This window comes from Hibiscus syriacus, unplaced genomic scaffold (genome assembly GCF_006381635.1).
Source record: "Hibiscus syriacus cultivar Baekdansim isolate YM2019G1 unplaced genomic scaffold, ASM638163v2 tig00110195_pilon, whole genome shotgun sequence".
Lineage (NCBI taxonomy): Eukaryota > Viridiplantae > Streptophyta > Magnoliopsida > Malvales > Malvaceae > Hibiscus > Hibiscus syriacus.
This window is the reverse complement of record NW_024062621.1, coordinates 1-135,926: the sequence shown is the minus strand read 5'-3', so window position 1 is coordinate 135,926 and position 135,926 is coordinate 1. Positions and strand designations below refer to the sequence as shown.

Below are 135,926 nucleotides of genomic sequence, written 5' to 3'. Positions count from 1 at the left end.
TACTTGAAAATACATAAAGCATATAACATTTTTAGGTTGATAATGTTCTATTCACCCTAAATAAAAAATAATATTAATATCTCACTTAAGATAAGTGGACTATATTGAAAATTAAAATATCTCACTTACGTCATTTCTCCCATATATGACTAGAAAAATACAAACGAAATTGGTGGAAAGCCATCGCCCATGTGTTGGGTGGCTTTATAGACAGCAACACCACATAGAGCTATAAATAACACAAGTGTCGCCATGCATGCTACACTACACCTCTCTAACAAGACACGTATAAATTAGTGCCTCAAACTTTTTTAAAATTATTTAATTTTGATTTTTTATTTGTGTTGATATTGATATTGATATTAATATAATCATATTAATAATAATTATTCATAATGTGTTTAAATTTTTAAATTCAGACACGAAAGTTTTTTTTTTTTTTGAAAATTCAGACACGAAAGATGGTTAAACCGAAGTTACATAAACTAAAAATAGGGCTAAAAGAAAACCCACCAAAAAAAAGAACAAACCATAATTACCAAATTGCTATCATCAACGACACTCTAATCACCATCCAAATCCTAAATCACTTGTTCAATAGTTGCATTGACGGTCCTGATCCATCCCCCACTCTCTGATCCCCAACTGTAACTCGGCCGCGGCAATCAGGAACTCTATAGCTTGTTGTGGGGTCAACAACTCCACCACTCTCTTCAGCGTTCTTAACCGTAGATCATCGGCCTTCCAAACGACTGTTACCAGCCGTCCGATCATTTGATCGACGTCGGTGGATGCTCCCATAAGATCGCTCACACCGTGCTGCCACTCGGATAATTCATCCGTAATTGCATTCTCTTCCTTCACCGTCTCGCACTGTAACTCGCTCACTCGCCTGTAAATCACAAAATATGTTTTAGAAAATATCGTCATTTGTTTGCATGCATGTAGATGGCGGGTTTTGACCTGAACTGTGTAGGTGAGAGGTCACCGAGATCACCGGTTCGAACCCCACGAAGGATATCGACGATGTGGGATTCGAACAGAATACTGGACTCGGTGTAAACCAAATGGAAAACCGTGGTCGGCCTCCACCCGGCAATCCAATGGAGGCTTTTCTCGAAAGAGGAAGCCCATGGAGCGGCGAAAATGTCGAGGACGTCGCGTTCGGCGGCAGCGGCTTTGACTCTGTAGTACTCCGAGTAGTGGGAGAGGAGCTTGCTGACAAGGTGGTTCAAGTGGTGAAGCTGGTCTTGTGTGGTGGGTGGTTTCGGGGCCGAACAGAGCTTCCGGAGAAGTTGCTGGAGTTGGTCGCTCCAGGCTGTGTAAAAGGTGGCGAAGCTGCTCATTTTGGCGGGGGTTAAGGTGTTTGGTTGTGGGGGGTACTTCGCTGTGTTTATAAACAGCGTTTGGGGGTAATTTGGATTGTGAATGAAGGGCAGGTGTCGAATACCTGGAACAGTAATTTAATGATGAGCATTAAAAGTTTTAAGGCTTTTAAAAGCATAAAATTCCAGTTCAGGATCTCGTTCCGACTATAAAATTACTTTGGTATTTTAAATTTATATAGACTTTTACTTTTTTTATAATAGGTAAATAAAATCTAATTCTACTCCGGATATTATCTTTTATTTTGGACACTAGTAGCTTCCTTCAATTGAAAGCAATTGACATGCATGTGCAATGCTTAACTGTTTATCCAAATTAGAACCGTGTTGGGCACTATTTCTACTCGTCTGCCGACTTCACTTGAATCCAAATTATACCGAAATTTGTTAACATGAGAGCTCGGGAATGTATTACGTACAACTATCTTAATATATAATTAAAGAAAAATATTATCAGAATTTTTTTTTATATTTATGATAAAACGTTATTTAAAACATTATATTTTCTACTGAAAATGTTATTATTGGGTGTTACTTAAAATGTTTAACATTTTCAGTAAAATTTTATCTAAAACATTATTTTTTACCGAAAATATTAATATTATGTTATACCGATATTTAGTTAACGAAAATAATATTTTCGGTAAAAAATAATATTTTAAATAATGTTTTACATAAAATATTAAAAAAATAATAATATTTTAAATAATATTTTTAACTGTATATTAAAATTGTGGTACAATTTTATTATCTTGTGAGCTCACTTATAAAGGTTTTCAATCCATGCTGTACTGACATGACAAAAGTTCTTCCCTTCAAGTTCAAAATATCTAATATTTCCTTGTACAATATAATATTAATCCCTTAAAAACAATTAATTTATTATCAGCTCCTGTATTCATTATCGAGGATAAACCCTACCAACCTTGGCAATAAACTTTTTATAAAGAGCTGAGATATTTAACAGCATACGAGTATATGCTAAATTATGAGTAGAATATCCTATGACAAAAAAAATGTCTCCTCGGGAAATAAATGTCGGGCATTTCCCCACTTTTTAATATTTTACATCATCCCTTAAAAATATGATTAGTTTTATATATTTTTAAAATTTCAAAATATTTTTATCAGTCTTTAAATTATTAATATTATTTTTAGATTGCTATTTAATTTATTAATTAACTAATTTAGATAGAATATTGTAGAAATGAGAGTGACATTTTTAACCTAGTTTATTATATTCACAAACGTTATGATTCAAATCTCTTACTTTACTTAAGAGATTTGATGTCTCATCTCACTAAACTAATTGATTATTAATTAAAAAATAATATTAATAATCTAAATATTAAATGTAAAATATTTTAAAATTTAGAATCAATTTAAAGCTGAAATTATAATTTAGGAATCCGATGTGCAATCGACTCCAATATCTATTTGGGATTAAACAAGTAGGATGTCTATAATATTCAATGTCCCACTCCAAATCGTCAAACAGCTAAATGGCTCATGCAACCATGCCCACATCACGTTGTTAACTTCATAATTTATTACTATTAATGGCTTAATCCAATGAATTTTCTCCACAATTGTTTAAAATAATATTTTTAAACTAAATTGAATTTAGTTTAGTTAATATTGTTATTGATAACGTATCAATTAAGCTATATGGTCTTGGAGCGTTTTATTCTCGTCAATAATTTGACAGACAGCTATGGAGAAACCGTAATAATCGTGTTTTTCAGAATATACACAGCGACTCCCTTTCGACTTTTCATACGGTTGCTTCTTGGAGCAAAGCTTATCTCGACTATCATGGTACCCAGGTTGCTCCCGTTAGCCACGTCTCCATCCCGGTGCAGTGGAATTCGCCGGCTGTCTGGTGGCTCTGCTTGAACACTGATGATGCTCTCTCACAGTTGACAAATTCTGGTTCAGTTGGGGGGCTGCTTCGAAACTCCAATGGTGATTGTTTGATGGCTTTTCGGATGTGGGTAGGGATTACACAGAAATTTTATTTCGTGGATTTCGTATCATACTTGTTTTAATTGGAGCGTAGATAAATACAAATTTAGTGAGTATTAAGTACGTGTGAATGTAAAAAGTTATAACGGTAGTGGGTAGTGGTTAGGTGATGAGTTTGAAATTTTATCCGTCCCATATCCGTGTGCCTTGTATGTACCCATCCCATATCTGTCCGCCCACTAACTACCCGCCATGTAAATTTTGTATCATTATGGATTTAAATATAATATCAAAGATTATTCAATAAATTTTAAGATTTTACGGACATGACTTATAATTTAACCAATTATTTATATTATATAATCTGTAACGTTGTTGTTAGGCATGTATGAACAGAAACAGACGAATACGAGATAGATAGTAGATATCTAGTTGGATATTGAATGTGTGGATAATTTTGAGAATGTAACTATATAGATATGTGTGACTTTAAAAATTTTACTTATAGTAGGTGATGAATATGTGGTAAATATAAAAATATTAAATGATATGAAGACGAGATTAGGATATTTACATCTACCCGTCCGTTTACCATCCTAGTGATGGGGTATTTTTTAACGCCTCCGAATAGCTGGGCAGCAAGTAGCTCATCGTGTTGCATTCAGACTGACAGCAGTGAAGCTCACAGTCTCATTTCTCCGCCAGCAATAGACAGCCCTCTTGCCTTAGTCCCTTGATTTTGTAAAGATTTATTATGAATTCCGCGACAGATTACATCGCTAAAATGGTACTCTCCATGAGGTTCCTCTCTTACTGATCTTTCGTATAAATATCTATGGTCCTTCTTACTATAGGTTGAATAAATCTTTGTAATGGCTCTCGCCTCCCTTTCTGTTAAAAAAATTGTTATTGTTGATATAATATATATAAAAGTATAAAATTAAATAAAATTAAATATTTGATATTTAAAATTTATGAATAAAAGGAACATTAATAATATAAATATTGAAAACAGTATTTTTTAAGAATATTTATTTTATTAAAGTATTTTTTAATAATCAATAATGAAATTGGGATAGTGGATGAAATAATTAATCACTTAAAGAAGGTTTGTTATTTTTTTATTAAACAAATGTATTTATAAAGTAATATTTATTCTAAATATTCTTAAACATTTGGAAATGAATCTTCTATCATTTTTGCAGTCACTGGTGCTCGAACTCAATATCTCTAAGAACAACAACAATTTTTTTAACAACTGAGGTAATTTGGTTAATGCAATAAAGTTTGTCATTAGTTTGAGGTGATTATAAAATATTACATGTTTATAATTTTCTTAATCAATTGATAAGAAACGTGCACACACCCAGTAGAAGTAATTGTTCGAGTCTAAAACTTAAGGGAGAACAATAATCGTTTTTACTACTAAAATCATTTTATAGGTTCAAATAAAGTTAAATATTCAAATCTTAACATTATCAACATAACGAATAAAATAAATTGAGTTAAAAAGTTATTCTAAAAAAAATTAATATTTTTTGTCACAAGATAAAAAAACAATTTTTTATTTGTGGAAATATATAAATTGTTACATAATAAATGTATAAATTCCAAAAAGAGAATAAGGTTTAAAATAAGCCATGGTCTCACACTTTTCACCGTTTTGCAATCATCAAAATTTTCCCATTCAAAAATTAGAATCCATAGTTTTCACCGTCGTTTTGTCGTCATTTCCGCTGTCGTTTTATTCCTTTCTACCCCACCCCAAGAAACCCTCCTGATCGTGCCAAAATAATTAATAGTAAAATATAAAACCCCCGTGCATTTAGGGCGATTTCACCTGATCCGTTTTTTTTTAAATTCTCCCGTTCTAACACTCGTTGATCAATATTTCTTGATGTAACACTATTTCGATTGAGGTGACACAAAGGCGCATCCCCGGGGACGCGTTTTACTTGGGTTTATGCTAAGTCGGATGTCACGTGTGAAAGGCGCATCCCCGGGGATGCGCTTTATATGGGTTCTACTGAATCAGATGTCACGCTGATATTTCTTTTAATAATAAAGATTTTATTTTTATTATTATTATAAATAATTAATATATTATGTAAAAGGTTTCGATTATAATTTAAGAATTATCGAATGTATTTTTTAAATGTGTGTTAAAGGTGGAGTGAATTTAGGTTTTAGTGTTATATGTTTCAGGGACTTTGGCATTCACCCATTCCACGCGACATTAATCGGATGGAATAATAGATGAAAACCAGCTTTGATCTTATTATAGTTATAGGAAAAATGTATTAAATTATAATATTACACATATTGTTATATATCTATTATTTTTTATTATCGATATATTAATTTTATCACTTAATTATTTAAATGTTATCAATCTAGTCATTTGTTATCAATATTTAAAGAAATTATTGATGCATAAGTTAATAAAATTAGTATAATTGCACATTTAATCTTCAATAGTTACATATTTTATCAATTTAGTCTTACTTTTAATTTGTTTAATTTAACATTTTTTCTCTACTTAGAAGGTGTAATATTATAATATTTTAAAATTAATAATTAATTTTTTATAATAAATAATATTAATTATTATATTAAATAAATATCATCAAATAATTTTTAAATAAAAATTAAAAAAATTATTTAGGTGTACATACATTGAGAAATTATAGAAAATGCAATTACATTTAAATATTAGAAACAAAAACATTCATTTAAATAGAATATTAATTACATAAGAGTTAACTGTTATGTGATGATAACAGAGCTGAACATTTTTTTCTATTGTGCCCGATGTTTCTACAATGCCCACATCGTTTTTGTTCTGTTGACTTCTCTCGAATATCCATATCACAATGTATTCTATTAGATTTTGGACGACCTGAGTCCCTCAAAAGTAATTGATCTGGTACAATTGTAAGCCAAGTTTGAATCTCATCTGGGTCTCTTTCGTTTCCTATGGGCGGAAACTCAAATTCATATATCTTGAATACTTGTGAAAGTTGGTATACGAAATCAACATAATTTTTGTAGTCCAAATGCGAATGTGAGCAATGCAATGACGTGAGAACATGGATATTTGAGTGCTTGAAAGAAACCACAATCGCACCACCTCTCTTGCAGATTAACTTTGAAAGAGTTAGCTTTAATCCCTTGCAGCGGACGTGGCATTTCGGTTACACGAAACAATTCACGGGTGCGAGAAAAATTTGTAACCAACATCCCATTTGATGCAACCATTTTTTTCCTGTAAATCAGCTACTAGTCTTGGGTGGTAAATATGGCCGTTTTGCATCTAAGTAAGAGCTTGTCCACCGAGCTTTGCAAAGAGTTGACCCAAACGAAAATAAGTCGTTTAACATGATAGAAAATTGGGAAAAAGAAACATACCCACCCATCGTTCTTCTTGTATTTTCAGTAATAGTTTGCAGCAATATGACAAACACAATAACAATGTTGAACATGTGGAGGTCTATACATTGTACCCAAAGACTCCATTGTTGCTTTTATCCCGGCTCCTCGGTTTGAAATAATGCATACTCGTTCCCTGGTGATAACATATAAACGTAAATTTATTAAAGAAAAAAGCCCAGGACTCAGTGTCTTCTCCTTGAACGAGGGCAAACGCAACAGGAATAATATTGCGGTTTCCATCTTGGACCACAACCAATAATAAAACTTGCATGTATTTCTCATACAAGAAATTACCATCAATTTGGACAATTGGTTTACAGTATTTGATTGCATTAATACACTGAGGGTAAGTCCAAAAGACACGGTAAAATTGGCAGCGATCGCGAACCACTCGATCATTCACGTAATGATGTTGAGTTTCAAACTCAACAATTATCCCGGGATTGAGTCTTTGCACAACATGAAACCAACTGGGTAGCTCGTTGTAAGAGGAATCCTATTCACCATAGTTTGCAAATGGCATTCTGTTTTGCCAACCGAGCTTTTTAATAGGAGACGGTGTACCTATATTGTGACTGTATAGCAGAAATCAACACTGCAACAGCTATATGATAGTTTTGCTTCACAATGGGCATGATTGCTTAGCAAATAATGTTGGAGTCCAAGTTGGGATGATCTTGGTTTATACCTCTTGCACAACACGTATGAGGACCGTTGTATCTGGTTAGTTCCCAAAAGTTGTTCTTCCTCATCCTCTTTGATACACGGGTCATCCATTGACATTCGTTGTCACGTTGGACGCAGTAGCAGACATATTTCTCCGTGGTAGATCGATCAACTCGGGACTGAACTGAGTTACGAATATTGTAACTCTTTATTGCCATCATTGCTTCCTCATTCGATGCGAACTCCATTCCAATATGTAAATCACCGTTGTTGACTGATGACTGAAGTCCATAGTTGCCAACATCAGGAAGATCCAGAAATTCAAGCTCGTACATTGCATCATAATCAACACCATACATATGTGCAGGAAGTTCGGCTGGTGTTGTATTTATCGGAACGTCATCCTCATCATCATCAGAATGTAAGTTAAACTGTGGTGAGTCAGGTTCAACAAATAATCTCGTTTCAGCACCATCTGCACCTGGCTCCCGAAGAGGTTCTTCTGGTGGAAATGAGGGTTCCTCCGATAATCCAATGTTGAGGTCAAATAAGTTCTCACTTGTGTGTCATCCTCTTGAACTTGAGGCCATTGTATCATGTGGGATGTGAATAGACTGCCGTCTTGATAGCATTTCCATATGTAAGTCGAAAACATTGGCAGATGAATGTCTGCCCCTTGAAGTATAAGAGATGTTGCCATATGGATTATTGGTGAAGCCACGTGGGTTGAGATCATAAGCAGTTGCTGATGAATGTCTTCCTATTGAACTTGATGGTATAGCATCTGGCGTTGGATCCGCCATTAATGATGTGAAATCATTACAGATCGGTTGTGTCGGACTATCAACTTGATCAACATGATATGCAATGCCAAAGTGAGAGGAATATGAGAGACCACGAGAAGCACGAACCTCAATAAAAGTGGCATACATTTCAATAAGAGAGTGTGAACTCCCCATATGAGCATCAACCATCATAGAATCATCATCATCGTTGGAAAGCTGAAATGATGTATACATGAGTGGAAAAAGTTCAGTAGGAAATCTATACTGAAGTGAATATAGTCTTCTAGCCAGTTACACGAATATTTAACGAAATTTTTGTGATTAACTCCTCAAGAGTGATGTTCTCTTCAAGGTTAAGGGGATATAATGATATGACTAAAAAACAACCCCCTCTTAAGCTTCCTTAATTTCTCCATCATATAAAACAACAGCAGAAAGACGACTCATTTTCAGAGAATAGAGGATTGATATTTTTGAGAAATTTAGAGTTTGAGAACTTGAAAGCTTGTGAACTGAAGTTTGTTTTGAAAGTTCATAATGTTGCATATAATAGTGTCTAAACTGCGGGTACTATTCAAGTGAAGGCGCGTTCTCGGGGGCGCGCTTTCCATTTTTATCAGAGAATATGTTATCATTGCCCTATTATGTCACTCATGCCCGAAAAACTATTCATGTCAGTACCTATTATTTATGAGGGGACTTGGCAAAGTGGTGAAGGCGCGTTCCGGGGGCGCGCCTTCCATTATTTTGTCAGAGAATATGTTATCATTGCCATATTATGTCACTCATGTCCCCCAAAGAACTATTCATGTCAGTACCTATTATTTCTGAGGGGACTTGGCAAAGTGGTGAAGGCGCGTTCCCGGGGGGGTGCCTTCCATTATTTTGTCAGAGAATATGTTATCATTGCCATATTATGTCACTCATGCCCCCGGAGAACTATTCATGTCAGTACCTATTATTTATGAGGGGATTTGGCAAAGTGGTGAAGGCGCGTTCCCGGGGGCGCCTTCCTTATTTCATTTCCTAATGTTTGCTGATCTATGATATACTTTAGATATGGACTTAATTAAGATCTCTGTATTCTATCTTTTTATAAGTTTATATTTATTTGTATGCAATACTGGGAGAGCTGGCATGGGTTTCTGGGTGACTAATTGGCTATATTTTATTGTTGTAACCAGAATTGACCCTTTAAATATGTACATATTAACATCCCTGGTAATGTTACAGGTTGATCGTCTTATTGGAAAAAATCATCTATTCAAACGTAGTATTATACTGATTAAGGCTTGGTGCTATTATGAGAGCCGTATTTGGGGCTCATCATGGCTTGATTTCTACATATGGTTTGGAAACATTGGTGCTCTACATTTTCCATCTATTTCACTCATCCTAGATGGCCCTTTGGCGGTGAGTAGTGCAGGATTTTGGCACCGTCAGCTAATTTGATCTCATAACTTTAACTATTTGAATTATTACAGGTTTTATACAAGTTTTGGATTACTTTAGCAAATTTGATTGGGAAAAGTATTGTGTCAGTTTGAATGGTCCGATCCATTTATCTCCCTGCCAGATATTGTGGGTAAGCACAACATTTTCTTTCATGACAAATCTTGCTTCTTCTATTCTATACATGATTAAGAGGCTTATGTTTTATCTTGTCTCATGCAGTTGAGACGCCTGAAAATGGTGGGGGAGATTTGCTGCTTAGCAATGATTTTCTCAGGGAATGTGTGGACATGTTCTCCGTTCCATCAAGGGGATTTGAGACTAATTCACGGACATCCCTCAAAAGCATCTGAACATAGTAGATCCCTTGAGAGAAAACAATAATCTTGGTCGCAGTGTGAACAAAAGGTCAAATCATTTTCCATAGGAAAATGCCATTATTTCATCTGAACTTGGATCTTTCTTTGAGAATAGAAGAAATAGTTATTTCCATATTGTAACAGGGATATTCAGGCTATCTTGTTTTAGTAATTTTTAGTGATTCTTCAACTGACCGAGAGGGATAAAAGTTCAAAATGATATACCTTTTCCTCTGTAGGGAACTTTTACCGAATAAGAAGTGCTTTCACTTATGGGGCTCAGAAGCTAGGGCAGATTCTTTCCCAGCCAGAAGAAAGCATGGTGATGAACTTCTTAAGTTTTCTCTAACCCTTGATAGGCATGGAAATGGGCAGTGGCCTGATGTTCAAGATCCTGCTCCATTGTCTATATTCAGAGGATTTGGTGCAACATCACCAGTTTCAGGTACAGAGTCATGCCAGAAGATCAAACCTTTATGAGTCGGAATCTTCAAATTCAAATACCGTGACTAGGATAATAGATCTGATAATGAGGGATCATTGCACAAAGTCAATAACAGTAACGTGTTTGGGAGGGAAACAAATTTTAGTAGACCCTTTAGTGAGCCGCAAGGTTCTGCAAATTCTGTAAGTGTTTCAGAAATTCATCTCACAGGGGATGCTAAAGACCTGGCAACCTCCAAAATTCAAGGTCTTGTAATTTCAAATGATGCACATAAATCCCCTCCAAATGCGGAGGACAGTTTTTCCTTATAGGTGTGTAAGTGCAAGGCATGCACCTCATCTCTATTTCTGTAACTCATCTTTGGATAACGGGGAGATGAGAAATGGAAATTTGGAACACAAACAGCCCGAAAACTCTGGCTCTACTGAAAAGAATGCGAGTTGTGGTATTCTTCCAGCAGGCCTTGAGGAGATGGGTGCTAATGTACATAGTTATCACAATGTGAATCAGTTGGCTGCTAGTCAAGGGGTTCAGTCCCCTGTTGGACGGAAAAACCATCCATTGATTTCAAATTTTGCCTGGTCATATGAGGATCTATATCCTGGACATTGTGGTTATCCAGCTTTGCAGTAGTGTCGGAAGTCAAGAAGTTTTGAGCTCATGTCTGATCTTTGTGGGGATTACGATGCAAACATTCGAAGTTTGAGTTATGGCCAGTGGTGCTATGATTATTCCTCAAGTGCATTGTTCCTCCAATCTTCACCTTTGGTTTCTCAGCTCCAGAGCAAGAACTCATGGGATGTAGTACGCAAGTCGGTGCAATTCAGGCGAAATGCAATTTCCCCTATGAATGCTAACGGTGCTGTCCACGACAAGCCTATCCCATGAACCCACCAGTTCTACCTGGTTCCAGCTTTGGAATGGATGAAATGCCAAAAACCTCGAGGAACAGGGACATACTACCCCAATCCCAGCATGGTATACTCATTCTATTCCTTTGGATTGAGCTTCTCAAATTTGTGCTAAGAATAGGAAATTTAGTCTGGTGCAAACTTGCTGCATCATGGTATCATTTTGCTGTTGGTTTATTATTATATTTGTCAACTTTTTTTGGTTGAACCTTGTTGTCTCAGTTTGTTTTATATGCTTGAATCATTTTTGCAGACTTATTACAAGGATAGGCCCTTGACACCAAGGGGAAGGAACCCAGCTTGCAAGATCACCTCGCAACAATGGCCATGCCATTACACCCAGAGGCAAATGCACACAGAGGAGCCGTGAGCTGGCACAAATACAGACAGTGAATCAGGGTGTTGGGAAATCTGGGGTCTTGGAACTCCGACATTCTGCTGCTGAAAAAGCATTATCCCATAATGCCAATGGCTCATTGCATCAACCAGATAGGCTTATAGAATTGGGTCAATTGGGGCTTTACCTTTGGTACCAGCCTCCACAGAAAGTAGAAAGTCGCATAACCCGGGTTCTGCTAATGCTCAAAACTCGAGTGCCAGTCAGCCACAATTAGGAAATCAAAGGCTACAATCTGCTGCGAGCATGGATCAAGAGGTTTGAGATTTTTTGTTTTTGTCAAATTTATACACAGCATGGATCAAACTCAGAGCCTTTTTTCCCGCTATAACACGCAGGATACTTGTACAATTGTATCATTTAAAGAACGAAGAAGATTTCCCACCTTTACCCATCTGAAAACAGAAAAGAGAAAAGGATCGGTCTTAATTTATACAGTTGAAAAGTTTGGAAGAATAGAGAAGACAGTAAATGCTAACAAAGTCGGCCTTGGAGCCTCAGCTTGTGTGAATATGGTTGTTTGATAGCCATTCCAAAGCTGTTTTTATATGGAATCAGATAATTTTGTGTGGTTCGAAGGCGTATATGTACATTTCGACTAATCCTCTGATGTAACTTATACTGCAGAATAGTCTCCCTTTTCTCCCTTCTTAACTCAGCAATGGTTGATCGGGTGGTATCTGTTTCGCAATTCCGTGTTTGAATTGGTTTAATCGGCATTTCATTCATTAATTTACAATGGACATTTACGAGTGTATCATAATAGTTATGGTAGTATTAAACTTTAAAACTTTCAGAGAAAAAAAATTAAATTATATAAAAATTTAAAATGTTTACGAGGATGATGGACGGTGGTGGGCCTAATTATCTTTCAAGATGTCTTTCATAGATATTATTTAATCAAGTACACTTTCCTTTTTGTCAACTCTTCACTCAAAAAGGCTGGTTCATAGATTCATGCACCCAATCCTATTATATATATAAGTTGTAGTATAAAATAGAAAAAAAAAATATTGAGGGATTTATTCAATGTTATTTTAAAATTAAGGGTAAATTGCGTTATTAGTCAGAAATTTTTATGTTGTGTGTTAATCTTGACACTGAACTTTAAAATATTTTAATTTTAGTATTAAACTTTAATTTACATTTCAACTAGAGCATTAGGTCGTTATATCCTTAATGGGGTCATGATGCAATTGTTTCTTCCCTATTTTCTATAGAAACTATACAACTCATTCGGTCATCGATGTCGATTAATTATCGTTCAACATTTTTCGCTACTTATTTGTATTTCACGTTTTTTTTTTCTTGTCATCGAATTAATTTTTAATTAAATCTACTTAAAATCGACGAACATCTATCTAAAATCGATGAAAATCTATCTAAAAATTTAACTTTTTAATACTTTGATCTCATTGGATAGTCGTTCAATGAGGTTAGTTTCTAGACATACTATTCATATTGTTGAGAAAATGTTTCTTGTCGTTCAAATTTTTAAACAAACAATTAAAAACTCCTCAAATATAAGAAAGTTCCCAAACCCCTAAAATAATATATTTTTGTATATAATTTTTATTTTTAAAGAGATTTTTAGAAAATTAAACCGATAAATGATAAAGAACAACATGATGAGTTTATCAATATCTTGGATGATCAGAAAAGACATCGGATAATGATTTGAAAAATGGATGAAAAATCTCTAATTTTGATGAAGATGATGACCTGAAATAAATAAATAAGTTTTACTCTTCAATGTTAGCACCATACTAAAAAGTAAACTAAAATTCAATGCTAAATTGATATACAATCTAAAATTTAATGACTAATGGTATAAATTATCCTAAATTAATTATATTAAATAATTAAATTAAATTTAGATTCCCAAGTTGCATGCTTGCTTTGATTTTTTGGAAAGAAAAACCGTAACTTGCTTTCCTTTGCTTTATTTCATGGATTATTGAGAAACTAAACAGACTAATGGTATAAATTATCCTATTAATTATATTAAATAATTAAATTAAATTTAGATTCCCAAGTTGCATGCTTGCTTTGATTTTTTGGAAAGAAAAAACCGTAACTTGCTTTCCTTTGCTTTATTTCATGGATTTTGAAACTAAACATTAAGTTTGAGGCTAAGATTTTTTGAACGGTCTATTTTCATTGAAGAAGGAAAGGAAAAAAAACACTAGGAAGGTTGTAAAACTGAAATTCTTTTACAACTGATGCAGAATAAAACCAAGAAATTATATCTTTATCAAATTAATTACAATTTTAATTTCATTTTAAAAGAAGCGAGTAAGAAAGATTTAGTAATTGATCAGAGTGAATCTAATTCATTTGTTGATTTTTTAATTAATTACCAATATTTAATTTATTTATCTGTTAATATAGATTGATTAATGTAAAAAGTATTATGAGATAATCTTCCAATTCAATTTACTCCATTATGTTTTAAAATTCAAATTAGAGATATTCATTAATGATACTCGATTTTTAAGACTTGTATATTGAGTACTGATTTTCTGGATAGTAAAAAATATGACATGTATCCCAACTTGTGAATATCTAATATCCATATTTGAGTTATGGTACCTGACTCGACCTGTAAACTTGTAAAAATAATAGATCAAGTATCCGATTCGAAAAAAATTAATAATTTTATATGATTCAACGGTTAAATATATCAAGTACTCTTAATTCATTTGAATGATTTTATTTTAATAATTATTTTGTTGTCAGCTTGTATGGAGCACTAATATGAATGTCAACTCCATCAAGCCTACTTTAATTTTATCACTTTCATATGTATATCCAATGGTACAAATTTTGTTAAATTCTCTTCCATAATTGAGCCATAAGAGCAACACTATTATTTATTTAAAAAGTAATTCTTATTTTATCATCATGACTACTTATTTGAAGTTTGAACATTTATTTTTCTCTCTCTTCAAAAGAATAAATTAAATTCAGATAAAATAACATACCCATTGTATTATAATGAGATGATTTTGACATAATTTCAATCTAAATTTACTCAATCCATCCGTTGTTTATTAAATATTCGTTGGACTTGTCAATTTACATCAGTTGCGAAAGCTGAATCATCTTCATCATCTTGCACAGTTTCCTCCTTAATTTACAATCGAAACTATTGGATCAATCTCGAAGAATACGAAAACTCTTTTGAATCCAACTCTATCCATTCAAATTGCTTCAATATCTACTCCACAAATGGTGCTGTCACAGCGTAGCCATAGGTTCTTCAAGTTTGGAGCTCTAGTTCCTGCCAAAACACGCAATTTCAACCCGGAAAATGATTCTCCTCCACAACAAAGTAACCCAGATTTCATATCATTCTTCTTAACGAAAAGCCTCCATTGGCTGACACCAATTACTCTTTTCCCTACCATACCCACCTCTCAACAGTGTTCTTTTCTCTTTAAGAAAAAAAAAATCTTCTTCCGCAATATATAAATATTTACTCTTTGTTTATCAATCAGCTAAATGGTTTCCAAAATTACTACGATTTCTCAAGAAAATTGTGGAAATGGCTTGGATTATGCTTAGCGTCGATTATTCCAGGCTTTTTGGTTGTTGTTGGTGTTTTTTCATATGAAACCATGAATGGAAGCCTCGATCATATAACCCCCTTCTGCGTTGTTCTTGGATTTTATATTATACTAGACGTATAGAATCGTATATTTGTTGTTTTTGAAGATATAGTATTACACAAAACCCGACAGCTTTTGAGGGTGACTGCTGTTTTTCTATGACAATGTTTAAAACACGTGTTGGAGGATGTGTTGATGGCTTGAGTCTCATCTTGGATACGTTGAAACCGATCCTTCGGGTCGATATGGACGTGTAAGTTTCCTTGGTTTGAATCTTATTTTTTTATTTTCCCGAGAAAATTTGGAGACAATGGTTTTTGATGTTAATCTCTTAGATTGTGTAGTTCGTGTAGTGTCAGGTGTGTATGTATAACTATTGATTCCATTAATTTTCCCCGGTAAATGACTGAATCGTTGCTGTAAATGAGAATTTGTGCAGTTCAGAGAGATTCTGGGTAAAGGAGCAATGAAGACAGTGTATAAAGCATTTGATGAGGTACTCGGAATGGACGTGGCATGGAATCAAGTCATGCTCGCCGATATCCGTTCGCCGGACGAATTGCAGCGGCTTTACTCGAAGTCCATCCTCAAGAACATAAACCACGGTTCCATCATGCAGTTCTACTCATCCTGGATGGATATCGACCGAAGAAACATTCAACTTGTCACCGAGATGTTCACCTCCGGCACCCTTCGAGAGTAAATCGCATGAACCATCAATCCAATACATATGCAACCTTAATTCTAATGCCGTTTTTAATATGCAACTTTGTATACAGGTACAGGCAGAGGCACCAGCGTATCGATATGCGAGCGGTTAAGAACTGGTCTCGACAAATCCTACACGGTCTAGTTTATCTCCATGGCCATGATCCCCCGGTGATACATAGAGATCTTAAATGTGATAACATCTTTGTCAATGGTCACCTTGGACAAGTTAAGATCGGTGATCTCGGACTGGCCGCCATTCTTCGCGGTCACAAAATGCTCACAGTGTTATAGGTTTGCTCTCAATCTGCAGAATCCACTTAAATTTCATAGAATCAAGCAACTCTGTATATGTATATATATTTTGTATGTCAAATGTCTGCACCTGTGTATAACATGCTAGGTACACCGGAATTCATGGCACCGGAGCTGTACGAAGAGGATTACAACGAGCTCGTAGACGTATATTCCTTTGGCATGTGTGTATTGGAGATGCTTACTTGGAGTATCCGTATAGCGAGTGCTCGAATCCGGCTCAAATCTACAAAAAAGTGAGTGAGTTACATTTGGTTCATTAATTTCGGTAACATTGACCATCGAGCTAATCTATTCCATTTTCTTAACTCTGCAGGGAAAGTTGCCAGAGGCATTATACAGGATCCAAGATGAAGAAGCTAGGAGGTTCATCGGGAAGTGTCTCGAGCATGTTTCGAAGAGATTGCCTGCTCGCGAGCTCTTGCTCGATCCGTTTTTGGCCTCTGATGAAGGGAATTTGCTGCCATACCCAAGAGTGTTAAGCTCAGAGCTAGTCCCTTCACTGAAGACTGATCCAATAAGGACTACTAATATGTCAATAACTGGCACAATGGACCCTGCAGATGACACTATATTTCTCAAAGGACAGATTACAGACAAGGAAGGTACCGTAGCAAACTCCATTCGATATGTTTATAGGACTAATCTAATCCTGTTTTACGAGTTCGAATTTGTGCTGTTATAGGTCATGCTCGGAACATCTATTTTCCCTTCGACATAGTAAACGACACCGCAATCGACGTTGCCTGGAGATGGTGAAAGAATTGGAGATCAATGACTGGGAACCATTGGAGATTGCTGATTTGATAGAGGAGGAGATATCTTCCCTTATCCTACTTGGAAGGACTGGGGATCCTCTAAACCCCACCATCAGCACACCTTCAGGTATGAAGATGAAGATGACTATGATGATTGTACGGAATTCATCATCCGTCTACGATACATCCTCTCATTCTTCCTCCCAAGTCTCCCTCCCAGCGCTCCTTCGTCGTACGAAACACGAATTTCTCATGGGAAAAACGTAACTTCCGGCTGCAGTGCATTCAACAGTGATGATGCAAGTTCAAGTTGCCACAAACTCGTTCCAATACCAGCATGAACTCCGAAGACGAGTTCGATTCAAGTCTCCGACAAGGTGGACATTCCAGCATTCCGAAGTCCCTCAAATCAACACGATTTTGTCCATCAGAGAGCACGAGTTCTTACACCTACAAACAATGCGACGCACAACTCGATTCATGGAAGGCTTCAAACTTAAATGGCCAGCGAAAGCTAACAAAGATCCGTTCACTCGTCGACATACGTAGCCGATTGCTGCATCGATACGTAATGGCTGAGGTAAACAAAAGGCGGTTGTTCAACCATCGGAGCGGTCGAGAACATCGGATTTCAGGATCCCACGGAGGGTTCAAGTAGCAGCCTGAACCGAAGGATTTCAAGATGATTAGTAGTATATTTCAATTTTAAAAGTAAATATGCAAAATGAAATAATTTAAATATTATATGTATTGTCCTGGGCAACTGAAACACATGACAACTTGCACTGGGAATCCTTCAAATTAATCAAACCAGATTTGCTTGAAAACCTGTTGTTCATCAAAAATCGAAGAAAGATAAGAGGCAAGCAAATCCTCCAACTCCTTTGATGTTATTCATCTCAACATATGAATCTTCAATAAAATATTTTAATTCAGCAATAATATGTTGCGGGTAAAAAGAAAGAGCATTAGAAAGAAAAACTATTCTCTCCCTTATTGGTTTTAGTAAATAAAATTATACAAATCTGTTCTGAAGCCAACCAAACTATGAAACTACATAATGGCAAAAGATTTAATACAAAATCCTGATTTGTTATTTTTTTTTTAATTTCCGGGACAAGCACAAGCTCCGTCACCGCAACAAATTGTTGGAAGGGATACATACAGAGATTGTTGTTTCTTCACTTTCATTGTTCGAATTCACAATATATACCAAATCGGAAAGTCTGGGTTTCAATTTATCACTCCAAAGTCCATCACTTCTCCTGGCGTTGAGCTCCCGGCGGTTAACCACCACCACTACGAGCTTTTCCGTCAACTGATGAACATCAATGGCGATGACCAAATTGCTACACTGGTGTTCCAAACGGATCCCACTCTCTGTCATGCTTATAACTTCTACGCTCACAATTTTGTCAACCTCATCCCTGATTCTCTCATAACTATTATCTTCCACGGTTTCTCCGCCGATATGAACCGCCATGTTGGACGGGAAAATCGACGTCGTTGAACAGACCGAGAGGTCGAAACCCGACGAGAAAGAGATTAAGTCGAAAGCGTCAAGCTTACGTTGCTTTGTGTTTCTTCTTTCATTTCGAAATCGAAGAACGGGGTGGACTTTAATTTCTTTAAAGCCGTCTTTAAACCATGGATCATTCATGATTTCATCAATGGTGATCCTCGTTTCAGGTTTGGTGTCGAGGACGATATCAGTCGTTGGAGCTCCGGCGACGTCCATTTCGGGAACTTGAATTCACCTCGATAAATCTTACGGTACATTATCGTCATATTGGAATCGTCGAACGGCAGACCCAGCGTGGAGGAAAAACAAAATGATGCCGCATGCCCAAATGTCGAATTTGGCTCCATCGTATCCTTTCTTGGCGAGAATCTCCGGGCCACGTATGCTGGAGTTCCGCATAGAGTGTGGAGGAGACCGTCCTGTATGACCTGTTCCGATACGGCGCTAAGTCCGAAGTCTGTTACTTTTAAATTCCAGGGCTTCAAGTCGCGGTGGTAAATGCCTCTTGACTGGCAGAAACCGTCGGCGGAAATCAACTGCTGGAAATAACGACGGCTGAGATCGTCGCTGAAACGTCCCTTCTTTATCCTCGAGGAACTCCCCACCTTTGGCGAATTCCATGACGAAATAAACCTTTGTCTTCGTCGCCAACACCTCGATGAGTTTGACAATGTTGGGGTGGTTCAACCGGTGCATGATAGCGATCTCCATCTTAACATGCGCCATCAGCTTTCCTCGGAGAACTTTCCGTTTGCTCACAGCTTTAATCGCCACGGTCTCCCCAGTCTTCACATTGTGCGCTTGGTAAACTTTTGCAAACGCCCCACGCCCCAATAATTTTCCGACCTCGTACTTTCCGAACAGTGCCATCTCCGATGAAATATCCGACAACCAATTGTTCATGCCGGACGGTCTCCGAACCCCGCATTGTCGAATCCGTGGTTGAAACAAACCCCACAAGAAACCGATGATTTACTGAGTTCCAAACCGAGTTCAAACTCATTACTTCAGATTCCTTAACAAATGTGGGTTTGTTCGACACCGGAATCGTGGGTTCTTCGAGCAGACGGGAAGCATTTAAAGGACTGAATGCGTGTCTTAATATTTCGATTGGACACGTGGAATTTCTTAATATTTGCATAATTTTTTTGTATCGGATGGACTGTTTGTCTGGCTACGATTGAGTTGGGGACAGATGGTTTCCGCCCGCGTGTCTCGTGACACTTGTTTGTTATGTTTAACGGTTAACTTATTATGAAAAATAGTCTTAAATTACTTTTTTTCCCTTAATTTTGCAAATTAATTTTTGAAAGTTTTTGACTATTCCAAACTAAGGAGTATTATTTATTTATTTTAAGAAACATTTCAAATAGCTATCCAACGTATATTATTTATGATATTAGCCATAAATTATAGATTTAAGCTTATATTATAATTTGATTATTTTTAGTTTATGTATTTTTTAAATTTTAAATTCATCTGATCTGAAAAATTAATTGAAATCGATTAGAATCTAAACTGTTTGTTACCCAATTTGGTGATGACTCAAAATTGATTCAAAACCGATCTGGACTTAAGGATGAAATCTTACTATTCGAAAATCATTTGTGAGTTGGATAGTTTAATATAGACTTATTGTAATCGAAAGCTGAAGTACAAATTACCAGAACCCACACGAACATGCTTAAGACAGTCTTAACTTTATTACACTAAAGGAAGATAGTTTGAAAATACGAGGTGATTTAAAACGCTGATCAACTCTGGGTCGAAACTACATGAAATTGTTGTTGCGACTCTTGATGCTCCATAGGCGGTGGCGCTTGCAGCGGCGGCTCGCCTTGCCAAGCCCAAACAATGTCGCTCAGTGCCGGTCTTATCTCTTGTTTCATTACTTTTGATACTCCAACGTGTCTCCATTGCTCTTTTTAACCTCCACCAGATGGACGGTGTAATTTCGAAGATTTCGGCATCAATCTCCAATGTACCTTTCCTGCCTTCTTTTGAGCTTTCTATCTTCAACAACCCTTCATCTTTCTTCTTTATTTCATCTTTAGACGCTTAGCAATGTCTTCGAGTTTCGAATTATGGTGGGAGCCGTCTTGTTCGATGTAAATCTAACTTGTTTTTTGTTCTTTTTCCTCGAATAAACCAGATAAATCAAAGCCTGCAGACAAGGAGATGATATCAAAGGCATTCAAGTTAGTACAGGGAGTTGGGGTTTGCGGCACGATAGCTGGTTCTTTGACTTGAGGTTTACGGTCCATTCCTTTGTGAACCAGGGATGCTCCGTTTTGTCGATGGAGATCCTTGTTCTTGGATTCGGATCCAAGATTTTCAACAGCAACCTACGTACTTCGGGGGAAAACCAGTTGGGAAACTTGAACTCCCCTTTGCCATTTTCCGGTACATCTCCATCAGATTCGAGTCCTGGAATGGCAGATAGCCAGCCAGGAGAACATATAAGATTACCCCACATGACCAGACATCAGATTTGCATCCATCGTAGCTCGTCTGCTGATAACTTCGGGTGCAACATAAGCAGGCGTCCCGCATGTTGTGTGGAGCAATCCATCTTGTTGTTTCGTTTCAGAGCACTCAACCCGAAATCCGTAACCTTAAGGTTACCCTGCTCATCCAACAACAAGTTTTCCGGTTTAAGATCCCGATGACAACTCCTCGACTATGACAGAAATCGACAGCACTGATTAGCTGCTGAAAGTACCTTCTCGCAGCATCCTCTTTCAACTTCCCTTTCACAACCTTCTTGAACAATCACCCCCTTTAGCATATTCCATAACAAAGTAAATCTTCGTCTTGCTGGCCATTACTTCATAAAGCTCGACAATGTTGGGATGTCTAACCAATCTCATGACTGAAATTTCGCGCTTAATCTGATCCATCATCCCGACCTTAATACCCTCTCCTTGTCAACTATCTTAATGGCCACACTCATATCGGTTCGATATTCCTCGCACGATGAACCTTGGCGAAGGTTCCCTGTCCTAATAACCTCCCCCATTCATACTTTCCCACACAGTCCTTTACACTCCATTTCCAGTATATCAATAGCAGCAGAATCTACCTTAACAAGTACTACTATATCTGATCTAGGTTTCTGATATATGTATATGCAACCGACCTGAAACTCTGCTAAAGCTCAACCATCTTCACAGTCACGCATTGGCATAACATGTTCCCTTAAATTACTAGTCAAAATAGCCATCATAACATGGAAACACAGCCTATTATAAAAACTTAAATGCCGATTATCATTAGGTATATAGTAAGGGCGGCTCAAACAGAGCATCAACTTCATTAACCTCAAACGAATGGTGCTCAACTTCCAACCTCATCTTTCTGCATTCCCTGGTTTCCTTGTGAACCAAGAAAGAAAACACTAAAAAGATATTAGGAAACCAGTCGAGAATGACGAACCGAATTAGACCAGACCGTAACAGAGTTTCGAATTTGACTAGAAATGTATGTAGTGTTCACCTGATGAAGAATTTCAAAACAAAATCAGGGGCATTAACAGCACACATATATAATAAAAGATCAAATGTCATATGATGACCCGAATTCTAATTTGATTCGTCCAAAAACCATTGTAAATTGAAGTAAATCTCAGCCTCTAGTTTTTAAATCCAAACAAAAATCTGAGGTTGAACCTAGCTAGCACCATGAAACCAAAACATCTAGTTTCTAATACTAAAGTAAATTCAAAATTACCAGCAAAACATTAATAAAAAGAACAAATCTAAAGATTTCAAGCGAAACTAGGACACCCCAGAGTAATGAAATCATAAAATGGAGCAAAAAGAAAGTGAACCTGGAAAATTTAAGGTTGAAAGTTTGTACCTTGAAAACCGTAAGAATGCTTTCTCCCCTTTATTTCTGAGGAAACAACAGATGCATAAGATAACAGTGAGAAGTAGAGAGCAGCTATGAGCAAGAGAATTTTTTTGAAAGGTGGAGGAGGCAATGTGATAACATTTATATAACAAAACGAGGTTGTAACCTACCCAAAAATGATATTTATTATGGAAAAATGATTGATTTTGTTGTATGCGTCAACTTGAATTTACCTATTGATTATGATAAATACCCGCGTTAATATTGATTAAAATGATAACCTATCAATCATAGAGACGTGTTATGGTCAATTTTAGAAGGAAAATATCATAACTTAAAAGCCTTTTTAACCATATTGATTGATGATTTATGATATAATATGCACACATTGAAATATAATGTATTTTTAGAATAACTATATTGATTAAATCGATTAAAATTATTGAAATAAGAATATCTTTTAATATATTTTTTATTGACAACATCTGTTAAAATATATAATTTAAAAATCTTAAAATCTCGTATCATTAAACTACCTTATAGTTAATATATATTATTTTTAAAATTTTAATTAAGTATTATAAAAATGGAATGAAGAGATTTGAAACGTAACTTTTAGTGTTTAAAATTTAAATTCAAACGTTAATATTTAAATCTATAAAGGGAAAAGCTTGTTGTCGAAAGAAACTTATAAATCTAACAATCAATGACAGCGCAATAGCCATGTGAAAATTCGTGTAACATCAACGGCCAACCATTGTCCGCCACGTTGCAAGTGAAATACCTCGCTGGGCCTAGGTGCCACCTTCCTCAGATAACCGTTGCAAGTTGCAAACGGACGAGCTGTCATTTATGATTGTTCGGGGAAGCGTCAAATGTCACTGGTTTTATTACACGTGTCAGTTTATATAAGGCCACGTAATTCGGGGTTTTTTGTCTTTTTCTTGGGTGGCGGGACATGTGGGTCCCACTGGCTTATAGACACAGTTCAAAACATTCTGTCGTTTATAAGGAATGTTTGGGGCAGTTATATATATATATATATTTACGTAAATAACATGCATAAAAGGTTATTTAAATAAACGATATATTTTGGGTCATGGAGGATAAAAATGCATTTAATTTAAAACGTTTCTGATAATGTATTTTTAATCCAATGTGTTTAATAATAGATTATATAATATTTGAGAATAAAAAAAACAAGAATGAAAGAATCATAAAATGTTATACAAATTTTATCTAAAAAATGTTAGATGTGCCTTTACCAATTATACATTGGCTAATGCTATACCTATATATATGTTGATCAAGGCGATTTTTAAAAAATTATAAGGAGCAATTGAACTAACCTTTTAAAAGTTTGCTACATAAAATACCTTTTTTGCGAAAGAAAGGCTATATATGAAAAGAAAAATAATATAATTTTGTGTTTGTTTTAAATTTGATAAAATAACATGTTAAATATAAATAAAAAAAATATAAACATAATATTTTCCTGTATAAATTAGGATGTTTATTTTATCCAAACTTGATCGTTTCTAATCTGATCTTATAGGATCATATTGTGTTTTGTAAAGGATGATGTCTTAACCCGACTCCAGATAATAAATAATTTTTATATGTTCAAGGATATTGTTATAATACATCCACTATATAGATTTTTCAATTAGATCTTTATTCTATCGAATAAAAAATATTTTTAAATTTATGTCGAGTAAGGTCGGATACAAGTTTTCACTTCAAAAATCGAATCGAATGAAACTCCCTAATTCTAAATCAAACAAAATTTTAAGTGGTATAATTCTTAAATCGAATCAAATTGACCAAAAGTCCAACCCAATTCAACCGGTGGACATCCCTACACAAAACAACCAATTAAGCTAACACTAACTTTAAAAAATAAAGTAAAAACACTTGAAGAAAACAATCTTTTTTAATGAATATTAAGCAAATGCTTTTATGTTTAATTAATGATGATTAGATCACACGTAACCAGCTCTAGGAGCTATCATTGTAAGTTTGATAAATGAAGTAATTAGGGGTGGAAAGCAATGTTTGGATCTTTGGTCAATAATTGGATACAGATAAATCATGTCCCAAAACATATATCCATTCGATTCAAAATCATTTTAATTCCTAGCTATGACTGTTTCTTGCAAGCCGAAGCCAAGAATGATCCACTGATTCATGGCACTGTAAGAAATCAAATTCCACCAAATCCACAGCTTAACAATTCTTACACACACAATTGCAAATCCACAAGTTTATATATAATATTACAAGAACACATCCTCGTGGTATTATAATAGATGATTCAACTACTAAGAATCTGCAACTGATGCTTGCTTTCCACCATCACAGGCATGCAGTCTGGTGCAAACATCTGTCGTTTCCAGAAAGTGTTCCGCATTTGCTAGGATCAGAGGCCCGTACTCGAAAACTATCTGCTTACACTGACAACAAAAACCACACCACGGTAGCTTAAGAGTTCAACGGGGAACAAAACCGAAAACGTAAAACTCGAATTCTAAACATGGAGATTTATTTTCATTACACTTGCCAATAAGAAAACAACGTGCCTAACTAAATCCATGGAGATTTATAGTGTAAACAAATCTACAATCCAGACAAGTGTCTCCTATAAACTGATCTTACGAATGCGTAAAAATCGAGGATAAAAAGTAGAGCAGTAATTTTTTAATTACACCCACCTTCTGCACATGGTTCTGCATTGAGTTACAGCCCTTCAAAAGGAGTTGAATTATCTCCAACTGGCACCATGGAACAAATGGAGATCAGAATAAACCAGGCTATAATTTAAATGCCAACCTTTTCTATAAAAATATGTTCACGTGTAACTGAATTAGTCCAGAGCTAGCCTCACATTACACTGCTTCAACCAAAGAGCTATGCACATGTATGTCTGTATCAACTTATTTATATAGATCAAACCTTGTAGACATGCATGTAGCTTTAAGAAATACGGGAGTAAAGCAAACCTTTGTATGGGGATCTTGCAGCTTATATAGTACTTGGAAACAGCATGGTGGCACATGCCACAGCTATCTTCGCGAATTTGTGAAGATATAAGAGCAACTTTTTGACAAAGGTTGAACTTTGTACAGAAATCTTGAGGTTGAATTGAAGACACTTCCAAGAAGAAAAGAGAAGAATAGTAGTCCACGAGCATAATGCACTGTGCAGTATAAATCGGAGTGATTTAGTAATGAATATGAATTGAAGGAAGCTTTTATGCTTTTACCTGCTTCGTAAAAGATGGTATACGGTAACAACTCTTGTGAAGCATTTCAACTATCTCAGCCTGGGTCTTATTCTGAGAAAGGTATTCAATTGCCTCGGTTGTGAATTCCTCACACAAGGGGCACACATTATCGTTCCGAGCAACCTTTTCTATAACTTCCTCATCTACCCCCGGCTTTATCTGCACAACTGAACCTGGATTTCCAAGTCATTGCACTTTGATTATTTTCTCACTTTCATTCAACAATCTTAATTCAAAAAGTTGAATAGTTTGCAAATTGATTTCGAGGGAGTCAGGCACCACATACAGCAAATGAATTGTTATTTCAAACTTTAAGGTGCCCAATTCCAATTCGCAATTTTAAATAGCCATACGATTGCACATTCCATCTCAAATCCCTTATCAATTTCGAATAATTAAGCACTCACTTGACAGTGTGCCTATGAATTTTACGTAGTTTATAGACAAAACGTTTTAGGTTTTAAATGGGAAAAATAAATAAATAAATAAATCTAATCGAATAATATGCTAACTAATAGTCTACTTCTAGCCTGTAACCATTTATTTATTCAAAGCGTGTGTCATTGTTATTCAAAAGCATCTTAAGGATCTTAGAACACATTCACCAAGAGACTCGGTTCAGCTACGGCAATTGTATTGCTATAACCACATCTGAATATGGATTATTAATCATTGCCAGAGTCATCTTTCAGTTTTTACCAATAATAATAATAAAAAAAAACTCCCCACGTCATAAAATTCCACCCTCCCTCACCACTAGGAAAAAAAGTCTTAAGTGAATTACCTGATTCATCGGAGATTAGTACCTCGACAACTTCTAGTTGTCTAGCTTTAGATGCCCAGCTAACACTCAACACAAGGAGGAACAAAAGCCCCAATCTCACATCCATAATGCCTGGAGTTATTCATCAAATACATGAGAACCCCATAATGCAAAACAAAGCATGCTAAAAAGGAAAAGTCGATATCTTTTTCGATTAACATAACCAAAGGTAAAAAAGATGATATAATAACAATAGAAAAATCCTTAAACCAGCACATATCCAAATATGCAAAGTTGTATTACCTTTAATCACCACATATAGACAAGATAAGTAGATCTGTCATGGCCTAACCTGTTGGACTGAGTTCCAACCAGTCAGGTCGTCACAATAAGCAAGGCAGCAGCCTCAATAATATTGTGAAAGTATTCAAAAGCATATTGTTCTAGCATCAAGAGTTAATTCTGCAGTCGCAGATTCATTTTATTGAATATTTTCAATACTAAACACAGGTATAAGATGAAACTATTCCAACACAAAACAAATACATAAAAGCTTATATAACAAATCAGATTCTGTGAGTCTACCAGTGAATAAATTAAAGCATAACATAATGAATAGAAAACAAAAGTAACACTAGTATTCAACAAAGAAAACGAAGAAAACGCATGAAAGATTTTTGCATAAGGGTAAGAAATCACTAGTAAAAGAAACCCAGATTAAGATAGCGTAGGATCTATGAAAACTGAATAGAAACGAAGAAAATTAATGGAAGAAGATAGTTTTTGCTACATGGGGGAGAGAAGGTCAAAGCAAAGAGAGAGAGAGCACAGATGAGTGTCGGTTTGGGAACTTGGTAGTTGGCTTTTCTTATAACTTATCCCTTCTCCAGGTTTTGTTACTCTGCGGTCGATCACAATGTTTTCTGGTTGAAATCCTTTGTCACACTTACGGTTTGTTCAGAATTTTATCATGATTAGATCTTAGATATATCATCAAACATTTAATTAATAAAAGTTGGTGGAATGGCCTTTTCCGGACCCTTATAGTTGTTGAACTTTTATTATGTCCTTTCGGGCCAATTAAACTTTCATCATCTTGGTCAGTTTTTTCACATCTACTCTGTTCAATGATTCTTCCAAGGCCTTCGTACTAGTTTTGATTTCCTCCTCTACTTTCTTCAAGATTTCCATTTTCAACAACTTAGCTTTGAGCATCGCATCAACCAGTTTCTTATTAGATAGTTGTGAGCCTTGCACGTTAACGCATTGCAGTCTTGGAATGAAATAGCCACCCCTTGTTCCTTTTGCACAGGTTGAACTCTCCTTGCGCGAAAGAGTTTTGATCTCTGCGAGAGACACAGCTTCCTTGGCTTTCTTGGCAGCGAGTAGCCTCATCTGGGTAGTTTTTAATCTGGTTTTACTCTGTTGAATTTCAGATACAGCTCTGGAAACCTCTGGTCTAGCTGCATGTCCTATTTTGTTGATCTGCTCAGCCTCATTGGAGTTCCCTGGATATATCCATTGGAATATCAGCGCCGCTTCTGATTTCAGCATCCTTTGTTTAAGTCTTAGCTCTTCTTCAAGGGATGATATCTTGGACGTACGAATTCTGACTTAACCTCTCTCTTCTTTCCGAGAACTGGAGTTTGGATGGCCAACTTGATGGTTCTGTTTCATATCATCCATGTTCTTCTCAAGGGTTACATTATGCTTCTTTCTGAACCTTTAATTTTACTTCTTCCATAGTCAGTTTCCAATTGTTTTAGCACATCCAATGTTTCTCTTTCCTTAACAATCACATCTTTTTCCAATTCTGCTGCTCGCTCCACCAATTTTGCAATGTCAAACACTTCCACATCGCGTTGGGAAACTTGTCAGAAAACAAACAGTAACGAAAAATTCATAGACAAACAACCGCAAAAATTAGACACTTCCGACATCCAAAACATAATTTAAAACCATTACATATACCTTACGCGTCATAAATAGAGAATTTCAATATAATTACAAAATGTTTTATTATTTTAAAACTATAAGTAAAATAAGCGGTGAAGTTGAATCTAAATTATATTATAAATAAATAATATCTAAATTATATGAGAATTTAAATTTTTTAAAACATATTATCTTCAACCCATACATTTATATCTAACTAAATTTGAGTGAAACGTTATCTACTCTATCATTTAAATATTAATTATATATATTATTACAATTATTTTTATATATTTATAATAAATATTTAGTGTAAATGATCGTTATAATATTTATTTTAAATATGAAGCGATAGGAAAACCATAATTTAAATAAAAAATATTGGGACCAAATGGCTAAGAATCAATCAGTTTTTCTAATATCAGCACCGGACGGGTCCACTGTGGAGCGAGTCGGTTCGGGCCTTGAATGGGGACACCCGCCACTTCACGTAAACTATATAATAATAATACCATTTACTCTCCTAAAACTACATATCCTTTTCACTTAAAATAATAAACTATATTTGATAATTGATTCAATTTTTCTCTTCAAATAATGAAAAAAATCTTATTTCTATTTATTAAATTTATTTTTACTTTTAAAAAAAAGAAATATATGTTTTTTTAAATAAAATAAAATAATTTTAAAAATCAAATCAAAACAAACCAAACCAAACCTAGTTTTATTTTTTATAAAAGAGAGAGAGAAAAAATTATAACCATATTGAATGCTTAAAACATATACAAAATACTTATAACATAAATGTACATAAAAACGGAGGTAAGTTTTTATGTTATATGTATATTTTTTAAAAAGTTTATATTAAGTTTTAGGAGTGTAAAATTAAATTATTAATAAAAATATAAATAAAATATTTAAATTATAAAAAAATTAATAAAAAAATATTGAAAATACGACTGCTTTTGCTTCTTCTATCTAACTATCTATGTTCGTACAAAACTAAAAGTAATAACATATAGAAAGGGAGGGAAAGTATGGTTCATTATAAGTGATAACTCTCCAAATGAGTTATTATTTAGAACCTTTTTATTTAGGTTAAGCTTGAACGTTAGTATGTTTAGGACCACATTTAGAATAATTTTAGTATATTTTTCATTATTTGCATATTGGGAGAGATTGTTGATACTTGGGTTGATTTTGATGATTTTGCTATGAATTTGCTACTATGATGCTGTGACTTTGTCTGACGTTGTAGGTGTTATTGTGAGTTGATATGATACAGAATTGCTGAGACGTTGTTGTAGCATTCAACAAATCACCCAACAATTAGAGAACTTTTAGGAATTGATTAGTTGCTGAAGATAATGCTGGAATTTGAATTTTATTAGCTGCTGAAGATAATACTGGAATTTGAATTTTATTAGTTGCTGAAGATAAGGTTGGAATTTGAAATTTATTAGCTGCTGAAGATAATTATAGAGTTTGAATTTTAAATAAAATGATTTTTCATAAGAAGGAAAAACTTTTCTATTGGAGGAAAGTTTGACCCTATGAGACTATAAATACAACATTTTCTTCATCTCATGGAACTCGAATTCTTTCACAGCCTCCTTTTACTTTTTCCATTTACCACCTTCTATGGAAGCCTAAGCCCACCGTCGGGAGTGCAGCAGCAACGAGCAACGACGATCAAGAGGATTCAACTTTATTTTCCATTTTTTTAGATAGGGAAGTGATGGTTATTTAGTTGAATGTTATTCCATTTTGGATTATATTTGGTTCATGAATATAAGGTGTTTGATTAAATGTTTTTGTTATGTTTTATATTTGAACTTTGTTTTTATGTGTTGCTTTACTTATGAGATAATTTTAGAGATGAAGTTATCTTTATGTATGTGATTCTATAATTTTTGGAAATGAATTTTATGGATTTTCATACTACTTTTGTGCATCTTTGGAGTTTGTTAAGAGCAATATTTGATATATAAAATATATGTTGTCCATTGTTAAGCATTGTTAACTATTTGATCAAATAGAATTAATGAAAATTGACTCTTGTTAATTAAATGATGTTAATCCTTACGAGACACATGAATGCATAGTCTTGAATATATGCTTAGTAGAAATTGCCAAATATTACCCACATCTATTTAATCCTAGATCTGTTGCTCTCCTGAATGTTGTAGCACTGTCTGACATTTATCATTTTGTTTTCATTATCTTGTTGTTTACTTTTTCTTCAATCATTACAATTAAGTTTATATTATTCTTTTACACAACTCTTCTGTAAACTTTTAGCTCTATGTGGGTTCGACATCTGAAGCTTAACAACTTCCACTTTATTATTTTGATACTATAGTGTGGCTTGCACTGTGCTGTAGCATAATTATTATTAACATCAAATTTTTGGCCATGCTGCCGGAGAGCAATAACTTTACATTAGAGTTTTTCTTTTCATTTACTTATTTGTTTCTTTTCTCTTTGTAGGTACATATCTTCTATTTTAGCTTACTATACTGTTTTATGTCCCAAATCAACAACGGTCTAAATCCGTATGATCCTGAATTGAACGAACATTTCGTCGTCGTTGAAGAGAAGCCAATCGCAATCGAGTAAACATGACTGGTTGAATGCTTGCATTGTGCTGTAGCATTATTATTATCAACATCAGTAAGGGATACTATATTGACATAAATCTTAAAGTCAATCATTAATGAATTATTTGGTATTTATATTTCAATTTAATTATATTTAAAATCAAATTGAGATATTTTTTGTTTGATAAGACTTGAGACTTGGATTATTTATATATCATAAAACCTCAATTGAAGGGTACCTAGAGCTTTCCTCATCTGGTTCTTGGATTCCCACAATTTATTGGTAACATGAGCACTGAAGCTGTGGAAATGAAGCAGGATGACAAGTTGGGTTTTATCAAGCCTTGTCTACTATGGTCGAGTCTTGGGCTCGATTCCTTTCACGTGGGAATCTCAACCCAAACATTCATTTTCCACTACATCTTCATACTACTCCAACTCCAACCCCAAACCCGTCAATAAACACTCCAGATCCGGTCTTCTTCACGCATTGTTTAGGAAAATGATGAGTTGGAGAATACTGTTGTGCCTTCGTCCTCCTCCTCGTGGTCTCTGAGTACTGTGTAGTGTGAAGTATAAGCAGAGGAGTCGGTTCTCGACCCTGAGGTCTTCGTTCCATTCGAGAGCAGACGGTGAAGGAACGACAACCGTGGGATCATTCGGTAAGTGCCGTGGGTGCTATTGCTGGGGATACTATTAACATATAGGCCTCAAAATGTCAGCTTGTGTTAATCTGTTACGTTAAATAATGCTATGCAACGTTGAATTTGCTTTGCCCTATATTTTCAATCACATGCATGTTTAGTGGAAATGTATGAGTAAATGGATCTGTTTAAATTGAAATTTAATAACTGTTTTAAATAAATTCTGTATAATTCATAAACATCGATAATTCTAAGTTGATGGAATATATATCATATCCTAAGTTGATTAACCACATTTATAGAAGAGTTGGGAGGCTTCTTCATGGTTGTGGGCAGTTAATGACCTGGGCTTCTCCACAGCAGAGTAGACCCATCCCTGTGAGCAGGCCGTCCCAATAGATTTAAAGGTCCTTTGCTGCATTTTAAAATAAAGTTATTAAAATATTTTATAATAAGATAAAATTATAGAATATCAAAATTTATCATATTATGACTGTTTCTTATAAAATAAAATAAAAATATAAACATATATAAAATTAAGAAAATGTCACAAAATAAGTATATAATCGTGACATTTTATTTAAAAAATATCATCATTCGAACGCCCTTAAAAGCAAAATCAAAATACTTTTTTAAAATGTGAGGCCTCTAAATTTTAAGATTATTACACTTTATACTTGCTGATGAACGGTATGCTTTTGAGTTGAGAGAGGATAGGCTAGTTTATGTAGGCCGTATTTTTCTTTTATTTTAAAATCATACTCGTGTATAACTTATTATGGGGTGTAACACCCCAGACCGATGCGGGTAGCCCGATCCGATTCGGGAAGTCACATTAGGGCCACCGGAGCGACCCACCGTAAAAATAGCGGAAATTTTAAAACTTTTTATCAGAACATGTAAACTTATAAAATCATTTATCACTATTTAAAAATAAAACAGATTTCCAAACTCGTATATAAATCAAAATACAATTTCATGCCCCCTAATCACAAGTACCATACTCTGCAACCACGCCGGAAGAACTCCCTTACTGAAGTCGATAGATGCACTGGTACAATTGTTTTAACCTGAAAATGTGAGTAATAGAGTGAGCTTTGTAAAGCTCAGTAATACAAAACTACCAGATGATGCTACATGACATGTAGATAAATAGAAAGCCATATAATTTCCTTATTGAATCATATGTATACCAGCTTGTAGAATAATTTGGGGTTCCCTTAGAAGTTCATCGAGTAGAAGCCATGAATCTCAGTTCATAAGAAACCTTTCATACAATCACGTTTTCATGAGGTCAAATAGGATGTCTAGTGTGTTTCATCAATACGATAAAATCATAATAGGTACACTAATCAAATGATAGTTCAATAAAATCCCATAAACCATATTGTAGTGGAGCTTTTTAAACTCGTATTTTAAAACCATCTTACAAAGAATTAACCTAAGGGAACATCTTAGGGCCTGAGAGCCTACCCAAGATAGATTTCGGGGCCATGGGGCCTACCTAAGAACACATCTTAGGGCCGCAGGGCCTACCCGAGAATGATCTCAGGGCCGCAGAGCCTACCTAAGTGTCACATTAGGTCCATAACAATTTTCCAGCTTGATCAGAGCTGTACTTTACAAATCTGTATCTCCAAGATACAGTTTATACAATGATACAAATCCATAAGCCATCACCGTTAAGTCGGTGCATCCATAAAAAAAAACCATAGATTTCAGTGTACCACGTGTTAAAACAATAAAACAATTTTTTTCAAAATATAAGGAACACACTAGAGAATCCATATATTTTTCAGACGCATTTTGTAGTTATCAATATAGATAACACGAACTTGTGCAATTTGATCAGATTCCAGGAATAAGATCTCATTGAAGAGAATCGATTTCTAACCAATATAATCAGACATTTCTGATTGATACTTTAGAATTCCACTAAGTTTCCATGTGCATCAGGAAAACGTTCAGGAACCTTTTTACATAATAATTCTAAATTCAGATTTACTGCGAGTGATTCCATTACCCCAAACAATCAGGGGTATTCAGGAATTACTTTGAATTCATAGGATTTCAGCCCAATTGTACCAAATGAGGTATTCATAATCTTTTCCTTCTGCGTTACTTGCGTTTTCAAACATGACCGAATTGATTTTAGATCAAAATATGTAATCGAAGATTCAAGTCATTTACGATCTATGACTATCGATAGTATTATCAAACAACTCAAGTTACACAACTCACAGACTGATGCATGTCAACAAATTAATTCATTATCCTTCCAATGCATTCACTCTTTAATACCAAAATGCATATCAATAGATCATCCCCATAATTATCGCTGAATAGATCTTCCAACGGTCTTTATTACATTTCCATGTTTCAACGATATCAGAAAATATGGACGTACTTGATTCATGTTCATAACCCATAAGGACAATTCATACAGTGTTTCCAAACTCATCCAATCACCTATTTAATCCTCGGTCATTGAGGTTACTTAGTTCATTTAGTAAGCAAGTTTATCCCGGTTACTTTAGAGTTTTCCAGAATAGTTCAGACATTTTTGAATCTCAAATACATGTTGCACTTCCTTTCAATTCAATTTAGTCATATAATAAAGTCATTCTGGTATTCGTGGTTGATTTATCTCACGAATACCCACTTATTAGTACTGTATGCACTCTAAAGTTGAGCTGAACCAGGTACTTCCAGAATTATCATCGATCCAAATTTGAGAAGACGACAAACATTCAAGTGGTAATTATATCATTCAGGTAATGATATAGCACTAGCTTTGGTTGATCACTTAAGTTGCGTTCCATAACTTTTACTGGTAGCACAACATCCATGTTTATTTGGATTTCTTAATTAATCCTAGACATTTACTTATTCTAGGTCATAAGGGCATTTTGGTCATTTTGGTGCTTAACATTTTTTTTTTCTATTCATTTCAAAGCTTGAGTATATCCATTCATTCCTGAGCTTGGTGACATTCTTGAGTCATTTCCATTCCAGGGGTAATTTGGTCATTTTATAATTCTAGAATATTTCAATCATTTCCTTCCATCCGGTCTTATTATTTAATTCAATCTTATCATTTACTTCAGTCCTTTCGAACAATTCTGTCAGCAGAATACCTCCGATAAATTACTCTTCAAGTATTTACTCCTTATTCGAATATTTTCGAGTCAAGTGTCTTCTCAGATTTTACAAACGGAATATTATAAATTTTTCTGTACAAAGACAGGATCTTAACAATTAAATTCGTACTTAATCGAGTTAAGTACAAATCCTCAAAGTACTTTCTCATTCAGGGTCAAATCAGACTATTTTATCTCTCAAGGCATTTTCGTAATTTCTTAACCAGATAATTTCAATATGTCTTTTCAGAGTTATTAACCAACTTCCAGGGCAATTCTTATCATTTTCCAACATAAGGGTAATTTCGTAATTTTACCATATCGGAGTATTCTCATAATTTTTCATCCAAGTATCTTTAACATTTAACCCTTGATGATATAAAATATAAGTTACAAATCCAGAGCTGATTTCTTTATCACCAATCACAAACTTGTAATTTAATTCTAACAATTATCAATCTCTTATCTTAGTCATTCGATCCGTATTCAGTTACAGAATTTCTACCACATTCATATCGAGTGAATAAATTATTCAACTCCACAAAAGTGACCAACATTATCTTATTCATGCATTTACCAATATCAACATGTTCCATAAAGCATAAAGAGGTAGTAAAGTATTACCTCGATTTTCGTGCAATACTGATCGACCATAAAAATTCCATTCGAACGCCTTTAATATTCAATTCAACTTCCAATAATTCCTCAGATACATATCAACATAAATTATATCAGAAACGGAGCTTAATTACGATAAACGGATCGAATCGGGTGATAAATCAGTGAAAGACGGCTTACCGAGTTCGAATTTGGCGAAACGGACTTCGGATTCGGATTCAGGACGTCGAAAGCATAAAATATGACTTTTCGGAAATTTGGAATTTTCGGTCAAAATCAAAGTCAACGGGTTTGACCGGTAATTTTGAGGCCTTCGGGTTCGAATTTCGAAAAACGGACAGCGGAATCAGATTTGGAACGTCGAAAAATGTCAGGATAGGTATACTCGGTCGAAGTCAAAGGTCGTTTAATGCCCGATCAAAGCCGGTCAAAGTTTTGGTCAACAGTGGTCAACTCCAGTCAACGGTCAACGGGTCAACGATCAACGGGTCGGGTCAACGGGTCGGGTAAACGGGTCGGGTCGGGTAAACGGGTCGGGTCGGGTTGTGACCGGTCAAACCGGTCAACTATTCACTAAAACCGGTCAAACCGGTCATTTAGACTATCCCCACTCGCAGTGGCGGCGCGTGGGGGCGCGTGGGCACTGTTCCGGCAGCGTAAAATTCACAGAAAAATTTCTAAAAATTATTTTGAGCTATTTCGAGATACTTACAAAGCTCGGTTCACAATTTTGAACGGCGGAGAGCTCGATTTTGAAACGTCGGAAACTTTGACCGCTTCACCTCCACACGCGCTGCCGCCGTCGGAGAAAAAGGAGAACACCGGTGGACTCGGAACGGCACAAGGAACACGATGGTGCGGGAGGTGTCGTAAACGGATCATCGGATCATCGTGAATCGATGAAAAACCAACTAAAATGAGTTATTACCGACGATACTTCCGACTGAAATTCACGACGAACGGAGATGATTCACGACGAAATGTTTGAGGGGTTTTGTTCCTCGATTGAAAACGAACACGATGGTGGTTTCGGCTCATCGATCGGAGGTCGGACGGCGAGTAGATCGGAGTTCAAAGAGGGGTTGACGGGAGAGGGAAACTGGAAAAATTTCCAGAAACTGAGCACGGGTGGGGGATTATATTTCAACATATATAAAAATGGTTAAATCATGGGTTTAGCCACTGAATTTCCTGTACTTCTTAAAACGGTCTGCCAACTTTAAAATCTTACAATTTAATCCCCGTTTCTTTCAAAATACCAATTAAATCCACCACTTTATAATTTCTTAAATTTAGCCCCTAAATTGGGGTGTTACAATTCTCTCCTCCTTAAAAAAATTTCGTCCTCGAAATTCATTCATGTCACATAATTGCATAAATGAAACTTCCATCAGTTCTTTCAAATCTATCAATAGCTTTTATAAAAGTACGATTCCTCCACTTATCCTTAACCAGCTGAGCATACATTCTTATCATAAATTTTCCTTATTTCAATAAAAGAATTTAAAATTTTCTCGAGTAATCAATCTCTTCAGAATTCTCCCTCAGTCCAAGTAAATAATCAGAACAACTTTATTCTTGTGAAATCAATTCAGCATTGGATACGTGAATAGGCTCGTAGAGCAGCAACATATCTCAATTTCATTTCCGGAGTCGAGTCAGAAATTCTCAGATGAATAACTCTCACATGGCTCATGAGATACTTTACAGCGTTTAGACAGATGTTACTGGTATTCCTTTTTGTACAAGTATAGCCTTAGCAGATAGAACTTTGGTTTACTCAATACAGATAGGGACTCAGCCCTGGAGTTCCGGCTCAGAGGTACGATTGCAGTCTAGGGGCATGTACTGATCAGACATATTTTGACATTTGACCGGCCGGTCTATCTTGAAAATTTTTGACTCAAACCATAGCTCTGATACCACTAAATGTAACACCCCAGACCGATGCGGGTAGCCCGATCCGATTCGGGAAGTCACATTAGGGCCACCGGAGCGACCCACCGTAAAAATAGCGGAAATTTTAAAACTTTTTATCAGAACATGTAAACTTATAAAATCATTTATCACTATTTAAAAATAAACAGATTTCCAAACTCGTATATAAATCAAAATACAATTTCATGCCCCCTAATCACAAGTACCATACTCTGCAACCACGCCGGAAGAACTCCCTTACTGAAGTCGATAGATGCACTGGTACAATTGTTTTAACCTGAAAAGGTGAGTAATAGAGTGAGCTTTGTAAAGCTCAGTAATACAAAACTACCAGATGATGCTACATGACATGTAGATAAATAGAAAGCCATATAATTTCCTTATTGAATCATATGTATACCAGCTTGTAGAATAATTTGGGGTTCCCTTAGAAGTTCATCGAGTAGAAGCCATGAATCTCAGTTCATAAGAAACCTTTCATACAATCACGTTTTCATGAGGTCAAATAGGATGTCTAGTGTGTTTCATCAATACGATAAAATCATAATAGGTACACTAATCAAATGATAGTTCAATAAAATCCCATAAACCATATTGTAGTGGAGCTTTTTAAACTCGTATTTTAAAACCATCTTACAAAGAATTAACCTAAGGGAACATCTTAGGGCCTGAGAGCCTACCCAAGATAGATTTCGGGGCCATGGGGCCTACCTAAGAACACATCTTAGGGCCGCAGGGCCTACCCGAGAATGATCTCAGGGCCGCAGAGCCTACCTAAGTGTCACATTAGGTCCATAACAATTTTCCAGCTTGATCAGAGCTGTACTTTACAAATCTGTATCTCCAAGATACAGTTTATACAATGATACAAATCCATAAGCCATCACCGTTAAGTCGGTGCATCCATAAAATAAAAACCATAGATTTCAGTGTACCACGTGTTAAAACAATAAAACAATTTTTTTCAAAATATAAGGAACACACTAGAGAATCCATATATTTTTCAGACGCATTTTGTAGTTATCAATATAGATAACACGAACTTGTGCAATTTGATCAGATTCCAGGAATAAGATCTCATTGAAGAGAATCGATTTCTAACCAATATAATCAGACATTTCTGATTGATACTTTAGAATTCCACTAAGTTTCCATGTGCATCAGGAAAACGTTCAGGAACCTTTTTACATAATAATTCTAAATTCAGATTTACTGCGAGTGATTCCATTACCCAAACAATCAGGGGTATTCAGGAATTACTTTGAATTCATAGGATTTCAGCCCAATTGTACCAAATGAGGTATTCATAATCTTTTCCTTCTGCGTTACTTGCGTTTTCAAACATGACCGAATTGATTTTAGATCAAAATATGTAATCGAAGATTCAAGTCATTTACGATCTATGACTATCGATAGTATTATCAAACAACTCAAGTTACACAACTCACAGACTGATGCATGTCAACAAATTAATTCATTATCCTTCCAATGCATTCACTCTTTAATACCAAAATGCATATCAATAGATCATCCCCATAATTATCGCTGAATAGATCTTCCAACGGTCTTTATTACATTTCCATGTTTCAACGATATCAGAAAATATGGACGTACTTGATTCATGTTCATAACCCATAAGGACAATTCATACAGTGTTTCCAAACTCATCCAATCACCTATTTAATCCTCGGTCATTGAGGTTACTTAGTTCATTTAGTAAGCAAGTTTATCCCGGTTACTTTAGAGTTTTCCAGAATAGTTCAGACATTTTGAATCTCAAATACATGTTGCACTTCCTTTCAATTCAATTTAGTCATATAATAAAGTCATTCTGGTATTCGTGGTTGATTTATCTCACGAATACCCACTTATTAGTACTGTATGCACTCTAAAGTTGAGCTGAACCAGGTACTTCCAGAATTATCATCGATCCAAATTTGAGAAGACGACAAACATTCAAGTGGTAATTATATCATTCAGGTAATGATATAGCACTAGCTTTGGTTGATCACTTAAGTTGCGTTCCATAACTTTTACTGGTAGCACAACATCCATGTTTATTTGGATTTCTTAATTAATCCAAGACATTTACTTATTCTAGGTCATAAGGGCATTTTGGTCATTTTGGTGCTTAACATTTTTTTTTCTATTCATTTCAAAGCTTGAGTATATCCATTCATTCCTGAGCTTGGTGACATTCTTGAGTCATTTCCATTCCAGGGGTAATTTGGTCATTTTATAATTCTAGAATATTTCAATCATTTCCTTCCATCCGGTCTTATTATTTAATTCAATCTTATCATTTACTTCAGTCCTTTCGAACAATTCTGTCAGCAGAATACCTCCGATAAATTACTCTTCAAGTATTTACTCCTTATTCGAATATTTTCGAGTCAAGTGTCTTCTCAGATTTTACAAACGGAATATTATAAATTTTTCTGTACAAAGACAGGATCTTAACAATTAAATTCGTACTTAATCGAGTTAAGTACAAATCCTCAAAGTACTTTCTCATTCAGGGTCAAATCAGACTATTTTATCTCTCAAGGCATTTTCGTAATTTCTTAACCAGATAATTTCAATATGTCTTTTCAGAGTTATTAACCAACTTCCAGGGCAATTCTTATCATTTTCCAACATAAGGGTAATTTCGTAATTTTACCATATCGGAGTATTCTCATAATTTTTCATCCAAGTATCTTTAACATTTAACCCTTGATGATATAAAATATAAGTTACAAATCCAGAGCTGATTTCTTTATCACCAATCACAAACTTGTAATTTAATTCTAACAATTATCAATCTCTTATCTTAGTCATTCGATCCGTATTCAGTTACAGAATTTCTACCACATTCATATCGAGTGAATAAATTATTCAACTCCACAAAAGTGACCAACATTATCTTATTCATGCATTTACCAATATCAACATGTTCCATAAAGCATAAAGAGGTAGTAAAGTATTACCTCGATTTTCGTGCAATACTGATCGACCATAAAAATTCCATTCGAACGCCTTTAATCTTCAATTCAACTTCCAATAATTCCTCAGATACATATCAACATAAATTATATCAGAAACGGAGCTTAATTACGATAAACGGATCGAATCGGGTGATAAATCAGTGAAAGACGGCTTACCGAGTTCGAATTTGGCGAAACGGACTTCGGATTCGGATTCAGGACGTCGAAAGCATAAAATATGACTTTTCGGAAATTTGGAATTTTCGGTCAAAATCAAAGTCAACGGGTTTGACCGGTAATTTTGAGGCCTTCGGGTTCGAATTTCGAAAAACGGACAGCGGAATCAGATTTGGAACGTCGAAAAATGTCAGGATAGGTATACTCGGTCGAAGTCAAAGGTCGTTTAATGCCCGATCAAAGCCGGTCAAAGTTTTGGTCAACAGTGGTCAACTCCAGTCAACGGTCAACGGGTCAACGATCAACGGGTCGGGTCAACGGGTCGGGTAAACGGGTCGGGTCGGGTAAACGGGTCGGGTCGGGTTGTGACCGGTCAAACCGGTCAACTATTCACTAAAACCGGTCAAACCGGTCATTTAGACTATCCCCACTCGCAGTGGCGGCGCGTGGGGGCGCGTGGGCACTGTTCCGGCAGCGTAAAATTCACAGAAAAATTTCTAAAAATTATTTTGAGCTATTTCGAGATACTTACAAAGCTCGGTTCACAATTTTGAACGGCGGAGAGCTCGATTTTGAAACGTCGGAAACTTTGACCGCTTCACCTCCACACGCGCTGCCGCCGTCGGAGAAAAAGGAGAACACCGGTGGACTCGGAACGGCACAAGGAACACGATGGTGCGGGAGGTGTCGTAAACGGATCATCGGATCATCGTGAATCGATGAAAAACCAACTAAAACGAGTTATTACCGACGATACTTCCGACTGAAATTCACGACGAACAGAGATGATTCACGACGAAATGTTTGAGGGGTTTTGTTCCTCGATTGAAAACGAACACGATGGTGGTTTCGGCTCATCGATCGGAGGTCGGACGGCGAGTAGATCGGAGTTCAAAGAGGGGTTGACGGGAGAGGGAAACTGGAAAAATTTCCAGAAACTGAGCACGGGTGGGGGATTATATTTCAACATATATAAAAAATGGTTAAATCATGGGTTTAGCCACTGAATTTCCTGTACTTCTTAAAACGGTCTGCCAACTTTAAAATCTTACAATTTAATCCCCCGTTTCTTTCAAAATACCAATTAAATCCACCACTTTATAATTTCTTAAATTTAGCCCCTAAATTGGGGTGTTACAATTCTCTCCTCCTTAAAAAAATTTCGTCCTCGAAATTCATTCATGTCACATAATTGCATAAATGAAACTTCCATCAGTTCTTTCAAATCTATCAATAGCTTTTATAAAAGTACGATTCCTCCACTTATCCTTAACCAGCTGAGCATACATTCTTATCATAAATTTTCCTTATTTCAATAAAAGAATTTAAAATTTTCTCGAGTAATCAATCTCTTCAGAATTCTCCCTCAGTCCAAGTAAATAATCAGAACAACTTTATTCTTGTGAAATCAATTCAGCATTGGATACGTGAATAGGCTCGTAGAGCAGCAACATATCTCAATTTCATTTCCGGAGTCGAGTCAGAAATTCTCAGATGAATAACTCTCACATGGCTCATGAGATACTTTACAGCGTTTAGACAGATGTTACTGGTATTCCTTTTTGTACAAGTATAGCCTTAGCAGATAGAAACTTTGGTTTACTCAATACAGATAGGGACTCAGCCCTGGAGTTCCGGCTCAGAGAGGTACGATTGCAGTCTAGGGGCATGTACTGATCAGACATATTTTGACATTTGACCGGCCGGTCTATCTTGAAAATTTTTGACTCAAACCATAGCTCTGATACCACTAAATGTAACACCCCAGACCGATGCGGGTAGCCCGATCCGATTCGGGAAGTCACATTAGGGCCACCGGAGCGACCCACCGTAAAAATAGCGGAAATTTTAAAACTTTTTATCAGAACATGTAAACTTATAAAATCATTTATCACTATTTAAAAATAAAACAGATTTCCAAACTCGTATATAAATCAAAATACAATTTCATGCCCCCTAATCACAAGTACCATACTCTGCAACCACGCCGGAAGAACTCCCTTACTGAAGTCGATAGATGCACTGGTACAATTGTTTTAACCTGAAAAGGTGAGTAATAGAGTGAGCTTTGTAAAGCTCAGTAATACAAAACTACCAGATGATGCTACATGACATGTAGATAAATAGAAAGCCATATAATTTCCTTATTGAATCATATGTATACCAGCTTGTAGAATAATTTGGGGTTCCCTTAGAAGTTCATCGAGTAGAAGCCATGAATCTCAGTTCATAAGAAACCTTTCATACAATCACGTTTTCATGAGGTCAAATAGGATGTCTAGTGTGTTTCATCAATACGATAAAATCATAATAGGTACACTAATCAAATGATAGTTCAATAAAATCCCATAAACCATATTGTAGTGGAGCTTTTTAAACTCGTATTTTAAAACCATCTTACAAAGAATTAACCTAAGGGAACATCTTAGGGCCTGAGAGCCTACCCAAGATAGATTTCGGGGCCATGGGGCCTACCTAAGAACACATCTTAGGGCCGCAGGGCCTACCCGAGAATGATCTCAGGGCCGCAGAGCCTACCTAAGTGTCACATTAGGTCCATAACAATTTTCCAGCTTGATCAGAGCTGTACTTTACAAATCTGTATCTCCAAGATACAGTTTATACAATGATACAAATCCATAAGCCATCACCGTTAAGTCGGTGCATCCATAAATAAAAACCATAGATTTCAGTGTACCACGTGTTAAAACAATAAAACAATTTTTTTCAAAATATAAGGAACACACTAGAGAATCCATATATTTTTCAGACGCATTTTGTAGTTATCAATATAGATAACACGAACTTGTGCAATTTGATCAGATTCCAGGAATAAGATCTCATTGAAGAGAATCGATTTCTAACCAATATAATCAGACATTTCTGATTGATACTTTAGAATTCCACTAAGTTTCCATGTGCATCAGGAAAACGTTCAGGAACCTTTTACATAATAATTCTAAATTCAGATTTACTGCGAGTGATTCCATTACCCAAACAATCAGGGGTATTCAGGAATTACTTTGAATTCATAGGATTTCAGCCCAATTGTACCAAATGAGGTATTCATAATCTTTTCCTTCTGCGTTACTTGCGTTTTCAAACATGACCGAATTGATTTTAGATCAAAATATGTAATCGAAGATTCAAGTCATTTACGATCTATGACTATCGATAGTATTATCAAACAACTCAAGTTACACAACTCACAGACTGATGCATGTCAACAAATTAATTCATTATCCTTCCAATGCATTCACTCTTTAATACCAAAATGCATATCAATAGATCATCCCCATAATTATCGCTGAATAGATCTTCCAACGGTCTTTATTACATTTCCATGTTTCAACGATATCAGAAAATATGGACGTACTTGATTCATGTTCATAACCCATAAGGACAATTCATACAGTGTTTCCAAACTCATCCAATCACCTATTTAATCCTCGGTCATTGAGGTTACTTAGTTCATTTAGTAAGCAAGTTTATCCCGGTTACTTTAGAGTTTTCCAGAATAGTTCAGACATTTTTGAATCTCAAATACATGTTGCACTTCCTTTCAATTCAATTTAGTCATATAATAAAGTCATTCTGGTATTCGTGGTTGATTTATCTCACGAATACCCACTTATTAGTACTGTATGCACTCTAAAGTTGAGCTGAACCAGGTACTTCCAGAATTATCATCGATCCAAATTTGAGAAGACGACAAACATTCAAGTGGTAATTATATCATTCAGGTAATGATATAGCACTAGCTTTGGTTGATCACTTAAGTTGCGTTCCATAACTTTTACTGGTAGCACAACATCCATGTTTATTTGGATTTCTTAATTAATCCTAGACATTTACTTATTCTAGGTCATAAGGGCATTTTGGTCATTTTGGTGCTTAACATTTTTTTTTTCTATTCATTTCAAAGCTTGAGTATATCCATTCATTCCTGAGCTTGGTGACATTCTTGAGTCATTTCCATTCCAGGGGTAATTTGGTCATTTTATAATTCTAGAATATTTCAATCATTCCTTCCATCCGGTCTTATTATTTAATTCAATCTTATCATTTACTTCAGTCCTTTCGAACAATTCTGTCAGCAGAATACCTCCGATAAATTACTCTTCAAGTATTTACTCCTTATTCGAATATTTTCGAGTCAAGTGTCTTCTCAGATTTTACAAACGGAATATTATAAATTTTTCTGTACAAAGACAGGATCTTAACAATTAAATTCGTACTTAATCGAGTAAGTACAAATCCTCAAAGTACTTTCTCATTCAGGGTCAAATCAGACTATTTTATCTCTCAAGGCATTTTCGTAATTTCTTAACCAGATAATTTCAATATGTCTTTTCAGAGTTATTAACCAACTTCCAGGGCAATTCTTATCATTTTCCAACATAAGGGTAATTTCGTAATTTTACCATATCGGAGTATTCTCATAATTTTTCATCCAAGTATCTTTAACATTTAACCCTTGATGATATAAAATATAAGTTACAAATCCAGAGCTGATTTCTTTATCACCAATCACAAACTTGTAATTTAATTCTAACAATTATCAATCTCTTATCTTAGTCATTCGATCCGTATTCAGTTACAGAATTTCTACCACATTCATATCGAGTGAATAAATTATTCAACTCCACAAAAGTGACCAACATTATCTTATTCATGCATTTACCAATATCAACATGTTCCATAAAGCATAAAGAGGTAGTAAAGTATTACCTCGATTTTCGTGCAATACTGATCGACCATAAAAATTCCATTCGAACGCCTTTAATCTTCAATTCAACTTCCAATAATTCCTCAGATACATATCACATAAATTATATCAGAAACGGAGCTTAATTACGATAAACGGATCGAATCGGGTGATAAATCAGTGAAAGACGGCTTACCGAGTTCGAATTTGGCGAAACGGACTTCGGATTCGGATTCAGGACGTCGAAAGCATAAAATATGACTTTTCAGAAATTTGGAATTTTCGGTCAAAATCAAAGTCAACGGGTTTGACCGGTAATTTTGAGGCCTTCGGGTTCGAATTTCGAAAAACGGACAGCGGAATCAGATTTGGAACGTCGAAAAATGTCAGGATAGGTATACTCGGTCGAAGTCAAAGGTCGTTTAATGCCCGATCAAAGCCGGTCAAAGTTTTGGTCAACAGTGGTCAACTCCAGTCAACGGTCAACGGGTCAACGATCAACGGGTCGGGTCGGGTTGTGACCGGTCAAACCGGTCAACTATTCACTAAAACCGGTCAAACCGGTCATTTAGACTATCCCCACTCGCAGTGGCGGCGCGTGGGGGCGCGTGGGCATTGTTCCGGCAGCGTAAAATTCACAGAAAAATTTCTAAAAATTATTTTGAGCTATTTCGAGATACTTACAAAGCTCGGTTCACAATTTTGAACGGCGGAGAGCTCGATTTTGAAACGTCGGAAACTTTGACCGCTTCACCTCCACACGCGCTGCCGCCGTCGGAGAAAAAGGAGAACACCGGTGGACTCGGAACGGCACAAGGAACACGATGGTGCGGGAGGTGTCGTAAACGGATCATCGGATCATCGTGAATCGATGAAAAACCAACTAAAACGAGTTATTACCGACGATACTTCCGACTGAAATTCACGACGAACGGAGATGATTCACGACGAAATGTTTGAGGGGTTTTGTTCCTCGATTGAAAACGAACACGATGGTGGTTTCGGCTCATCGATCGGAGGTCGGACGGCGAGTAGATCGGAGTTCAAAGAGGGGTTGACGGGAGAGGGAAACTGGAAAAATTTCCAGAAACTGAGCACGGGTGGGGGATTATATTTCAACATATATAAAAAATGGTTAAATCATGGATTTAGCCACTGAATTTCCTGTACTTCTTAAAACGGTCTGCCAACTTTAAAATCTTACAATTTAATCCCCCGTTTCTTTCAAAATACCAATTAAATCCACCACTTTATAATTTCTTAAATTTAGCCCCTAAATTGGGGTGTTACAATGGGTACTTCCATATCATCAATGTTAGCTGCAAGGAAATTAGTTTTAGCAGCCAGGGAAATTATGGCTGAAGGTGAACATTAATATAAATATTAATAAAGATAAAAGATGTTACACTGTGAATCTGCAATCCGTATAAAAAAACTCGGTAATCCGCAGTGTTTTGTCTGCTAAATACCGAATTTTACTCTAGCGAAAAATAGGGAAAATCCTTCTACTCCTCTCTATTTTCATCCCATTTCCTTATAATAGCCTGCATCATTGCTTGTTTCACCATTTGAGCATCAATGCCTTCTGCATTACCTTGATTCTGGAAACACATTTATCGCAGCAATAATGCATTATTGTTGCACAAAACCTCAATATCAAATATCCAAGACTTTATTTCCACAAAACGGGTTACGGGCTCGGTTAACAACAACATTTTCATCTCCAAATCCACATTCCAATATTGCAACAACTAATCAGAAAAACAATAAAGCAGGGTTCGTATATATGTATATATATATATATATATAGAGAGAGAGAGAGAGACTTACTTCTCCTCCAATGGCTTCTAGTTTGAAACTATCTTCACAAGAAACCCTAGCTTCGATCACGTCAAGGCCAAGTTCTTCGAAGGTTTCCAATACAGAAACAAGCAAACCAGGGCAATTCTTTTCTAACAACACATTAATAAGGAAACCCTTCTCTAGGGTTTCCACTGTAACCTAATGGAAAAGAAGGAAGCTGCAATTAGTAAACGCATATACAAGGGTCCCAAGCTTGTTAAATCCACTGAGAGACAGAGAAAATTTTCAGAAATCAAAAAACAAATAAAAAATATATATATTTACCATTGGCGTAGGATTCTGGGAAGTTGAAGCCTGTGAAGTGGTTCCAGTTTCTTGGCTCAGTTTATCCACCTTGTCCTTCAACTCACCGATATATCTCGAAGCATCTACGATGATTGAAGTCTTGTTTACCTGAAAAGGAATATCAATCAATCATGCAATCAACAAGGGTTTTCTATAAGCATTCTATATATGAAAATTTTGCTAGACTAGCTTTCTTTCTCGTTTCTTGGTTTCATCTCCATTGTTATAAGCTATAACGCGAAAAAAAAACAAAAAGACTTCCATGGTTACGGATTTAAAGAGTTGTTAGGGCTGGATGATATTTACAGCAGTAGAGTTGGTGAGGGAACGAAGCTGTTGAAGTTTTTGATGAACAGATGATTTCTTTCGGCCTCTAGAAGACATGATGATGAAGATGATTCAGCGTGTAAGTCGGTTTAGAATATTTCGAAAATATTTAGACTTTGTTTTTTTCATTCACTGGGATTAATCTTGAAAGGGTATATTTAAAGGAGCAGCTTTCATTCATCAATAATATACCTACAGAGCATTGTTGTTTGTTTCCTGCATGAGAGGCCCTCCTTTCCCAATTATTATTATTATTATTCATTTTCTTTGAATTTACAGAATTGACCTCGTTAGTTTACAATTTTTCTTAAATCATTAAATTACATAAACTACTCGCTTAAGGATAAAATAGGATTATTCAAAAAGATTGTTAAAAATTCAACTAAATAAGAAAAAATAAATAAAAGATACGAACAAACATTACTATTAATAAGGAAAGATTAAACACTATCAACATTAATATAAAAATATATATAATAATAATAACACGTTGATAAACTGATTTTATCAAAATTCATTATGACCTATCTTTAATAAACGTGAGTGTTTATTAATTAAAGTGAACTAACCTGAAGGTCCAAAGCAGTAATAATAGGAAGATAATAAAAAATATCAACTAGAAAGGTAATAATAAATCTAATTTTGATGATAAATCTACGTATTGTAAGAGCATACAAAGTAAAAAAACACTATTAATTAATAAATAATTAGAATGACGTATTCAAAGATGAAATTGTTTTATACGATGAATATACACACACAAGGACCATGTTTAACAAAAATAATAAAGAAATTTTCAAGTAAAACGACCTTTAAACTATAAATATTATAAGCATTACACATGCTACTATTGATGTACTATTATAATTAATCTTAGAAGATGTTATAAATCAATTTAATTTATATTAATGTTGGAGCTCTAAATATGTAATTTTGGGATTTTTCAAGTTGAAGTTTCCTAAATTTAAGGTTTTTAAATCTAAGTCACCAATTTAGAGTCCATTTAATTAATTCTAGTAGCTAGGTTGCATCATATTTTGCTTCTTAATCTTATCTATTCAATTTACCTTTATTCTTTTAGTTTTTTTTAAAAAATCATTTATCTTGTTCAATTGATATCTCTACTATCTCCTAGATTGTGTGTTCAATACCCGTAAAATTCTTATTCTTCTTCCCTCCTTCCTAAATAGGAATTGTTAAAAAAATAATAATAATCTCAATTTGCAACCTCCTTTTTATTCAACTAGACTTGTACCTTGTACATTTCTTTCTACCCATAAATTGGATTATGTAAAGTGTTAAACATATTCAATTTCACGTACTCTTGTATAATATACTAACAACATTATGATTTATTCTTTATATTCTTTTTTTTTCTAATATTAATAATATAAAGTAATTATAAGGTACTGACAATACATCATTCAACTACCGAGACCACTTGATGGTTTTGTATTAATACTCTATTAATATTTTAAATAGAAAAGGTTACAAATCAAATGGTGGACCTTTTACAGCTTTTAGATACAGCATTATAATTTACTCTTTATTTATTGCTTCTCTCTTAAAATTGGTTGAATCCATTTTACGGTCCATGAATACTAATCTTTTATGAGTTCATAATTTCTCGTTATGAGAATACAATGCGTCTTATCGCTACACTACTTGTTGACAACAAGTTTAAATGTATAAATAAATTACCAGACATGGACGCGTGCATGGATTCTTGATTATTCACATGATATCATATCTTTGATATAAAAGTCCTAAAATGAATGAATACACATATATTCCCTTTGGATGAGGAAATGCATATCCTGCTACACATATATTCACATGATATCATATCTTTGATATAAAAGTCTAAAAATGCATAAAATAATGTATAAATATGCCTTAGAGTTATTTAGTGAGTCTAGTTGGAAGGGGATAACTAAGCTGATTATAGAATCTGATTCTACAGTAGTTTTAAATTGGGTTCAATCTTATTCTGGTCGACCATGGAGGTGGGGAGCAATTTTTGAAGAAATCGATGGGAGGGTTTTGAAGATAAGGGATGTCAAGTTTAAGTTCACGCCAAGATTAAGCAACAACATGGCCGATTACCTTGCTAAGATCGGATCAAGGAGAAATGGCATGTTTAAAGCAAGTTGGTAATACAGTATTAGGAATTTTAATGTAAGATTATGCTGATTAGTGTACATAGACTAGTCGTCTTGAGTTGAATGTATAGCAGGATATGGCTATTCTCAATATAGCTACTTATATTGTGGTTAGTCGGGGAGTTCTTATGCAGCTTTTGATAGTAGTATTTGTGGAAACGTGTTGTTAAAAGAGCTCCTAGTCATTTTGTGGTTCTGCTGATTGGATGTCTTATTCCCTAACTGCGGAGTACTCTTTTCTCCATTTAGGTTTAGTTTTTTTTTAATGAGGCTCCTAGTTGGGGCTGTGTTTCTTATCTCTAAGAGTAATAAAGCTACTGTTTTTGCTGAGCGAAAAAATATGTGTAGAAAACGCGTCAATACTTGATGTTAAGTAACGAGAAGAAGAAGAAGAAATTGAAAAGGATGGAGTGTTGTTGAATGGAAAGGTGATCAAAGGAATAAGTTTTGAGATGTAGGAGAGGAAGAGGGACAAAATGATCATGAGTGGCAATTGGTCCCCCGTGAGAAGGGTTTGGAGGGATTCATAGCCTAAAACAAATACATTTGACGCCTCTGTCTTCGATTTCCTACTTTTGTGTGGGGTTGTTGATTTTCATGCTCCCATCACGAGCAGATTCCGCGTACGCAGGATCCCACTCTCTTTTGCACATGCTTCAACGTCTCTTCTTTCCTTTCTATATTTTTTAATCTCTAATCGTCGTATAAGTTTCGATTATATTTGAAAAAATACTTGTATGTGGATTCTTAATATCTATGGACTTAAAATATATATAATATATTAAATATTATCAATTAATTTAATTAATTAAATAATTTCAAATCAAAATTAATTGATAATTAAATTTTTTAAAAAATTGAGATCTATTAATTGACGGAGTGGTTAAAGATACATGTTGTCTCACCTTGTGTGAGTTTAAATCCTAACATTTATCATAGAATGTAATATCTCCCTACTTGATCAAATTTCCCCTTTTAAAAAATAATCTTAACTGTCATCTCTATTAATCCTAAAATTTATAAAATGGATTCATTATTTCTTTTTGGCTTTAATGATTAGTAGAATACATTTTCCTAAAAAGATTGTAAAGGTTGAGATATAAAAAAGTAAAATTGATAAAGCAATGGTTCTTTATCCAATTTCAGAGCCAATTTGTTGGAGATTTTGGAATCATTAATTTTTGACCTATTTTGATTTTTTTTATGCTTACATTTGTTTTATTATTTGGGTTGTATTCACATCACCATATTATTCCACCGTCGATTTACGTTTGAAATCAAACTTATTTAATAAATTATTGAAAGTGAAATGATAACTATTTATATATAATTTTTATCAAATAATATATAAATGACTAAAGAAAATAATCCGTATAATAATATTAATTATTGATAATTGAAAAAAGTAACATTCTGTATTAATTTAAAAATTATCTTATAAGACTGAATTATTTAACTTCAAAATTACAAATATGAATCAAATATTTAAATTTTGAAAATTTTAAACAATTTTATTTACTTAATAGTTAAATATATTTTATCATTGGACCAAGAATTTTGAAGGGATGCCATACTCCATTTAGTGCAGTCCAAGTTCATATAACCCTAAAAGAATTTAATAATCATCTAAATTGAAAAAATTAAAATCAAATTAAAATAAAGAATGGACTGGCATAGAAAACGTATCCATATTTGACATTACTATTGAATGTTTAGTAGGTTAAACACATAGGCTTAGGGAGGTAACTAGGATGTAATTATTAATTTTAATTTTCTTTTCTTTTAAATTGTATTATAATTTAATTTACCATCACAATATTGAGATTAACACTTAAATCCTTATTGAACATTTTATTTCTATTTACTATAACATAAATGATTATGTCTTATGGTGTATATACTAGTAAATTTAGTCTTAAAATTACATATTTTATTGAATTGGTATCAATTTAAAAGAATCCAATAAACGTTTAATATTTAAGTTTTGATACGATATAATATTAAGAAATTACTAAATAATTTTAAATTAAGATCAAATTTTTATAATATGTAACTTGTGGGACTACAAGTATTATTGTGTCGTGTCATATTATAATTTCAGTCAAATCGGTGATCAAATTTAACAATGAAATGTTAAAATAAAAAAACAAAATATAATAACTTCAATTTCTTAGTTTGAAACAAATTCCAAAACACTTGGTACGACAGCAAGTGGTTGGTAATCGGACAGCATTGGTGTTTGAAAATTTTGACAACAGTCCCTTCAAGCTTTCTCGTCAGCTAATGAGGGTGACGTGGTGTTTATCAATATGATCAACTATACTATCCGGGACGATGATGAAAAATTTATGGTTTTTAATATATACTTCAAATATTAAACTTTATTTTAATTAAATTTTAGTTCAGTTCCTACTAACACTATTAAAAGGTTCTTAAAATTACGAGTTAAATTTAATTTAAAAATGTATGTCTTATGTAACTTAATTAATTACTGAGTTGGTGATATGCATGTCCTCGAAGCATGCTAAAACTCGATGAGTTGTTGTAAGTTAAAATATGAAAAATTCACGTGAGGCCTTATAATCACAACTTCTATAATTTCGACATTATATTAATTTTTTTTATTCATGATTTTTTTCTTTTAAATTTTTACATAAATTTTGATATTTTTATTCTCGACCATATTTATTTATTTATTGTTACCCTCTAAGTTATCATAACACAATCCATGAAGACATAACAATAAAAATTAATCAACGCGTAGCATATGGACTATATATATAAAAATTATTATAATTTGGACCAACTACACTAATTGAGAATGTCTTGAAGGGGGGAGAATATGATGATCTGTAAACCATTAATAAATTAAATAATGGAAGCCTACAAAACATGCATATAGCGAAGAGCTATAGCAAGGGGATAAATGTGTTGATTTCTTGTCCAATCAGAAAATTCGAATAATCATGTTAATAGTACTCAATTTGGAAAACTGTCTCGTGACATTACCATTCTTTTTCTATAGACTTACTTCTCTAGTGAATCACATTCCAATGCTTATTAATTAATTGATTTGTAAATCTAATAATAAGATGAATATATATTACATCAACACATTTATATCAATCATAGTACTAATCAATTGAAATGTAGATAGCGTGACGAAAGATTTTATATAAAATTTTCAATTGATATTAATAGTCACTTTCATTAGTGTGAAGTTAGAGTTATTGTACATGTTTTAATAATTTTTTATTCGGTTAATATTTTCATAATTCAATCGTGTTTTTATATAAAATATTTTATTCGGTTAATATTTTTATTATATTGGTCTATAATAGTGTTTTTATTATACTATATAAGATAATGAGAGGTATAATGAGCATAAAATAAAAGAGAAAGAAAATGAGACACCAAGGTTTTACGTGGAAAATCCTTGACATAGAATTTGCGACTTTGTGCGTTAATCGACTTACTTCTAACTTTAATCTCAATAACTATTTATAAGAATACTAATTGATTACGATGGAAATTTGTGTAGAAAAAAATCTACTCAAACTAAGTTTATCATTCTTAACCAATATCTAATAATAAAAGTATAGTCTTATTTTTCAATATATATATATAGTCTTATACGGATTCAATATGTGGTAGGGTCGGTCCTTTGTCTCCATAAATATTAAATTTTTCTCTCTATTTCTCTCTTTAGCAAGTGAGTTGTATTACAATTTTTTTCGAGTTAGATCAAATGAAATTTGAATCACAAAATTTAATATTATATATTTAACAGTTGATTTTTTTATATAAATTAAAATGCACTGAATATTAACATGTATGATTTATGTTCACAAAACATAAAATATGAGGATGGAATTATTAATGTATATGTGTGTGTGCACACGGGCAAAGCATGCTTCACAATATCTGTACACAGCTATATGTATTTGTCACGATTGATGTTTACAATGCCAAATATCGGCACTCAAACACCCAAAGCAGCCCCTCAAACAATCATTATTATTATATACAACATTTTTAATATAGCTGTCATCAATCATCATAGATTCATATGCATATACACATGCATGTGAATGTATATCCCTATACTTAACATGAACAATCGACGTATATAAAAGTAGAATAAGTTGCCTTTCAATTTCATCTCCTGTGGATCGACAAGTATTGGATGCAGATTCACTTTGTAAATTTTAAATTTCTATATAAATTGAGTATGGTTTATATCTTTTATTAATAATCTAATTTTACATATTTTAAAAAATTATTATTATGTATTATGTATCTCTAAATTTTTAAATATAATTTCCTAAATTTATATTTATAACATAAAATCATGTGTATGACTATATATACACGCACAAAAGCATATTGAATGATGAGTTGAATTCAATTATGTTGTTTGTGTATGTTAAAATTTATGACCCGGACATGTGATAGATGCAAAGGCTCTCGAATTGAAGCTCAGCACTTATTTCAATCAAGGGTGAAGCTCCCGTGATACAAACCTTATCGTACATCTAACTCGTATATGACTATATTTCTTTTATTAGTTTTTAACATTCTATAAATGGTTAAGTACTTGTTGGTATTAAAGGTGTAATTGAGTCAAGTTAGTCTGAATAATGGTAAGCTCGAGCTCAACTCAATACTCAAATTTGCTTGCACTCAAGCTCGAGCTAGCTCGATTATTTTTTTTACTCATTCATATTTTTTAGTTAAATAAAGGTTTTTATATAATTAAATAATATTTAAAATATGTATTAGTAAAACATTTATTTAGACTCGTGAATCACTTAAACTGAATATTATATGGTGCTATGATTTAGCTTAATTAATAGTTTGAGCTCGAATCATATATTATTAAATGAAATTTAATTTTTTTCAAATCGAATTAAGATAAATATTATTATTTTGTTTACCTCATTTTCTAAATGATGATGGGTGTCACCCTAGAAGACGGACAAGTGACGTTTTTAAGTCACAAAGGTCCCCTAGACAAAAGGCCAAACTCTCTCTCTCACTCTCTCTCGTGTGTGTTGTGATGTGTGATATTTTAGGACATTAAGGTTCACGGGGCAAAGTTGTAGCTTTGAAACACAAAAGACATAAACATGGAGGCTGATATGGTGTAAGAAAAATGTCATTATCACTTTATCCACACATGTGGGATCCTCCGGAGTTAAAAAACTCATATATGTTAAATGATGATGGTTGAAAACATTAACATATATACCCTAGCTAGGGACACTATGCCCCAACTGGAAATTGCTGATTATTGCTTTGAATTTGACGTTTAAATCCCCCACAAAACAGGAGAATTTTCTCCCTTTTATCAAGGGGTTCAGTAGCTGTAGTAATGTTACGTATTTTGTTACGAAATAATGAGAGAATGATCGTAAAATGATATATAAGCTTAGGGCTGTAAATGAGACGAGATAGATCGCGAGCTATTCGAGATCGACTCGGTTAAAGCTCGATCAACACTCGAATCGAATGAACTCGACTCGAGCTCGAACTCGACTCGAATTTTTAACGAGCTAATTAATACTCGACTCGAAAAGCTCGTGAGCTACTCGAAAAATTATATTATAATTTTAGATTTTTTAAAATTACATTATTAAAAATATATTAAAAATAAATTTTTAAATGTAATATAAGATTTTTGTATCTTCAAATTCGAGTTTAAATTCGAGCTTGAATCGAGTTGAGCTTGAATCGAGCTCTTGAAATTTTTTCGAGTTCGAGCATTTTCGAGTTCGAGTCGAGTTTCGATATTATATTTCGAGTTCGAGCTGAACTGATAATTTTTAGCTCGCGAGTTTTAGAGTCGAGTCGAGCATGATTTTAAACTTTTCGAGTTCGAGTCGAGCTTAGCAATACTCGAGTTCGACTCGGCTCGTTTACGGCCCTAATTATAATAAGCTTACGTGAAAAAGTTTAAACAAATAAAAATACGTACATATAAGAGAAATTCAATATGATATGAGATTTATAGTTATAAGGGTTTTTTAGCTTTTAAATTTTGATTAATTTTAATATAATATCAAAATTACAAGAGGTTTACAGTTGATGAGAAAGAAATTATATATTACAAAGAGTTTTTTTTGGATATAAATTTATACTTTCAATCAAATACTAATGAGTATAATTTGGGCTGAGAGCCTCCACATTTAGGGAACCATAAATTTGAACCCGACCTAATTTTACTCTTCAAATTTTTGATCAACCAGACCCATACCTTTTTTCTTTTAAAAATCCTACCTATAGAAGTATAGATTGGGTTGGGCTAATACCCATTGGATTTAGGGCAAATGCTAGTCCCTATCCACATTATTTTTTAAATTTCGAATTTATTTATTCACTAAGTCAATTATGTTGTAAACTTTGAATTAATATCAAAGGAAATTAAAGCCTCTTTTATGCTTGGTTTTGAATGTAGAGCTACGGTTTCATGTTACTCAAATTCTTTATTTTCTCTGTACCCCAAGTCCTATACATGCTTGAATAAGCCACTCATCCGAATTCGTGTCTTTCTGTGATAATGTATAATTTACTAGCAATGCACACTCTTTCTGTACATGCAAAAACTCTATAATGCTTCGACACATATATCCCGACACGATTACTTCAACTGTATCCGTAAAAAACTTACAACAAATCGAACAATACTCGATCACAAACATACTCTTTATATCCAAATCCATCTAGCATAGGCGCAAAACAACAGAATTTGTGTTTGCTTGTCTTTGTTAACGGCAAAAAGAATTACACTATGGTATTGAAGGATTACCCAGGAAGAAAGTATTGGAAATGTGTTTTGTCAGATAGCCGGTGGAATTCCCAATGACGGTATTGTGTTTTCAAGGAGTCCATAAACGATTTTAGCCCTGGAAACTGTCAACGGGAAATTTATTTGGGGGGGGGGAATCAATCAATCACATTTTGTCGAGTATTATTGTCAGTACCTGATGAGTTGTTTCTTCTTTTATGAATGAAATAGTAAGCAAGGCCACCAAGAACCAATATGATAATCAAACCATCCACCACTCCCACCACAATCAACACCCATTTCTTAACACTAGGCCTGCTTTGATGGTATCGGCTCCCTTTCCGAACCTTAACCATATAACTCGACCCAGATCCTCTTTCGACCTGTTTGATGCCTGCAACGAGCCCGTAAAGGGAGCATTCTTCGAAGCTCGAGTCCTCATAGTTTCTGTACGAATGTAATGCAGCAACACATTTACAATCAATCAAGCACAAATTTGCACATATTGTCTTGGTAACATTAACCTTTTGGGGGGCATCTTTGAGTACACTAATGACACCGTTCAATTCGAGCATCTCGGCTTGTGTTCCGCCGCAGAAATGGCTAGGGATCCCCTCGTTATTACAATCGGAGACCATTTCATTTTCTTTCGTCAAAAGGTGTATGCACGAACAAGCTTTGGAGAATGTACATATGCCATAAGGCTTACAAGCTAAAGGAAGGTCACAAGTGGAGTTGAGAGCTTGGAATGAGGCTTCAAAGTTTTGTGTGGTTGGTGAGTAAAAGTAAAGTCCTAAGTTTCCGGTCCTATTTCCGAGTGCTAGAAACCTCATCGGCTGAACCTTCCACGAAGCGATCTGCGCGATTTTTTATGTTTATCATTGAATAACTCTAACCCTTTAGAACCCAATTGAACAAACGTGATGTTTCGGTTCTTGGAAGGCATAAATTCCCAGTAAGAGTACTTCGACTTACCCAAATTGAGATAAAGAGCAACCCTGTCCTGTCCGATTTCGAACGTGTAGAACCAAGTCGAGTTCCTTGGGAACGAAGTTAACCAAGTGGACACATCTAGTCTCTGTCCCCATAGCATTACATCAGTAGGGAAATTGAAACTCTGCCATTTTATCTGGTTCAAAACATCCACAAGCACAAGATTACCAGTCCTAAGTATCTGCAATCTCTGCAAACATAATACAAAAACACAAATCACTTTGAGCAATGCGTGTATACTTGAAGCAATGTGTCAAGCAAGTACTTTTACCTCGACGCCTTGTCCGGAAGTTCCGGTACGCCATCCAACTCGATCTTTGGGACCCTTGAGCTGTAAATCTCCATCTTGAGTAAGCTCAAGGACGCATACATCAAATGTGTAGAACTTGGAGTAATGACCAGAATTCCAGACCTTGACATCACCTAGAAAAACCTCTAGAGAACATGAATATCTCCCTTTATTAGCTTCGGCACTCAATGCAACTCGGAAACTCGGTTCGACCTGGTTAGCATAATCCATCAAAAAAGCTCTACCAATGAACCCATCACTGTATTCTAATGGAACCGCAAGGCTAACCTGTGACCAAGTTGAATAGCTGAGTCACAGATTCCATGGCTGACCAAAATCAAAATCAAAATACTAGAAATAAGATGAAGCTTCATAGGGGTTGAAGTGAGAGGAAGTGAGGGGAAAGGTAGGCATATGTTTGTGTGTTTTGAAGGAAAGTTCCAAAGAAAGGAGCAGAGCTTTGAATAATGTATTTTATGAGAGAAATGGATTTGTGGGGTTATTGATGGAATTAAGGTGGGAAGGGAAGGATTTGGTTTTGTGTAATTAAATGTTTGGAACTAAAAGGGTAAAGCAGCAGAGGGTTGGTGTGCACAGCCTGGCTGTCCCATGTGAAGGTCTTTTATGAGCACCAAAACTAATGTAAAGAAACAGCATTATTGAGTAGTAGGGCAACCATTTGTTAAGTGCAATCAGTGGGAGTCCCTCAAGTAGATATTGGAAGTGGGTCTTTGCATCAAATTATTTTTTTATTAAAATGGGTAAACTACTATTTTCATCACTCAATTTTAACCAAATTTATTGTTTGGTCACTAAACTTTTTTAAAAATAATTTGATCACTCAACTTCCTAGGAATGGCAACAGGTCGGGTTCGGGTCGGGTTTTGCTCGCCCCATCCCCGAACCCGAAATGAATCCCCATCCCCGACCCGATCCCCGACGGGTTTTTTATCGGGGCACCCCGTCGGGGATTTTTTTTGCCCTGTCCCCGAACCCGACCCGAAATATTATACCCGAACCCAAAAATATTTTATATATAATTAATATAAAAATATATATATATATATATAATTAATATACAAAAATATAAAATATTATATATATATAATCGGGGTGGTTCGGGGCAAGCGGGGATACCTTACCCCGAACCCGACCTGAAAAAATCCCCGAACCCGACCCGATATCATTCAACCCGACCCGAACTTAACCGGATTTCGAATTTCCCCGTCGGGTTCGGTTCATACTGCCATCCCTACAACTTCCTCCGAATTACTCCCATCACTTGATATTAACTCAAAAACAATATGATGATGCGACATTCTTTTTTTTCTGATGTGGAAGTCACCTCATTTCTTTTCTTATTTTTTTGAGTTGCATCTCCATCTAACGTCATTGTGACACTGCCATTTTTTGGTATCTTCTCTAAGCACTTTAGACATCGATAAACTTGTCTCATCGTCTTCTACCACTTTATATGTTTAGATTTTCCTAAAATTTCTTTAAAACTCTCTAAACTTCGACCTAAAACCCGGAGGTAAACAACTATAATCTACAACCACATCATCCAATCACACTAAAATCAAAGATATACTATTCATCTCTTCCTTCTTTACCTCTCTACCATTGGAAAGATGATCCAATATTAAAAAGTCAAAATGAATTTGAAAATTGTCAGGTTAAATTTTTGAGAAAAAAATTTCAAGAATATTGTAACACTCCCAACCCGTATCCGACCCGGATACGAGTCCGAAATGTCACATTGACTTTTCAAACATTTATTCGTATAAAATAGTGAGTAATTTAAAAACTTTGATAACATTTAACTTATTCAAAACGTTTACAAAATATATCAGAGTTCATACAATTTATATCTTTAGACTACATGCCAACTACACTCTATAACCAGTACATATATTTTCTGATCTGACATTTGGTAAGGAGAACTGACCTGTCTTGCTCCGCATTCCTCTTTACTCTTCTCGAAACCTACGTGTGAAACAATCACACGCTAAGTCGAAGACTTAGTGAGGCATAACAACTTATAATGCACTTTATAACATATATCAATACATGCATGTTCTGTTCTATCATGTTATACCAATTCCATGCATTCTTTGTATCATATAAAATCATATCAAATTAATTACAGTAAATACATACATACACATAATTCATCATTAACAGTTTATCATGTAATCACATACTTTTATGGTTAACCTTTTCAATCAAACACTATACACACACAACATCATAACATTTCTATAACATTTATCATACCACTAACATATATTTGTTCATATCTCTGGATTAGCCCATGTACATATGTGAGAACTATCGATATGTGAGTCTATAGAGGTTGTGCACTAATGATGTCACCACATCTCGTATAATTGCACCGAAGTGCCGCGTAGAATTGCACCGTAGTGCCATATAATAATGTCCATAAGGACCACATATTATTCCTTAAGAATCATATACATATACTAGGGATCAAGTATGTGTCTTACAAGACTTCACACATGTTCCACAGAATATATATATATCCCGAAGGACCGCGTAGAATTGCACCGTAGTGCCATATAATAATGTCACTAAGGACCACATATTATTCCTTAAGAATCATATACATATACTAAGGACCAAGTATGTGCCTCAAAGACCTCATAAATGTTCCAAAAAATATACATATGTCCTGAAGGACCGCGTAGACCCTCGACTCTTGGCATGCCAACTACACCCCTAGCTCTCATGACACATAACATGGGCATTATCATTTATTTCATTTCAAATATTCACATAAACATGTAGTTCACTTTCACATATCACGTATCACATAGCTTCTTTTCATATTATCACATAGTCACATAGTTCACTTACACGTAGATCATTTCCATATAATTCACATGTCACATATCTCATGTTCTTGTATAATTTCTATCATTTCTCACCCAATCACATTTATTCATGTAAACATACTTATCATATCTTGTTCACATAAGATCATATACTTCATATAACATATAGAAACACCTAGAACACTTTCACGTAGTTTATAGTCACAGGTCTTATCTCATAACATATACTTGTTTTCACATATATTTCATATCATTTCTTATACCATCACATAATTCATTTAACATACATAACATATCATGTAACATTATAATAGAAATACCTATAAGTCATATCACTTAGAGCACATATACTTATAGTCACATTTCTTATAACTTAATCTTATACATTCTCTTAGACATATATATATATATTCACATGTTCAGGTAATCCACCATTTCATCACATAATTATGTATTCATATAACTCATTTCATTTCATATCTACCTATATATATATATTCTCAAGATTTATCCTAATATAAATCATATAGCACTCTTATAATTCATATTCATATTCATCTATGTCAGACTTATAAACACATCTCACTTCTATTATTTCTTTATGTATATAATCTAATCTGTTTACTTAATTCAATTTCATATAACTCTTATAATCTTCTCATATAGCTTCATAAATTTCTATCATACAACCCCTGTGTTATAGTTTTATTTAAACATATGAATCTTTCCCATCTAGCTTATCTTATATGTTCGTATTATCATTTATGTTCAAATCTCTAGTTAGTGTACTGTTCTCACATCATCCTATAGATCAATATTATCTAGCTTATTTCACTTATCATATAATATAATTATATTTTACTATGATCACATAGTTTATATCTCATATAATTCATAACCTTTCTTATGTAATCACTTATACTTTCTCACCTAACACATAAAAGAACAGATCAATCCATATAATCAAGCATACATACATGCATATTCAATTCATACCCTTAATCATGCATTCATGTGTAACACTTCAGGAAATAGACTCATCGCAAGTCTTATTCCCATCGCACATCATATATTATTGAATATGCACTCACCTGGGCCTCGTTGTTTGAATCAATCCTAATCCTTAGTTTGTTCCGGAACAAGCTTTCATTCTATATCTACATAATAATACATTAATACTTATCATTATACTGATTGATATATTCGAAACTATCACTCCTTAGTCTCAAAGAAAAGCCAATTTCATCTTTTAATGAAGGTATGCATCGATGCACTACACCATGCATCGATGCATAAATCCTATTTGATGTTTGTATTTAATGGGGATGCATCGATGCACTCCTTATGCATCGATGCATAAATCCTATTCGATGTTTTCTATTTAAATTCATGCATCGATGCACTGCATGTGCATCGATGCACCTTAAACAATTTCTGGTATTTATCATCGATGCATCGGTGCACAATGAATGTGCATCGATGCACATTGCCCAGAACTGACATTTTAGCACGTAAATCATCAACTCTTCCCTTAATTCTTCTATTCTAAGCCCCTATTTTGACATTAAACTCAATTACCATTACTTGAACCAACTTATATCCATGTAAATCATCTTTAACCTCAAAATCCTATCTTCTTTATGAGATTCAAGAATCATACCAAATTTTCTATATGTTCTAAATCCAATTCTATCACTCCAAATCTCTTAATTTAACCATTGACAAGTCAAATTTAACTTCCAATTTAAGAAATGAACTCTACTTCAAGATTTCACTTTTCTAATTCCTTTCTTTAATTCTTCATCTACTCCTCATCTTATAGTTTTAAGATAATCTAAGCTTTCCTTAAGCTTAGTTATTATCTAAGGATCAATAAGCAACCTTAAATTCATCAAGAATTTGATCCACAAGAAAACTCACCTTTAGCTTGGCTCTCCCACGTATGAAGAAGAAGAAAGGAGAAGAGAACTCTGGATGTTTCTCATTTCCCACGTTTATATTACCTTTTAAAAGAAAGATAAAAATCTTTCTGATCAAATGACCATTTAACCCTTAGCTTCTTTTAATAATTACAAAATAACCTTCATCATATATATTCAATAATCATTGAACTATTTCATTCTTATACTTTAGTCACCAAATTCTGAAACTTTACAATTTGGTCACTAACCCGGTATTGAGGATGTTATAAATCTCCCCTTCTTTTAAGAAAATTCGTCCCGAATTTTCAATGCACATCTTAATAAGAACATATCTTCTAATGTTCTTATGTTGCTTCCCTGACTTATTCTTTCTTGTCATCAACATAAACTTACTTTTTAATCATTTAGTTTTCCGACTATCTTTTTCGTTTATACATTCATCCTCTGTTGCTTATCATATAAACAATAACCAGTAATACCAATCCATTGTTGTCTTTTCTCTCATTCGACTATGCATTTTTCCTTTGACCTTTCTAAAATTCCATATAATGTCACTCATCACGTTGACAGTACATCCATCTCATCACTCTATATCATAAATCCATCTATTTCTTCATAACTCTTTAATTACCTTATAACCATACCAAACTTGTATTTCGTCATCATTTGACCAAAACATATACTTTAAGGAGTCAAACAATATTTTCACATCACCTTGCACACTTGTCTTATTTCTATATCAAAATTGTCCTCTGTACTCCCATATTTATCGTATCTGATCCTTTAAATCAATCCCTTTCATTTCTTTATTCCTTCTTCCTTATACATAAATCATATTTCCTTTCATATTCACATACTCTTGTCTTATCACTTATACTCATCTTTATGTACCAATCTTCATTGCATCCTCATTACTATAATAACCCATTTCTTATACATAACTTCATTCTTTATCATTTCTTATACTTGTATTTTCCTTCCTGAAGGTTCCATGCAAATACTTATCTCTGTTTCTACATCATAGCTATCTGCTCAGAATATACAACCATATTCAAATTCACATCATAATCAATTAACTCAACTTTATCTTTTCCTTCAATCTTATAACTCTATCACCTTTACTCTGACAGCTAGTCAATAACATATGTTCAATCTAGGGTACAAACCCTAATCAACCAATCACATACATCCTTTCAAATCGAAATTATCTTAAAATTCGCTTACTCAACTTATCAATTTCACCTCTATTCTCATACATCCTGAAATTTCTTTTGCTCAAACTCAACATTCTGACTTCCTGTGTCTTATAATCTGATCATCGATATACACATTCTCAAACTCTTCTTATCAATCCTCAGCTTTACTTAAATATACAAATTCTTACTTCCTTTTCCTTTACTATACCACATTACTATGATCCAAATATGCAACTATATCCAGATCCAAATATGCAACTATATCCAGATCCATTGCAGATCTGGTTATCATATCCTGACAATATCTTATAATCTTATAATTCCAGTACATTCCCATCGCATATTCTTGTTAGCCAACGCTAACTTTTCCGTCTTAACTGCAAACCCTTATCATATAAACGCTCTGGCTTATACACAATGTTATCCCTTCATTTCGAACTCATAAGCTCTGACTTATATCTTATACGCTTGTCACTGATGCACTTATCCTTGAGTTCTTCTATACGTACTCATCACGTCATTAGATCTTTTTAATATTCTTATGGTGACACCTGTTCACCATATTCTATCTTATCCACATAATAGCAAAACTACTCTATATCGTTTTTCCGATTCCAAACGATGAAAACTTTCTATCATTATTCAGATATGATTTCAGCTTTCTGAAATCAACTTTTGATCTTACTAGGCATTTCCTGAGGTGTCCGCTCTTCATCCTGCCTGAACAGGGCAGGTGAATAGCTATCACAATCAGGAATATCACCTTTTACTTACTTCGAAATTATCACGATCGGATTTCTACTATATTAAATTATTCTTATTATATTAGCAAGACAACATATTCCTTACACTATCAGATCAGAAATTTTTCAATCTATGTTGGCATGTACACCTTTTATGACACTTTGGACTTCGGTTTATGCCGAGAATCGGCTAAACCATAGCTCTGATACCATTAAATGTAACACCCCCAACCCGTATCCGACCCGGATACGAGTCCGAAGTGTCACATTGACTTTTCAAACATTTATTCGTATAAAATAGTGAGTAATTTAAAAACTTTGATAACATTTAACTTATTCAAAACGTTTACAAAATATATCAGAGTTCATACAATTTATATCTTTAGACTACATGCCAACTACACTCTATAACCAGTACATATATTTTCTGATCTGACATTTGGTAAGGAGAACTGACCTGTCTTGCTCCGCATTCCTCTTTACTCTTCTCGAAACCTACGTGTGAAACAATCACACGCTAAGTCGAAGACTTAGTGAGGCATAACAACTTATAATGCACTTTATAACATATATCAATACATGCATGTTCTGTTCTATCATGTTATATCAATTCCATGCATTCTTTGTATCATATAAAATCATATCAAATTAATTACAGTAAATACATACATACATACACATAATTCATCATTAACAGTTTATCATGTAATCACATACTTTTATGGTTAACCTTTTCAATCAAACACTATACACACACAACATCATAACATTTCTATAACATTTATCATACCACTAACATATATTTGTTCATATCTCTGGATTAGCCCATGTACATATGTGAGAACTATCGATATGAGAGTCTGTAGAGGTTGTGCACTAATGCTGTCACCACAGCTCGTATAATTGCACCGAAGTGCCGCGTAGAATTGCACCGTAGTGCCATATAATAATGTCCATAAGGATCACATATTATTCCTTAAGAATCATATACATATACTAGGGATCAAGTATGTGTCTTACAAGACTTCACACATGTTCCACAGAATATATATATATCCCGAAGGACCGCGTAGAATTGCACCGTAGTGCCATATAATAATGTCCCTAAGGACCACATATTATTCCTTAAGAATCATATACATATACTAAGGACCAAGTATGTGCCTCAAAGACCTCATAAATGTTCCAAAGAATATACATATGTCCCGAAGGACCGCGTAGACCCTCGAATCTTGGCATGCCAACTATACCCCTAGCTCTCATGACACATAACATGGGCATTATTATTTATTTCATTTCAAATATTCACATAAACATGTAATTCACTTTCACATATCACGTATCACATAGCTTCTTTTCATATTATCACATAGTCACATAGTTCACTTAGACGTAGATCATTTCCATATAATTCACATGTCACATATCTCATGTTCTTGTATAATTTCTATCATTTCTCACCCAATCACATTTATTCATGTAAACATACTTATCATATCTTGTTCACATAAGATCATATACTTCATATAACATATAGAAACACCTAGAACACTTTCACGTAGTTTATAGTCATAGGTCTTATCTCATAACATATACTTGTTTTCACATATATATTTCATATCATTTCTTATACCATCACATAATTCATTTAACATACATAACATATCATGTAACATTATAATAGAAATACCTATAAGTCATATCACTTAGAGCACATATACTTATAGTCACATTTCTTATAACTTAATCTTATACATTCTCTTAGACATATATATATATATATTCACATGTTCAGGTAATCCACCATTTCATCACATAATTATGTATTCATATAACTCATTTCATTTCATATCTACATATATATATATATTCTCAAGATTTATCCTAATATAAATCATATAGCACTCTTATAATTCATATTCATATTCATCTATGTCAGACTTATAAACACATCTCACTTCTATTATTTCTTTATGTATATAATCTAATATGTTTACTTAATTCAATTTCATATAACTCTTATAATCTTCTCATATAGCTTCATAAATTTCTATCATACAACCCATGTGTTATAGTTTTATTTAAACATATGAATCTTTCCCATCTAGCTTATCTTATATGTTCATATTATCATTTATGTTCAAATCTCCTAGTTAGTGTACTGTTCTCACATCATCCTATAGATCAATATTATCTAGCTTATTTCACTTATCATATAATAATATAATTATATTTTACTATGATCACATAGTTTATATCTCATATAATTCATAACCTTTCTTATGTAATCACTTATACTTTCTCACCTAACACATAAAAGAACAGATCAATCCATATAATCAAGCATACATACATGCATATTCAATTCATGCCCTTAATCATGCATTCATGTGTAACACTTCAGGAAATAGACTCATCGCAAGTCTTATTCCCATCGCACATCATATACTATTGAATATGCACTCACCTGGGCCTCGTTGTTTGAATCAATCCTAATCCTTAGTTTGTTCCGGAACAAGCTTTCATTCTATATCTACATAATAATACATTAATACTTATCAGTATACTGATTGATATATTCGAAACTATCACTCCTTAGTCTCAAAGAAAAGCCAATTTCATCTTTTAATGAAGGTATGCATCGATGCACTACACCATGCATCGATGCATAAATCCTATTCGATGTTTGTATTTAATGGGGATGCATCGATGCACTCCTTATGCATCGATGCATAAATCCTATTCGATGTTTTCTATTTAAATTCATGCATCGATGCACTGCATGTGCATCGATGCACCTTAAACAATTTATGGTATTTATCATCGATGCACAATGAATGTGCATCGATGCACATTGCCCAAAACTGACATTTTAGCACGTAAATCATCAACTCTTCCCTTAATTCTTCTATTCTAAGCCCCTATTTTGACATTAAACTGAATTACCATTACTTGAACCAACTTATATCCATGTAAATCATCTTTAACCTCAAAATCCTATCTTCTTTATGAGATTCAAGAATCATACCAAATTTTCTATATGTTCTAAATCCAATTCTATTACTCCAAATCTCTTAATTTAACCATTGACAAGTCAAATTTAACTTCCAATTTAAGAAATGAACTCTACTTCAATATTTCACTTTTCTACTTCCTTTCTTTAATTCTTCATCTACTCCTCATCTTATAGTTTTAAGATAATCTAAGCTTTCCTTAAGCTTAGTTATTATCTAAGGATCAATAAGCAACCTTAAATTCATCAAGAATTTGATCCACAAGAAAACTCACCTTTAGCTTGGCTCTCCCACGTATGAAGAAGAAGAAAGGAGAAGAGAACTCTGGATGTTTCTCATTTCCCACGTTTATATTACCTTTTAAAAGAAAGATAAAAATCTTTCTGATCAAATGACCATTTAACCCTTAGCTTCTTTTAATAATTACAAAATAACCTTCATCATATATATTCAATAATCATTGAACTATTTCATTCTTATACTTTAGTCACCAAATTCTAAAACTTTACAATTTGGTCACTAACCCGGTATTGAGGATGTTACAAATATTTTCATAAATTTAAAATAATGTTTAGGAGACCTTTCATAATTTTTGAAAGATAGATGTATTTCATAATGAAATTAAATAACCAACAATAGAGTGACAAAAACAAAGCAATGCTAAAGTTAAGCGATCAAGTTAGAAATTGTTAGGGTTTGGTGACAAAAACGGAAATATAGTCAAAAGCGAGTGGTAAACTTTTGCTGTTTATCCTTTATTAAATAGTTCTATATATAATTGAATATTAGATAAACTACAAAATTAGTTACTGAACTTTATTCTCACTCTTATTTTATTCACTATACTTTAAAATGTTTCAATTTAATCATTCAGTTTTGTACATTAATTTTTTTATCACTCTACTGTTAGCTTTGTAACGACGTTATAACATGGCCATCCACTTTCTCTCTTTCTCCATCGTACAACCCCACCATATCAGCATGGTTCTTTCTCCACCGAACAACTCATCATTTCGCTTTTGTGATTTGAGTCATTAATTAATCTTTTTTAGCACTCCTAATTATGGCAGGAACCAGATGAATGGTTTTTTCTCATGGAAGAATAGCGGCATGGGAGGATATTTTCTTGGCCGACAAATCTATGTTTTCAACACTGACGTTCGAGGCATCATCAGTGAGGATAACGACACTGTTAACTAGCCAGGTATGGCTACTATATCATCAGTGCTTTTGCAACTCTGTAGCAGCAACGGAGACGTGGTGTCGTCGGCAACTCTATACGATGGAACACATGCACTTTTAACTCATTTCTTACCAAGAACCTTTAACTTCACGACCACTTTACGAAGCTGTGAAAAAATCCATTGTCCAAGAACGGTCAAAAAGCTCTAAGAAAAAACCAATCAACATGAACCAAAAGGAAGTTGTAAAAACACCATAACTTTCTACAAGAACCAAAAGGAACAAGAAACCAGTTTTAGAATCTCTTTTCACTCTCTAAAAATATCGAGAAACACGTCTTCTGATTTATACATATATAAGAGTGACAAAAGGAAGGAGAAGGAGTTGCTTCTGCTGTTGCTGGAATCAATGTATGGATTCTAGACATTAATCAATCTCTCTTTTCCATCAATTAAAACCTTTATTTTTGTATGTTTTCTAGTCATCTTTCTTCCACTTTCCCTTTCCTTTTGAAGGATGGTTACAAAATTATATGAGTTTATAATTTCATTTTGTCCATCAGTAATGAATTATCACAACTTTGGGTTGTGATCATTTTTCTATTTTTAGGCCTGAGGATGAAGGAAACAATTATCAAACAAACTACTAAAAGACTTAGACACAATACAATACAATACAATACAATACAAGCATGTTTAAGGTAGTGGACAAGTTAATTTCAAACTTGTTTTCACCACCCTTTGTGAAAGCCATTGGAAAGAAAGAGAAGCTAAGGACACGTAAAATCCGAATGTAAAAAATTTGAACCAAAGTTGCTTCTATAATATTCTAAGAAATTTACAGAAGGGTGATGTCATTACTCCATCCAAAGCTAATGACCCCTCGTACCTACGTAGCAAACCCTTGTAAGCTTCCCCATAGTTGCAGATGGTTTGAGGAAGGAGTTTCACTAAATAAAAACTAAAAGATCACTAGGTGGGGAAGAACGAAAACAATATAAAATAATATTAATAGGTTTAAAAATGAATAAAAAATGTCATGTCATCAAAGGGTTAGGGAGAAAACGGTAGGGTGACTAAAATAGTTTAATGTTTAAAATTGAGTGGTTAAATTGAAATTTTCTAAAGTACAATGAGTAAAATAGGAGTAATAAGAAAGCTAAATGATTAAATTTGTAATATACCCTTAAATACTCGTCGAGAACAAAAGAAATTATTGGTTGGGTTGAGCTGAGGCCTGAGTGCGCATGTTGCAGGAGATGCCTTCGCTTTCGAGTAAAATCATGAGAAAGGATTAGGCTTGGGTGGCCGCCACGTAGGAAATGATTGTTGCGCTGACTCTATTATTACGTTCGGGTGACGTGGTTCATTTCCCGTGCCAGCGGGCCGGGCCGGGCATTCAAAGCCCACAAGTACTTCCACATGAATTAGGAATATGAAATGTATATTACAACTGAGAAAGATGGTACAACATGTTAGGTGGTCATGTCTAAGTAATTTAGTGACAAATTATTATATTTTGAATTGATTTTCAGTAAAAAACAATTTAATTGAATAAAATATCAATGAAAGTGGATCTATCACTTATTGATGCATCAATAGATAGTTATACACGTTTTGGAGTCAACAAGACAACCCATCAATCGAACCATGCGTTGCGAGTTGCTGATGTGCGTGACTAGAGTATAGTTGAGGAATAAGTAAGGCATTTGATTGGCAGTTGAATTGATCGTGTTAGTCAGACAGTCTCTGATGCTCAAATTTGAAACTTCTAGAAATAATAACCATCACTTTAACCACTTAAATAGCTTATTGATTCGTACAACCGTTTATAACTACCGAAAAAAGAAAACTAAGAGACTTTGGTACTTGTTGAAAATATATTTTGAAAATCGTGTTGATTTCCATCAAATTTTCTTAAGTTGAAAATATATTTTGAAATATAAAACAGGCAAGTTCATTTAAGTGTTTGTTTCTATTTTCTCCGATATAAGTGACTAAAAAGGGAGATAAAAGGAAGGTGGGTTTTTCTCAGTTGGGTGATGTTAGGGACCCTTGCTGTACTGATGATAACAGTCCGTCATCATGGTCATACCCAAATCCTCAAAAGGATCCAATGAAGTGGTCATCATGTGGCCTCTTCACCATGGGCGATGGTATATATTTCGTTTGTTCATAACTTGAACACGTTTCTCATCTTATTTTATAGGCTTTGTCTTTTGTCTCTCTTCCATATTCCAATCTCACAATTTATTTTTTTGTTTATATTCCAATTACTGTACTGATGATACCAATTGCTGTACACGATGGTATATATTCCATATTCCATGTTTTGTTTATGAATCAACTTTCATTTCATTTTTGTCTTTCTCAATCTTTCATTGTGAGTGACTGGTCGCATGAAAAATCAATTAATTTGTGAACAAATCTATCATTGTCAGGTGAAGTCGAGTCGGCTTGTAAATTGTAAGATGGACGGACCAAAATTAGAAGAAGTGACACATGTATTTTTTTAATTATTAACTCATACTTTTATTAATAGATTAATAGAAATTAAAGATCAAAAAATTTAAACGGAACAAACTACATACTAATAATATAAGAAATTTAATACATTTAATTTTTAAATTAATAATCAAATTCGATCAAATTAAAAATAAAAATAAAGAGTACTATTAATATAATTTGCACGTAACAAAATCTACTAAAGCCAAAACGTTCCCTACTCCCCATTTCCTAGGCAAAGAGCACGTTGATGCAACGTGTTTGACAAGCGGCGTCGTTTCGGTAGACCGTTTGATTTTCCTACCAACTTCAATTACAGAACCCTAGGAAAATTATTTCTCGCGCATTTCGCCCATTCCTCAGAATTTAATCAAAAAGCGTTGGTTTACTGTTAAAAAAAAGGTAAGAACAAAAATTGGTAATACTGGGAAATGTTGTCCATCAAAACTCCTAATTCTAGCTCCGCCTTGGAGCCATTAAAGAGACGCAGCACTCGTGCTTCTGCTTCTCCAATGGCACTCTGTTTGCCGCCTTCCTTAAAGCTCAGACCACCTTCTAACACAGTATCTCTCACCGCTCCCAAAAGATTTGCCCTCGCTTTTCCTTCATTCCATAGACGCCTTCCCTTCAATCAATCCATCATCGCTTTCGCAGCTTCCCACGAGGAACCAGTGAGTTCTAATTCAAATAAATCATTTCTCTTCTTTTTGAACTCGCAGTTTATCATTTCTTTTTTACTTTGTGATTGTTGATAATCGTATTAAGACGTTTTGTTCTTTCTCTCTAATTTTATTTATTTATGTCTGGGTTTAGAAGCATTCAGAATTAGAAGTAGAGAAGGAAAAGGAAGAAGTGGGGAGCGAAGAAGAATCAAATGAAGCATGGAGACAAGCTTTAGAGGCGTTCAAAGAACAAGCTTTGAAGATGCAAAGCGTATCCATGGAAGCTTACGAAATTCACTCCAAGAAAGCTTTGATTACTCTCAAAGAAAATTCAGAACAGCTAAAGATTCAAACTGAAAAGGCCAGAAATAATTTGACTGAAATAGCCAAAGAAATGGGTGAAGAAGGCAAAGAATACCTCTCAACGGCAGCTGAGAATTCCCCTCCCGAAGTTAAAGAAATCATCGAAACATTCTCTTCCTCCACTGACGATTTCAAAGACGTTTCCAAAGTTCTTGACTTTCACGTAGGGATACCTTATGGTATGCTATTTGCATTGAAACTTTTCAAATGTATTTGAAAATGATTTATGTTCTATTAATTCAACCATTTAAATCTCTTTTGTGTTTGTGGGTTTGGCAGGCTTTTTTCTTTCAGTTGGGGGATTCCTTTCTTTCATGGTGATGGGGAGCATCGCTGCCATTAGGTTTGGTATTATTCTAGGTGGAGCTCTTTTGGCATTAAGTGTATTAAGCTTAAAATCATACAAAAGAGGGAAGTCTTCTCCTCTTGCTACCAAAGGACAAGCAGGTTGCTACATTATTTTAATTTACTAGACTTTTTACATCCTTGAATAATATAAGGGTACTGTCATTTATGTTGCATTAATGGGGTTATGTTTTCTGCAGTGATCTCGTCTGTTTTATTCTTGAGGGAGTTCATCTTGCTGTTTCGGGTGGGGCTTCTGTCTATGTGCATATAACCTTGTTTTTACCATATTGTCAAACTATATTCTTTATCATTAATGTTTGCCTTTGTTTTTATTCTTTTGTGCAGAGACCAAATCTGGTTACCTTTCTCACAACCTTAATCAGGTACATATAATTCTTTCCAAATTTTAAAATTTTGGTTGTTCATACTTGGAAATTAGAGGGTGATTCTTCTACCTTCTCTATGGCTAAGGGTGTAATGACGATGATGATAAGTTTTACAACCCTTTGGTTTTCTAAAACATGATTAGCTTTGCTACATATCTTAATGTTCATTAGCACATAGTCGTGTGAGATACATTATAGCTTTAGTTTGTAAAGGCATTTTAATCGCTGTAAATAAAAGTTGTCTGGCGACGTGCTTTCATATGCAGTGGTGCGGTGGTGGCATTTTATATCTATAAGCTTCTATCGAAGGATAAGCCACACTTGGAACCTGGGACTGAAAATTGATGCACTCTTCTGGGGTTAGTTTATTTTGACTTGCATGTTCTGCTCTGTTTTTTCCCCTTCAAAATGTGTACGTGTACTATCACCATCTATGGACACTGCCCTGTTCATTGTGGGAAACTTTGATTGATTACCTCATATCTTCTATTATAAAAGTTTGAATCTGTCACATATAGTGTTGGATTTGAGCAATGAGAGAGAACCAATATGCGCCTATTCATATATATTTGTTTCTTCATTGTGTTTACATGACAACATAAGTCCATTTTGGGAAAACTACCCTCTGTGAGGCATCCCCTCCCCCATGCACCCATCCTCTGTTTCTCTGAATAGATGGTGATTATTTCTTAGGAAGTGTACTTCCATTTCTGATTCCAGTGCTTAAATTATCGAGTTCTCTTTTACCTTTTCTGAGAGGTTTTAATCTTCAGCTGGCCCAGGGAAGAAAAAACATATCAATACCGCATTATTCTTGGCATTGAAGAAAGTAGAATCGATAGCCAAAGAATGAAAGTACAATCTCTTGATGTTGTTGAAGAATGTGGGGTTGCAGCATTTTAAGGTTTTCATGTGACTTAAAGTTTGTTCGTTTTGAGTTGTGAATCCATTAGGATATCCGAATGATGAATGTGCTTTAGTTTAAAGAATTTTATGGTGTGCTTGATGATTATGAAATTATTTTGTTCTTCCCATAGGTCCATTTGCAATTTGAATATGCTACATAAAAGTGAATAAAATCTCGGTTTCACATAAATAATTTAGCGGTTAATATATTAAGTTCATTGTTCTAATGACATGCTTAAGGATTTCATCTTTCTTATTATTTTTTTCTTTCTAATTTACGCTTAATTTCTTGAACACACTATAATGGTGTTGCCAGGAAGGAGGAAGCTTGAGACCTCGGTTAAATGGAATAACTTATCCATAATTCAATTTTTAACATCAAAAAGTTTAAACATTTATTTGGGCCTCCAAACACCAAATTCAACAAGTTTCGGGGCTAAACCGTGGACATGTAGAGATGCAAACTAGCACCTGTAAATCATGGCTGGAAGTTATGGCACTATTCTTGACCGAGAAGGTCTCTCAAAACTGCTCACCCGTATGGAATAGGAGAAATAAATGGGTGCATGACAAGGAGCTCCAAGAGGCTAGAGATGTGGTAAACATGGCATGGATTACTGGAACCCAATTCAAGGAGGTACACCACTTTGCTCCCAATATCAACAAGTCTAGAACGGGACCTTCTGAACAATGGAAAAAATTATGGACATGTTCCTTTAAAATTCACGTTGATGTCGGTGGGGCTTTTCTTTCCAATATCGGGGAAGCCGCAATAGGAGTGTTTGCAAGAGACCACCACGGTTTAGTGATTTGTGCGGTTGCATGGAAGTTGGTCGGTCCTCACATAGCAGAATCGGTTGAAGCTATTGGATTCACCCGGGGGGGGGGGGTGGACATTCGTATGGCTATCGAGAATGGTTGGGACTTTGGGATTGTTGAAGGTGATACCATCTCCATAGTCAATGGTTTGGCAAACCCATAAAAGGACATATCGGTTGTCGGATTGATGTTCAATGAGGCGCACGAACAAAGCATTTGAGCTGCAGAAGGTATAGCATAGGGTTAGAAATCAGCAAGTGTAGTAGAAGCACCATAGAAATTGTCAATGTTAAATGAAGAAAACGGGTAGTGGAATCCTAGCAGCTGCTCGGATTTGGGTTTGAATTCAAAGAGCACATTCTAAAGTGTGAAAGAGAGAAAAACAAAGGATTGAATATGACTTTTTTGCCATGTTCACACACCTAATTAAGCTTCTTTCACTTCCATCAAACTGCTTTTGTCATTTCCATAAACAAAGTTATAATATATTTCCATCTTTAGATTTTTCCTTTGCTCTTTGCATTAACCAACACGCCATGGATGATGGCTGCCATCTACTTTAATCCTGTGCTGCGGATGCGGATGACTTTACTTTCCAGTTTCCATTCTCTTTTTCTCTAACCTAATGCTAATCACCTCCCTCCCATGCTTCTTTTTAAGTTCCTCCTACATAAAAAGTATATATATATTTTAACATATTCACCATTATTCGATTTATTGATCAAATTGTATATTGTATAAATTTATTATGAGATTTACTAGAGTTATATAAAGTGAAATGAATAGAAAGGGCATCTACTCCTCCATGCCTATGTGCCATGTCACTGTCATTCTATGCTGTATTTAGTGGGAAATTATTGTGAAGTGTGACTGTTTATAGTCTTTACCATACAAACTAAGATGTCACTTTCTCCTAAATATTATTTGTCATCCACAAAGATTTTGTTTTTCACTAAAAGGATACAGTAAATAACTTTGATGATGTTGTCTGAGATCATGTTCATTCATGTTTCATCTCCTTCCAATCACACTACTGCACGTTTCCACATCCAATTTCCTTGATGCAAGTCGCCCAAAATTTTATGGGTAAAAGATCAAAATGCATATGTTCCAACCTATAAAACTTTTTATGTATGTATGTATGTATGTATGTATGTATGTATGTATGTATGTATGTATGTATGTATGTATGTATGTATGTATGTATGTATGTATGTATGTATGTATGTATGTATGTATGTATGTATGTATGTATGTATGTATGTATGTATGTATGTATGTATGTATGTATGTATATGTATGTATGTATGTATGTATGTATGTATGTATGTATGTATGTATGTATGTATGTATGTATGTATGTATGTATGTATGTATGTATGTATGTATGTATGTATGTATGTATGTATGTATGTATGTATGTATGTATGTATGTATGTATGTATGTATGTATGTATGTATGTATGTATGTATGTATGTATGTATGTATGTATGTATGTATGTATGTATGTATGTATGTATGTATGTATGTATGTATGTATGTATGTATGTATGTATGTATGTATGTATGTATGTATGTATGTATGTATGTATGTATGTATGTATGTATGTATGTATGTATGTATGTATGTATGTATGTATGTATGTATGTATGTATGTATGTATGTATGTATGTATGTATGTATGTATGTATGTATGTATGTATGTATGTGTATGTATGTATGTATGTATGTATGTATGTATGTATGTATGTATGTATGTATGTATGTGTATGTATGTATGTATGTATGTATGTATGTATGTATGTATGTATGTATGTATGTATGTATGTATGTATGTATGTATGTATGTATGTATGTATGTATGTATGTATGTATGTATGTATGTATGTATGTATGTATGTATGTATGTATGTATGTATGTATGTATGTATGTATGTATGTATGTATGTATGTATGTATGTATGTATGTATGTATGTATGTATGTATGTATGTATGTATGTATGTATGTATGTATGTATGTATGTATGTATGTATGTATGTATGTATGTATGTATGTATGTATGTATGTATGTATGTATGTATGTATGTATGTATGTATGTATGTATGTATGTATGTATGTATGTATGTGAGTAAGAGGAAAGAGCTGTTAGCATTTTGGAGGCCCATTCTTATTATAATAAGAAAAGAAGCGAAAACATCATATTTCTACATTAAGATTAGCTGACTAAGATTATAACAAAGTAACCCATCCCATCAAAACTCAAGCAGCTCATCTAAATCTAGTACAGAATCCACCATCCCAGAGATAACATCGTGGTCAGCTGACAACACACTCATTTCAGCCGATGGATCGAACGTACTTGGATGATGAGAATGGGACGATGAGGAGTCATTGTTGTAGGTGATTTCACTCATTGACAAAAGATAATCCCCTTTGGTTTCCTGCTTTACCGATGAGAAAAAAGGGCGGTCTTGATGGTTTGCAAAGCTTATGAGTAGGGATGAGTCAGAATGGTCCATGATGAGATGACAAGGGTTGAGCGTGTCTTTGCAAGTGTGGTGGCCTAGATAGATGGTTTCATACTTTGGGGGATCGTCTTCAATCTTCTGGACTTGCTTGGTTGCTTGGCAGCCCTGCTCTTTCTTGTGGGTGCATCTGTAGTAGCTTCTGCAAATATATATATATATATAGTCCTTTTTTAGTATGATAAAGAGAAAGGCGTTGGGTGTTTTGACAAGCCATAATGCAATGCACCTTGGACGATTGGCATTCAGGATTTGCTTCTGCCCATATTTCCTCCATGCATACCCATCATCAACCAGTGCTGAGCTGATGTCTGTCCTTGACTCCACACACTTGCTATGATATTAGCATATTACCAATTTCATCAAGCTTTTCCCCCAGTAAATAACTCAGATAAAGGTGAACTCAAGTATATTTACTTATCCTTTTAAGTAATTAATAAATCCCACAAAAAAAAAAAGGAATAGTCCACTCCAGTGGAAGAAAAGAATACCTTCTCTTGTAAGACCGTCTTCGATCCTTGACTTTGAGAGTAGAGGGACTAGTCTTAATGCTCTCGCCCGAACCCTCGGATTTCCGGCCATCGTTGTTCCCATCATTGTAGTAATCGGCTGTGTTAGATTTTCTTAAAATGGAGAGAGTATTAGCGAAAGTGTTGCGGATTTTGATTACTAGATCTTCACTCTCAACTAACCCCGACTCATGGGGTAGTGAGTAAGTGAGTAGATCTCGTACCTGATTCGTCAACTCCCTGCCTCGGACAAGTTCTTGGATTGCTTTCTTTGTGGTCCAAGACATGTTTTCCCAGCAGGCAAAATGGAGAGAGAGGGAGGGTGATTGCCTTATAGAATGTAAAAGGGAACAGCTACATCGCAAATTCATGGAAGACACAAGGAACCCAAGCCAGAAAATTCCAGTAATGGACCAACCCACGCGCCCTCCACCTACTCTCCCTCTCTATTGGATGCAAACTTATTAATTAATGCTCCGTGCATATCTGTTGACTTATCATTTTCTTAGATTATCATTTTCTTTTGTTTAATCGGTTGATTTGTCATTTTAATAATAAAATTATAGGGAGTTATCATTTTTTTTAATATCTTAAAAGTTATAAAATGACTTATTGATTATAAAGAGTTGATTTTTTAATTCCTCAACTATTAAAAATTACAAAATGATCACTTGACTATTCATTATGTTCTAAACTCATCATTTTCCATTAAAAAATTAACGATAATTTGAGATGGACATTAACATGCTAATTTAGATATGATAAAATATGCTCTCATAATCTCAAACGACTATCATATTTCAATCAATATGTTAACGTCCAACTTGTACGATAGTTAATTTTTCAACAGAAAATGATGAGTTTGGAACATAATGAATTGTCGGATAACCATTTTGTAACTTTTAATAGTCAAAGGACTCAACAAATCAACTCCTAATAGTCAGGGGACCATTTTGTAACTTTCAATAGTCCGGGGATTCAACAAAGCAATATCCTATAATTAGAGGATCATTTGTGTATTTTACCCTAAAATTATATATTTGGTCTCTTTAGTTATTTAATTTTATAAATTTAATTATTTCAAATTCTATGATTTTATTATATTTTTTTATCAAATTAAATATCACAAAATAGTTATATTATTCTCTTTATTAATAGGTCAATGTTGAATATTTTGTTCTTATCTATCACTGATGGATGAAGGCGAGGGAATAATGTAACTAACATTAAGTTTGTTAACGTTTTTCAAATACAAGTACATTTAGAGGTGTATAGATTAATTTGTAATTATTAATTATAACTTTTAATTGATATAATTGTTATATTTATAAATAAATTAATTAAATTGTTTAAATTAATCAATTTTGATTACCTGAACTATTAAAAATGACGATTAACGATTACGGTTACAAATTTTAATAAATAGTTAATTGTTATTAAATTACATATATATTTTATAAGATAAAATATAAGTATCATGATTGTTTTATATTTATTAAAGATTTATCTTTAAAATTTTGATGGTGTATTGAACTACTCTGTGCTTAGCTTTGTAGTATGATTAATGATGATGTATTTTGTGGTGTGTTAAAATTTTAAATTAATACAATAATATGTAGTATGTAGATGTACTAATTACTATATAATATCAATATGTATTTTTTTAAACTAAGTATAGAGTTTGTATTTAAAATCTCTCTATTTAAGTATTTATTCATGAAAATTTTAATATAATATTTATTAGAGCGACACTTTTATTATGCTCAAAAGAAGTAATGAATGTGTGAAAAAAGTTGTAATAGGTTATAGGTTAACTTAAACTGAATCGTTAAAAATAGTTAATTATTAATTATTTCTAAACCGTCAAATTACGATTAACAAAATTCAATAACTGTTATAATAGTCAATTGTATCGTTTAAGTTAAGCAGTACGATAACCTATTGCGAAAATTACTAAATACAATCACAAAGTAAACGTATTTGATAATTATCCAACACATCATAAAATAAAAATGAAGTTAATTATACCAATTAATGAAAAAAAATGTGATATATATATTTTAATATATTTTAAAATTAATATTTATTTTATAGTTTTAAAAATTGTAATATAAAAAGTATTTTAAGATAATTTATTATTCAAATTTGAAGTAGGATAGATACAACGGATTGTAGAATAAGTCGAAGCGCGTGGGGAGACAGGTTAGGATGCAGAGAGAGGGTTCATACGACGTTTTAGTGATGTAATGAAGATATGTCATTATGAAGTCGTCACCATTATAATATTACAACTTGGATATATTTTTTATTCATCACAGCCTGAATTTTATTTTACGCTAAACTGTCGAAATTTTATAATGAGAGGAAACTGTTCCCATATAACACTTGTATTTTATTAATATTTGAAATGCTGACGAGACCTTGCTTCAATGGAAATATGATGTTTCATTTAGGTTAAACATTATGGATATGCAAAAGCTTCTTAGATCTTTAAAAAAAAAATTATATTGGCTTATTATTGGTATTAAATTGGATTATTACTTTTTGAATACAGATTTGATTTTTTAAATATTTTAAATAACCATATTTCCAAAGTTAAAAAAATATTATTGTAAAAAGTGAAAATGAATGAATTGAAAGATGTTACATATCCAGATAAAATAGATCTCATTGATAAATATCCAAAATTTAATACTAATGTATGTCCCGAATAGTTATTAGAATAATGGAATTCAAATATTATACGAATTTAGCGTAAAATAACAAATTGTATATCCACTCCATTGACTAAAAAAAGAAAAGCGTTGCGAAATGAAGTAGGGGTAGAGCAGAGGAGATTTGCTATTTCAAACTTGTATTGTCCTTTTGTCTTGGAGGGTAATAAAGCCCGATAGTATGTTTGAAGGGTTTCTATCTCTCGGTTCTGATTTGGACTGCGGAGGCATGTGACCCTCGACTACCTTTTAAGTCATAATCGAGAAACAAAAATAATACAGATGTTGAGCCCAATGGAAATTCTTCAAGATCTTAACATATGAGTAAGGGTATCATCACATTGTTAAAGTTGTGAATTGTAGGGAAGCATTCACAGAGGAAGCATAAAAAAATAACTATTAATGATGACTAATTTCATTAGCAACACGTGTATGAAATTCGTAACACAAGAGGATTGGAGTATGTGCTTACCATAAATTACAATTGCATGCCACAGGACAGCCATATGATGGATAGAAGTAACCATTTCAAAACAGGGTGTAATGTACATGTTAACTAGAATCTTCATCTGTCCCTCAAATTAGGTCACTTTTCTTAGAATCTCTACTTCTCTGGCTATTTGGATATCTGAAGGCCAAAAATTCTGATGTATAGCTTTGAAAAGAAAGCGAGGAAGTAAAGCCGCAATTATTATAAGCAAAATGGTGAGCCAATAGGTGGGTGACTTTGCCACATGGTAGATTGTCCTGCCAAATGCAAGAAAAACATAAAATCAATCCGCCAAAACTTTGGAACTAAAGATCAGGAAATTATATTATGAGGTGACACTAACCAGTAATTTGGGAAGATAGGTATTGAATCCAATACAACCATACAAACATATGTGATAATTATTGATCCCCACACTGCTGCGTGAGTAATGAATACCCAACGCTGAATGTCCATCGCCAGGTGTATATTAACAAGAATAACAACTGCTATAGTCCACAAACTGCCCATGCTCCATATATCAATTGAGCTCTCCTTATATGTGAAAAGTGGTATATAGAATAGAACAAGGCTCTGCCATAGTGTGTCAATCATTGTTATCCAAAAGAGTTGCAGATTATATGCCACATGTCTATGCCCCACACCATAAAGTTTAGGATACTTTAGGAGTGTCTTATCACTTAAGTCCTTGTCAAGAATGCCAACAACAATAGTAGGGACAGATGTATAAATAACAGAGTAAAACACACTACTCCAATCTGTTAATGCAGAAGTCGTTGAAAAGGCTGTGCATAATATGTACCTACAACATACAAAAGAATGTATCGTGAAATCCACATCCATTAACTACAAAAGTTGCAGAAAAAAGAGTAAACAGTTTAACATTTCCTAATATACCGCATTGATTTCAAATTTCCCATGAAAAGACCCACAACTTGAATTCAACAGCTTAACATTTCCTAATATACCGCATTGAATTCAACATTAAGTTTGCTAATATAATAGTAGAAATGAAAAATTGCAAACCTAAGTGACAATTTTTTTGAACAGTGACCTATAGGGAAATTACCTAGAAAATTTCCCCTTTTTTTGAGCAATGCACGCAGGAAATTCAAAAAGCCCAGATTCACAACCAAAAATGGTACATACCAGAATAGCATCAACACAAAAACAGCATTGCGATAGAAGTTGTAAAGAACTAAGTAACCAACGCGCTGATAATTCCAATGACCATGCACCAAGAGTAATCTTTTCAGAAACCGAAACTGGCCAATAGCAAAATCTGATGCCATCACAGCCTGCCGTCCTTCTTGACCACATATTCCAACACCAACATCCGCCATCTGGATCATTGAAACATCATTAGCCCCTGTCAAAATGTATATCAGAGAAATATCAGTGCTAGCTTGAAACATGTAAACTATAGAAACTAACGAAGCCACTAGAGAAAAATCTAAACACAGCAAATAATCAAAAAGACTCACCGTCACCGATAGCTAGCGTCATGTCATCAGTGTGGCTTTTGATTAGATCCACAATCCCAGCTTTTTGCAATGGCGCAACACGACAACAGAGTACTACCTTACAGGAAGTTGCAATGTCGAAAAGCTGTTGAAAGTTGTGAAAAGCAAATAGAAATATTCAGGAATGAAGAAACAATGAGAATAAATACAAATATAAAAGCAAGTCCAAAAATTGGTTCATAGATTGAACCATCTTGAAACAACAGGCTACAGATGCTATAAGCATCTAATCAATCTTGCCAATAAAAATTAGTCTTACATCTGATTCTAAATCCTTCTCCAAAATATAGACCAAGCTGTTTCCATCGATTATAAGTGCCAAGGGTGCACAAACATCTGGTTCTTCCTTTCCAGATCGTGGCTGTAGCACATTGGAAGATTTTGCTTCATCCGGTATCTCAAGATAACCATTTTCTGGATTATTGCTTCTTTTTGAGTTTTCATTTTTTCTACTTGCTGGTTGCACTCCATGTCTGGTCTTTGCATCAGTCAAAAGATTTCTGCATTCTTCCTCTGAATTGCCATTTATGATTATTTGCAGCATATCTGCAGTCAGAAGTTTACATGAGAGTCCAATAGAAATTGCTGTTTCCTGTTTATCTCCAGTCAGAACCCAAACTTTTATTCCTGCTTGCCGAAGAGCCTCAATGGCTTCTGGTACACCATCTTGTAGCTTATCCTCAATTGCAGTAGCACCAAGTAAGTTTAAGTTGCATTCTACTAAGGCTGCTGTTTGACGTAGTTTTGCTGCTCTGTCAATTAAAGAAGTGCTTGCATCTTCATATTGGCATTGCCACTGCTCAAGTTCCGCATCTGTAAGATCCTTTGCAGCAACTACAAGAGTGCGGAGACCTTCTGACGAGTAATCAGTCAAATGACTATGAGTTACTTGTCTAATCTGATCATCCTTCTCAGTTTCTCTTGCTAAAATGCTGAACATTGCGGTATCAGCACCTTTCACTAACACCTTGGTCGTGTTGTCTGGAAATCTTGTAACAACTGACATTCTCTTGCGTACACTATCAAACTCATGCAACCCCAAAACATCCAACCTGAAACATGAAAGTTCTCTTTTAACACAACAAATTGCATAGAGAAAACTAAATGTGTAATGCTAGACACTTGGCCTTGGGAAAATTACTAGGGCAGGATCACTAGAAAATGATCAAATAGGCAGCATGGAGACAGAAGAACAAACCATACAAATCATATACCTTAGTTTATCACCATTGACATAGATCACAATATGACCTGATGTTCGTTCATGGAGAGTATACCCATAAGCAGAGGCTGCAGAAACTAGTGCTTGCTCATCAGGAGATTCACCCTGATAATCAATAGCTTTCACCTCTCCCCATGAATCACTTCTTACATGACCAGAAGAAGCATCCTTAGAAACAATTGGGATCACAGTATTACATGCAGCCAGAGTGAGGAAGAACAGATGTGCAGCAATTCTTTCATCTCCAGCCATGTCTTTATGCAACAAATCCATTAGTTCAGAATCAACAGATATTTCAGACTTTAGCTTCCATCTGCTTGAAACAGCTGCAACTTCAAGGAACATATTAAAAACTGAAATTAGAACTACTTAACAACATTACATGAAGTATCAGAGGATAATCAAATTAAAATGGAATATTTCATAAATATCGAGCTTCATTATTCATGAATAGGAGACTGGTGCAATAGCATACAAAAGCAGGTCAATCCAATCAAAGGCATAGCCATACCTTTCTAACAACCTAACCAAGCATTTTAGAACAGGTACGAACTGATTTGCCACCAGAAGGATGAAGAGATTAAGAGTTCAGCGGAAAGTTGTGAAAAGATTTTGTAGATAAGTCCACTCAAGTTATCAAGTCAATAACCAGCATGCAGAACTAAATAAATTATAAACTAATAAAAAAATAGCAGATTCAGTCTGCACGTATATGGATAATAAAGAACTGAATTGCAACGATTACAAAAACAAAAAATGAAAAGGAAAACATAAAGAGAGCTAAAACATCCTGACCAACACTAAATTATAAATTGTAATATGCAGTAAGGACATCAAATGGCATTGGGATTATAATGTTATACCTCTGATGTCATCATCCTGTAGTACGTCATCTCTAAGATTGGAGCTTCTGTAATCTTTCCCATAGACACTTGCTTTTCGAAATTCCATTTTATTCTCAGTAAGTGTCCCTGTTTTGTCAGAAAACACATATCGTATTTGACCCAAGTCCTCGTTTATGTTCAGGGATCGACATTGAAACCTTGAGCCAGAGTTGCTGCAATACATGTGCTTATCTTCAATCATGAAATAAGACTGTCCCAAGCGAACCAACTCCATAGTAATATAAAGAGAGATTGGTATCATTATCTGAAAGACAATAATGGAACTTAAAAAAGAGAAAAACGTTTCCATAGGGATCCCATAATATCTGTATGTTTTACCATTCTCCTTTCCGTTTCTTAGATATGTTTTTCTGTAATAAGGTAAGGTATCAAGTTCGTCCTTGTGACGATGGAGCCAAAGTCCCATACCAACAGCAACAACAGAACACATGACAAGAAGGAAAACGGACAACCAGAGTGTTTCCCTGTTCATGTAGCTTTCCAATTTGCTTCGCTTTGAAGGGGAAATTGCACTATTTAGCATTGCTTTTGTTTCCTGCCCAGCATAAACCACCACACCTATTATCCAATCAGTGTTTTTCAGCTGACAACCCCGCAAAACAATGTTTGATTGGCTGAGGGGAAATCTATGTCCATTGAACTCCATATTGGCTGTGAACTCATAAATATTCCTATTAGGCTGCTCACATCTGATCAACCCTGATACATTACAACCTTCAAATATTGAAGAAGCTGTTTCCAGCCTAGCATATCTTGTCTTCAGATTTGATTCGCCATCCAAATTCATGGTCTGGATGTAGGCAAGTCCACTGGGGTCACTTGTCCCGAACAAAACCATGTCGCAAGGAATTGTCTCATCAGCATGGATCTTGACAACATCTCCAGCTCTTATCCTTTTCCATTTCTTCATTTGAAATTCCCCTGCCTGTAGAACTAATGCCTCTCGATTGTTTTCATTCCGGTCTGACCTGTGTCTCCGCCAATCCTCATAACCATCTTTAATTGCCGTGACACAAAGCACAAACAGGAGTGGGAAAAGAGAGACAGTTCTCCCAAAGACTGCTAGAGGTGGAAGTTGATTGAGAGCAGCAATAGCCAGGAAATACAAATAAGCCACTCGATGAAACTGAATGAAAAGATTCTTGGGCAAGAAGGTTACAAGTGTATACTTGCTAGTCCGAATTTCATTCCCAGTGAACTCATATTTGTCATTAGTTCTCCTAGGATCATTAATGTAGATCACCCTTGGATCTTCCGAATACAGGAGATTATCACCTAAATCCACACTTTTGTTGCGGATCCTCTGAGGCTTACTCAAATTTTCTTGTGCCAGAGATGAACTCCTGGAAATATCAATGCTTGTACAAGTGTTACTGATGTTTTGCAGCTCCATGGAACCCCACGATCCTTGTCAGGGCATTCCAATGAGAACCGCTGACAGGAATGACAGTCAGCAGACTACAACTATTTTGAGGCAACAACAGCAAGGGGGCGCGCAAGAGAGGCAAGACGTCTCAAAGGTAGCAGTTTCTTCACGATGCTCTTCCTGTTGGTTTTCTAAATAAAGAAAATAGTCCCGAGACTCATGAGGAAGAAGAGAAAGACACATTGCAACCAAGGCAACAAAAGGAAGGCAAACAGTGAGCAGAAGTACCTAGGCGATGCTCCACCATACAGGAACAATCAGGTGAAGGCAGTAAAGGGTGCCCTGAAATCATAAATAATATAAATTCTTCAATGACACCATCCCCAGAAGAATGCTATCAGTACTATTAAGAAAGGCAACTACCTCTGTCTTGTTCTTAGATTCCCGTCACCAAAGAAATTGTTGTTCGGGTTAATTTGTAACAAAATCATATCTCGCGTTGCTAACTACAATCTTGTTTCGTATTCAATTTGGGCATAAACAGAATTCATCTAAAGAAGAAGAAGAAATGAAGAGAAGACAAAGAGAGCAACGAGCCCAATGCAAATTGCCAATCCAATCAAAGACAGCAGATTCAAACCGTGTCCTGCTGGAAAAAGGGAAATTAATTGAAACAATGACAGATCTCTGCTAGAAACAACTCAACTCAGCTCCACGGACCTCCTCTACTCCATATAATGACAAAACTAGAAACACACACCGACAAAACACATGTTAAGAAGAGAAGGAAAAACCCCTGAAAACTCCAAATGATGAATATGTCTATGATAACACTTGTAGCATTTAATTATCAATATAGAGCACTCAAAACCCTAGTTCGCAATCAAAGAGAAATAAAAGGAGGGATTTATCGTATCGGGAAAAGCGCAAAGCACGAATCAATGCACTGAAAACGAAATCATAGTGAAATGGCAGAGCAAAATAAAGAAGAAAAAAGTGATGTAAGAACCTCAGAGAAGAAGAGATCGGATCAAAGCAGAGCGATGGTGAAAGTTCAGTTTGGTTAGAAAGTGCACGAAATGCGAGGAAATCGGATGAGAGACGGATGGCTTGGCACCAATCTTGGCTATTTGCTAACTTTTTTATTTCCAATTTTTGGCAGATCAGAATCATGGGTCTTTGCCTGCTCTGTTTCTTCCCACTACCAAACAACAATCACTCTCATTATTCATTAGCCATTCGTAGCAATAACACATCCCCTCTCTGTTTCCCTTATTTTATCTTCAGAATTTGTTAAATATATTTACTTTATATTCCTTATTACAAATAATTAATTAACTACTTTATAAGTTAATTAGTTTCTTCGTTAATCCAAATTTCAAAAACCTCTAATTATCTTCTTCTTTTTTCCTTTCAATTTTAACTTTCTTACCAAATCGTTCCTAGAACTTAGGTCTACTATTGTTTCTTATATTTTATGCCATATGAATAATTTTAGATCAATTACAACTTATACTGTCGGGCAAATTATACCTATCGCTTTTTATGTTTTCGGCCTGATTAATTTTGATCATCGATTCATAAAAAGAATAATTTCAGTTCTTTACATCAACTTTTAAATTGAAGTCTATGTTGATAACTTTAAAAAAATCACATACTCTCTCTTCTTCTCCTCCACTAATTCAAAAGAAGAAGAAGAATGATTTTAATCCTTTACATTAACCCATTAACCAATAAATTTAAAAAATTTAATCCTAGACGAGGCTTCCCCCCGTCACATTAACCCATTAATCGAGGAGTGAAGATGAACTTATGTACGATTTCCATCACTCATGCTGTGGAGATGTAGGGTTTATCTTCATTTCTGATGTGCTTCTTGTGGCAAATATGAGCCTAATGCAACAACCAGAGCCTCATTTGGCTACATTTACAAGGCTTTCCATGTCAAGTGCTTAATGCTTCTACTTTTTTTTTCACAACAACAACTTGAGATTTGAGAGAAAATGATTGAAGGAACAAGGTTTATAGTGAAAGCATGCCAATTAACAAGATAATGAGATATGATGCTTTCAAAAGGACAGAAAGAGAAGAGTGCAGAAATAAAAAGAAGGGGCAAAAAGTTCTTTATTCACTATTTTCTCTAATAACTCGAGAAGCATTGTGCGCCCCGTTGTCTCTCCCTCTGATTATAATGGAGATATCATCTGTTTGAAAACATCAAAATGCCGATCGACAATGAATTCATATAGCCTGGTTCAATATGTTTGAGGAAATGTGTTCAATTTTGGATGAATGAATCAATTACCCGTTGTCTCTCCCTCAGTGATTTTAATGAATGTTCATAACGAAGATGATACATTAAAAACCTGGTCAGGTCTTGCCATTATATTGGAAAGTATCAAATGGGCTTTCACCGGCAAAGATTGCACGACCATGCTGAGTTTTTACAGTAATTTACTCTAGTGCGTAAAAGAAATTCATGGTACAAGGGATATTGCATGTCATAGACCTCACTACAGGGGATCAAATGCGCTTTTAATTATGTTGGAAAATAAAAAATATGGATTTATTCATAATAAAAAGAGGAAAAGGTTATTATATAACATTTATTAAAGGGGTTTTTCTTTTGTTTTTCACATTCGTATTGTGCATTACAATAGGTATTTAGAGTACTCACGTATATAATAACTTAAACTTCAATGTTAATTAAACTTACATTTATTTAATAAAGTGAGTTAATTAACTCATAAATTTAATTAATTAAACTGAAATCCATTTAATTTCTCATCTATAACCCACGATAGTTATGCCCATTCCTATGAGCATTTGAAATTACTTATGCTGCGAAAGGTGCGAGGATTTTATTTTATTTTTTGAAAATGGGAGGGATTTGTTGTAATTGTTTGAAGAGTTGAGACTGTCTGTTACAAATGATTGGATAGTCCTAAACAGCTTCTAATAAAGGAGGATAAGGTATTTATGGAGAAGACAGAGCGGATTCATGAAAGAAACAAATAAATACCATTGACATGTGTTGGTATCAAATGCGACATTGGCTTGGGGTGTGAACTCGTTTGCTCATACAGTCTTTTTTGCATAGGCCATTATCAGAAGTGACTTTTTTCTTCTTCTTCTTCTTTTCTTTAATTATCAATTTAAAATTTTATTAATGAGTTAATAAGAGTTAAAGATCGAGAGATTAAAATTAAACGAAATCATAAACTAAAAGATTATTAACGCTCTTTTTTAAATCAATGGTCAAAATTAGACCGACTGGGAATATAAGTTATTACCCGTATAATTTACCCTTCAAAAATTTAAAAATGTTTTGTTGATCTATCTTTACTAAAACCTTTATTACTCTCTAAGCCCGATGGCACCATCATGACCTTACTCGGAGACCAGACAAGTGCAGCTCGAGCACTGCAACAACAATCCATCGCCGACCCACGAATCCTCCATGCCCGTGCTCTGAAATCCCCACGCTTCGGTCGTTCCATTCTCAACAGTTTAATCACTCTCTACTCCAAATCCAACCTCCTCGATTCCTCGCTTTGTCTCTTCAATCAAATCCCATCGCCCGACATCGTCTCATGGACTTCTATCATTTCAGCTCACTTCAGTTCCCCACTTTCCCTCACTTATTCCTCTCAATGCTCCGCCACCCCATTCTCCCGAACCAACGAACCATAGCTTCTCTTTTCAAAGCCTGCGTTTCTCTTCCTTGTTGTCTTTTCTTCGGCCTTTCGTTGCACGCTCTTTCCTTTAAGCTTTTTCTCAATACCCAACCTTTCTCCGGTTCTTCTTTGATTAATTTTTACTGCAAATATCGACTACCGATGGATGCCATGAAGGTGTTCGATGAAATGCCTGAGCGAGGTGAATTTTGCTATTCCGCTGTTATTGTTGGGTTGGCGCAGAATTCTAAGTCGATCGAGTCTTTATCTTTTCTTTCTGTTATGAGGTCTTGCAATGTTAGTTCTACCGTATATAGCATTTCCGGGGCATTACGAGCGGTGGCGAATTTGGCTGCTTTAGAGCAATGCAGGATGCTTCATGGACATGCGGTTGTTACCGGGTTCGATAAGAATGTGATTGTGGGGAGTGCTTTGGTTGATGGGTATGGAAAATCGGGGCTTGTTTTAGATGCACGGAAGTGTTTAACGAAAATGTTGATGTGATGAATAGTGTAGGGTGGAATGCTTTGATGGCCAGTTATGCACAGCAAGGCGATGCGAATTCGGTAATCGAGTTGTTTCAAATGATGGAGGACAAAGGGTTCGTGCCGGATGAGTATAGCTTTTTAGCTGCGCTTTCGGCATTTTACAATGCTGGCTTGGTTGGTGAAGCAGAGATGTGGTTGAAGAGGATGAAAATGGAGTATGGTATCGAGCCGTGGCTTGAGCATTATACATGTTTGATTGGTGCATTGGGCAGAGCCGGGCGATTGGAAGATGCTGAGAGGATAGCAACAACAATGCCATTTAACCCTGATGCTGCAGTGTGGAGATCATTGTTGTCAAGTTGTTCTCATCATGGTGAAGCAGATATGGCTTTGAGGATGGCTAGAAGGTTGCTAGAATTGGATCCTCATGATACTTCGGCTTATTCGATAGCTGCAAATGTCTTATCAGCTGCAGGGAGATGGGCCGAGGTTTCTGACATGAGAAAGTCAATTAAATATTGGAGAGTGAAAAAGGAAAGCGGGAAGAGTTGGATTGAAGTCAAGGGAGAAGTGCACGTGTTTATGGCAGGGGATAGGAAGAACCAGAAACTGAAGAAATCTACACAAAGTTGGCTGAGTTAATGGAAGAGGTTGAAAAACTAGGATACAAGCCGGTGTGGGATGAGATGTTGCATGAAGCAGGAGAAAGGGAGAAAAAAGAAGCACTTTGGTATCATAGTGAGAAGTTGGCTTTAGCATATGGGATAGTGAGCGGAGCTGCACCAGCAGGGAAGCCGATAAGGATCGTAAAGAATCTCCGAACCTGCAAGGACTGTCACGAAGCTTTTAAGTACATAAGCATAGCAATAAAGAAGGTGATCATTGTAAGGGATTTTAACAGGTACCATAAGTTCTGTAGTGGTAGTTGTACCTGTGGGGATATTTGGTAACAATTGTGAAGGTTAGCTCACATGTTTTTCTCCGAACAATCATTTGGTACTTGTTCAAGCTTGTATCTAACAGTTTTATTCATTTCTGATTTCTGAACCCAAATTTTGTTTAGAACATGGAGAAGGTGTTAGGATTGATGATCCTTTGAAACAAAGCAAACTTATATATATAACTCTATGCCCAACAGATAACCAAAAAGATCATCATATCTGGCAAAGCTCGAGCCTATTTTCCTCATGACTTTGCAATTCGATATTCGTAACCTGTCCGAACAGAAGAAAGGATTGTGTTGTGTTTAGAGATATTTTGAATCCTAAAGTTGTGCTTAAAAAAAATATTACAGAAACTCTCTTGATTGACAATGATTTAGACCATAATGATCAGTCATGACAGAAGTTGCACATCAACATAGTTGAAATCAAGCCAAACACAGCTATGTTGATACAGATTCTGATGTTGATTTTGATCCTCCTTTAGAACAAGAGGAAGAAACAACTCACTCACCCAAGTTTAAAGTTTTCACGGATTTAGCAAAGTCAACATAAACCTATATCAAACTCAGAAAACATAAACCTTGAAACAAAAAGATAAACCGGCAGCCAAAGTGCACATTGGTTGGTTGATCAGATGTATTCATAATGTTCTTAATTTGTTTCTGTTTTTCTAGACAATGGTGTCCATGCATTCAAATTTCTTTATTGAAAAAAAAAAACAAGGCATAACCTACCTTGGATCAGATTGCAATGTCAAAGGAAACATACCAGAAACCAGACTCATCCCAAGCTTCACCAAAGAGATATCAACATCTTCCGGTTTCTCCATCACCATTGCAAGCACAAATTCCTCATGACCTATTCCCAGAAGAATCACCTAGAAAGACGCCAAGAAACATGTATGTAACTCTTTAACTGACCCAATTTTTTATGACATGCTTACCTTCCTACATTAAAACAAGTGATTATGATTTGCAGGGGCAATGAGACAATAAATGATTGATCATACGACTTTTAACAACTGATCAAGTTGCTCATTTTTGCCAACTTTCATATCTTTTTTGGTAGAAGGTGACGGAGACAATTTTTTTTTTTGCTAAAATGATTAAGTTTGCACGTTGAGTAGAGTACTGACGGAAGTAGTATCCACACATAATTGAGACACAAAGCCTAAGCAGATTGGATGCTTATCACTTACTTAGCCGCCATATCATTTTCCTCCTGGTAACCAATTCATCCCCACTCCTTGCCTTCAACTCATCGTCGCTAATTTTCTCCAATCTAACAACGCTTCTTCGACGTGGTTGGAACTCCAATTCATTGCCCCTTTTTTCTTCAAATTCCTACTGCCCCTCTACGCCTGAACTTGCAGATGGAGTTGCTTTCATACTACATCCAATAAATTGTAATCTTCCATTATTTGTGCATTATTGACCAAAGGGTTTCCAAGTGTGATGGGTACGCAAGAGTCATGTCAATTTCCAGTATTTAGCAGCAGGTAGTGGCTACCAAGACTTTCTTCCATTTCTTTTGCATCATTAACATAAAAGAATATGATCTTCAGTATCATTCAGAATGGATGAATGAACAGTTCCCCGTTTTCTTTTCTATACGTTAAATTACATAAATACCTGGGGAGCTGTCTCAAAAAGGTAGCTAGTCCTTTGCATGCACATTGGAATTTATATAACTTCGATGCTGGTTTCTAAGAAGATATATTTGGAAATTGTTTTCTCATGAACCTGCAGGTTAAAGTCGGTCTGCAAGGAGCTGAAGAATGATTTAGTTACAGGAGCTCCTGAGACGTGCTGAGTACCTAGGAAGCTTTGTTGCTGATCAAAATAATTCACAATTCATAAAGGGTGAGAAGTGGCTTGTTTGGAACTTGAGGTACTATAGCCGGATTAAATATGAAAATTTCAGCTAATTTCCTGTTCACAAGCCATATTCAACTCTCCTTAGATTAAATTATACTGGAGATGGTTTATGCAGTAAAGTTTTATGGCCTATATGATGTATCTTACCGGTTGATTCATTCTGAAACTTGTATTATACCTCAGGTTAATGTTTCTTTATCAATCTAAATACATGGAGATTTTGAACAATTGTCAGTTCATGTAAGGATTCTTCTTCTCGGCTCGGCAGTGACTGTTAAGATGTCCATGTGACATGGGATCGCACCCTTGCAGATTATGTGAAAGATCGCAGCTTCCCTTTAAACATAAGAGTATGTTATGTTTGGACGTGTACTGCAAGGAGTAGAATCTGTTAAACGAAACACATTAATCATCAAGCAAATAATGGCCAGATTATTCCTTCGCTTAAGAAAATTCATGACACGGGTATCATTCACCATGATGTAAAGCAGGCCAACATCGTGGTGACGAAACACAGAAAGATCATACTCATAGATTTCAGGGCAGCAACAGACCTTCGCATCGGCAAGAACTACGTGCCAAACCGTACGTTGCTTGATCCCGACTATTCTCCCCCTAGAGCTATATGTTCTACCAGAGGAAACACCTAGTCCTCCAGAGCCAATTGCTTCCCTTCTTTCTCCGATTTTGTGGCAGGCTCAAGAATCTTCATCTCTCGTTTCCTTTATAGCAATGAATGTATCGATATGTAATTTGTAATTATTGTTACAACTCAACAGTCCTGATCTATTTGATATGTATTCGAGTTGGCATCGTACTCCTACAGATGGCAATACCCTTCCTGAGATCATCATCATATTTACAGAACTTTAATTCAGAAATAAAAACACTGTTAAGGCCGGATTTTACAATCTTGGGTCTACGTTTATCTGTGCTGTTGCTGTTTTGAGGCTTGTTGGTTTATAGCAATGAATGTATCGATATGTAATTTGTAATTATTGTTACAACTCAACAGTCCTGATCTATTTGATATGTATTCGGTTGGCATCGTACTCCTACAGATGGCAATACCCTTCCTGAGATCATCATATTTACAGAACTTTAATTCAGAAATAAAAACACTGTTAAGGCCGGATTTTACATTCTTGGGTCTACGTTTAACTGCTGCTGTTGCTGCTTTGAGGCTTGTTGGGTGGTGACCAGGTGGCCATTGTTCTTTCGAAATCCGGCTTTTAACTATGGTAATGTGCCGCCAGCGGAGTGAGTAAATCTATTCCCTTTCAATTACTTTCATTATTATTTCATTTGATCCTTGCCAGCCTTTTCCACAAGCTGCTCAATGCATGCAAAATGTACTTACGCTTCCAACACAGTTACATCATTGATATTATTTTTAATAGCTGATTCAAGATCAGAAATACATTTTAATTTTTAAATCTGACGGCTCTTTTATTCAATCAATGCCAAAACACATTACAACTCTTTTATTCAATATCAGAGATGCTAAGCTAAAGAAATGCTCGTAACAGTTTGCTGATAAGAGATAAGAAAGTTTTGCGGGAAATAAGCTGATATTTATGCTGTGGAGACCATAGCTGACATATTAAAACTTCATAAAGATATTATTTGTACACCAGTTTCTCTTTCATTTCTCATTCGGAATACATATGATGATATGTTATCTTCTTCATCGGTAAACCTTTTTCACAGATCATCGTGGTAGAGCAATGTCTCCAAAGCATTTTTCTTTCTGCAACCCCAATGGCATTTCCAATTCCAAGAACACCAGGAGTCAAAGGTAGCAAGTCTTGTGGAATGAAGGGATATTATTTTGGATGTTGAAGGAGAGTTTGCGAGAACAATTGCATAGCCATCATTCATGTAGTTCGTTCCATCGGGGAACAGCTGCCACAAGAGGCTCCCAGCTCCATTCCCTCTCTTTGTTTAGTTCAACGATGTCTCATACACTATGCTAATAAGGGTGTCTCGGAACGATGTGTTGTAGCCGGTGTCCTTCATGGATACACCAAACTCGGAGAATATAACCGGCATTCCTAGATATTTCTCAGCATCTTCTATGTGTGCTTCCATCCATGATGTTGTGAATTAGAGATGAACATCAGAAATATTTTGTGAAATCCTTAACAAATTAATTAAATAATCTATCAAGAAGTTTCCATACAAATAAACGTGAATCCAGAACGGAGTGATAGGATTTACCAGTAATCCGCATAAATGTGAACAGATGCAAAATCAACACCAAGAGCCTGATGGTTTCTTATAAAGTCGGTTCCAACTTGAGTTGCGTAAGAATTTGGGTTGAACTAAGTCCTTGCAGGTGCCGAGGGGCTGTAAAATCCTTCTACTCGGATTTCAACCAAGGGCTTTGCATCAAGGCTATTCACGTATGCTGCCATTTCTGCTATCCATGACTAAAACACAATAACAATAGTAAAAAATCAGTCTCTTCAGGATGTAAATTAATACGGTCATATGCAGAAATAATTTTCAGTTACTAGTTTTACCAAGACCAACCAACCTGCGGTGTATCCACCAAGGGATCTGAGGTGCATCGAGGTTCGTGCATAAGTTTCTGAGCGAAAATCGTAGGGTCATTCTTAAAAGTTATGTTTGTGAATGTATTGACTCTATTTAGCACTGTCTGCATTATAAAAAAGATAACCAAAAGAGATAAACAGAGTTAGTCTGCAAATCCAACAAAACAAAACAGCAATATATGTAGTTGAAAACAACTTACCATAACATGGGCCTTGTAGTAACTTCTGAGAGTCGGATGTGAGAAGAATTTGTCATTGCAAGTCAAGTTGAAGCCGGCAGCATTCCCTCACTTCACATATTGTGCTTTGCCACCATATGCATCCCAGTTATTAACCAACGATAATATGAGCCTGATCCTGTACTTCTTTGCTTCACTCACCACAAAATCCAAGTCCTGCACTAATTTGTACACCAAACTTTATTAAGAATCTGAAGGAAAATATCAACCTTTGAGAGTAAAATTAGTACCTTGAATACTTCCTCATCATAAACTGATGGAGACTTCTGAAGAGCTCGCCGTTGGCCGTCATTAAAAGCCCAAGTCCGGCAAATGGTTAGTCCTACCAAAGATGCCTGTTGGAACAATTCAGAGACTTTTCCTCTCGTAGATTGATCCACCGAATATCATCAGCCAGTAGGTGTTGAATCTGTTGACATAGAAAGTTTTATCGTTAACAACAAACTGGTCTCCCTTTGTCTCCACCATTTTCCACTCATCTTCCACTGTGGTTTCAGTCTGTTCATTCCCATTAAAACCAAAGACATTGTTTCCCAACTTTTCCAAGAAAATCATGGTAAAGGCCAATGAAAGAATGAAGCATATCTTGCAAGTATCCATGACACAGAAAACGACCCAAAAGCTAAATTTTGTTAAACACATATATACATGATGTTGTAAGGAACAATGTTTATCCGAATATAATAGTAATCTTAATTGTCAATGGATATATCTGAAATTGTGAAACAAGGAGTATGAAGAGGGGATGGTAAATTTCTACCTTAGAAGCTAAGAAAACAAAATTCTAGCTTCTGTCTGCCACTCAACCATTGCCTGCCTTCCCTTTTGAAATGCAAGATAGCTTTAGAGTATGGATGATGGGGATGGATTTGGACACTAGGCTTCTTAGCTACAAACTGAATGTGAAGGCAAAGGCAGTCACAGGAGATATATCAGACCCAAATTTCCAGGTTAAGTTTGTGTGGTAGGTCCCAGATCTGAGAGTTGGGATTCCAACAAGTGGCGAATCTATATATATATTGTCATTGCATGTCTTGGGGTGCACTTCTTAAAACTTGTATATTATTGGAACAGAATGTACACATACCATATGTACTGAATTTTGACAAGACCATTTTCAGTTGCCCCTTAATTGGTGGTGGTCCATGATTATGTCGCATATCTGAGGTTAGGGGTTCAATAGCATTGATCAAGTCAAGGATTGAAACATTGGTTTATTGACAGCAAAGACCTTAACATGGATATGGAAGTTAAAAAAGAAACAAAAGGCACATTTCTTATAACAATAACCCTACCTTGCCTTGTACAATGTTTCAATAACCAGCATTAAGTAAGCAGTGTAGAACTGAAGACTTCAACATTGAACGAACACAAGTTTGACAGCCACTTCAACATTGAACGAAACAAGGGTTTCACACAAGTTACGATCCGTGCAAAATATAAAAGAATGTCCATACCCTCCCACATTTGAAGCATGAAAACAATGACAAGTTTCTTCAGGAAAACACCACCTCTTTTCCCATAAGAAAAATTGGTTTGACACATTTGACAACATACAAAAGCCAATACATATTACACAATAACCACCGTCATCCCATTGCATACTTCTGTGTCCAACTGCGTGCAGTGGCTTCATACTTGGCCCGATCAGTCTTATACATGTGAGCAATCTCCGGAACAAGTGGGTCATCAGGGTTTGGCTCAGTCAGCAACGAGCAGATTGAGAGCAGAACCTGTTTTGCACTAGTGTTAGTTTATCAGTAAATGTTTTCCTATTTCGAGACAACCTCTATTGGTGTTGACCAAGATTACTATATGTTGTATTATTAAAACCACAATATTAGCAGGAGTAACGACAAACCTTGGAAATGGTTAGTGCAGGACTCCATTGTTCTTTTAGGATATCAAGACAAATGCTCCCATTGCAGTTGATGTTTGGATGGAAGACCTTGGTCTTAAATGCAACCTAAACAACAAAGCAGAATTATTATCCACGAAAAGTGTATGTATCACTCAAACAACCTTTCACAAGAGAAAATATCACAGGTGAAGTAAATTACCTTAGGAGGCTTGAAAGGGTAATCCGGAGGGAAATGAATAGTAACTAAAAATACACCTCCGGCATAAGGGCTATCGGAAAGGGCCCATGATTGTTGCTTGCCAATGAAACATGTCTTCAGCTACAGGGTCTATTAAGATAAAAGGGCAAGCATCCAAAGGTTACTAAATGATATCCATTGATTCACATGACTGTTATATTTTTTCCTTAGTTCACTAAATGGAAAGAAAGAATGCACACTCGCCTCACAAACTTATACACGTTGGTAAGGTTCACAAGTCTATGTTCGGGTAAGAATAAGTGGAAAATTGAATCATAATCCACCACCACCCCAAGTGGGTGAGGACTTCAATACCACTTAACTATACCCAATAAGTCAACACAAGCTCTATTTTTTTAAACCAGATAGGAAGAAACAAGTACAATCTGATTCAGATCAAGTAATTCTAATATAAGAAAGACGACATGGAGGTCAAGGTCTAAGAAAGGGATTTGAGTTTTTTTTCATGATAAAAAAAGCTTCACTTTCAGCAATAAGCAAGCCAGAAGGATAAGGGAAAACTAGCTAAAGCAAATACAAAGAATCAAGTAAGGGGCTTTGGGATTTTAATCGATTTTATTCATAAGCAACATAAACAATCAGATCAGAGGATGGTATTGGTATAGAAATGTTAGAGTTAGGAGGTAGAAAATGAAATGATACCAGCACTGCAAGAAGTGGGTGGATCTTTCTGCAAATCCTTGAGTTCCTTCAAAATCCGTTTTGAAGCCATGACACTCGAACAGCAAAGAACACAAGACAATAATTCTTTCTACTTGGGCAGGAGCCTGAAGAAAATGAATTTCATAAAAATATATATAAACGAAGCTAAAAAGATAGAAGGGATGGACAAGGTTAAAAAAAACATATAAGCTTTGAATTCAAGTATCAAACTTTGAAGGCAGAGAGATCCCTCTCCTCTTCTCCACCCTCAAATCCCTTGATTTTGCACCTCAAGCTTCAAACTCGGCACAAGAGAGAACTTTTGCAATTATGGTATCTAGAGCTTATTATTCTTACACAAATGTCAGAATCTGACGGTCATGTCCCCACTCAAAATTCAATGATTCGGGCAATGGAGATATATTTTATTGTTTTCTATATCATACTATTATCTAGTGTTTTAAAAACCGAGCAGGATTGGTCGGTTTAATCGATTTAATTGGAAATCGTGTCCAATCCGGTTCAATCTACACCGGTTGAATCGTTACTAGTGAACCGGCCGGAATTGCTGAACCGTTTGAATCGGACCGGCTGAAAACCGAAAAAAACCTAAAAAACCGTTAATTTTGTTTTTTTTTTAAAATTAAACCAAATGACATCGTTTGTTAAACGAGCCAAGTCGAACTCGAGTAATGCTAAGCTTGACTCGAACTTGAAAACTTTAAAAGTAAGATCAACTAGACTCAAACTCACGAGCTAAAAATTATCAAGTTTAAATCGAACTCGAAATATAATATTAAAACTCGAACTCGAAAAGGCTTGAACTCAAAAAAAATTTAGAAGCTCGATTGAAATCTAAAATTCGAGCTTATAAAGTGAAAGAATAGTTCACTCAATACTCACCAAAAGGCTCCATGATTTTGAATGTCAAATTACATCTATTATTTATAGAAGTTAGTTGAGATGCTCTTATATGTTTCTTAGCCATGTAAGATTGTTTTGTTATCATATTTTTACTCTTTAGACTTTTGGGATGCTCTTCTATGTTTCTTAGTCATGTGAGATTGTTTTTTTTTTTAAAAATTAAACCAAATAATATCATTTTATTATAATTTTTTAACCCCAAATTTATTTTTTAATTATAGTTATATAATTATATTTATTATTTAATATGTTTTACCTTAAATATTATGTTGTAGTTAATTTGAATCATTTTTTTTCACTTAATTTTATGATTTTTAACTTATATATGTTATTAATTGTTTTGAATATAACTTGTGATATAAAAAATTATTTTTTTATTAAATATTTTTTGGTATTTTTATTTAATTTTTTAAATAATTATGACGTCGTCCGATTCTTCCGACCGATCAGACCGGTTGAACCAGTGAACCGATAGCATGACCAGTTCGCTAACCGTTCAGGTTCTGAAAACCATGCTATTATCAAGGACAAATTATATCAAGATGATTTCATTAATTATAGCGTAAACTACACGGATGGTCCCTTTTATTTTTAATCTGTTTTGTTTTGGTCACCAATTTTGAAAATTTTGGTTTTGATCAGTTCCATTTTCGGGTTATATTTTGATGATTCACACATTAACCTTTGTAAAATGTTGGCATGGCACATGAACAAAAAATTTAATTTCTAATTTGATCCTTGAACTTTTGAAAGTTCATTTTTCACATACAGTTTAACCTATTATCATTTAGGTCTAATTATTAGACAGGGATTATATTTTATAGGTTGAATTGAAACATTTGGTAAAAATTTCCAGCAAGGACCCAATGAACTCCGGCTCCTCCACAGACACAATCACTACATGGGTCGTCAGGCCTTGTGGTCCTTAAATCAATTCAGGGCTATGTGCTCAAACTACCTTATCCTTTAAATCAAAATAAATTTAGCTATGCAACTGTACAAGGTTACATTTCCCTGGATGATGACGATGACAACAATGTTCAAACTCTTTGCAGGCAAACAAATATTATTTTTGTATGAACACCTACCCACAGCTTTCTACACTCTTGCAAAGTAACCAAATATTTTATTAGAGAAAAAATATGTTATATCAGGCCAAAAGGTTCAGGCAGAGGCTCAAATCCATTATCAGAGATGGATACATCATATTTATCATCAACACTCTGCAATCACTCCGTATTCTTCAAGTCTGAAGAACGACAAGATTGGGTTTTATCAGTGCCAGAGTGAATGCTACAAGGAAACAGAGTTGTGCTTGAAAAGGATCGAATGCTCCCTGCTCCATCTCATGTCCTGCATTGGAGATTGTAAATGGTGCTAGGATTATCCTACATCATGCAATACATATATACCAGGGTAGTAAGAACACTTGTTCCATATTAACCTACATGCTTTAGTCTCTCACTAGTGCAGATTGGAGATTGTAAATGGTGCTAGGATTATCCTACATCATGCAATACATATATACCAGGGTAGTAAGAACACTTGTTCCATATTAACCTACATGCTTTAGTCTCTCACTAGTGCAGAGTCATCTATGAAAGATTATAAACATTTACAACTGCTAAACGTACCATTGCAATGTTGCGGAAGACGGCTATCGGATAGAGCAAAATCGCAACTGATAATTTGAGAAAATAAAATATGAAGATAAAAGAGACACAAAATTTACGTGGAAAACCCCTAAATAATATAGGGTAAAAACAACGGGCAACGGTAGAAGAATTTCACTATGAGAAAATAGGAATTACAACCTCTCTCGATCTACCAAGGAGAAAACAATGATAATTCTCTCTTGATAAATAGGAGAAAACAACTCTAAAGAAACTCTCTAAATTCTCTCTAGTATTGGAAGAAAGCTAGAATGCTTTGAGATAGTTTTGAAGCTAAATGAGCTAGGGTATTTATAATTGAAGCTTAAGGACTAATTTGTAAATACCCTAAATTACAATGACTAAAATTAAGATTATCCCTATTACAAAAATCAACAAAAACCAGCTCATTTTTTCGGTGCCCATATTTTTGATTAATTATTCGGTGCATTCAATGCATCGAAAATGCTTGTCTTTCAACAATCTCCCACTTGAAGATTTGATTGGAACAATCATATCTTCACACCATTCTTTCTACCTTGTACCATCATGTTGCTTACGTCTCTGACAACTACAAGAGGATCGACATCGAGTAAATGTATCAGCATTTACCGCATTTGTCATGAAATATGCTATGTTGTCTTTGGTATGGATCTTTTGCATATCTACCGTCCATTCTTCCACCTTTTTACGAATGAAATGATACTGAACTCGTATGTGCTTTGTCCTTGAATGAAATGCTGGATTCCTTGCTAGATGCAAGGCGCTTTGACTGTCACAAAACAAAGAGACATACTCTTGATTGTGCCCAAGCTCCTCCAATAGCATCTTCAACCAAATTGCTTCTTTACTGGCTTGTGTAGCTGCTACATATTCTGCCTCTGTTGTTGACATAGCCACAACTGACTGCAATTTTGAAACCTAGCTTACATCTCCACCATCAATTTTGAACACATATCCTGTAGTGGATTTACTTTTATCCAAATCCCCTGCATAGTCAAAATCTACATAACCATTTATTAGTAAGCTTGATCCTTCGTAACATAGTGCAACATTTGAGGTTCCTTTGATGTATCTGAGGATCCTCTTTATTGTATTCCAATTCTCTTTGCCTGGATTCGCCATGTACCGACTAACCACTCCCACTGTATGTGCAATGTCTGGTCTTGTGCATATCATAGCGAACATTAAACTTCCCACTGCTGATGCATACAGTACTCGAGACATCTTCATCATCTCTTCTTCACTGCTAGACTCATACTGGAGGATAATTTGAAGTTAATAGGAAGAGGGGTAGAAATTGGCTTACAATCTTGCATGCTGAATCGTGACAAGATCTTCTTCAAGTAATTCTTTTGTGAAAGCCAAATCTTCCTATTACTTCTGTCTCGGTGAATTTGCATCCCTAAAATCTTGTTTGATGATCCCAAGTCCTTCATTTCAAATTCCCTAGCCAGTTGTGCCTTCAATTCTTCAATATGATCTTTGTTGGGTCCTGCAACCAACATGACATCCACATACAACAACAATATAACAAAATCGTTATCACCAGACCTCTTGAAATAAGCACAAGGGTCTGCGTTAAGTCTGTTGTATCCAAGACACATAATGAATGAATCAAATCTCTTATACCAACACCTCGGCGCCTGCTTTAGACCGTAAAGAGAAATGTTCAACCTGCAAACCAAGTTATTTTTTTTTCTTTTTCTTCAAAATCTTCAGGCTGGAGCATGTAAATCTCTTCTTCAAGATTTCCATGAATAAAAGTTGTTTTAACATCTAATTGCTCTATATGTAAGTTCAATGTAGCACACATTGCCAAAACTACTCGAACTGTTGTTAGTCGAACCACAGGAGAAAATATTTCATTGAAATCAAGACCTTCTTTTTGAGCATATCCTTTGACCACCAATCTTGCACAATACCTCTCCACTTGATCGTCACCATTTCGCTTGATTTTGAAGACCATTTGTTACCAATTGGCTTCATTCCTTGTGGTAGTGGCACAAGGTCCCATGTATTATTTTTATGAAGGGCTTCAATCTCTTCTTGCATTGCCATCATCCACAGTGAAGCATCTGAGCTATTTATTGCCTCCTGGTATGTTGATGGCTCACCGTCCTCTGTTAAAAGGCAGTATGCAACATTTCCTTCTATAATATAATATGATTGCCAATTGGGATGTATTCTCACACGATCTGATTGACGAGTTGTTGGAGCTTCAGAACTCTCTGGTTCTTGTTCATCATGTGCTGATTCTGCTTCAGAAGAATCTCATTGTTCAAGCTCATTTTTCACATGTATTTGTGTAGTCTCTGACTTTCCAGTGCTATCATCGTCTTCTTTTCTTTGTAGTTTATCTTCTACAAAGATAACATCCCTGCTAATGATCAATTTGCGGGCAGTGGGATCCCACAAACGATACCCCTTTACTCCATCAGCATACTACAAGAATTTGCATTTCTTGAATTTTGGATCAGCTTTGAAATTTCTTGGAAGTTGTACATCACGTACACAATACTTCCAAATACATGGAGGTTTGAACAATCAGCTGGTTTACCAGTCCACATCTCCATTGGTGTCTTCAGCTCTATTGCAGTTGATGGAGCTCGATTCACCAAATAACAGACGGTATTGACTACTTCTGCCTAGAATGATTTTTCTAGGCCTGCATCGCTCAACATTGCTCTTATTCTTTCTAACAAGGTTCTGTTCATCCGCTCTGCCACTCCATTTTGTTGAGGAGTGTTCGCCACTGTAAACTGTCTTTTGATGCCTTCTTTCCTGCAAAAGTCATCAAATTTTTCACTTGTTTTCTCCTTCATTATCTGTTCTGAAACACTTGATCTTATTTCTAGAATCAAGTTCCACCCGCGCTTTGAAGTTTTTGAAAGTTGAAAACACATCTGACTTTTTCTTAATAGGGTACACCCAACATCTCCTAGAGTAGTCATCAATAAATGAGACAAAGTATTTTGCTCTGCCTAGGGATGTAACTGGTTCTTGCCATATGTCAGAGTGAACCAATTCTAGAACACCTTTGCCTCTAGAATTTGATGTGTTGAATTTCAACCAGTGCTGCTTACTTGTTATGCAATGCTCACACAAAGGAAGTGTTACCTTTGTTAAGCCTGGAAGTAGTTTTTGCTTCACAAGGACTTTCATTCCTTGTTCTGACATGTGTCCAAGTTTCTGATGCCATAACATTGTAGAATCTGAACTACATGAGGCAACAGAGGCTTCTGCTTCTAGCAAAGTCTTCCCCTTCAGAATGTACAAGTTTGTTGATATCTTTTCGCCTTTCAGCAACACAAGCACTCCACGGAACACCTTCATGATTCCATTCTGTGTTTCAATCTTTCTTGCATTATTATCCAACAATCCATAGGATAATAAATTTTTCTTCAGGCCTTTCACGTGCCGCACATCTCGAACAACTTTAATTGTTCCATCATACATCTTCAATTTGATGGTTCCAACGCCAACGATCTCTAAGGCATGATCATTGCAACTATACACAGATCCTCCTGAGTTAGGTTCATAATGAATGAACCATTCTCTTCTTGAGGTCATGTGTTATGTTGCTCCCGAATCAATGAGCCATATATCTGCAAATCTTTTTCTACCTTCCACGGTGGTTGACGCTTCACATCATAAAGCATCTCCATCATCTGAAGTGTTTGCGGTATTGCCTTGTGGATTGGAGTTTTTATTTAGACTCCAACAATCCTTCTTCAAGTGACCCTTCTTTCCACAGTTGTAACACTTTAAATTCTTCTTGCTCCTCGACTTCGATTTACCATGTTTGCGACTGCTGCTTTGGCCACGTTCTGTTGATCTCCCTCTAATCGTTGTCAACGCTTCTGCTTATTGCAGATTTACTCGTCTATCTTCCTTGTTCTTGCGCCGATTTTCTTATTGTATAACAGCAGCTGTAACGTCATCGAAGAATAGACTGGTGACATTACTATTTTTCAAGTTGATGATGAGTTGATCTTACGAATCTGGTAGACTTTGAAGTAGAAGTTCATCACGTTTTTGTTCTCCTATTGTACATCTTAAAGATATAAGCTAAGAAAATAAAATGTTCAGTGTGTTTAAGTGCTCCGTCACTGAAGTAGATTCTGGCATACGGAGAGTGTACAATTTCCTCTTAAGGAAAATTTTATTGTACAGTGATGAGGCCTCGTATAGTTTGGTGAGATGATCTCATATCTCCTTAGTCGTCTTCTTCTCCTCGATGTTTGACAATACTTCATCTGTTAATGCTAGATGAAAGTTTGCCATAGTATTCCCGTCCATTTCGATCCATTTGTTGTCATTGTGAAATCCACCGGCCTTTCACTATAACTGGTAGACAACCTTCTTTCTCAGGATGACCTTCATCTTCAATTTCCACAATGAGAAATTTTTCCCATTGAATTTTTCAATATCAAATTTTGTTGCCATAGCTTCTTTTACGGATAACTCCCACTATTTCACTATCGTGAATAGTTCTCTGGAACATTCAAAGAATGGGTAATAACTTCTTACTTTCTTATGTTGGAAGATCCACCTTTTGGTGGTAACCACAAATACAATAAGCAGATATTACACACTCTAATATGGCTCGGATACCAATTGTTGCAGAAGACGGCTATTGGATAGAGCAAAATCGCAACTGATAATTTGAGAAAATAAAATATGAAGATAAAAGAGACACAAAATTTACATGGAAAACCCCTAAATAATATAGGGTAAAAACCACGGGCAACGGTAGAAAAATTTCACTATGAGAAAATATGAATTACAACCTCTCTCGACCTACCAAGGAAAAAATAATAATAATTCTCTCTTGATAAATAGGAGAAAATAACTCTAAAGAAAATCTCTAAATTCTCTCTAGTATTGGAAGAAAGCGAGAATGCTTTGGGATGGTTTTGAAGGTAAATGAGCTAGGGTATTTATAGTTGAAGCTTAAGGACTAATTTGTAAATACCTTAAATTACAATGACTAAAATTAAGATTATCCCTATGACAAAAATCAACAAAACCAGCTATTTTTTCGGTGCCCATATTTTTGACTAATTATTCGGCGAATTCAATGCACCGAAAATGCTTGTCTTTCAACATGCAACTCCAAGATATTATCTAGAAATCCAGGTTCAAACTGAGACACTGTCAATTTCTGCTAAAACTTTTGGATTATATCAAAGTAACAATAATAGACTATAAAAATATTTGAGTTGAGGGGTCATAACCATATCCTGTAATAGTTTTTGTGACGTCCTCCCAAATCCCGGGCGATCTACAGTTTTGAAGACTTTAAAGGTTTCCGCATGGCTATATCAGAGACAAGTGAGTTCTTCCATGACTCGTGTATGTTAGAAGTTACATGCATGCATATTGGAATGAACACGAGAGTTCTTCCTTGGGGTTCTGTGAGCTTCACCTTGTGACAATTGGTGATGAATGTCTTCTTGGTTTATTTACAAAGCTAGTAGTGTCTTGGCTTGTCTTCATGATGACAGAACCACCAGGCCTAGACCTTCCAGCAACACTAACCTAACAGGCAAAGTTGCTCTAAGGTTTGGTGGTGTCGTGTGTATTGGAAGCGTAGGTGAAAGACTCAAAAATTTATAACTCGCAATATTATTAATACGAACCAAAAATAATATATGATACAAAACACTAATTAGTGGCTAGTTCACAAACACAACTCGCTATTCAATGGCTACGAACCAAAAATAATATATGATACAAAACACTAGTTGCGGTTAGTTCACAAACACAACTCCTATTCAAAGCTTTGCCATGCTTCACTCTCTCAATTTTTTTCTTTGACTCGTATATTTTTCATACATCAATTAATCTGAAAACAAAACACATATTTGTAGGCTAATTAACCGCCTAAGTATGCTGCCGTGTTTCACTTCAATTTTACAATTTTGTTGATAAGCTTTGCTACCAACTTTGACGTTTCAATCTCCTGCGTCCTTATCATTTTTGCATGTAAATTTCCACGTGCTTCTTTAAATTATCAATCACCATGAAGCCTTAAAAACATGCCACTTCATGTTTGTTTTCACCGCCTCAGCATGGAGCTTTTTCTAGAAGATTTGTTGCCACTTCAATTTTCCAAGTGTGTAATTCATAGCTTGCCGACATCCAAGTTTGACTCCAACAGTGTGTTAAGAGGAATGTCAGGGGCACAACTGGGTGTCGCAAGGGCTGGACTCGTGGACCTGGAGATCTTGATCGGGATGGTGGAGCTGCACTGTGGCAATTTCAAACAATTCTCCCTGCAGAAGGTAGAGAGAATTAAGTCGTGTGGGATTCGATGGCTAGAATTTGAACAAACAGCTGCCGAGTTCAAGTTTTCACGGTTTGTATCCTAGAAGTTGAAGATGATGGCCTTGAACTTTGCAAGGATCGACCCTTGTCAATATAAGAGCCATTGGGAGATGAAGGAACTTTTGAAGCGGTTGAGGACCATGATGTTGTTGAGCTGGCAGATGGGGCTGCAGGTCTAGTATGAGATGATACGGAAGCTGAGCTTGTATTGAGAATTGAAGTGCTCCTATTTCAGGAATAGTTACTATATGACGGAACCGAAGGCGAAGTTGAGGGTCTTAGGAATGAAAGCTGAAACAGAAGAAAAGAGATAAATGTTGGAAAATTTTAATAATTTTGGAGTTTTGAATGAGAAGTTAATTCGAACGTTGTTGAGGAAAATGTGAAACTAATTATTGGTTCATATATGTGCAAGCGTGCACGATGTGAGTAACGCAAATGTCCAAATCGATCATGCATATGTAATCTTACATACAACTCAAATTTAAAATATTTTCCTCAAATAGAGCATATCTTTTTAAAATTATGTTTTAGAATTAAAAGTATAAATATTTTTCTCTAATTGTTTTTGATGATAGACGAAGGCAATGGTATAGTTCACCATCTCTGCAGCTGTGCAATTGTAACTGATCATCTAATTGTTGTATCTTAGGCGACAAACGATCAACGATCTCAAACACCATAGGAGAGGCGAAATTTATCTTAAAAAAACTTTGTAGTTACATGCCTCTACTTGTTTCCAATCCATTAATCTGTTAGAAATCGAATTTTTATTTCTTAACTATTATCTTCAATTATCAATAAAATATTTGATTTTTATTTTTTTTGTCTCGGATTGTTTAAATAAATTAGTCATTGCAATCCAATAAATTATTCATTGTAACCAAACTTCACGTAGCCGAGGCAATGGCCAATCCGAAGGCTAACACAACAAGAATCTAATGCAATAAAAAGAGAGAGAGAGAGAAACATTTATCCCCAAACAATTTAGCAGGACGTGAAGTGACATAAAGTTTGGTAAAAACAGGTTTAAAAATAAGAAGGAAATGCACACCCTTTTGGAACAGAGTATTCTTAAAAAACACCTTAGGTATAACATACGGTGAGGAATGAATTGGGTGGTAAGACCACTATATTCTTCGTTTTTCAACCTTATGAAAATGCAGTGAGGTGGGTTGGTAGTTGATAATGGCAGATTCACAAATCACTTGTTTATTGTTATCACTCACAAGTCAAATGTATGCAATTGGTATTATTTTGTTGGATATATATTCTATCATCTCAACTTCCATTATTCTTATCAAAATCATCCAATACAAGAAGGCTGACTTCAATCCCATTGCTTTGCTTTATAACTATATAATATTTAATTAAGATTTTATATTAACCAGTGATTCTGTATCCGATTAAGATCAACTATCTTTTCCTTTTTGTTAGGAAGAAGGGTGGTTCTGCCTTGCTACATTTAAACATGGAATGGTCGGCACATTGAAATGTAGAATAATTACGCACCCATTGAAGATGGAGCACTAGCAGTGGCAAACACCTGCACTTACAAGCTTTGAATGAAAAGAGAATAATAAATAATTAGCACACTAGCAGTCGTAGCAGGCAATGCGTGATGCAGCTCACCCAGACCCGAGTCCACTTGGTGGAAGTGGATGGGCTCTGACTACAACCCACTTTTTACACGTCCCGCATCGCCTTCACTTCACTGCTCTCTGACGAAACCCCCACCGGATCCGTCTTACTATATATAACGAGTCTCTTATTAGCTCTCTGCATTCCCCTCCCCTTTTCTTCGCTTAGGTAACATTCCAACCCTCAACTTATTCATCTTTTGTTGGTATTTTGCTCAAGTATATGGAGTAGTTGCACACATCCACTCATGTTTATTTTGTTTTGCTTTTATTCATTCTGTGTACAAGCCAATCATTACACTGAGCCTGTCATTGTTTTAAAATGTGCAGTAAAGGAACACCAGTAAAACTATAAAATATGGCAGCAGGCCAGCCAGTTATTAAAGTTTGCTTTCTGGACTTTGCTTCTGAAAACACAAGACCCAGAGTCAACCGCGTTTGCTTTTAAAAATAATTCGGGTGTGTAAAAACAAAACAGCACATGGCCTGAATTAAGTGCTAGCTAGCTAGATGAATATATTTTTCCTGCATTTGACCTAATCCACACGACTCAAATTTCCACAAGAAAGTGCCCGTGAAGTTCCTGCTCAATGCATACGTTGATTCGTTCCCATCATCTACTGATGATTGCTAAGTAGTCATCACGCTATTTATTGGCTATATTAACTCCACCCTGTCCAAATACCTCATCACCATCTTTGTCTTCCAGAGTTGTTCATGTTATTGCATTTGCAATACTCTCATAATGGTCATCTTCATTTTTATGTCTTGTTCTTTTAAATTTGAGATTATACCATCTCTAATCAGTGAAACTAAAGATTTTTTGGTTTTGTTTACGTAGGAACTGCCTGTGATATCAGCAATGGTGAAGCGGGTGAGAGAGATGTTCATATTTTTCTTCTTAACAATACTTTCCAAGGCAATTGGCACTAAGCCCTTCTGTATAACGAGGTGGGCAGCTGACAGGTCAAACGAGTGCTTGACCTGGCAGCTAGCTGTGGAGGCTAACAATGTTCGAGGATGGCGCACCGTCCCCGCTCATTGCCTTCATCACATCGAAACTTACATGACCGGAGGGCAATACGAGCAGGACGTTAACTACATCGTGGAGCAAATAGAGAATTACGTTACAGAACTTGTTGTGGGTGAAGATGGCATGGATGCTTGGATCCTTGATGTTGATGACACCTGCATCTCAAATATATTATACTACCAGAGAAAGAAATACGGGTATTATAATAATTCATTCAATTCTCTTAATTGTACTAATTCAATATTCTCAGCTTAATTTGTGAGCCATATATGAATATAGGTGTGAGCCTTACGATCCTTGGGGTTTCAAGGCATGGGTATTGAAGGCAGAGTGTCCGGCAATCCCTGCAGTACTCGGATTGTTTCAGAAGCTTGTCGACAGCGGATTTAAGGTGTTCTTGCTCACCGGAAGGATGAAGAGACCTTAGCCGGTGCCACCATTGATAATTTGCACACCCAAGGATTCACGGGCTACGAAAGGGTGATTTTTAGGTAAGATAAGATTCATTTTTGGGGAATTTCCAGGAAGCTGAGGTTTCGTAAGAGCACAAACAAACATATAACTTAAGGGGAAATGGCTTTGAATTTGACAATTGTAAATTGAATATAACAGGACGGAAGCTTTCAAAGGGAAGAGTGCGGTGGTTTACAAGTCTGCGATTCGAAAGCAATTAATGGAAGAAGGATACAGGATATGGGGGAATGTCGGAGACCAATGGACTGATCTGCAAGGGGAATGTTTGGGCAACAGAACTTTCAAACTCCCTAATCCTATGTACTGTGTTCCCTAATCAACATGTCTTTGTCCTACAACAATATGTAAATGAAGTAATGTTAGCTCTTTCCTTTTAAAAAAATAATAATTAAAAGATAGCAACATCTTTTTATTTATATTATCTCGAGTGTTCATTATTGACAAAAATGGATCATAATCCGGGCCACAACCAATGGAGCATTCATTAAAACCAAATTACGCACATGTCTGTCGCAATCCATCAAAGCAAAACACCAAAATGATTTACTGGGTCAACCAAAGAAGCTGTGAATGATTCAAGGCAGGGAATTTCGGCAGTTTTGTTAACTTCCCAAAGACCAAAAGAAAAAAATCAAATCCTGGAAGTGATTGATTTGTATCCGTAAACCCTTTCTTCCATCAAATCCTACACGTGATTGATTGGTATAGGTAAATTAATAAAATCAAATTAATTGGGTAAGGAAGAGAAGAAAGAATGAAGGACGGAGATGTGTCAAGCAAATCCAGCGGATGGTGAGATTCATCCGCCAAGAAGCTGAAGAGGTCCTTACAAAAATTCTTGTTTACTTCTATCTAAAGTAACATTATTCATTTCAAATCTTATTTTTTCAATCTCCAGGAATTTAAAAACAAAACGTCTTCTAGTAGAGTCGTCAAACTGTCGATACCGTTTTTTGTCCGTGCGCAAAAGATCGATACCGACTCGAGGATTTTTTTTTGAAAAGAATTTTGAAATGTGAGGAGTCGTCACCAATCATTTAAGGTGCGATTGAGACATCATAAATTATTTTTATCAAAATACCAAATTTTAAGGTATGCAAAAATCCAAAATCAGATTCGGGAGTCAGTTACGCGTAAGGATTAACACCCCCACAATTGCCCAAAAATTTGTACCTAGTTGATTACATTATATTTAAAATTGGAAACTTTGAATTCGATTTTTTTAATTTAAAAATCATTACAGATGCAAAGTTAAAAAAGAGTATTCGTTTATTAAGGTCGATAGTATTCGCCCCTAGCATAAAGGTCGAAGATCAGCTATTGTGCCTAATAACCGAACATTGCCTTAATTTCAGAAAATGATGTCGACCTATTTCGGGAATCACCAGTAGTCACCCCCTGAACATACTTAAGGGAGATATACCATTTACTTACATTGCCTTAGGTTTTAAAATAAGATGCAATCAAACAAAGTTTTATTAATCCTAATTAAACTAAGGATATATTAAGGCTTTCTCTAGCTTAAAGTGTCAAATTATGAAAAATTAAAGAACCTAGAGGCAAATACCCAAAAGTGTAGGCTCTAATATTATTCCTATCTGATTTTTAAATCAGTTATTGAATCAAATAACCGAGATAGTCTCTTGAGCATTTACGCGAGGGTCGACTCAATTATTCCCTAAATTATGAGAGCTATATTGAAATCTAACTAAAAGTGGAGGCTCTATTTAACCTATTTAATTATGTCAATCTTAAAGATCTAGTTGAAGTTTGGGGACTAAAAGGTCAAAAGTCTAAAATACCAGGTTTTAAGAGACTAAAAGTTTAAGGTCCTAAATCAATAATTTCTAAAGTTTGCGGACTAAATAATAACTAAAATTCTAAATATCACCTAGATTAACCTATTAAAAGGGAATAAGCCTAAAGTTTTTTTAGAAAATATTAATTATTAATAAATTTTAAAAAGTTGAACAATCGATTCGAGTAAGCGGGCATATTAAGAAAAAGCTCGACTCGAATTACTCCCTAATTAATAACTACAGTGTTGTACTAATTTCTAAGTCTGATTCGAATGTTAATCTAATTAAACTATGAAATAATGAATCATTTAATAAATCTAATTACAATAAAAAATAAAAAAATAAAAAAACACAACATAAGTAAGCATACATACAAGGACCTAATACATAAATATTAAATTACTAAACTAAAAGGAAATAAATTAAACATATAATGGGGTTAAATTAAAACAAATTGAAATTTGAAGGCTAAATCTAAACAAAATAAAAAATAGATTAGGGATTAAAATATAAAAACACGTGGAAATTAAAGGACTTAAAGGTAATTTTTTCCTAAAAAATATATAACATGCATAAAATGGTAAATCACAAAAAGTCCCTACAGGTGACTAAAATGCAAAAACACGCGTAAAGTAGGGAGACTAAAACAAAATTATATCAAAAATTACAAAGCATAAACATAAATGGGTAAATTATGAAACATGTCCCTTCTAGCGACCATTTTATAAAAATATGAGAATCGTTGGTGACTTAAGAGTAATTTTCCCAAAAATATTTTATAAAAACAAAATTTTCCTTTTTTTAATTTATTTTATTTCTCTCTCTTTTTTTTAAATTTTTAGCACTTCTCTCTCGGATCTGTCCATAGCGCCGCAGTCGAAAGCCGTTGGCCACCAAAATTTACTAGGATACTCGTATCGAGCTCCTCGTCACAGATCTGGCTCGTTTCGAACGAAAAAGCCTCTAACGCCGTGAAAATGGCCGAGAGCCCTTGACTTTCCTGGGCTCCGATATCCCTTCTCCGCCGTTGGATCAACCCGATTTTTTTTGTATGTTGCTCCCCTCCTCAAGACGCTCCTCATCACCGTTAGGATTGGCCAAAGAAGACCTCGGCCACCGGCAAGGCTCCGACCGAATGTAAGTACTCTCTTTCTTTTTTGTTGTTGTTAAAATAGCTTCATTGCTCTATTTGGTTTATTAGTTTTGAAATAAAATGCTTACTTGGTGATTTTTTTAATGAAGTAAAAAAAAGTAGAAAATGAAATAGATTAGTGTTGCTAAAAAAAAACTTTTTTTATTTTTTGTATTGCTTCGAGAAAAGTTACAGAGTGTTTTTTTAGAATCACCAGACGATTTTTTTACAGTGATTTTTGTTTGGGTTTTATATCTATTTACAGATAAAATAATCCAATGATAACTTGTTTGCTTTCTTTTTTTTGATGCAGTGGTGTGGAGTGTTGGTGGAAGTGGCGTGCGTGGAGCTTTCCTTGTCATTGGGGCAGGAAATGGTAGCCACCGGTTGGGGGAATTGGATGGCTACCATAGGATAGGGTTAGATCCGGGTCGGGTCTAATTCGGGTCTGGTTTGAGGCTATTTGGGTCTGAACTTGGGGCTTGAGGCCCGGTTTTTTTAGTTTTATTTTATAATGGGTTTAGGTATTGTTTGGATCGGGTCTTGATTTGGGTTCAGGGAGAAAAATGGTGATTACACACTTTCTTTCGTCAAATCCTACATGTGATTGATTGGTATAGGTAAATTAATAAAATCAAATTAATTGGGTAAGGAAGAGAAGAAAGAATGAAGACAGAGATGTGTCCAAGCAAATGCAGCGGATGGTGAGATTCATCTGCCAAAAGCTGAGGAGAAAGCCAATGAGATAGCCTGTCTGCTGAAGAGGCCCTTAAAAAAATTCTTGTTTACTTCTATCTAAAGTAACATTATTCATTTCAAATCTTATTTTTTCATTCTCCAGGAATTCAACATTGAAAAGCTGCAAATAGTAGAAGCTGAAAGGAGAAAGATAAAACAAGAGTATGAGCGCAAGGGAAAGCAGGTGGAAATACAAGAACTTGATCAAAGTGCTGCAAGCACAGGACGAGCTGGTGAACTTGATCAAAGAAACTGCGATGAAGGAGCTACAGCGTTTGGGAAATGACAAAAGGGGATACAAGAACTTGGTCAAGGCTTTAGTGGTGCAGAGTCTGGTTCGGCTGAGGGAACCATCGGTGTTTCTGAGGTGTCGAGAGGTGGATCGTAAGCTGGTCGAGTTTATCATCGAGGAAGCTAAGCGAGAGTATGCTGAGAAATTCATTGTAGCTCCCCTAAGATTGTCATCGACAATGTGAGCCTCCCACCGCCTCCTCCCCCAGATGCAAATGATTTCGCCATCAACCCTAATGGTATCCAACTAATCTCGATTTCTATGTATTGCTTAGCTCCGTGCATGTTATGTAATGTTGAACAATAATATACAGTTCGGGCCAAATTGTGTTGGCTTCGGAAGACGGGAAGATTGTTTTCGTTAGTACTTTAGATGCAAGCCTTGAAGTTGCTTTCAAACAGGAACTACCTGAGGTATATATCTACTGCTACTACAATTACAATGGTTTCTTGGTTGAGAAGTTGATGCTTCTTATTTATGCATCCATGCAGATTCGAAGGCGTCTGGTGGGAAAGGAGGGTGCATGACCCTTACTGTATATATATAATACATTATATGGTATGAATTGTTTCCATATTTGTTTTTGCTTAATGGTTTATTAAAAATAAATAAATCGTACCAAATTCGTGGCACATTCTTCCAACCGTGGGCTACTTGTTAATTGTTGATTGCCATTGTCAAGCGATCAAATTATACAACTCTGCATATGCATGTCATATACATACATATATTTAGAAATTTGAAGGTTCACGTCCTACTACCTACTATTAAATACAGCAAGCAAGTGAATACTTTCGGCCTGATTGTTGGAGTTTTCCTTCACCGGAACCGCTAAATATCCCGGTCCTTCCAACCCCCTTTGATAGAGAGTTGAAGAATGTTTTCCAATTCCCTGACTTGTTCATCATCCCACGTTTCACCACCACTGGCCTGTTCTTTCTCCAACTCACTCAGCCTTATTCTCTTTCTCGATATCTCTAGCTTCAGATCTTGGTTTTCCCTTCTTAGAGATGCATAATTATCTCGAGGTGACATGGCTGCGCTTGGGACCCCACTGCTTATTTTCTGGGAGAGTAATCCATCCCCACTGCTTCCGCACAAAGCATTCTTCGATCGTAGTTGCTCAAAGTAGAGGACCCGAACAGCCATTTGTACCGGCAGAAGAAGGATCATTGCAGGGACAAAACAGTTGTTGCCATAAAACCTGCAGAAGAAGGATCATTGCAGGGGGAAAATGAATTTTTGACAGGAATAAAGCTTTTTTCAATGCTGCATCACCGGAACCTGGTTTCGCTAGATGGATACAGTGATGAAGAAGGGATATCCTTGGAGTTGTTTTCCTGAAGCGGTTGACGGGTATGCAACCAACATGGCATGGAAGAAACATCGCCCGAGAGGTACTTTTATAGCCGCAAACAACATTTTTTATGCAAGTGTTACAATTTTGGTACATCTCATTGTTGTTGTGGATGTTAAAGCTACCGTTTGCAAAACTCAGGTGAATACAGTAGAATGGGTTGGTATCCATCCGAATGTATGGAGAGATTGGTAGGTTTAGCCCTGAGTTGCTGCGAGGACAACCCAGAGAAGCGGCCATCCATGTTAGAAGTGGTGAGGCAGCTAGAATATATACTCAAAATGCTGCCCCAAACTGAATCGGTTTCTTCATCATCGGACTCGATGCCTTTATATTCATGCAAATCACTGATGGAGTCCTCATCATATGGTAGCACTAACAGGGAGGTACATGTTTCGACATCCTGTGTATTGGGAAGTGATCTTATCAGTGGTTGTATTCCTTCTATTGCATCTCGCTGAGAGTCACAGGCAAAAAGTGAAATCATTAGTATTATGTAAATACGAATAACGAATTTCAATTTTCCTTTACTAGAGAGTGTAGATGACCCAACTTCATATTCCCTTTTAGTATGTGTATTTAGGACCCAACTTTTAATAATCTATTTCTAATATATTAAGACTAGTTTTCATGCTCAGAAAACTTGTCTCATTAGCAATAGTATGCACTATATTTGGTGGACTCAGTTTTATTCAGTTATTTCTATTAGAGATTTTGTTTAACACCGTGTTCTTTTCCTAACTATAATAATCTTAAACAGTTTGCTATTTGGGTTAAAAGTTGTTTTCTTAGACCGAAAGAAACCAAACTAAAAGCAGAAGTTATTAAAGAGAGGTACTTTAATTTGCAAAACCTGGTTTTGAGTTTAATTACTTTCATACCTATTAAAATAAAATAATCACATATTTCCATGCACTTGCTGAAGGAGTGGCTGCATCAAAAGCTTATGGACTTGGTCGGAACATGGTCCTTCCCGTCTCCCTTCATGGGCTTCCCCGTGGTGCAGTAGTGGCCAACTGCATCTTTGGAGCTATTGGCAACCGGTATGGCTCTCTCTCGTAGCGGCACTAATCGGCTTCATAGCCCCAGTATCTGCAATTGGAGCAATATTGACAGGAATTGACTACAGCGATCTGGATCATGTGATGGTTTTGACCCGTGGAGGATTGGTCCCATGCTTTGTTAGAATAATTCAAAGAGCATCAAGGTTAGATATGTGAAAAAGCAGCTGTGGGCTTGCTGTAGGGGTTGGTTTTGCTGCTCTCAGTTTAACTTGCAACAAGTTAGTTTGCTTGCACACACCTTACTGCAATTCTTCTCCAGAGGCTGTAAGATAAGGTGATTGTGCTTAAGCACCACAACCAGGGTGCTTCAATCAATGCTTTGTGTCTAGCCATTGCATTAGTTTGTGGAACAGATTCTGTTCTACACAATTTGTATGCTTAGTTTTAATCTTTCTACACAATTTTAACGGAACAAGGGGACCCATAGGCATTGCTGGATTTGATTTTCTTTTGAGAGTCTTATCTCTAATTAAGAATATTTATATTGAGAGAGGAAGTGTTGATAGATTCTTGCACTGGTGAATACAAAAATGTTCCCTTTTCTTTCTTTCTCTTTTAATCAAGGATATAGATAAAAGATAATATTTCATTCTCAAATAGGGTAAAGAAAGGGATAAAGAAACCTCTTCCTACGATCCACAACCCATTATGTGGCTTCAAATTTCAAGAGATCAATTCAAGGCAGACGCTTTGTACACAAATCACACACTCATATGGTAAAGACCAAGTCCATAGAATGCAACTAAAAATACATGTTCATCCAACCCATGGAATCCGTAGATATATTGGATTTTATTATTACAAGCTACATCCAAGTTACAAGAAAGTCAGAAAATGGCTAAAACAACCTACGAAAAGAAAAGAAAAATCACTTAACAGCCGACTGCTTGGTCTCCAAATTGTCCACCAACTTCTCCATCTTCATTTTTGCTGGCTTCTCTTCAACACTCTGAGACCCAGTCATCCTTGCTAGTATTACAAATGACATCCCTCCAATTACATTATTTAAGCACCTCAGAACCACCACTGATGACTTAAACACCATGGGGGGAAGTACCTTGGCCAGTAGAAACTCGATCCCATTCAACGTTTGGTACCTCAAATTGCTGCTAACACCCATTTGAGTAGCCCAGGTGAGGGCATTCAACAAAGTAGGAGGAGGTTTGTTGGGTGTTTCAAAATTGGGGTCCATTTTCTTCCTCATCTTGATCAATCCATTTGAGATGGCAGTTCCCACAAGGCCTGCAGCAAATCCCACAGCAGCAAAGACGGCTCCTTTGTACACACAAGTCCCGAAACGGTTCATCAGGGTATAAGCACCTGGTTCAAACATATGACTTGGTGGACATTTTGCAAAGATAGCAGGGAGACTTGAAGAAGATGATGCTGAGGCTGTTGGTGCCAAAAGATACATGAGAGTGAAGTTCAGGATGCAACCGACGATTAAAGTTGAGAAAACGAAGTCAAGCTCCTTAAGACCAAAATTAGGACGTGTAGCCATGTCTCCAACAACACAAGCACTGACTCCCACCAACTCTTCCATTAAAACCTTGAACGGGAACTGGGGATCTGCTGCAATTCTGTCTCTCCATCCACTTAGAAGAAGACCCAGAATGCCAAAGCCTGCCAGGAATTATCGTTGGAATTTCCATCTCCTCCACCACCACCTCCGCTTCCACCAACCCCATGGTTTCCATCGTCTCCTCCAGAACATGAGATGTGAAGTTTGGGAATGGAAAGCTTAGAGAGCTGGCAGCGGATCGGTTGGTTTTGAGGGAACAAAACGACATGTGGGGATTGAGATTTGAGACGACGGATATCACTCGTGTTAGGCGATTGTCTCGTCAACTCCGATAAACGATACCGAGCCACGGCAGCCATTAGATCGACCGAATTTGATTCCTGAAACTCAACTCTACAAAGAGCAGAAGAGAGAAAGTGAATAAGGTAGTAGAACGCGGGGTTATTACTTACTATGAGAGGGAGAACCAGAAATGTAGTTGAAAAGGGAATACCAGAATCTGAGATAGCGTTGCGCTAAGATGGAAATGGTTGGGACTTCGGAGAAGAGTGAGAAATAGGGTTATGCTTGCTTTCAAATTGAATATATTATAAATAATATAATAAAATTGGCATATGTTCCAAGCATCCGACCTTAGCTCAGTTGGTAGAGCGGAGGACTGTAGTTGGTGTTGCTTCCGTCTGTTATCCTTAGGTCGCTGGTTCGAATCCGGCAGGTCGGACGATTATTTTTGTCCATTTTCAGTTTTCAATCATAGTTTTCTTTTTTCCTGGTTCAGCTTATACTTACTATAAATGTTTGCATTCTGCTTGATGCTGTTTCCAGAAAATGTTTTATCCTCAAAATCTCCCAATTTGTGCAAAGGCAATCTTCAAGAAAAGATACAAATTCTAGGCTCTATCCAGCCACCAAGACAGGACCCCAAAAAACAAGAATATCGTAAACCCAACTCACATTTCTATGCCTCATATAGATATACATATTATTTTTTTAGTACATATAGATATACATATTATTACAAAAGGAACAACAAATATGATCTTCTTGGAACACAAATACATCGTATACTATATTATTATATAGAATGAATCCAACTGTGCCTAATTGTTTCAAGCTATGCCCAACTGATGTTTGCTTTAGAGGAGATTTGGCTGAGAGTTCTGGGACAGGGTAAAAGAAATGTTGGATCTCTCAGCGTCCTGTTTTGGGACGTTTCATTCCACTGCAATCAAAAGGTGAAACACTACCGCCCGGACCGGCACTCTCCTCTCTCAAATTTGTGTTTAGCATTGTCAGCTCCTGCAACTGCTGCCTCTTGATAAAATCCAGCGACTCATCCTACATATGAGAATACCTCTTCAGTTTAGTAAAAGGAAAATACCTCTGCACATAATCGTTAGGATGCTGAAATTTTTCAGAGGAAACTGCTTACACAAGAAAAACTGCTAATTTGGTGACAAACAATGGAGTTTTAAGAGGAAGCATCTATGAGAGCAACCTATGGCTATGACTAACAAACTTAGAAGAACAAGATAGCAGCAATACATACCACAGGTTTCAGTAGTTCTTCCACGATTTCTTGAGCCTGTCTAAGCCTTATATCGACAACATTAGCAGGGAAATCAGCCTCAATTAAGATGTGGAGTGGCTCATTCAGATGCTCATAGCCAGGTCTACCACTGAGCTGCTCTTCCTTGAGATGGAAAAATATGGGAAATTATTATCCAAAACCATTTGATTTTTTGTTGAAAGAAAAAGATAAGAGAAAAAATTGGAAGGGGTTTGTTGTTTTTTTCTTGGGGTGCTTCGACGTATCAATCAGAAATTCATTGCATCAAGGAGCACAATACAGCTCACTTATCTTTTCTTGGGATCACCTTTTTGCTGATTGTGATTTCTCCAAACAGATTTGGATGGAAATTATACAGGTTTGTCATGGAAACAACCTTTTAAATTGCTGGATGGATAAGGTGGATTGGGTGCAGGATCATGATAGGGGAAGTCTTTGAAGGCCACTATCATTCGGATAGCCTGGTGTTTCTATCTTTATTTATTTGGAAGGAGAGAAACAATAGACTGCATGATGTAGCCCCACGAAAGATTGAGGGTATTGTTCTTAAGATCTAGCGTGATGTTAGGCTGAAATTAAAAGGATGTACAAAGGTTGTTGTCTCCTCCTCTGCTCTTGCTGCAGAGTGGGGTTTAATATATGTTTTTTCTGTTTGTTTTGCTCATGTCCTGGGAGGGGTGGTGTTTATAGTTGAATTGCTGGTTTTCTTTGTTGGTTTTATTTGTTTTGTATAGAGATGGTTACTTTGGATGAATACTACATCGTATATCCCAAAAAAAGAAAGAAAGAAAGAAAGAAAACTGTACTTTTGTAACTTTACCTTGTCTGCATCCTTTATTGATACTTTGCCTCTGACATATACACGGCATCCAGTGGTAGCTTCTACCCACTTTAATGAATTGCCTCTAGGCCCTAGAAGTCGTCTGACAAAATTGAACTAGCAAGTAACAATGTAAAAAAAATCAGAGTGTAGACATCAATACTCATAAAAACATATGTTCCATTCCATTGAATAATTCTAATATAATCAATGAACAAGTTTTAATGTAATGTACTAGCATTTTTCATATAAAGCTTACATTTGGATATGTATCGACAGGGATTTCAAGACGCAAGATCCTTTTCACAGTGTATGAACTAGGGCTTGCTAGTGCACCTTGCCAGTCCATTGTCATCCCAGGAGGTCCATTTAGTCTCTGTCAAAATAAAAAAGGCAACAGTAGCACAAAAGATCATAAGGCTCAATCCACGTGACTGCAAGAGGCACATACTTGATAACAAGTTTTAGCTTGAAATAACCCTCCTGAACACTAATTCACTCGACTTTCCAAGATAACATTTTTCCCAGTGCTTCATTAAAGACCAGGTGCTAAAATGTGATAAAATAGATTTAGAATGTTAACCGATTCAAATTCAAAATGACAGATGAAGAAGTTAAAAGTTAAATACATCATAGCAACTAAAATTGAACTGAAAGATAGCTATTATAATAAGCAAAGCCTTCTGCGCTTCAACCACATTAACTTGACAACCATTGACTTGAGATAGGAATAAACCCAGTTCCAATCAGAGTTACTTATGATAACCCATCGCCAAGTAAACTATTGGAGACTAGATATCTTTATGTCTAGAGTCATCAACCAGAGCCAAGAGGATAAATAAGAAACTCAGATATTCACCATTTGACTTTTTAGAGATAATTTGGCAATTTTCCATATTTGTTGAATTGAATGTAGCAACCAGAGCCAAAAAGCCATAGTTTTGGAACAGAAACAGATTATTCACACTCACACATGTGACTATGCATACATCATTTTTTTTTTGAGATATGACATATGACTATGCACACATCAAAACATATCAAAATGGGTCACTGGTAGAGGAATGGTACATATAATGTGTGCTCTGTCAATTTGAATGATACAGAATGCAACAAGTATAAAGGAAGTAGCAGGAAATTAAATTCATAATATCTGACAGTATGCATTTGAAGCAGAAAATAATTAGTGTAAGAACTGATTTTAAAGCTCATTATTCATACTGATAAAGAAAGAGAAACAAGTTCAAACTTTATTGTTGTTTGTGGTTTTTATGAAGTCAGGAAACAGAAAGACTTCAGCACATTATGGTTCTTCTTTCCGATTTTTAGACACTAACATTTTAAGGGTATTTACCAGAAATAATCTTAAAGCATATTCAAATAATAAAAGCATAAAATTGTCACTCATTACCCAAACTGTGAACTTATATGTTGGCGTGACATAAATATTGCACATATATTAAAAAAAAACACTGAACTATGCAACCAAGAATAAAAACAATACCTCTTGAAGAAGGTTATTCCAGCTGCCTAATCCAGTTTCAGAAATATTTGACATAATGTTTGAAGAAGCCATGGGACTGAGGCTTCTATGCCTCATCCTGTCAAAGTCACCAAATCCTTGGTTTGACATCATTCCAGATAACCGGATTATCTCTGCATAAGAAGGGCGTTATATATAAAACAACAGATAAATCATTTATCTGGAGTTGTACACCTTCTTTGTTTAGCAGGAAAAGTATATTAGCTTCTGTTCGCAGCTAAACAATGAATGTGTACAACTCCAGATAGATCACTTCTCATCCAAAACAAATCGAAGGTGATAAAATAAACACCCTCGCACTCAGATTAAGCATCAAAAGATATTATGAATTCAGATTTAGCAAAGCAATCGGTCAGGAGTTTTGTTTTTGTTAGACTTTGACCTAGACTAATTGAATGTCAAGTTACAATGCTACTCCTTTTCTACGCCCACTTAGTCAAAATTTCATCTCGATAGGCAAGTAAACTTGAAATGCAATAAGCTATCGAAATCCAAAACTTAAGAACCTCTTCGAAATTGATATGCATCTGTAACAGATATATAAGCACACGAATCGAAAGGGAAAAGAAAAGCACCCCGTAAATGCTTCTCAGCCGAGGCTTGGAATTTTTTTGCAGTCTAGAATGTTTGTCAGCTGGAGATGACGGCATTTTTATCCTATAAAATTTTAAACAAAGTACCACGTAGTGACAGTTTTAATCACAATGGTGTGGTGAGAGTTGTCACAATACAGCATTAGACCATTAGCTATCATCCAAACGTTGGGTTGAGTACTTGATCAAGCCGAGGCCATCACAATTAAAGAGAATAAGTAGTGGAAAACGAAACACACCTCGTCCAGAACATCTCATCACTACCCTCAATCAGAAAACAGATCCAAGCATGAGAGAGTAAAGATGTAACCTTGATTTAACAATCGGCTACATGTCGGAAGGATTTGCAGGAAAGGACCAAGCTTTTGATGCTCCGCCAACAGCTCTGATAAGAGCTGACTGAGGACAGGAAAGAGAATCCAAAATCCGATCAAATATTGTTATATATAAAAAAAAGGGGGAACATTTTACATTGTTACTATTGATATAGTTGAGAAGAATTTGGCATGTAGAGTACCTATCAATGTCCGGGGTGTTTCTAATAAGTGGAGAAGCAGTTCTGACAGGGGAGAAGCGGTGATTATACAGACCTGACATAGCTGAGGATTATGGTCTGAGTTCGAAGAGAAACAGCACACAAAGGGAGGACCAGAAAAGAGAGAACAAAAAAAATATGGAGTAGGAAAAAGAACAAGGTAGGCTAAAAGACACGTATTTAATGCAGTGCTGACTGGTGAGTGGTGAGAGGTAAAGGGTCGGTGGGTGAGTTAGTAGAAACTAGGGTGTGTGGATGAATGCAGTGAAGCCCTGTAATATCAAAGGGCACTTGTCATCTAATAAGACAATCACCTAGGAATGATAAATTGACAATGATGTTGCCTGCCAATGCCAACTGCCAACAATCTTAGCTGGAAATGTGCGAGTTGCCACTTGCCGTTGCCCAACGCTCCTCTTTACGTCTACCTCTTATTACCATTTGAGTTAACCATTGGCACTAGCAATTTAGCATCGGCTTGCAATTGCAATGCAATAAATCAATCTTCTTTATTTAGCATTGACGTTGAATTTCATTTCATTGCATTTAATAATTATATTCCACCATTGCTTGATACATTTGCATTAAATGCCTTCCTTGTCTCTTTACCTTGAATACGTACATGTATATTCTCCTCTCCCACCAACCAACATTTCAAGTATACAGTGGACACCACATGCCCGATTACATTTAGTTGAGAAAAACAAAAATGGAATACAGAGATTCTTAGTTGATAACAAAAGGGGGCAAAGGAGCAAATGGAAACTTAGATGCTCCAGATTATTAAAAATGACAGTTGAATGAAACAAATAATCCACATTTCATGATCAACATTCTCACAATACAAAAGAGCTTTGTTTTCTAATGAAAAGATAATCAAACTAGCAATAGCTGCTTGTTTCTACGCTTTCTTGTTTCCACTAGCTGTCTCACTCACTTTGACCATTCTAAAGAGTATATCAGCTTGCTTTGTGTTCCCTTCCTGGTTAAGGCTCTTGATTAAATCCTCGAGGCTACTCCAGTTAGTGACCCCTCCTTTCTCCATTATTTTGCACAGTATTGAATATGCATTGAGAGTCTTCCCCGCAGTCAGGAGAGCATCCAACACCTTCTCATAACTTGAAACATCTATGTTACAGTCTCTCTCTAAACCAAAATCTAACAACTTGAGAGCAGCAATAGTCTTGCCTTTCTCGGACAGAATGGATAGAAGGCTATCTAAATTGGTTGCACACCCATTTTGCATCAGTAGCTCAATCCGTCCAAGGGCTTCTTCAACATGACCTCTCATGAGGAGAGCTTCCAGGATCTTAAACACCAAGTCCATATGCTCCTTCACTCCCTTCTCCACCATGCTCTTCATAACTCTGCTTGCAGTTTGAATCCTTCCGTCTTCAAACAAACTCTCCATCACCGATTTGAATATGCCAGATTCAGGAAGATGCCCATCCTCGATCATACTGTCCAATGCCATTTTAGCATCAGCAGGCTCACCTTTCCTTAAGTAGCTTTCAATGAGCAATTTGTAAGCATCCGCATCTTTAGGCACCCCTCTCCTACCCATGATCTTTATAATTTCAAAAGCGAGACCAGGATTACCTTCTTTTGCATGCCCACGGATCAAATTATTAAATGCAGTAGGATCCAGAACACCCTTCTTCATCAATTGGCGGAAAAAGACTTCAGCTCTTCCTGTCTGACCATGGTGGCATAGATACTGAATCATTGGATTATATGCATTAGCTTCAATCTCGAAAGAATTTTCTGGCCTCAACACAATTTCCTTCTCAACAAGCTTATCCAGCAACTTGATTGCCTGATCAAACTCATTCACCTTGCAAAAGTTCTCAATCAAGACACCATAATGACCAGCCTCTGTTGGAATACTCAATCGAATCATTGCCTTGAGCACATCAGAAGCTGCCTTCATATCACCGGATTTGCATTGACTATTTAACAGCTTGATGAAAATTGAATTATCCTTGGGTGCAATATATCTCTCCACCATCTCCTTCAAAATAGTCTTAGCCTCATTTGTTTTGCCCGCATCACACAGCCCTGGCAATAAAGTTGAATACGTTGTTGCATTAGGCTTTATACCAAATGACTTCATCTCTTCAAACAATCTCAACCCATCATCAACTTGCTCCACTGCAACATACCCCTTTATCATGGTAGTGTAGCTGATTACTGTAGGGGCTAAGTTCTTCGCCTTCATCTCTACAAACAACTTCTCAGCTTCCTCCATTCTATTGAACCGAGTATATCCATTAATCAATGTATTATACGTCACAGCATCAGGTGCAATGCCCCTAGTCTTCATATCTTCATAAAACCGATTAGCAGTGTCGAGTCTCAGCGACAAAAAGAATCCCCAAAGCATGATATTATAGGTATGACGAGTAGGCTCTATCCCTTCACTCAACATCTTATTGAAATACCTTTTGGCCATCATATATCGACCACGTCGCAGTATAACCTTAAAGAAAACATCATAAGACTTGATAGTCCTGTCCACACCCAACTCCTCCATTTTCTGGAAAATTTTGACAGCTTCTTGAACTATACCAGCTTTCCCATAACTATCAATCATAAGAACAAAGAAATCCTCATCCCATTCAACGCCCTTTTTGGGCATGTCTAGAAGTATGCATCTGGCATGATTCAGCTTGGAAGCTCGGCCTAAAATCTGAATAATCATCATGTGGGATTCACGGTCGTGGCGGATCAATCCAGCCCGCTCCACCCACCGGAAGAAGTTGAGGGCATGTTCGGAGTTCTTAGCACCATGTAGAACGTTATAAACTAGTGAATGGTCGAATTCAGGGACTAAAGCACGGATGGAGTTCTGTAAGCGGGTGGTCCAAGCCCGGTTCTCCATCATTCTACAAATGATGTCCTCTATTTTCTCAGGGTTTCGAGTCTTACCTCGCGGGGTTCTCTGGGTGCTGGCCACTTGTTGTTGCTGTTGAGGTGGCTTTAAATCTTGGGTGGTACTGAAGAAATGCAAAGGGACTGAGATTCTGGGATAGACACCACGACTCAGCTTCAAATGGAAACGCTTAGAAACAGAGAGGAAAGTCATTGGAATCGGAAGAGGCGAAGGAAGATCCGCAGAACAGAACAGAGCAGAGCAGAGAAATGTTATTAGGGTTTAAGGGACTGAGCTCATAGTAACTGTAGATCTCACCAAGCCCAAACTGCATTGCCCGGAGACAACGGATAAATGGGCCAATCCCCTTCTCTTTAACCTTGTTGGGTTTTACTCCTCAATCAAATACTATTTCTCACCATCACCACGACAAAGTCCATTTTTATCATTTGTATTATGTTGTGTTAGTTCAAGTAAAATTGTTAGTATCTCAGATGATCAAATTTTTAAATAATTTTATCCCTTATAGAAAAACTTTTCACATGACTCTTGAACAAGAAACAAGTACTTTCTTATAATCGTTCCAAATTATTCAAATAATAATAATTTAAATTACATAAATATTTAATTCTAAAATTTAAGATATAATATTTAATTTAACTTTTATTCAAACTAAATAGGACCAAAAATAAAACAAGATAAAATATTTGGAAGGGCCTAGGCCCAATACCTTGACGATAAGGACATTTGTAATTTAGGCAAAGAAGTTGGGTGAAATGCAAATCATAGAATCATTAAAGATTGTATGCAATTATACCCATCAAAGTAAATGTTTCAAATTCGGTTAATGCATGCACGGTTCTAATTGAGATAAGAAAGGTGAATGACGATTGGAGATCCATGGCTCATACATCTCTATAAACATCACTAATCTTTATATGAATAGAATTGAAGAATTCAGTTCTTCCTTTAAGTTCTATGTCAAAACTATCAGGTGGTCTGGTCGATTTTATGAACACGTTAGGTGGTTCAATCTACTTTCCCCTTCACTGTTCATCCTACTCCAGTTGAGAAAATGATTTTTCCAACAGCCCCCACGAGTCATTCTTTTTTCTCTAAACATTATCCCAACAATTTTGTCGAATTGACAGCAATTAGAATGATTACTTCAATTTAGAGATTTATCTTTTAATTTGGTAAAAACAATGAAGGTGGTGATGTGGTCATTGACACAAGAAGAAAGGGAAAGTAATATGCAGAAACTAGACCGAATGTATTAACACAGTTTAGATTTATTATGTGGTAAGAGTTTGATCATTAAGGTGTGGTTAGGTAAGTAATTTGTAGATGGCAAAAACTTGATGTTGATAATACATATTTAAGCTTTTCAAAATGGAAGGGTCTTTTGTATTTGAATGAATGAATAGTAATAGCTTTGCTAGTCTCTGGGCATTACTCGCAAACATGTTAATCATTGAGCCAGTGCAGATGGAGGTGGTACTTTTGGCACTGATTAATTTCCCAGGAAAATACGGGGGAAACTTCCCTTCCTAGTTGTCCCGATCCATGTATACATCAAGTGCTGAGAAACAAAAAGCCGCCATTCAGCTGGCTGGGTAAGCTACTAGCTATCTGCTATATATCTTAAACGCTAGACACAGTGCCAAAACAAAAAGAAAGGAAGTGGAGGGGAAAATTCAAGATGTAAAAGGTCGATATCCCACTGACAGACAGACAGATGAGGAAATTTCCACTTGTACGGGCTATATGGTACTAAAAATCAATTCAAATAAAACAAGAATCTTATTCTACAAAATATAGGAATTAGTTAAGATGACATTGGGAGTCAAGATCAACAAGTGGAGCTATTTTCATAACTTAAGCTATACTATATAAATGTAACCACAACACCTAACTAGAAAAACAAATCGAGAAGAACTATATCTCAAGTTTTCGTATTCCGATTCATAAGGATTGCGTTAGTTTCATTGGATGTCGGCTTCCCAATTGTGTTTCAACCTAAAAGTTACAACTGACTGATACTCGTCTCTATATAGGCAACAAGCACAAAATATTCTAAAACAGAAAAAAAAAATAATGGCAAGGTTTCTTCTCTCATCTCTGAAGGAGGCAGCCGTTGTAGCAGCGGCGGCGGCAGTGGCAGCGGGACATCAGTCATTGTTAGGAAGCATAAAGATAGCAGTTTTGCCAGTAGCAAAAGTATTCACCTTGTGTTTCTTGGGCTTCCTAATGGCTTCCAAGTATGTTAATATCTTTCCTGAAAATGGCAGAAAGCTTTTAAATGGGGTAATCACTTTCTCATGTCCATTCTCTCTTTTAACATATTAATTTGATTTGGCAAATACATACTCTGTTACACACTTAACATTCCATTTACCCGTTACATGCAGTTAGTGTTTTCCCTTCTGCTCCCGTGTTTAATCTTTTCTCAACTCGGGCAAGCTATTACTCTACAGAAAATGCTTCAATGGTATTCGATCATCCATCACTTTTCTTCTTTATTGCGTCTCTCTTATATATCATCAAAAACCTATACTAATATGGTGTTGCAATGCACTTGCAGGTGGTTCATTCCAGTGAATGTTGTTCTGGGCGCAATCTCTGGCTCTATAATAGGTTATGTTGTTGTAACCCTAGTGAAACCTCCATACCCCTACTTCAAATTCTCAGTCATACAAATTGCAATCGGTAAGCTTTGCATCATGTATAATATATTAACATGCATTATCTTAACACACTAAAGATGATATCAGCCACACAACACAATATCTGTATGAATTGTAGTCCGATGATTGCAGGAAACATTGGGAACGTACCACTTGTTCTGATTGCAGCTTTATGTAGAGATACCTCCAATCCTTTTGGCGACACTGAAACATGCAGCACTCAGGGAACTGCATACATTTCATTTGGACAGTGGGTATGTATGTCAGACTATACAGTGCTCTAACTTAATTTGATGTGCTAACTTTACCATTTTATGCCGATGAAAAAAGTTACCATCTATCCTTAGCAAATACACTAACCAGTTAAGCTTATAACTCATTAATGTTAGGTTGGTGCAATCATTCTATACACATATGTATTTCACATGTTAGCCCCACCCCCGGAAGGTACCTTTGACCATGAGGCTGGGAATCTCCCCCTTAAGATCCCTCAGAAGGATGCCTCTCCTGAGAATGTTCCATTGCTGGGGCAAGAGACTTCACCAACGGATTTAGACAATTCAAAGAAAGGAAAGGTGAGGATCATGTTTGCTTGAGTGAGTTTGGATTCATGCTTTGCTTCCAACAAAGTTTTCCTGATTATCTATCTATCTTACTTTTTTGGTGCAGATTAAAAGTTTTCTAGTTTTGGTTTATGACAAGCTAAAGCTTAAGCAAATCCTTCAACCCCCTATTGTTGCATCTGTAAGTTTCAGACTTTTTGTTGGCTTCTCTTTCGTAAACTAGCCACTGGTTTGGTTTGCAGTGGTAACTGCAAGTTTCCTTCCAAGCCACTGTCAAATCTCGAATTTTATATGGTGTTTGAAGTTGCAGTGGTTTTTCCACTTCCATTTTGGCGAACCAAGTAACATATTCCTCTCCTGCTTTTTCTTGGCAATTATAACATGTTGCAGATCCTAGCCATGATTATAGGCACAATACCGGTTCTAAAGAAATTAATATTTACAAGAGATGCTCCACTTTATTTCTTCACTGACAGCTGCATTATTCTTGGGTATGTTTTGCTTAGTCTCATGAAAATAAGTTGCTTCTTTATTCTTTGGTTGAAGTTGATAGGAGTATGTTGGTTATCTATTAATGCTGGTGTCTTGGTATTTGGTTTTATGATGTGTTAATGTGTTCGATGTAAACAGGAAGGCCTTGATCCCATGCATATTGTTGGCATTAGGAGGCAACCTTGTTGATGGTAAGTTAAATACCTCGGTCACCATGTTTGAGAAGGGTTTTAATGAATCCTGGCCTACCTTCCTACCATACCAAACCATGTTGCATGATTTGCAGGACCAGGGCCAGGAAGTGCAAGAATTGGTGTCAGAACACTTGTGGCTATTATAATTGGGCGCTTAATCTTGGTGCCTCCTGCGGGGCTGGGCATTGTAACACTGGCTGATAAGCTTGGTTTCCTTCCTGAGGGTGATAAAATGTTCCGATTTGTCCTACTCCTTCAGCATTCTATGCCAACATCTGTCCTTTCTGGTAAAGTGAATATCCTTGCGTTACAAAACTATATTAGGACAGGCTAGTAAGAAGCATGATATAATAAAGTTGATTCCCATGGATTGCTTCTGTTTAGGGTAGATTGATGATTTTATTTTTATCAAGTCTAAGTAGCTTATATTCATAGAATAGCCCATCCATGATCAGGGAATTGTGTTGCAGGTGCTGTTGCTAATTTAAGAGGATACGGAAAGGAGGCAGCGGCTGCGCTATTCTGGGTTCATATATTTGCAGTTTTCACTATGGCAGGATGGATAATTCTGTATCTCAACATACTTTCTAAAACGAGCACAAAGCAGATTGGATGGAATTGTTTGACAGGGCAAGGCAGCTTGTGATCCCTGCAACCATGGACACTGCTGACTCAATGTTTTGCAGTGTGTTATTTTATTTTATTCTCTCTTGATATGAACTGTCTTTGTCAGTAGCTTGTTACATGTTCATGTTAATATTCATACCATCGCATCATCTAAATGGGGATGCATGGACGGACGGGCTTGAATTTATTTTAGCTTGTATGAAAGCTACAATATTTAAAATTATTTAGCAGTTAGCACTCATTAAGCAGTCATCCATTTTAGTTTCAGTTACTGATAATCAAAGTCCAGCGAATTGGGGGGGGGGGGGGGATCTTGCACAAGCACAGCACACTTGAGGTAGGAAACTATAATCATATCCAATTCTGCTCTCAAGGCCAGAAAATGAGATTAAAAAGATACACAATAAACCAAAATATTAATAAACTACCATACTAATGCCGAAATCCGATGGAAAGGGTGGCACTCAACAATTCGCAGGTGAGGTTACAATATGAAGACTAGATTTGAATCGTGAGGGAAGGGTAATTACCCACCTCTCAAAAGAGAGACCACCATTGATGGCCCTTTGGTTCAGAAATGATATACTTGAAACCTGAATTTGATGTTGTCCCCATGAAGGTAGATTGCTACCACCTATGATCCTCTTCTTCCAACTAGTGGCTTGCCTAACCATAAGACAAGACAACACCCATAATACAGCAAAGGGAGCAGCAGCACGAAATAGCCAGTCTCTACCACCCTCCCTGCAGAGCTACTGATGGTAGGATCCACATGTGGCACATCATGTAATTGAAATGAACCAAGTTCACAAGCTTCATCTGCTTCAGCTTCATCAGAGTCCTCAGAGAAACCATCTTCACTTGCATTTTGGTGCTGGATTTCATGCATCTCCATCCTACTATTCATGTGTTGCTTTCCCTCTTCATAATCTTTGTCAACAGTAGGAACCTCATAGCGGCAAAGGGGGCATGAATTCCTTTCCCTCAACCATGGCAAGATACAAGAAGGGTGATAGACGTGAAGGCAAGGAAGCTAATTTACTTCAATGCCAACAGGCAAAACATCCTTTTAGATTGAACAGGCCAAACCATCAGACTTCTCATGTTCCTCACTGACAACACGAGCAAATTATTCACAAAAGATAAAATGCAGGAGGTGCCCTCTCCTAGAGCCATCAGTCTCGGCCACATGGTCAAGCAGTTGTTCAAAGCCAGCTCTGGAGCGAAGGAAATTAGAAACAGGGAGGTTGGCTTCATTTGGACTTGAAGTAAACAAATTTAGAAGTCCAGTTTATACGTAGTATGTCCAATTGAATATTCCCCAGCATCCATTTCTTCCCATCACCATCTTCGCCCCCTTCATCTTCTTCTGGTTCATCCCAGTTCCATTGGTTCAGACTAGGGCTGTAAATAAGACGAGACAGATCGCGAGCTACTCGAGATCGACTCGATCAAGGCTTGATAAATACTCGGATCGAATGGACTCAACTCGAGCTCGACTCGAGTTCTTAACGAGCTGAAACGAGCTACTTAATATTCGACTCGAAAAGCTAGCAACTAAAAATTATAATATATTAAGATTTTATTTTTTTAAAATAAATTATTAATAATATTAACATTTATATATTATTTTTTAAAATACAATAAGATTTTCATATATTTAAGGTTCAGGTTCGAGTTTTATGTTTTAATTGAGTTAAGTTTAACAATTTTTTTTTCATTTCGAGCTGCTCACGAGCTTCAGTTCAGAATTTTGAGTTCGAATCAAGCTTAAAAATTTTAAGCTCGCGAGTTTTCGAGTCGAGTCGAGCTCAGCAATACTCGAGCTCGACTCGGCTCGTTTACACCCCTAGTTCAGACCAACATGCATTGGATCAATATCAGTGTCACTATAACTGTTAATATCACTCCTACTCTCAGCTTGAACGAATATTTCTGTATCCAGGAAACTGTGTCCATCCATAGAAGCATCCGAGTCCCCTCCATAAGTACTAAAAGATATTGCATCACTCTCACCCTAGAAAGCCCTATACCGACCAAAACTCAAATTTGATTCACTGTCACCATAAAAGGAAGAGAAAATAACCTCAGTGACCAAAAATCCCATATAATATACGATTTTAACCAACTTTTTCCGGATTTGCCAAAATGACCAAACAAAATCGCAATGCGATCGCTAATTCGCAACGCGATCTCCATTATCGCAAATCAGTTTCCAGATTAGCAACGCGATTATGACTATCGCAATGCGATTTTCCAATTTCGCGTTGCGATTTTCCCAATTCGCAATGCGAATAAGTAAATCGCAATGCGAATTTGAAAAATCGTAATGCGATACTGACTATCGCAATGCAATTTTCCTAATTCGCATTGCGATTTACGTATTCGCGTTGCGATTTTCATAATTCGCAATGCGAATACGTAAATCGCAACGCGATTAAGTAAATCGCAATACGAATTAGGAAAATCGCAATGCGAATACGTAAATCGCAATGCGAATCTTACTATCGCAATGCGATTTACATAGCGCCATTCGTATTAACGCGTATTTTTTTTTCAAATTCCAAACACGAATTTTTTCTTAATAAATCGGAAACTGAACCGTCCACAGTAATCGCAACTCATAACCTCAAACCTAAAATCACAACACTCAGTCCCATCTCCATCTCTCACTCTCTACGGCGAAATCCGTCCCCATCTCCGAAGATTTTCGTCCCCATCGCCGGTGAAATCCCTCACAACCATTCACAGTCAGAAATCCCTCACAATCACTCAGAAATGGAAAATCAACCTCCGAGGGTTAGTTTTTTTTATTTTTATTTTGAAATTTTTGCATTATTTTAGGTTTTTATATTGAGATTGATGATAAGTTTACTGGTAATTTCAATAATAGATTAATCATTTCACTTAGATTTCTTATTAAATTCATTCGATTGCTGCCAATACTGCTAAACTGTTTAGCCTGTAAAGTTAGTATTTGTCTTTGTTTTGTCTTTTGGTTGAAGTAATGCAGAAGAAGAATAGTTTCGAGAATGAAAATCGCAACGCGGAAATAACTATCGCAACGCGAAACCAAAATCGCATTGCGATTTTCATTTCGCGTTGCGATTCTCTCGTTGCGATTCTCTCATTGCGATAGTCATTTCCGCGTTGCGATTCTCATTATCTCGTTGCGATTTTCATTTCAACCAAAAGACAAAACAGTGTTGCAAATTTTAGTTTCAAGAATAAACTACTATTTATGTTTATTGTTTTTGGTATATCTTCACAGTGTAGTTTTTGGTATATCTAACTTGGTATGTTTATTGTTTTTGTAGAAATTTTTTTCGGCTTCATTGACATTAAGGAATAAAGTTAGCCTAGCCACTACAATTGCTTCGAAGCTTTCACCTGCACAAAGAAAATTGTTTGAGGAAACCTGCTTCGGGCCATGGCTGAGAGTACAGCATCCGGGTGGAGATGCTAATTTGACCCATTTGTGGCTTCAGACCATGACTAGCGATCTACCCGACAGTATACAACGTGATGACGAAGAGATATGGTTTCAGTTTCTACCGGCGTATACTTGTTTTGGGCGGAAGGAGTTCTGCTTAATCACTGGTCTACGATTCGAACACGATGATGTAGGCCGTACACTCGTCATATCACCCGCCCATCATGGTTATCCAGGGTTTTTCCTGATGAGTCAATAGAGAAGCCGAACTTACACGTCGATGACATGAAGAAATTGTTTAATAAGAAATGGTTTTACTCGGATGAATGACGTCGATATTGTCCGAGTATGCCTTCTACTACTTTTGTATGGCCGGCTTTTTAGGCAGAGAGGCCAGACAACCTATTCCTCAGGAGCTAATATTATTGGTAGAGGACCTAAATGCATGGAATATGGTTTCCGTGGGGTTCGTATATATGGAAGCTACCTGGACTAAAGTTGTCGTCTGCCTTTGATGACCGCAAAAGTTTACGGGCGATGGGTCGAAATACACTTTGTCAGCTTTGTTTGGGCCTTTAAGGTAAGAATTTCTATATAATGTTTTCAAAATTATAATTAATTATTTAACAATTACTAATGTTTGTTATTTATTGTTTGTAGATTTGGATATTCGAGGCCTTCCCGCCATGAAGACATATGCAATAAAAACTTCAAAATGATATTCCCAGTGCTATTTCCTGGAAGAGGAAACGTCTGTTGGATTGGGAAGACTTAATACCATATGCGACAATAATGTAAGTTAACACAAATACTATCATATATAAACAAGTTATTAATAGTAACGTTTAACTTTGTTTGAGTTTTATATTTTTAGGAGGCCAACATTCCATTAATGAGACTGACCCCACGGAGTCTGAGCTTGCCACTGATTGGTGGCAAGCTAGTCAGCGTTTTCTTGATGGCACGAATGATGAGCAGCCTCCACTTCCTCCACTTCGAGAGCCATCACCTCACCCAGAGCCATCACCTGATCGACCCGACTATACACCTCTACAACGAGAGCCATCACCTATCCCGTCACATCATTGAGCCTCTTCTCCACCATCACCTCATGATAGCGACCGGCAAAGATGCCACGATTCTATCTCCCTGTTCTCCACCTCCACGGATGAGTCAAGGGAGTTACGTGATGAGGTCAATGCCTTGCGTGAGGAGATCGATACTCTACGCGATAACGATGGTGCATGGCGTGTGGAGGTGTCTACTTTACGTGGTGAGGTTGCCGCTCTACG

The 135,926-nt window shown here is 35.6% G+C and overlaps 10 protein-coding genes, 1 non-coding gene and 12 pseudogenes across 15 annotated transcripts; 10 read left to right on the top strand and 13 right to left on the bottom strand.

The window, feature by feature from the left end:
* Positions 1–492: 492 nt before the first annotated feature.
* On the bottom strand, positions 493–1,461 carry LOC120218121 (protein DOG1-like 4). Its single transcript, XM_039215088.1, has 2 exons — positions 964–1,461; positions 493–892 (listed from the first exon to the last, which is right to left on the bottom strand). The coding sequence occupies exons 1-2, from the start codon at positions 1,344–1,346 to the stop codon at positions 595–597; spliced, it is 681 nt and encodes a 226-aa protein (XP_039071019.1). The 5' UTR covers positions 1,347–1,461; the 3' UTR covers positions 493–594.
* A 1,592-nt stretch (positions 1,462–3,053) lies between these two features.
* On the top strand, positions 3,054–12,331 carry LOC120218022 (annotated as a pseudogene).
* A 3,226-nt stretch (positions 12,332–15,557) lies between these two features.
* On the top strand, positions 15,558–18,016 carry LOC120218120 (annotated as a pseudogene).
* Positions 18,017–18,321: 305 nt separating this feature from the next.
* LOC120218021 lies at positions 18,322–19,739 on the bottom strand (annotated as a pseudogene).
* A 654-nt stretch (positions 19,740–20,393) lies between these two features.
* Positions 20,394–23,413, bottom strand: LOC120218020 (annotated as a pseudogene).
* Positions 23,414–24,771: 1,358 nt separating this feature from the next.
* Positions 24,772–26,934, bottom strand: LOC120218119 (prosaposin-like). Its single transcript, XM_039215087.1, is given in 7 exon segments — positions 24,772–25,016; positions 25,275–25,334; positions 25,563–25,597; positions 25,600–25,759; positions 25,826–26,019; positions 26,631–26,741; positions 26,913–26,934. Coding segments are annotated over 6 exon segments (687 nt in total). The 5' UTR covers positions 26,737–26,741; positions 26,913–26,934; the 3' UTR covers positions 24,772–24,884.
* Positions 26,935–46,828: 19,894 nt separating this feature from the next.
* Positions 46,829–47,909, bottom strand: LOC120218108 (transcription factor SCREAM2-like). Its single transcript, XM_039215078.1, has 4 exons — positions 47,790–47,909; positions 47,463–47,591; positions 47,166–47,336; positions 46,829–46,936 (listed from the first exon to the last, which is right to left on the bottom strand). The coding sequence occupies exons 1-4, from the start codon at positions 47,865–47,867 to the stop codon at positions 46,841–46,843; spliced, it is 474 nt and encodes a 157-aa protein (XP_039071009.1). The 5' UTR covers positions 47,868–47,909; the 3' UTR covers positions 46,829–46,840.
* Positions 47,910–56,852: 8,943 nt separating this feature from the next.
* LOC120218117 lies at positions 56,853–58,516 on the bottom strand (annotated as a pseudogene).
* A 13,277-nt stretch (positions 58,517–71,793) lies between these two features.
* Positions 71,794–74,216, top strand: LOC120218008 (protein FATTY ACID EXPORT 3, chloroplastic-like). Of its 2 annotated transcripts, none has more exons than XM_039215018.1 (7): positions 71,794–72,128; positions 72,271–72,661; positions 72,762–72,929; positions 73,028–73,074; positions 73,176–73,213; positions 73,483–73,575; positions 73,999–74,216. In XM_039215018.1, the coding sequence occupies exons 1-6, from the start codon at positions 71,889–71,891 to the stop codon at positions 73,559–73,561; spliced, it is 963 nt and encodes a 320-aa protein (XP_039070949.1). In that variant the 5' UTR covers positions 71,794–71,888; the 3' UTR covers positions 73,562–73,575; positions 73,999–74,216. The 2 variants fall into 2 exon arrangements, with proteins under 2 accessions (XP_039070949.1, XP_039070948.1); XM_039215017.1 differs by having other exon boundaries at positions 73,990–74,002.
* Positions 74,217–77,078: 2,862 nt separating this feature from the next.
* LOC120218015 (probable WRKY transcription factor 70) lies at positions 77,079–78,299 on the bottom strand. Its single transcript, XM_039215025.1, has 3 exons — positions 77,963–78,299; positions 77,701–77,805; positions 77,079–77,613 (listed from the first exon to the last, which is right to left on the bottom strand). The coding sequence occupies exons 1-3, from the start codon at positions 78,265–78,267 to the stop codon at positions 77,199–77,201; spliced, it is 825 nt and encodes a 274-aa protein (XP_039070956.1). The 5' UTR covers positions 78,268–78,299; the 3' UTR covers positions 77,079–77,198.
* Positions 78,300–81,129: 2,830 nt separating this feature from the next.
* On the bottom strand, positions 81,130–87,371 carry LOC120218116 (phospholipid-transporting ATPase 1-like). Of its 2 annotated transcripts, XM_039215085.1 has the most exons (9): positions 86,624–87,371; positions 86,489–86,542; positions 84,793–86,391; positions 83,922–84,261; positions 82,967–83,759; positions 82,669–82,792; positions 82,334–82,553; positions 81,528–81,986; positions 81,130–81,441 (listed from the first exon to the last, which is right to left on the bottom strand). In XM_039215085.1, the coding sequence occupies exons 3-9, from the start codon at positions 86,225–86,227 to the stop codon at positions 81,276–81,278; spliced, it is 3,537 nt and encodes a 1,178-aa protein (XP_039071016.1). In that variant the 5' UTR covers positions 86,228–86,391; positions 86,489–86,542; positions 86,624–87,371; the 3' UTR covers positions 81,130–81,275. The 2 variants fall into 2 exon arrangements, with proteins under 2 accessions (XP_039071016.1, XP_039071017.1); XM_039215086.1 differs by having other exon boundaries at positions 83,922–84,255; positions 84,793–86,542.
* A 2,175-nt stretch (positions 87,372–89,546) lies between these two features.
* Positions 89,547–91,387, top strand: LOC120218115 (annotated as a pseudogene).
* Positions 91,388–93,397: 2,010 nt separating this feature from the next.
* Positions 93,398–94,422, top strand: LOC120218019 (annotated as a pseudogene).
* Positions 94,423–94,876: 454 nt separating this feature from the next.
* Positions 94,877–96,583, bottom strand: LOC120218105 (annotated as a pseudogene).
* Positions 96,584–97,343: 760 nt separating this feature from the next.
* Positions 97,344–99,081, bottom strand: LOC120218107 (annotated as a pseudogene).
* A 10,852-nt stretch (positions 99,082–109,933) lies between these two features.
* LOC120218327 lies at positions 109,934–111,175 on the top strand (annotated as a pseudogene).
* Positions 111,176–113,283: 2,108 nt separating this feature from the next.
* Positions 113,284–115,296, top strand: LOC120218018 (annotated as a pseudogene).
* Positions 115,297–116,075: 779 nt separating this feature from the next.
* LOC120218109 (probable LRR receptor-like serine/threonine-protein kinase At5g37450) lies at positions 116,076–116,605 on the top strand. The gene is made up of 2 exons (XM_039215079.1): positions 116,076–116,159; positions 116,261–116,605. The coding sequence occupies exons 1-2, from the start codon at positions 116,132–116,134 to the stop codon at positions 116,578–116,580; spliced, it is 348 nt and encodes a 115-aa protein (XP_039071010.1). The 5' UTR covers positions 116,076–116,131; the 3' UTR covers positions 116,581–116,605.
* Positions 116,606–117,938: 1,333 nt separating this feature from the next.
* Positions 117,939–119,228, bottom strand: LOC120218114 (annotated as a pseudogene).
* A 104-nt stretch (positions 119,229–119,332) lies between these two features.
* Positions 119,333–119,426, top strand: TRNAY-GUA. Its single transcript has 2 exons — positions 119,333–119,369; positions 119,391–119,426. It is a non-coding gene; the product is annotated as a tRNA-Tyr (tRNA).
* A 362-nt stretch (positions 119,427–119,788) lies between these two features.
* Positions 119,789–123,879, bottom strand: LOC120218113 (KH domain-containing protein At2g38610-like). The gene is made up of 7 exons (XM_039215084.1): positions 123,749–123,879; positions 123,542–123,630; positions 122,600–122,751; positions 121,355–121,471; positions 121,096–121,212; positions 120,255–120,398; positions 119,789–120,043 (listed from the first exon to the last, which is right to left on the bottom strand). Exons 1-7 carry the CDS (start codon positions 123,826–123,828, stop codon positions 119,897–119,899), a joined length of 846 nt encoding a protein of 281 aa, XP_039071015.1. The 5' UTR covers positions 123,829–123,879; the 3' UTR covers positions 119,789–119,896.
* A 670-nt stretch (positions 123,880–124,549) lies between these two features.
* Positions 124,550–126,891, bottom strand: LOC120218110 (pentatricopeptide repeat-containing protein At2g37230-like). The gene has a single exon (XM_039215080.1). The coding sequence runs from the start codon at positions 126,849–126,851 to the stop codon at positions 124,668–124,670; it is 2,184 nt and encodes a 727-aa protein (XP_039071011.1). The 5' UTR covers positions 126,852–126,891; the 3' UTR covers positions 124,550–124,667.
* Positions 126,892–128,550: 1,659 nt separating this feature from the next.
* On the top strand, positions 128,551–131,320 carry LOC120218111 (protein PIN-LIKES 6-like). 3 transcript variants are annotated; one of them, XM_039215083.1, is made up of 10 exons: positions 128,551–128,945; positions 129,050–129,129; positions 129,223–129,347; positions 129,458–129,579; positions 129,715–129,900; positions 129,995–130,069; positions 130,279–130,379; positions 130,519–130,571; positions 130,667–130,891; positions 130,922–131,000. In XM_039215083.1, exons 1-10 carry the CDS (start codon positions 128,736–128,738, stop codon positions 130,966–130,968), a joined length of 1,224 nt encoding a protein of 407 aa, XP_039071014.1. In that variant the 5' UTR covers positions 128,551–128,735; the 3' UTR covers positions 130,969–131,000. The 3 variants fall into 3 exon arrangements, with proteins under 3 accessions (XP_039071014.1, XP_039071013.1, XP_039071012.1); XM_039215081.1 differs by lacking the exon at positions 130,922–131,000 and adding an exon at positions 131,045–131,317 and having other exon boundaries at positions 128,552–128,945; positions 130,667–130,861; XM_039215082.1 differs by lacking the exons at positions 129,050–129,129; positions 130,922–131,000 and adding an exon at positions 131,045–131,320 and having other exon boundaries at positions 129,224–129,347; positions 130,667–130,861.
* The last annotated feature ends 4,606 nt before the right edge of the window (positions 131,321–135,926 follow it).

Coding starts and splice junctions, on each gene's coding strand:
- LOC120218108 (XM_039215078.1), bottom strand. CDS start 47,867: ATGTCTTCTAGAGGCCGAAAGAAATCATCTGTTCATCAAAAACTTCAA. Junction 47,592..47,789: donor CCCTCACCAACTCTACTGCT/GTAAATATCATC, acceptor ATTCCTTTTCAG/GTAAACAAGACTTCAATCAT. Junction 47,337..47,462: donor CCCAGAATCCTACGCCAATG/GTAAATATATAT, acceptor CTTTTCCATTAG/GTTACAGTGGAAACCCTAGA.
- LOC120218121 (XM_039215088.1), bottom strand. CDS start 1,346: ATGAGCAGCTTCGCCACCTTTTACACAGCCTGGAGCGACCAACTCCAG. Junction 893..963: donor CTCTCACCTACACAGTTCAG/GTCAAAACCCGC, acceptor TGTGATTTACAG/GCGAGTGAGCGAGTTACAGT.
- LOC120218109 (XM_039215079.1), top strand. CDS start 116,132: ATGGCATGGAAGAAACATCGCCCGAGAG. Junction 116,160..116,260: donor GAAGAAACATCGCCCGAGAG/GTACTTTTATAG, acceptor TGCAAAACTCAG/GTGAATACAGTAGAATGGGT.
- LOC120218015 (XM_039215025.1), bottom strand. CDS start 78,267: ATGTCTTGGACCACAAAGAAAGCAATCCAAGAACTTGTCCGAGGCAGG. Junction 77,806..77,962: donor AGACGGTCTTACAAGAGAAG/GTATTCTTTTCT, acceptor CTAATATCATAG/CAAGTGTGTGGAGTCAAGGA. Junction 77,614..77,700: donor CTGAATGCCAATCGTCCAAG/GTGCATTGCATT, acceptor ATATATTTGCAG/AAGCTACTACAGATGCACCC.
- LOC120218110 (XM_039215080.1), bottom strand. CDS start 126,851: ATGACTTTCCTCTCTGTTTCTAAGCGTTTCCATTTGAAGCTGAGTCGT.
- LOC120218008 (XM_039215018.1), top strand. CDS start 71,889: ATGTTGTCCATCAAAACTCCTAATTCTAGCTCCGCCTTGGAGCCATTA. Junction 72,662..72,761: donor TCACGTAGGGATACCTTATG/GTATGCTATTTG, acceptor TGGGTTTGGCAG/GCTTTTTTCTTTCAGTTGGG. Junction 72,930..73,027: donor TGCTACCAAAGGACAAGCAG/GTTGCTACATTA, acceptor TGTTTTCTGCAG/TGATCTCGTCTGTTTTATTC.
- LOC120218111 (XM_039215081.1), top strand. CDS start 128,736: ATGGCAAGGTTTCTTCTCTCATCTCTGAAGGAGGCAGCCGTTGTAGCA. Junction 128,946..129,049: donor GCAGAAAGCTTTTAAATGGG/GTAATCACTTTC, acceptor CGTTACATGCAG/TTAGTGTTTTCCCTTCTGCT. Junction 129,901..129,994: donor ACAATTCAAAGAAAGGAAAG/GTGAGGATCATG, acceptor TTTTTGGTGCAG/ATTAAAAGTTTTCTAGTTTT.
- LOC120218116 (XM_039215085.1), bottom strand. CDS start 86,227: ATGGAGCTGCAAAACATCAGTAACACTTGTACAAGCATTGATATTTCC. Junction 84,262..84,792: donor ACAGGATGATGACATCAGAG/GTATAACATTAT, acceptor TGTTCCTTGAAG/TTGCAGCTGTTTCAAGCAGA. Junction 81,987..82,333: donor TTTGTGTTGATGCTATTCTG/GTATGTACCATT, acceptor TGTATGTTGTAG/GTACATATTATGCACAGCCT.
- LOC120218113 (XM_039215084.1), bottom strand. CDS start 123,828: ATGTCAGGTCTGTATAATCACCGCTTCTCCCCTGTCAGAACTGCTTCT. Junction 122,752..123,541: donor TAGCCGATTGTTAAATCAAG/GTTACATCTTTA, acceptor CTTCTTATGCAG/AGATAATCCGGTTATCTGGA. Junction 121,472..122,599: donor GGAATAACCTTCTTCAAGAG/GTATTGTTTTTA, acceptor TTATTTTGACAG/AGACTAAATGGACCTCCTGG.